At 53.6% G+C, this 142774-nt stretch overlaps 1 protein-coding gene across 1 annotated transcript; it reads right to left on the reverse strand.

The window, feature by feature from the left end:
• Positions 1-15394: 15394 nt before the first annotated feature.
• On the reverse strand, positions 15395-99720 carry SRRM3 (serine/arginine repetitive matrix 3). The gene is made up of 14 exons (XM_054008681.1): positions 99497-99720; positions 71003-71104; positions 55197-55322; positions 53015-53095; positions 48695-48724; positions 47452-47520; positions 45046-45081; positions 42474-42524; positions 42262-42366; positions 40673-40850; positions 23331-23674; positions 21571-21783; positions 20266-20403; positions 15395-15605 (listed from the first exon to the last, which is right to left on the reverse strand). Exons 1-14 carry the CDS (start codon positions 99718-99720, stop codon positions 15395-15397), a joined length of 1908 nt encoding a protein of 635 aa, XP_053864656.1.
• Positions 99721-142774: the final 43054 nt, after the last annotated feature.

Consider the following 142774-nt stretch of genomic DNA (forward strand, 5'->3'; position numbering starts at 1 on the left):
CAGCAGAGCTGAGCTGCGTCCCTTTAAAGCTGGAGACTGACTCCCCCCTCCCCCCCCCCCACGGGGACTAATCACGTGCCCAGACTGGAAAGCCAGACTAGGCCTTATTAGCTTTCTGCAGCCAAGATATTACCATGGCAGCATCTCCCCTGCTCACAATAAAACTGCCTCCAGGCCCAGCAGCTGCTGCGTAAGGGGCCTCAAAGAGCATCATTCCCTGCACCCGTTAATGTACCTGCCCTGCCTTCAAACAGCTCTGAGTAGCACTTCCAGGGCTCAGGCCCACAATCCCTGCTCCGTCTAGCAGCAGGGTGACTTCTTCAATTATCACTAAGTCCCAGCTCTTAGTACTTGATGTTTATAGTCCCATGATTTGGATGGCTTCCCTCTTGGAAGATGATGTCTGTCTTTCCTGCTGTCTTTCTAGTCTTCTTCTCATGCTGTTCTTTCATCTCCGTTGTCTGCTCTAGCTTCTCTATGCCTTTTTCTCTCCTTTAGTATCCACTTATTTTGTTCTCCCCTCCCTGTCCGTTCATCTTTGTGCCCCTGCTCCCTTTCCACCTCTTAAATGAAAAACAAGCAAATCACCCTGCCAGCTCCCAAAGGCCCTGGTTGGTTTCATGCAACCTGCAGCGCGGAGTTGATTTGCAACGTCTTTCTCCGTTCCCCTGTGGCATGGAGCTCGTCAAGGAGGGAGCGGAATGACTTAAGGTGGTGGGATGGGGTGAGGTCAGGAACCATGGACTCACTCCTGCTAGCAAAGCCCTAGATGCTTTGCAGACGGTGTTGGTATTGCTGTCACAGGTGCAACGTTTTTATAGCTTTCCGGAAGCCACTGCTCCAGCTTAACACACAATCACAACGATGAGCCCTAGCACCTACCTTCTGTCTGCAGCCTGACGGCTCCCTGGAGTTTTGCCCCTTCTCCCCCCAACCATGACTGCTGATGTCTGTAGGCTTATTGGTGTCAGGGCATCTGCGCTTGGAGGAGTGAGCGCTGCCATGGAAACGGCTGCAGGGGAAGAAAAGCTGCTGGCAGGAGTGAGGAAAGTACTACAAATATCAAGGGTGTGATCCTGCCAGGTGCTGAGAACTGCGCCCCGACCGCAGGGGTGAATGGCGTGGGAGATTAGACAGAGAGCCGGGAAACAGAAAGCGACAGAGGGAACCACTGACACATGGAGAAACCTAGAGACAGACATGCTGATAAATTAGCTACCCGGTGTGTACCGGGCCTCGAGCGAGATCTGGAGACAGAAGACCGCCTTTGCAAAACCCATCCCCATGCGCTGTCCAGACACAGACCACACGGCACCGTGCGAGTCCATTACAATATATACTGTATGTTTTATTAGAATCCATCCAGTTCACTGAGTCTACAGCTGTACTCACAACCCGAAAAAGGGGGCGGAGGGGGGTGGGGAGAGGAAAAAGAGGCAAATACTGAAATATTTCTACAGAGTATTTGTTCCAGTCAGCTCCCTCTGCCGAGCAGGGGACAGACACTGTAGAAGAACTCGAGGAAGACTGGACTTTTTCCCTGATGCGCGGTCTTTGTCTGGTGTGTCGCTGCTGTTGGGTGTGTCCGAGTAGTAGAACGCTAGGCTCGAGGGGGCTACTTGTGGGGAGGAGGGGCGGCCTTTCTTAGTACCTCATTTCACCCGTGGGTCTCCGAACGCAGTCACTCCAATGCATGCGTCTCGGCCTGACCAGTGCAGGACAGCACAAGGAGTTGTGTGTGGGAGGGGAGGGTTTGTTGTCGGGACGTTGTCCTTGCTGGGGTATGGGGCACACAAGTGCAAATAAACCATGACAGCAGGAAATCTTAATGGCAGTTGTTCAAACACGCTATAGAATATCATTTTTTCAAAAGCACTTTCCTTGCTTTGCATCTCTGCAGGAGCCAGTTAGCACAAATGTCTGGGAACAAGGTCGTTGACTGGAGCAAAGCATCGCTTTCCTCCACCGGGAACCTGTAATGACAATTCGAGCCATAACCCCACCCTCGCTGCTTAATCTTGCCAGCCAGGGTACGCCAGCCCCGGACGGCGGAGCAGGGTGGCCAAGTGCGTTGGAGAGAAGGCCAGTCGCTTCCGATGCGAGTGTGATGCAGGTTGGAAGTGCACAGTGATGAAAAGGGCTGTTTGTTCAGGTCACACAGACTACATGCCCCCAGGCTTGCAGGACAGGCTGAGTTGGTGATGGGCGCGTTCCATTGCAGTGGTTGTGAGCTGCCCCTGCGACCTGCCCTGGGATAGCCATCCCGTCTCAACAGGAGGGAATGCAGCCTGGGTTGGGCTGTGGAACAATTGCCTATGGGAAGTGGTAGAGGCCCCATCACTGGGGAGAGTCAAAACTAGGCCAAGTAAACACTAGCCAACAGCCTGGGATGAATAACCCTGCACTGGCCGGTCGACTTGTTCCACCCCTACCTTTTAAGGGTGGGTCAGCCTTTGAGAGTGGGGCTTAACTGGGGAGCTAGAGTCTCCCTCCCGGAAACAAACATGGCGGGACGAGTGGAGATGTAAGAGGAGGCTCTGCCTATATAAAGCCCTGGGGCACTGGGGCCAGCCTGTCCTGTTTGATTACAAAACACAACTGGGAAGGCATCCAGCGTTCCCGATCCAGGGCTGGGAGAGCACAGGAGTGTGGGGTCCGTGACTAGCCCTGGGGGGGCGGCATGCAGCGTGATCGGCCTCTGGGTTGGGAGCATTGTGTTTTGTGAGGTTTTGTTTGAACGGACAAAGCGGTGCCCTGGAGGAAGGGGCTGGATTATGAGTCCTCATGCGCTGGCCAGACGGGCCAGTGGCCTACGGGCTGGCCAGCCCTGGGGGCTCAGTGGAGTTGGAAGCCAGGACGTTGTCATTGGGATGTATCGGGGCTAGGAAAAGAGGTGCTTGATTTGCAGAAGTGAGAGCTGAAGCTTTCCTCACCGCTCACAGGGATGTAGGGCGAGCGCTCAAATTATTGCGGGGCTGGGTCCCCTTACTGCTTCTAGGAGCAACCTCACTCCTGGCTTATGGCCCCCTAACGTCTCACTTCTGTTTAAAGTGAGCAAGCCACTTGCTATTCATGACCTGCCTTCTTTTCCCCCCTAAAATTCAAGCACTGACATTAGCCAATTGGGTCCCACCCTCCACCTCTGGCCCACAGCAACGGGTCCACTACCCAGTCACTTAATGTGCCCTTGCTCTGTAAAGAAGCCACTTCAGCCCGTGCGCCAAAGTCAGTCCAAGTCTTAACCCTACTGGGCGATAACTTAGCAAAGGGGGGGGGGAATAGTATCTGGTATCGTACGAGAGAGTGGCTCCTTAAAACACAGTCAACCTGTGGAACTCTTTGCCAGAGGATGTTGTGAAGGCCAAGACTATAACAGGGTTCAAAAAAAGAACTAGATACATTCATGGAGGATCAGTTCATCAGTGGCTATTAGACAGGATGGGCAGGGATGGTGTCCCTAGCCTCGGTTTTCCAGAAGCTGGGAATGGGCGACAGGGGATGAATCACTTGATGATTCCCTGTTCTGTTCATTCCCTCTGGGGCACCTAGCATTGGCCACTGTCGGAAGACAGGATACTGGGCGAGATGGACCCTTGGTCTGACCCAATAGGGCCGTTCTTATTTCTCTTTAAAATCAGGAAGCGCCCCAAGTCTTTGGAAAGTTGTTCTGTTCCTAATGTCAGTGGCTGGTTTGCAACATTTGCTGAAACCAGATTGATGATCTAGGGATGCAGCCTGCTGTTATCCATCCCTCAGCACTGTTCATTGCCAATTTCTCCGAGGATGCTACATTCAGCCCAGTTGGGAGCACACTGCTGCTCTCCCCCCTTCCTCCCCTCCCCGGTGCTCCGTGGCCGATCTGGCAGCTGCTAGATATGTTTGCAACTAGTTTCAGTTCAAACAGCCACTTTGGTAACAATGAACATGTAAAGGAAGGACCAGACATACCCCATAATCCCCCTAGACTTGGGTGACTGAAACACCAGCGTGGATTCTCCCCTGAAGTAGCTCCTTTGACTGCAGTGGGGCCTTGCCAATTACACCATACCACGATCTGGCCCTCTGAACATCCCTAATCAAGCACCAAGCAGGAGTCGAAGCTATCTCCTCTTGGCCAGCCTGGTCCATGCAAAGCTATAAGACGGTAGCTCGCTCAATTGGCAGTACAGGTCGAGACGGTGCCAGAGAACAAAGGCGTTTGACAGCCCGCATTTACAGCGTGAGGGTTTGTTCTTTAGCAGTGGATACAGTACAAGAAGCCTCCTTGGCGAATTTGATTTCCTGGCCCTTATCACGTCTTTCCCGCTGCAGCTGCCAGAGGGCTCGGAGCTGAGAGCCAGGAGATAAATGCAGCTCTATGATGCGTTAGGATTTTTGAGACCATACCGCTGGGCTGTTCATTAACCATTTCTCCTCCTAAACCCATAATAGAGACGGGCTTGAATTGGAACCCTGGATCTGAGCACTGGAGCGGTTTGAAATATGAACCAGAGCCCGCTTTTACCCAGCGGTACTCAGAATCTAGCTCTGGCTCTGTTGAATGGGCTGGGCCCATCTCTATTGTGTGCATGGCGCCGCGACACCCAGACGTGCAGATCGATACCTAGTGAGATGTCTTACTCATTTGCACACGACAGAGATGCCAGGATTCAGGAAGTAAAGTTGAGGGCTGAGCGCTTCAGAGCTGACTAGGGGATTTAGGCACACAACTCCCCTTAGAATTAATTCATGTGAGATCCTGGCTCATTTGAAGTCATCCTTTGAATGGCAAAACTCCTGCAAAATTCAGTGGGGCCAGGATTTCACCCCAGGTGTTTAAATCCCCTAGTCAGCTTTGCGGATCTCAACCTGGAGGTTCCACGTGTTCAGAACGTCCCACTTTCTGTCCGCGTTCCTATAATGGGAACAGCGTCTCAATGCTGTTCCCAGCCCCCGCTTGGCCAGTTTCTGTTGCCCAGGGAAAGGCTGCCATAGCAACACGAGTCCATGCTTTGAAGCACATGATCCCTCGGGAGAGGGAAGAGGAATGTTCCTCTCGAGAGTAACGCTGCTGGACCCGCGTCAGACCCCTCATGGCGGTGAGGTTCTGCTGAGCCGCCCGGTCCCCATGCCCATTGGACTGGGCTATTGTGATCCATGTCCCTCGGCGGGCTGAGGGAATCACCCAGAAATAATTGAGAACACTTTGCATGGTTGCTGGACTCTTTCTCTGAGTGCCACATTGCTCCTTATCAAGGCAGGCATCTGCTACCCTGGGGCCCACTCAGAGGTGCTGAACGCCCTCAACTGCCACTAACTTTGAGGGCGTTAAGGGTGCTTTGGTCCTTGGAAGATCAGGCCCTAGGGGTGCAAAGTGCCATCAACATCAGACTGCTGAATAATGCCCTGGGATATCAGCTCCTAATGCAGTGCCTAGGCGTGGGAGTCACAAAGGGAATTAGGTGCTTAACTCCCATGGAAATCAACTGGTGCCTAAATACCTTTTGGGAATCCCACCCAAGCAGCAATGGCCCTTCGCTCTTTGCGCGCCATACACTTTCGCAAGGGATATGGTATTTCGCAGCCTGCACCTAGGGACCGGGTTGTGGAGAAGCACTAGAAACCTTTGCCTCTGATGCCATCGGTGCCCGCGCTGGGATGTATGATGGGTCAGGTGTGCAGATCTGACAGCATCCCAGCGCCTAGGTGACAGCGCAGGTATGCCAGCAGCCTGGTTCTCACTCTGAACACTAGACGTTTCAGGCTAATACAGTGGGATGAGCCAAGCTATTAGGAAACACTATCGTTTCTCCTCCTTACCTTTCAAAGCCCTTTGTAATTGCCTTTCTTTCTAAGCGATTGGCCCAGCCCCTCTCCAGATGAGGAAAGGACCAGCATGGAATAATAATGAACTCCTCTCGGGAAGCGGAGGGTTTTGTAAGCATTAGCACCAGGCTCCGGTCAGAGGGGGATGTTTACTCAGCCAGTTTTAGGAGAGTGGCTAACAGAAGAATAAGAGCAGGGCTTGGTTCCCCCTGGAGATGGGTCTGAGACGGCCCATCAGATGCCAGCTCTGATGAGAGGCGTTGCACCCAGGAGCTGTACCTAGCGTTGAATTGTAGGGGCTGGTGGAATCATTCTGGCCCAGATCCTCAAAGGTATTTAGGTGCCTAAATCCCATTGGGGCTGAGGTGCCTAAGTACCATGAGATTCCGGGCCTCTGCCCTTGATTGGCCCAATTCCTAGACTTGGGGAACAGTTCCCAAGATCCAAATGTCAGCCACTAGCTTCCTAATCAGAGGCATAGACACTGACTTTTGGTTTGCCCGGTGGGTGCTTTTGAAGAGGGGTGTGTGTGGGTGGGGTGCTTTGCCAGTTTTGGGGGGAAGCTATTTTCAGCATATTTATACATTTCTTTCATATTCTAGTTCTTGAATGTGTCTACCATCATTGGTATCTTTACTATTTTAATAATGATTCAGTTGTTATGAATGACATAATTACATTCTCCTGAATTACAGTATATTAAGATCATTGCAGTCACCTACAAGCTGTCTTCACTAACGTCCCCGTTTAAAGAGAGTACGTCTCACTGTAGCTTTCTGGGTGAAACGGTCAGCAATCTTCTTTACATCTAGTTCCCTGGTATGATCTTGATGCCCGTTGAGGACAGCTACATTAGTCAGTTGCATCTGTCCCATTAGATAATTTGTAAGTCTTCTGAAGCAGGAGAACGAGCGTTCCACAGTTCAGGATGATCCAGGATTCTGGTGAAATTGTAGTAATCTGCAAACCTAGTGCTTCCAGAGTGCTGCAAATGACGCCAAGATCTTTCTTGATTTTAGGCCCCAGCATTTTGTATGTATTATTGGGATTCTATCTTGCCATGTGCATTACTTTGCATTTAACACGGAATTTCATCTGCCATTTTGTTGCCCGGTCACCCAGTTTTGTGAGATCCCTTTGTAACTCTTCGCAGTCTGTTTTGGACTTAACTATCTTGAGTAATTTTGTATCATCTGCAAACTTTGCCACCTCACGGTTTACCCCTCTTTGCAGATCACTTATGAATATGTTGAACAGCCCTGATCCCAGACCAGTACAATCCCCTTGGGGGACACCTCTATTTATTTCTCTCTTCTGAAAATGGGCCATTTATTCCTCCCCTTTGTTTCCTATGTTTTAACTGGCGTGCCTCGGAATGCTTTCAGGATCCTCTAACGATCCTTAATTTAATGACAAGCAGGGCCGGCTCTGGCTTTTTTGCCACCCTAGGCAAAAAAGCCCCCCCCCCACCACCACCAGCGCAGCAGGGGAGGGCGCCGAGCAATTCCCCACCGGCCGGAGCGCCGGGGGAGGGCGGCGAGCCCGCCGCGGCTCTGCTCTCCCCAGCGGCCAGAGTGCCGGGAGCAGGGCGGAGAGCCCGCCGCGGCTCTCCACTCTCCCCGGCGGCCAGAGCGCCGGGCGGAAGGCGGAGAGCCCCCGGCGGCAGGAGTGCCGGAGGGAGGGCAGCGAGCCCAGTCGCGGCCCCGCTCTCGGGCCGGAGAGCCCTGCCGCGCCGCCCCCCTCCAGGTGCCACCCCAAGCACATGCTTGGTGGGCTGGTGCCTGGAGCTGGCCCTGATAAGACTTTTGTTACCTTAAACACCCTGCCTCTGTTTCTAAATAAACTCCCGGCCCCAAGGGCAGAAGTTGTTAGCAGCACAGAACTCATCACATTCCACACTCGAGCTCTGACTAGCGGGTGCGGAGCACCCACTGTTTCTCCCCCACCCCCTCGTGGGTGCTTGAGCCCCGGAGCACCCACGGAGTCGGCGCCTGTGGTTGAAGGCCACCACGCTAGAGAGCGGCATCACTGTTTGGGCAAGTAGTGCGCGAAAGGAGCAAGCATAGGCTAGGGAGTAGCTTATACTCGGATATCCTTAAAGCTCTACTGTCGCCTTTGTAACTGGATAGAGTCCCTGCAGGGTCCCTACCGTGTCTGCCCACTGAGCACAGGGAACACGTGTATCTGTGACACGCTGGCTTGGTATGTGTGATCACCTCTCTGGCCAGTGAGGGTAAGAGCCTATTCGAGGCTAGCAGTGACTCCTTTCAGCTCACGTGCTTTTGGGGCTGGGGGTCCAAGGTTTGATCCCTGCTGATGACTGCAGAGTTGACAGCCTGGACGTGCGCTGACCGTGTCTGTGACACTTGTATTGTATGGGGGGCCTCTAAGCCCTGTGGGGCAGGCCTGTTCTATGCACATGTGGCTGGGAGGCAGCAGGTAGTAATGGGGAGGAGATGCTTTTGGAGGGCTGTTCTGGTGTACTGATGCACACAGCCCACCAGAGCGCCCCCTTGTGGCGGGGTGTGATGCTGTAGGGTTTTGGCTCTGGTGCCCCCTGCAGGCTGGCTGGCTTTGCACGCCTCTGGCTGAGGAGCAGCTAGGGCTGCACAATGTGCAGACGTAGGCCGAAGTCCCAAAGACCTGTTCTCAGGGCCCTGGGCTCTGAGCTGGGGCAAGGGGAGGTATCGAGCACTGTCCTGCCCAAGCTCAGCCCTCCTGAGGCTTCTTGCTCCACCGGCCTTTTGGCCCTTCCCAGGTGCCAGGGAGCCTGTCACCCCAGACTGAACTCTCTGAGCCTGTTCGTAGGGCCCAGAGTCTGCCACGTCCTCTCCTGAGCCTTGCTATGTCCCACCCTGGCTGGCTCACAAATACCAATCCAATTACGGCCCAGGTGGACCTTTAACCCTTCACTGACCCCCAGCACCGCAGCATTACAAGGGATCTCCAGGGCATATGCAGGCAATGACCCTTTACTGTGCGACCCTCTCCTGTCCTCCCTGTGCTGCTGACAAAGGAGGGCTGCAGACAAACCGCCCTGGCTCTGGGGTGGATCTCACGGGCCTGGGCTGCACAATGCCCAGGCCTCTAGCCGCTGAGATAACGGGGCAACTGGAATGAAGCGAAGGAGCAACCCGCATCCATCAACTCCACGTGTGGCTGCATCTGCAGTTCCAGTGGGTTCGGTCCCAGCAGTGCCTGAATTCTGCCCCTCGTTACTCAATCGGGAGCGGCTCCGGTGAATTGGGCCAAGGTTCAGTTTCTGAGCCAGCAGATTTCAAAATGATTAAGCAGGTGGCTCGCTTTATGGATAAGCCCCCAACGCAATAGAAAGCTAAGGTGAGCTGGGTGCAGCTCCCCCTCCTTCCACTCGGGTCCCCACTCCCCTCCAGCCAAGGAACTAGAACGGTAATTTATTAACGATGGGCCACACACATACATGCGCCTGCTGTTTGGCCAAGATTTCTGCTCTCCAAAATGCACCGTGGCTGGGGGCTGAGACCTCCAACTCATCCCCCAGCCAGCATTAAACTGCGGAGACCACTGACCTGTTAACCCCAGCAGGATTCAAAGAGGCGGCTGGCTCCTCCCAACCCCCTAAGCCATTGGACCCTCCTGCAAACAAAGGCTGGAAAAGAACAATAAAGCCCAGCCATGGACTAATCTGCAGCAGCTGCTCCCTCTGCCAGGGGAGGCTCCGATACATCATCCCTCCAGCCAGGCAGAAAGCATGTGGCTCACCGAGATTAAGTGACAACAACAACAGAGCATTGTCGTGCCGGCGGAAAGAGGAGATTTTGGAAGCCGCCTCGGTGCCCCTGCCTGCCGCCTGCTGAATGACAGAATGATTATTAAAGATGATCGAGATAAAGCTTTGCATAAATGGGTCCATGGGCTGCCTCAGCCCCATTTCCACTCAACAAAATCCCATCGACAGCACGTGGAGCGCCCTCCACAGGGCATCCTGGCCCTCTTAACATTCAAGCTGTCCTCCAGGCAGTGCATCGTCCTGCTGCTACTCTGTCCTTCCCTGGTGCAATTACATTCAGGAGTAGTAGCCTCCTTACCGATAGGAGACCTCTGAGCCATTGGTGTGCAAAGGTAAAGAGGGCGTGAGGGCCAGGCGAAGGGGTAAATGGTTGGGCCAGGGTTCATATCTGGAGCAGGCGTTGGAGGGGAAGGATTGGGATTTGATGGCTCTGAAATCTCTTGTGAAATTTTGGCCCCAAGTGGTGGAAATCTCACAAGGTCAGCTGATCCCACAGGGTTTTCAGTCCTATCCAAAGCAGGCCCCTTCCCTGTTCAGTTCCAACCTGGAACCAGAACCACGTTGTATGAAGGGACAACTCCGTGCAACCAGAAGAAGACAATTTACGAGACTGCAGGACGGGAACTTGCTGCTTTGATTAACTGCATCCCAAGAAAGTGGAGAGGAAACGACCACTGAAGGGAGGGGTGGGGCATGGCTCCATCCCATAATACTCCTTACCCCAACTTCTCCAGTATGGTGAGGACACTGAGGCAGGGGAACTTCATTTAGGTGTTGTGATAAGCCAAGCCCTAGGTGTCAGCTGAGAATTGACAAACTCACAGCTGGAAGCCAGGCCAATTCTCTTGTGTACTAGTATAGATCAAAGGGATTATTAAATAGATAAGAATGTATTTGGGGTTTTAAACGTCATGAAAACTAATGGGATGCTGCATGCATTGTTTTCACTTATCTGTATCCTGTTAGAATGTAATGGCAAACATTGATGGCTCATTTAGTTACAGGGGTGTTACAATGTCAAACAAGGAAGAAGCCTTGTGTAATGCCAGTGAAGAACTTTAACAGGACAGTGTTAATTCTTGTGCATTTGAAGGCAAGTGGTCATTGTGCGTGATGGTCCGAGATCATCAACGACTCTACATGCATGCCTCTCTCTCCATCCTCAAAGAAAGAGCCCATGTGGGTAGTGACCCTGTCAGCTTGATTTCTGTGAGAAGAAGCTATAAGTAGGGACACAAGAGAAAATTTTTCATCTCTGGACTGTTTGGATTCTAACTGAGTGAAAAGACTGAGATCCTCATAGTTCTTCTGGGTAGCCCTGAGACTCTTTCGGGAAACTGGCAGATTACTACACTTCTGCTACCATTTGGAATTCTAGACCATGACTCGCCTATAGATATATTTTACCTGCTTTAACCTCTCAATAACTCTTACTTCCTTTTCTTAGCTAATAAACCTTTAAAATTGGTTACTGGCGTTGTCTCTGGTGTGAGATCTGGGATGCAAATCAACCAGGTGAGTGGGACTGGGAGGAAATGACCATTTATCAGCTAGTCCAGCTTGCCTGGGTGGAAAGCTAGCCTGGAGTCTCTAAAGGGACTGTCTGTGACTCCATTAGAAGACTTCCATAGTACTTTGGGAGTTCACATTTATTACTGGGTTGGTGAAATCTAATTCTAAAACGTGCCACCAGTTGGGGGGTTGTACTGCTTTTTGACATTCTGCCCTGAGGTTGGCACTATGGTCATGACTCACTCCAGACACGTGTGTTTATTATGCCGTCTAGTCTTGTGTATTGATCATGCTGTTAAATACAGAGCAATGGGGCTTTAGGAGCCTATGCAAAGCCTGTATGCGTATGCTCTGTGCTACACCCATCATGTGCCCCTGAAGAGTTAACGTGTGAACCCAGAGTGCCAACATGGCTAGAACTCTGGGAAGGGTGTGCATAAGCTTCTGAGGAGGCCAGCTCTGGTCCCCAGGCTGGGTCGTTGAACGATAGAGGTCTCAGCTCTCAGGAGAGAGTGCTAGACAGAGGAGCTGTATCCTGAGATTGTGCCTAGAAACCCCAAGTGAGGGGCAGTTCCTGGACTCTGCTCAGAGTCGAGAGGTTTAAAGCATGTGGCAGATCCTGGGCTGGGGTAAATTCTCATGGTGCTGCTGACGCCACTGGAGCCCAGTCACTTTTCAGCAGCTGAGGGTCTGCTCCTGATGTTTCCTGAATGGTGACATCTGGCAGGGCAGTGACTGGTGGGGGAAGGAGTATGTGGCTGTAATCCCATCGGGGCTATCAACGGGGGTTGAACCTGGAACCTCCACTGCTAAAGCTTGGGCCTGTACTGCTGGAGAAAAAAGGAATGAGTCCATCTGCGGGAACCTGTTATCAGCTGATGTGGACCTGAAGGCGGACAAAGACACCAGCGCCCCAGTTTTACAACCTGCATGGGCCCTCATCAGAGTAGGAACTCAGGACTTCCAGTGCTTAAAGCACGCATCTAGGAAACAGCTGTAGTACACGCTTCGCTTATCCTCCTGGGGGGACTGGAGCAGGACAAAGTCCTATGCTCCCTTAGCACATATGATGCCAGGCACCTCTAGGGTGACACCACCGATCTGACTAATTCCCTGTGCAAACTCAAGGAGAAGGAACGGCTTATAAGTGAGGTGTAAAGAGAACCATGGAAAGCTCTGGAGAGCAAGGAGGAGGACCAATAAGGGATATGGGAGGAAGTGATCAAAGAGAGACTAAAAGAAAAGGGGGCGGGGGAGAAATCAGGAACTGGAACTTACAGGAATAAATGCCAACACAGCAGCAAGAAGGTCATTCCAGGGACCTGTTGAATTTATCAGAGCACAAAAGCAAGAAGGATAAGAAAAGTAGAAGTGCCGTGTATGCCTAGTGGGAGAAATTCACCTCTAGAGCTGAAGGTCCTGCACCAGGCCTCAGTGAATTTCACCCAGCATGAGAGGAGTTTTTGCCCTGCAGGGTTCCACTGAGATACATCAGGAAAGCAAAGATCTATAAATCAAATGCTTAGAAGTGATCAGGGGCCACTGCATGGACAAGGCATTTGAACTTATTTCTCAAAGGAAGGTTGGAAGAAGAGACCCTGGAGGGAGTCTAGCTGGGGAAGAACGGGCAAGGTGAAGGTAACCACGGTGGTAGCACATAGGACTAACTGGGCAATGATTTTACCATTGCATGAGGAATTCTGAGATTTTTGAAAAATGTTCCCGTCCTGGAGCAGGATGAAAAGTCAGTCTTGAAAATTTTCTGAATCAAACATTTTCCTGTTTGGGTCAATCAAAATGTTTCCTTTTTGGATTTTCAACCTGCTTTTCTTTCTTCTCACCTTGCCTTAGTCTGAAGTCACTAACATTTTTGGAACCAAAAATCATTATTTAGTATTTGCCTCAAAATACTGAAACTTTCCTGTTCAAAAAAGTTGGAATTTTTTTGCAAAAAATTCCTGCAGTGAAAGATTTAAACTAACCCTGGTTCATGAACGGTTTTAACAAATCGGCATTTTTTGGCAAACAATTCTCTGACCAGCTCTAGTGGCCCTCCAGTGGGAGTCTGGGGTGGAAGCATAAAGGGGAATCGCCGAGCAAGGCTATGTCTTTGGAATTCAGGTCGGGATTTTGACATTCTTCCCCGTAACTGAGGGTGTATATACGTTTTGGTAGGACCTAGAGCCCTCAACTCTCACACTGAATGGCATTCCCTGCCTGCAGGCGTTTACAGTCTAAATAAGCAAGACTCACAAAGGGAGAAACTGACACAGAGCGAGGGGATGTGACTTACCCAAGGCTACGCAGCAGGGTAGTGGTAGCGTCAGGAACGGACCTCGCATCTCTTAACACCTAGTCCAGTTCTTGCTACGCTAAACCCCGCTGTCTCCCTTGGTCCAACATGGGTCAGGCTCCTCGCTCATATACATCAGTCTGTGCCATGGTGCTATGTGGATATAAGGGATGTCACTAGGTTGTAACTAACCCTTGCACGGCCATGTCCTGAAACAATTCTGTTCTGGACGGGTAGCTTATCCCCTGGCTCGCCGCCATGGCATTCAGGATAAAACCCTTTCCCTTAAACTGGGGAGCAGGCAGTCACCCCCTGAAGTCAATGGGACTAGGTGGCTGAATAAGTGCTCCCCAGGGCCAGTGTGGGGTTCACAGCCCGGGCCTGAGAAGAGGCCTGCGACCAGTACGTACTCGACACTCTGCAACCTCTTGCGTTGGGTAAGGAATGGCTACTCACCAGGGCAGTAGGAAGGGAGCCAGGCGCTGGGTTCTCTGATGCATGCAGCCCCCCCAAGCTGGAGGATGAAATGAATTCCCCGAAAAAGGCAGCACCAGTACTGGAAGACGAGCTCCCCGGCTCAGCCTGCCACGCTGGGGGACGCAGCGCCTGGGGCCCAGGTCCTGGCATGGGCCATTCTCATGGTGAGCAGATGCTACCACTGCCAGTAGTGTGACTTGAGGGCATGTAACTGTGACTCCTGTGAGCTCCGCTGCACCGAGCGTAGCGTTAGGACGGGCAAAGACTCCTCCGCCGTGCTGGAACGTGCTGCTATTCTACGGGGGGCGACTTGCCACGGAGCTGGCACGCTCGTCCCGCCGGGAGCAGGTCAGAATGCACAGGGTTCTGCAAAGCACCTATGTGGGATTGGCTGCACAGCTGGGGTGCTCACGGACCTTCCAACCGCACCCACAACCAGACGCGCCCTCCATAACTTTTCAGCGGGGCCTGCATGGCAGCCGGGTGCTCTCTTGTCGGCCACGGTCCCAGAGATTTGCTGATGGCATCAGCACCCTGCAGCTGGCTGCTTCGCCGGCCATCAGCAGAGGAGAACTTTGTTCAGTGGAGGCTCATGGGGCGTTGTGTAGCGCCGGGAGGTGGGGGATGCCCCAGGCCGCCTCCCACGGGCCGATCCAGGCCCAAGCAACTGGAGATGGCCCAGCTCAGCCAGGGATTCGACGTGGAAGCAGCGACTCCTCCGCCATGCCAGTGTCCAGGAAGAGCTGGTACGTTTCTCTGGATTGCATCAATCCCGCAGATCTGGTGTCCCCTGCCACCCCCTCCCCCACCTCATCGTACCTGCTTAACCCCCCCTCCAAAATGTATACAGTTGTGCTCAGAAAAATAAATTAAATTAAATAAAGCGTAAGGACCTTTTGACAGGCTTGAGCAATATAAATAGAAACAATCCACCCCCGCCCCTCCTTGTGTCCAGGAGCTTTTTGTTCAGGAAAGGCCCCTCTCCTCTTTCTTCCCCCCACCCTCCCTTCAGGAGGGTCAGGTCCAAGGTGTCTGTTAAATATTTTGTTCCCTTGCTCTATGTCCCCCTCCCCTCCCCTGGCATTTGTTTGTAGAAATGAGAAGCCGCCCCCCCCCCCCCCCCCCCCAAATTCATGACGTTTTGGAGTCTGCCCCGCCCCTGGTGCTGGGCAACTGCAGGGTTGTATTTGCCCAGTCACTGGTGCCTGCTGGGGGTAACATCAGCCTGGTCCCCTCCTCCACTCTCCTGCATGCGCCTTCAGCCAGGACAACACCGGGGGCTGGGCGCTGTCTGCGTCCCACTCGGCAGCCTCGAGGGCCGGCTGTTAGCAGTTGCCCCTGGCCGCACTCCCCTCCTGGGCTGGAGGGTCTCACCCGGCGGCTCCTTCTCCCTCCTCAAGGAGAAGGTGAGGATGTGCTGGAAGGACCCGGCCGCCTGGGGTGGGAGGGGTGGGCACGGAGGCTGGTGCCGGGTGGGGCCTGGGCGCCCTAGAGCCAACGGGGTCAGGGGGCGAGAGGGGGGCATGCCTGGTGCTGGCTCAGAACCCAGCGCTCTCCGAGCTGCTGCGGCTGTTGTAGCTGGGGCTCGGGCTCGGGCTGCGAGAGCGGCTGTGGGGGCTGCGAGTCCGGCTCCGGCTGGTACTGTAGCTGTCGTAGCTCCGGCTGTAGCTCCGGCTGTAGGAGTAGCTGCTCAGGGAGCTGGAAGAGGAAGGGCTGGGTCTGTAGTAGGGGATCGGGCGCTTGCGGGCACTGCAAAGAAAAGGGAAACTGAGTCAGGGCCAGGCAAGACAGCGAGTTGGATTTGGTTCTGGGCTTTGGCTTGAGCACAGAGGGGGAAGCTGGGGAGGGAGGGGGGCGGCTCTAGTTTAGGGCCAGCTGAGCCCCATGTTAACTTCACAAACAAGTTTAGATTCAGAGCTGGAGCCAAATGGCTGAGCTCAATAGGCGGGACCCAGGGCCAGAACTCTGCCCCACTCAGCAGTTTCATGGCATGTCTCCAAAGCGGCAGGCCTGGCGGGCAGTCGGTGCTGCTGCTAGGGGGGCCGTGGCTCACACCCGTGCATTGCAGAGGCATGAGCGGCCTGCTGTGTTAATCTCCTCTGAGGCATCGCCTCCCCAAACCCCCCGGCTGCCCCCACCGTGCCCAAGCTGTGCCCCTGGGGTGTTAGTCCTGGATTAGGCAGCTATGACAGAGCAGGAAAAAGGTTAATTGTAGCGTGTGGTTTTTTTTTCCCCGACACCAAAGAGTTAAAGCGGCTGAAAAACAGAAGTTAGGAATTAGTGGGAGGGCCGGGGCAGGGGGCTTGGGAGCCAGGGAGGGCTGAGCTGCTGCCCTGGGGGGGGAGGAAGCGCAGAACAAACCTGCCCTTGGTTCTCCCCAGCCCAAAGGGGAGGGGCAGCCGGTAAAGTCTCTCCCTGCTGTGGGGAGAGGGCCAGGGCCAGGGCCAGCACCCCCGAGGCATTGTGAGAGGGGAAGAAACGAAGGGGCAGCTAAGAACTGAGGGAAAGGAGAGCGGGCTTCCTGGAGGATTGGATCTCTTCACCCCACAGCTCCCTGGTACCTTTTATGGGCCCCCAAGCCTTCCACCATGGAATCTGTGACCTGCAAACCTTCCCCATGGAGCCTAAGCCCCTCAAATCTTCCCTCCTGGGCCCTGTGGCCTCCAAACCCTCCCCCTTGACCGCCAGACACTGCTAGGAGGCTCTCTCATGGACTTCCATGTCCTTCCCCATCGGCCTCCAGGTGCCTGCCCCAATGGCCCTCCACCCCACCCCCTTCCTCATCACCCTGCCCCATGAGCCTTAAGCCCTTCCTCAGCTGGCCTCCCGCCAGCACAGTCCCCATTCAGCCTGCCTCACGCGCGGCCCCTCTTCCTCCGCTCGGCCCCATTCACAAACGCCTCGCCCCACCCTAGACTCAGAGGGCAGCTCCAGCGGGGGGGGCGCCTCAGGGTGTTGGCCCCCAGCTGCAAGGCTCTCTGCAGCCGGCAAAGGCAGGGAGCCAGGATGCTGGCCCTGAAAGCCCACTCGGTCAGAAGTCACAGTCCATCCCCCCCATTCGCAGGCTCAGGCCAGTGGGGCTGGGGCTACCAGCAGGCAGTGAACGGGTGAGGAAGGAGTGAATGTCACCAACCCGCCCCCGCCCCCCGGCACACCGCCCGCCCCGGTGAGTGGTGTTAGTGGGAGCGAGAGCGCGAGACAGACGGCACAGACACAGCGTCGCGCTGAAGGCCTCATACTGTGAATTCAGGGAGACACGGGGAGGGGGGTCCTGGGCACCGTGGTAACCAGGCCCGCGGCGACGCTCTCCGCGAGGAACCTTGAGACGGGCTGGAAAAGGAGAGGTTGGCATCAATAATGGAGGGGGAGGAACAGGTCAGACAAACACCCGGGGCACAGATGCAAACGCGGACGCTCCAGGCGCCTGCTGAATCGTCCCGTAGGCTGCGGGGAGCTTGGTGCTCCTTTGCAAGCAAAAGTCCCTGAGGCATCATCCTGTGTGTCTATGGCTGCCCCATTCCTGCAGTATCTGGGCACCTCGCCAGCTTTGCAGCACTGCTGTGAGGCAGAGCCAGGCTTTCAGTCCCCATTTTTACAGAAGGGAAACTGAGGCACAGATAGGCGACGTGACTTGCCCTGGGTCCCACAGCAAACCTGGGGCAGAGCAGGGAACTGAGCGCAGGGCTCCCACATCCTAGGCTCATGCGCTAACCCTTGGACCTATTTGGGCCAAATGCCCCATTTCTGCCTCTATCCACCGCCAAGCCTAGCCAACCCCAAACAATCAGGACTCAGGTTCCCACCCAAAATCATGAGATTGGCTTTAAAAGAAAAAAAATCGCACGCTTGTGACTACAGTAAATGGCAGGGGCTGTTTAGTTGCTGGCTGGGTTTTATGCCTTCAGGGGGTCACGGTTTCAGGCTTTTTCCCACCAGCGCAAGGGCTAGGCACTCCCTTTTCTTAAAAAAAATGAAAGCTGAGATTCGCTGTAATCACAGGACTCCAGCAGCTGGGGCTTTAAGAGACCCACCCAGCACTGCGAGACTGGTGGTAAAATCATATGGCTGGGAAAGGCTGCACCAGGGCTGGAATCCACTAACACCATGGGGCCCCCACCCAGGTCCCTTGTGTGGCAATCCTATCCAGTCCGTATCTTACCTTGTGGGAGGCAGGGAAGGGACACAGCAGGGCATGTGTCTAGGGTGATTTGGAGGACCAGGACTGAGCACCACAATAGGACTGTGGGCCCAATTCTGCATTGCCCTGTGACAACGCCCATGGCCTCCCTGGGGGATGCAGGAAGTGCAAGCCACCAGCAAGCTTACCTTGTTACTATAAACCCTATAAACTCGCGTCTAGGTGACTCGTGGGGGTGCTGGGGTGGAACGGCACAACAAGCCCCCCAGAGCCTCCCTCTGACTCTGGAAATGCAGGGCCTGGTGAGGCTGGAAGCTGCGCTGCAGAGGTTTGAAACTAGCCTAGGTCTTACATCGGGGACTCTCTGCCCGTCCCATCCAATGGGCGTCACTACAGCCGAGAGAAGGCGCCAGATGGCTGGGTCCCCGCCTTGCCCTCTGGAGCTGGTGCCATGGTACCATTGCGCTCTCATTCATGGAAAGGGAAGCTGCCAGTGGCCTCACCCCACCCATACACCCTCCAGTGGCTGATGCCATTACAGCCCAGAGCGCCAGTGCAGACGGGATCACAGGACAGTGGAGCATCCCAAAATCCCAGGGGACTGAAAATACAGCACTTTTTTATGGGGCGCTACATCCATTCTTGTCAATAGGGTCTCACAGCCAAGCCCTGTAGGTTTCACACACTGAGAAATCAACCCATCTGGCAAACTTCCAGTACCTCCCCTTCATGGAGGAAAAAAACCCATTAGATCTGAAAGGCACCTTCAAGAGACGATGGCTTAATTACACTTGGGGATGGGGGACGGGCAGAACCCCAGGTGAGCTCTGTACAGTACCGTAGCAATAAGCCATGGCCGTAACACGGATTATACACACGCTCATCACAGGCGCAGGAAAGCAAGTTACTGCTCCGTTCCGAATGGGGTCACCTCACAACACAGCTTCCCTTTTGCACTAACTCTTTGACTTGCTTCATCAACCTGACCCTGCAAACCCACACCTGCGTAACTTCAAGCATGGGTGCGTAGCTCTTTGCCCGGCTGGGGCCTGGGTACCCGTGATGGCATGTGGTGCTCTAAAGATATGGGGTCAAACTTCCTGCTGGTGCAAACGGGTGAACATGCCTTCGACTTCAGTGGTGTTTTGCCCATTTACATCAGCAGGGAAACTGGCCCATAATAAGGCAGGACTGCACTACTCTAACATAGCAAAGCCAAGTGAGTTACAGGGGTCAAGAACACCAGCATTTCACACCATCGTGTGTTTCGTTGGCTTCATATACAGAAAAGCTATAGGAGAAATCCACCGACAGCTTTAGCTCAGGGGTTCTCAAACTTTTGTACTGGTGACCCCTTTCACACTGAGTGCGACCCCCCTAATAAATTAAAAACACTTGTTTATATATTTAACACCATTATAAATGCTGGAGGCAAAGCGGGGTTTGGGGAGGAGGCTGACAGCTCGCAACCCCCCCCAGGTAATAATCTCGTGACCCCCTGAGGGGTCCCGACCCCCAGTTTGAGAACCCCTGTTCTATCTCATTGCACTGGTACTAATTTTCCTCTCCTCTCCCCCTCTTAAGCCTTGAGTCTAATTGTCATGGGCAAGTTAGTGCTTCAATTCTCCCCACATGGCCTACGGCTGGTTTGCCATAAATCCAGCTGTCCAAGTATTAAGGCCCAGTATCTCTAGCTCTGAACAAGGGTCTAGACTTTCAAACTGGGTCGGGTCTCAGATCAAATATTGGAATTTAGGACTGGGCTCCGTTGAATTTCAAAGAGGGGGAGATTCTGCATTTACAGCTCAAGAGAGAAACAGATCTGGGGCAGGATCTTTGCTTTACAATATAAATAAAACGTTGTTAAAAGAAAATCTGTATTTATTTACTTCTTTTGAAGGAGCTTAGAAGCTTGTAATGTTGGTATCTATCTATCTATCTATGCCCATACACACTCATATATCTACCTAGCATGAGGCCCATGGTTTGCCACAGAGGCCTTGTCTAGACTAGGATTTGGACAGTGCTAGCTAACACATGTTAACAGCCTAGTGTAGACAAGGCAGTGAACCTTTAACACCTGGGAAATTGATTGAATTAACTCTCTTCTTTGCTGACCAGCTGCAGCTACCTGGGCTCTGTCTTTGCAGAGGAGCAAAAGGCGTTTTGGGGCAGACACTGGGGGGTTGAGGCTATCAGTGAATGAGTAAAACCCCTGAGCTGAGCCAGACCTGGACTCCCCGGGCTGAGCCCCTGTACCGTGAGAGCTACCTTGTAATTCTTCTGGGCTCCATGAAGCTGGGAGAGTCACGCCTCCTCTTCCTGATAGGGGAATAGCTTCTGGAGCGACGCCTGGCCCGGGCAGGATCCGTGTCACTGTGCCGTGTTCGGGGCTCGTTGTCTTTCTCTCTGGATCCAAACCACACATGTTAGCTGGGTCTGAATGCACCGTGGTGTGTGCGCGTCTGCTACAGGCCTATATGTATGCCCTGTGTGAGCTGTGGCTGTGAGAGTCCATATTTACTTGTGTATACACGCTGACCCCATAGGTGGGTCATGTGTGGGAATGGAACCCAGGACCTGTGGAGTTAAAAACCCAAACCTCTGTTGGTTGAGCTAAAGGAACAGTGCCGGTAGTTTGGAGGCAGTAGCAGACTCATAAACCCTTTGCCTTGTCTAGCTACTAGGGCGAGACGAAGAACCACCCCATGTTAGCATAGGTTACAGCTGTGACCGCACATGGCTTCCATGGGTAATACAGAAGTTGGCGCTGGAACAGGTCTATTCGGTCCCATCTCGTCCACCTCACAGGGGCCAGTGCAGGACTCTGACTGCTTTAACTGTCCCACGAGATGGGGCTTCCATGGCTTGTCCACCTGTGTGTATCTACACCCAGCCATGTGGGCAGGCTGGCTGCAATGGGGCTAGCCCTGGGGACCACGCCGAAGCCTCAGCTAGTGCAGAATGGGGCAGCGTCTCTATGGAGCTGGTCACCCCCAAGCTGCCCTGGTTGCCCTCAGATTTTCACCACCCCCTTCCTGATCCATTAAGCCCTGTGTGGTTTGGGTGCGGAGCCTCTTAGAGATGCTGGTCTCGCTCCCTGGCCTCCTTACCCCAGCCACTGAGCTCAGCCGGGAGACTGGAGCTAATTACCCCTTGACAAGCATGTATAGAGAAGGGAAAAGATGTTCCCAGTGAAGGATGTGGTTTCCTTCACCTTGGTCTGACAGAGATTGTTGCCCTTCTGGGACATTTATTTACTCGGGCCTCTCCTGATTGGATGGGTTGGTGTGTAAGGCACTCAGGCCTCTCCTGATTGGATGGGTTGGTGTGTAAGGCACTCAGGCCTCTCCTGATTGGATGGGTTGGTGTGTCAGGCCCATGTCTCCATGGCTACATCTGTCCCCATGTGTGTGCTGGTGTCCTTGTGCGTGTGTGAACACTGTCTGTGTGCATTTCTGTGCCCAAGCGTCTGCTGGTGTCCTGACTTGTGCCTTTGCCAGTTGTCTCTGTGCCCATGCACCGCCCCACCCCCCGTGATCCTGTCTGGGGGGACGTGTGCCGCTGGGGCCTCACCTGCTTGCGTTTTTTTTCTGCGATGGAGACTGGCTCCGGCTCCGTGCGGCTCTTTTCTCCCGGGATCGCGACCGGGATTTGGATGAGGAGTCGATGGAGCTCCAGGAGCTGCTTCGGGACAGGCTCTTCCTTCTCTCGGAGTTGTGCCTGGAGTGCTTGACCGGTGACTGGGAGCAGCTGTTTGGCCTGCCCCGGTGGTGTCTGTCCTTCACCCTGCAAGACCATTGGATCAGACAGCCAGTCACTATCTCAGCCCCACTCCCTGTCACCCGCTGGCCTCCACCATGTTTCCAAGGAGACAGGAACACCCCACCCCACTTCCAGTTGAATCCCTTGAGAACAATGCGGTATGGGGCATCCAGGAGCAGCAACAGTTAGGGCCCGATTTTCAGAAGTGCTGGGCACCCATAATGACGTCAATGGGCCCTTTGGGTGTTCTGAAATTCAGGCCATGAACATTCAGTGACCTCACACAACTGTGTCAATTAGGGTGCCCATCAATGACTAATGTAGGGCTAATCATAATTCTTCTGCTGCCAAAGCACTCCGTATACCGTACATAATTAACCTACGGCACTCACTGCCACAAGATAATACTTAGGCCAAGTTTAGCAGGATGCCAAAAAGTCTGAGACAGTCATATGACTAATAGGGACCTCAACGGTTCCACTAGATGCGACAAATATTTGTGAAACAGATACAAATCCTCATGCTTCAGGACATAAGCCTACCACTTACTTTCAGGGGTCAGGAAGAAACTTCCCCAAGGAGCAGATTATTCCATTATTGTCCATTAAGGGGTTTCTAGCAGCTTCTTCTGAAGCATCTGGCACCAGCCACTGTGAGGACACAGGACTGTATGGACCAATGGTCTGACCAATGTACCTGTCTTCCTAGTATTGGGAAACGGAGGCTACAGTGGTTTTGGGTTGCCGTGTATCGTGTCTGATCCTGATTCTCAGGGGATTGCCATGCGCTCCACAAGAAGACCAGAAGAGAAGCAACTGGAAGCAGCTTTTCTCCTCTGGGCACATTTCCCTGCAAACCTGGACTGTGCACACCTGAAATTTGCACCTCTAGGTCTGGCCCTGCTCTGATTCCATTTCCAATCTATAGACAGGGCAGATAAGGGAGGGCCAGTGGGGGTCCCGCTCCGTTGGCCAGTGAATCCCGTGCCATGAAAGCCCGCTATCCAGCGTACATTTCCCCTTCCTTAATGCTCCCACCCAGCTGGAACGATCCGTGGTGTGAATACCCTTTGGAGCCGGGTAGCCTGCGCTCACATCTCCCCTTTAGCAGCTCCTCCGCCTAGCGGGTGGATCCCCGCAAGCCAGTCCCTCCAGCGCCACGATCATTTTCGGCACTCTTCTCTGTGCTGCTTCCAGCCAGTCAGTCAAACTTTGCCCCCTCGATCGCACCACCGCCATCAGCAGGGGCCCTGTTAGCTCCAAGGCCTCTGCTTAATGGGTCTATCTACCCACTCCATGGCATCTCCGCCTCTCGCACGCTTTAATGTCTTTACCCGGCTCCTGCGTGGCTGGGCAGGGCTATGAGCCCCGTTGGGCAGGCAGGAAACTGTGGCCCGGAGAGGTAACGAGACACCCAGGGGAATGCAGGGAGTTTATGACGGGGCAGGGACTTGAACCCAGCTTTCCGGGGTGAAACGCCAGGCGACCTCACTGATGGAGGATCAAGCCCTGCAGGCAGCAACCGGGCTCTGAGCTCTCCAGGGCCCCTCCCTTCATGGCCCCGACTCTTACTTTTTCAAGTGCGCCCCGTGGTTCTTCTCCGCCCCCCGCGCCGCCGGGTAGGGGTGTGAGCAGGCCGACCCCTCCGAATCGCTGCTGTAGTCGGTGTGGCTGAGCGAGTGGGGAGACTCCTTCTGGGCGGAGGCCTTGCCCTTGCTCCTCCCCTTGTGTTTGTGCAGCGATGCGGACCGGGAGCGGCGGCGGTGGAGGTACTTGTCCCCTCCGGAGCATCGGCCTCCTTTCTCCGGCGACACCGACCGGGGGCTTCTGGGGCCACGTCTGCCACCCTTGGAGCGGGGGGAGGGCGGCTCGGTCTTGACGTGCCCCCTGGGAGAAGGGGACGTGGAATCCAGCCTCTGATGGGAAGAAAGAAAACAGGGGTGGGGAGGAAAGAAGAGAAGACAGAAGGGGAGAGAGGTCTTTAAAGGGGAACCCCAAGCCAGAAGTGCAATTCACAACGTCAACGCACATTGCATAAGGCAGGCTACACAGAACTCTACTCTGAACCTGCCCTCCTGCTCAGCCTTTCGACCTCAACAATGCAGCTCATGCAAATCTCCGCATGCAAAACACAAAAGAAATCCATAAATCAAAACCTGGGAGAAGGGAGGGGGACTTCAAATGAAAAACCACCTGAAACGGAGTTTAAAAACCCCCAAAATCAACTGTGTGTAAACACCAAACAAACTAAAACAATAAAATAAGAGAGAGGTTGGAGGGGGGAAATAAATTGGACACAATGAGGAAAAACCAAACCAAACCGCGATGTGGAAGGAAGTGGGCCTGAGGGGCAGGGATGGAGTGGAGGGTCTTATATATGGTGTTTGGGTTGAAACAAACCAAAGTGTGAGGAAGACAGCACAGAAAGATGGCGAGGGGTGGGGGCCAGGAGGTAATGGGGGGGAGGGAGGGGCGGGAAAAACAAAGTATAAAAAACAAAAAGAAGGAAGAGAAACATTAAAGAAAAAAAACAAAAGAAAAGAAAACTCCACAAATGTCATCATTACTGAAATAAACGAATGGTTCTGAACTCTTCCTGGGAAACTGGTTTTATCTGTGACTGCAGAGCCCTGCTGAGTTCCCATCAGCGCTCTACATGGACTCCTGCTTTCTGATTCCTTTTTTTTTTTTCCTTTTCGTTAAATTCAGATTTTTTTTTTTAAGTCCCTCTTGGTTAACATCCACTTACCAAAAAAGTGGCATTTCCTCCTTTAGTAGGTAAGGTATGAAGAGAAGGGAAAAGCGGGGCAATATAAGTGCATCATTAGATTCACAAAAATGCAAGAGAGAACGAGAGAGAGAGAGAGAGAGAAAGAGAGAAAGAAGAGAAATAAAACGAAACAACTCACTTCTCCTAGGCCTCGGAAACATCAACCATGTGAGAAACCAACTCTAGCTGGATTTGTATTTGCATCAGCCCTGCTTTGTTTGGTAAGCAAGTTCAGTGTAGGAGCACCTTTTTTGGTTGGCTGGACGGCTTTTACTTAAAAAATCGAGTTCAAAGCCTTTAGTGTCTGCATATTTCAGCCAGCGCCCTGCTACGTAGGCATTCAATAGCGTAGTGTCGGCCTGCCAGATCAGCAAAGGCCTCTAAGGAGTTCTCAAGGACTCTTTAGAGTAGTGCAATGAAATCCCATGGTGTGGATGGGAGCGGGGCAGTAGGGAAGTGGTACCAGCAAGGTTTTTTTTTTCCAATGGTAATATTCCAGAATCTAACCAATGGCCCACGTGGCACAAGAGAGGCCTATGAGAAAGCAGCACAATTGTACATTGACTCTTAACTAGGATATGGTATGAGCCTGCGTGTTGGCTTGAATCCCATCTGGCATGGAATTATTGTGGCTTGATATGAAATAGACACACACGGATTTGCACATGAAGAACTAACTTCCGGGGCCTCGCAGTACATCAACAAAGCGAAAGGGGGGAAATGGGACACTTGCTCCCCGGATTTTAAATCAGTGGACGTAGGAGAAAATGCCGCTGACGCTGCCTGGAACCGCGGGTGTAGCAGTCTTCTCATTCCGTTCCGACTGGGTGAAGACACCCCCTGGCGACAGAGCTGCGCTGCCCAGTGGGGGCTGACAGCTCAGACAGTGCGATCAGCCTAGTGCACCCCGCTAAATAAAGTGAATCAACAAACGGTGTCTGTTGTCGTGCTGCCTCCCGGCCCAAGGGGTTCGCTTGCCTATAGGGCTCAAGTGACAGTGTATAAACATTACCCCTTTGGGGGAGCTCAGCATTATTGGCCCCGTTCCACAGATGGGGAAACTGAGGCACAGAGCGGTTATGCTCACTCCCCTAGACCACACTTGAGTGGCTGGCTCTTGGGCTTCTATTTTACCCTGTGCCCATCTGTACAACCCATAGAAGCGTCTGATATGCTGACAATGGAAACCTAGCAATGGTTCCTTTTAATTATTGTCAGTGCAAACCACCCCGGGAAACAGACAGATATATACTATTTTAAGTCACACAAATGGTCGTATGTTTCACTGGCATGTATCTTGACCCCACCCAAATACAAGTTAGAGAACCGAGGGCTGATACTGCTTCAAGGGGAACAGGAGCAAACCGTGGGCCATTAAAGTCAACGGAAAGGCGCCCACTGACTTCAGCGGGTTTCGGATCAGGCTGTATGAGGCTGAGTATCTCCTGAATCCCTGCAAGCCGTTATAGCCAGGTTCCTATGAGCGGCCAGAGGCCATTGAAAAGAGTTTGAGCTAATAAACTGGGGCACAAAAAGGGGTCCTCAGTCTACCCTTAACTCTGCCCCATTCTCATGCTTTTCACCTTTACTGGATTTTCACCTCCCTGGTGCAATAGTGCGCTCTACCGAGTCACACCTGCTAACACAATTGTTTTAGTCACACATCTTACTTTCATGCTCACCAGTGCCGCTTGCCACGCGTCCTTACAGTTCAGGCTGCTGTTTATCCTTAGCTTCGCTGGGGGCGGGGGGAGAGGGCCGACGAGAGTAACGGATCCATTCCCCCCGGCTGCATTCAGACCTGCACTTACCCAAGCTGCCTGGGTGCCTTAATTCTGATCTGGAGCACCGCCTGGGACCCCACACAGCTCTGCCCAGGCACCTCACAGCGGACCTGGATTAGCCCCCCCGCTGTTCCAGCCCTGGGACTCCACATCGGTCTACCCACGGCCACAGGATCATGCACTATGGCAATCCTAGGTCTGGGCTCAGCAGAGATTGCCAGCTGCGGCGAACAGATTTGGTGCAGTTGCTGGCTAGGGATTAACCCGAGAGTGAAAAGTTCATTGCCAGGTGGGGCAGGACCCGGCCCTAGCTCCCCGATGGGGAAGACTGCAGCATCCCCCAATCAATGCTAAAGGTGCTTTTCAGCCACTTCAAAGGGGAACTGGGTTCCTGAGCGGTACCTGGTAGGCTGACGTCCTCTCTTTACCCACAGATCAGACAAAGCAAGGGAATCGGCCGCACAAGTGTCTCCCACCCCACCGTGGTGTCTCCGCACTGCTAGGAAGACATTGTGTCCTACAGGGGAGGGTCTGTCTGTGCTGGACTGGCCAGCGCAGGGGGCTCAGTGACGGGAGTTTACTGACCTGGAGTCCAGTGCAGGTGGCACTGACCTGAGACCATTGGAATTCACAGCGGGAAAATGCTCTCTGCCAGTTGGAAACCTGGGGGCCTCAATCTAACTTTAGGCTCCTAAATCCAAGTGGCCTCCTACTCAGAGCTGCTCCCAGTCCCTGGAGGCGATGCCCAGTCAAGGAGCTTGGTGTGTGCACAGCACCTTGGAAAACCGGCCACTTTCTTCTAGCTGCCCAGATTCAGGAAATGGTTCCTATGACTTGCCAAGTGGGTCAAGGTACCCAACCAAGGGGCTTGGTGCTCAACTCCCATTGGATTCCAATGAGATTTGGGCGACCGCCTAACGCCCTGGGGCTCCTCTGAAAGACCCAGCCTGGATGCTACATTCACAGTTAGGCACGTAAGTGGCCTGATTTTGAAGACTGCTGAGCAGCGGCCAGTGCGTTCAGTGGGTACGGGACTGGTCCCATACGTGATGACGCGGACTCAGTGTGAACGGAGTCCAATGGCTTGTAATGGGGAACTCAGTTTTGCCTCTGAACCCTCCCTCTCCTGGTCTCTCTTGCAGTATCAGGGGCAAAGACCCGAGCTTTGAGTTCTGCGTCCAGACAGGGCCCCGGGGCCTTTTCTCTCAGCGTCCTTTGCTGCCTTCTGGCCCACCTCAGCTGACATAAGGGATGGGTTACATTGGCTTGGCTGGCTTTCCCTGGGAATGCACTGAACACTGCCGGGGAAGGACCACAGTGCAGTCAGACGTGTCAAACCCAGAACAACTGCAAACCGGGCCCAATCACCCAGCGACACGCCCTTGACTCACCACATGAGCATTTCCACTCTCGTCTCCTGGCCCAAGGACACCAGCTCCCCTCCCGGCTCAGCTTCTCCTGCCCAGGGGCTTTGTAACATCCCCACCCCCATGATTTATCCTCCCTCGCCCGCCGCGCCTCAGTCTCACAGCCCAGGGAGGCTTGTTCCTGCATTCCCACCTCGTGTCTACATCTGAGGATCTCCCGTGTGCCCCACATCATGGGATCCCCGACCCTATCTCATGTCCTGGGGGGTCCCTGTCCGAGGAGTTTCCCTGGCATCTCAGCACCTTCAGACAAGACAACAATAACAACAGTCACAGCAAATCAAAGCTGCGAGCAACGGTCCTGAACTAAGCAACTGACAAGGGCACACAAGTGGCTAAGGGGCTAGCGTTGAGCCCTGTAACAATCCCCTCGGCTGCACTGGGGAAGCCCACGGCCATTCTCACTGCTGCATTGCTCAGTCGTGTCAGCGAACCTGCCGCACACAGATGGAAAAGGCACGCCATTCTTACAGGCCTGAGCCCCATTTCACACGTGTTCAGCCTGGAACTAAGGCCTACATTTTTGACAGTGACAGTAATTAACCGATGGAACAATTTTCCAAGAGCCCTGGTGGATTCTCCATCACGGACACTTTTAAAATCCAGATGGGATGGTTTTCTAACAGCTCAGCTCTAGGAATTATTTGGAGGCAGGTCTCTGTCCTGTGCTAGGTGTTAAATCCAGGCTAGGTGATCACAATGGTCCCTTCTGGCCCTAGCAGCTATGTATCTACACCCCTTCACAACCACCACCAGCTCCCTGCTGACGGACGAGGCGCTTAGCTACCGGTGAACACAGCGCATCCTACGTGGAAATCTCTGCTCTATCATTTAGTTCAGACCAGGAGGCCGGTTTTTACGGTTAGGCTCCTGAGTTAGGTCACCAGCTTCCACATCTGGGCGGCCAAATTGGCACGTAGGCTCGGATTTCCAAAGGTGTTTAGGAGTCGCTCTGCTCCGCAGCGCTGTGCCTAAGTGATTTGGGAGCCCGAGGCCCCGATTTTTAAAGGGATTTGGGTGCCTAATTCCCTCCTAAGCCAGCTAGGCTAGCTGGCGCACTGCCTAAACGTCTGTCAAAAGCTAGAGCCTTTGAGGAGCTGGGCCGTAGCTCTGTGCGATAGATTTAGCTCTGATCCGAGGACCCGAAGGCTCCATCCTCTCCCCATTCAAGTCAACGACAAAGCTCCTGTTGATTTCAGGATCAGACCTCAACCGCCCAGCGGGGTGACTTGATTAAGATGCCCGTGTACCATAACAGGCCTGTGCCTCGGTGGGTTGGAATCGGGGCAATTTCTGCCCGTGCGGCCTGGCTTTCAGGGACTCACGTGGGTAGGGTTTAGATGGGCCATAGGCAGCAGCAGGGGAAAGTGCTAGAACATACGGCAGCCGCATTGCTCGAGGTTTCCAGCTGAATTTTGTCTGGGACATCATTGCTCGATGCCAGGGGTATGCTGGCGGCGTCCCCAGCGCTTGGGATGAGGGATGTGACCCAGGCAGGACTAAAAAGCTGCATTGTTAAAGTTCCTCGCAAGCAAACGGGGAATTAGCGGGGATGGGAAGCGGAATCTGGGGAAAGCTCGTGAGCGTTAGTGAGGCTCTGGGGAAGATACGCAGGTTGGCACTGAAAGTCACCCCCTAGCTTTAAAATGTACCTGGATGTGGCCAGGCTCCTTTAATAAGTTGCCATGGGGACTAACTCCCCCAGGTTGGGCAGACAGGATCCGCTGATTCACGCTACGGAGTACATACATCGAAATGACATCCAGTGGCATCAGTGCCCAGGAAGTGGGTGGGAAGACACAGCCCGCTTCATTTCCCTTCCTAGCACCCTCTCCCATGGTTCTGCAGTGGTGAGACTGCGCGGCTCTGGCCAGTTACACTCTTGTAACGCTGAAAACGACCGTGCGCTAATTTCGGTTCTTTTAACCCTTTATCGACACAGGGAGCGAGAGAAACTGCAGATCTGTTTGCTGAGCTAACGCTGCCCTCCAGACTTACCCCTCTCTGTCTAGATCTGTTTCTTCACTATCTCTACTAGCACCAGGAGTGACCCATCCGAAAATACTTTGTCAGGAATAAAAGCAAAATTGACCAACATTGTCACGTTCAACCAGAGAAGCTCAAGGACAACAGTGAGCGGGCTCCATTTGTGAGGATGACAATGCCTCCTGCATCAACGCAGCACAAGGCCTGTGCATGTATTATGTCCCCTTAAGCACTAATTTTAAGGCCCGGTGCTGGTCCTGTGAATTTCACCCTTGCGTTAAGTTAGCGCAGGCAAGCTTTTCAAAAAGGAGCCCCTCACACGGGGCTCCTGAAGCCACACTTAGGTACCTGGCTCATTCCCATAGCAGTGACCGGGAGTTCTGGGAGGCTGGTCACTTCTGACAGGCAGCCAGGTGTCGCAGTACCCGTTTGGGAACCTAGGTGTGTGTCTCTTCCCCACCCCCGCATTTGCATGATCAGGCCCATAATTTACAACACTTTCTCTGCTCTCAATTCAGCAAAGCACCTACGCACCTGTATTAAAGTCAGTGGGACATAATCAGGTGCTTAAAGTTACGTATGTGTTTAAGGTTTTTCCATATAGGGACGATTTGCTGAATCAAGACCAAGTCCAACCAAAATTGCTTCTTAGCCTGAACCAGACACCACAAATAGAACAAGAGGCTGATTAGAAGACGGTAAAAAGAACATCTCTATATTGTCTCCCCCTGAATGACCTAATGGACTAAACTTCCTAAACTTCCAATAACCCAAGAAATAAGCAGGTTGGAACAATCATTAGAATCGCTGGTCCTTTTTTGTTTTGTTTTGTCTCTATTTGTCATTAAGTTTGCTTGTCTTGTTACCCAGCCCCTAAAAAAATCACAGAGGAAATCAAATTGACTAGACAGAATTATACCATTTATGGAAACAAACACAAAGTTGGAGGGCTAAAACACACAGAAATGCATTCTAACAACGGAACAAGAAAAGGGGCGGGGAGGAAAGGAAAGAAAAAAAGAAAAAACATTACATGGACAGAAGAAAAAAAAAGTGAAAGAAGAGCATGGCTTTGTAGCTAACTGGGAAAAATAATACAAGTTAAAAAATTATACAGAGCCACCAAAAAGAGACAAAATGAAAAGAGAAAAAGAGAGAGAGAGAGAGAGAGAGAAAATAACATTAAATCAAGCTACGGTGCTTTTCAACAGGCTCATCTGCAGAAGTGAACGTGCAGAGGCGGACAAAATACCTACCTTCTGCTTTGTCAGTGACAGGAATGCAATAATAAAAAAGAAAACAATAAACTCCACATTTGGAGTGCAGAATGGGAAAAAGACAATGACTCTTTAGTAATGTGATTTAGACCCCTTTGTGATCAAGTTAGCTTTGCTCTGAACTGGTTTGGCTTGTTGGCATTGGGCTGGTTTTTACTGATCTTGTTCAGCGGGCGAACGAGGCAGCCGTATTGGGGGTTCGTTTGGTGGGTTAGCCAGCCCTCTAAGTAGCAGCGCTTCTGTTCTGTTTTAAAGTCTCTAGGTACCATCACAAAGTCCCAAAGAGCATGCAAGGAAAGCAACGGATGAAGGCAGAACATGTCAAGGTTTACTGGGTTATTTGGACACTGGGGTAGGCTAGGAGTGGCCCACAGAAAAAAAAGAGAGAGATACCAGAGAGTGAGTATGGGAGAGAGAGAGAGAGAGAAAAAGAGAGGGAAGGGAAGGGAAGGGAAGGCAACAGGAGTGAAAGGATGGGATGAAAATGTGAATGGTCCATTTAAAAGGGAAGTCAACTCCACCTGAACAGTGACAATATTGTTTGTTTGCCCCCGACAGGCCAATACTCCTCCCAGGCTCATTTTAGGGGTGGGGTTTGGTGAACACCGTTCAGGAAATGCACTCAGTCAATACAACCTCCCTATTTCCAAGCTCCCTGACAGTTGTCTGGGGGTTGAAGGACGAGCAATGCTGCCTGGTGGATGATGTAGTAGCAGCCTATGTCAAGCCCCACCCCACCGAAGCACGCCGTGTGGCCAACTCTTATGATGTTCTCTCTTACGTTCTTGGGGGAGGGGGTTTAAAGTTTCCGGTCCCGGAGTCGTGAATCCATGAGACACTCAGCTGTCAGGTTTTAGCCCCCCGTGACTGTGGGGCAAAGCTTGAAACCAACTTAAAGTCATTTCCAGCATACACAGGGTTTGCAGTTTGGTTCGATGGCTCTCAGCACCCCCACTGTACAAATTGTTCCAGCATCAGGGCAAGGACTGTCTTTTTGTTCTGAGTTTGTACAGCCCCTAGCACAATCCATGACTGGGGTTCCAAGGTGCTACCACAATACAAATAAATAAATACATAACCAGACTACTAATAAATCTCGTTACTGACTTTTGTGCCTTGAGAGCAGAACGAAAAGGACATATAGGGGTTTTTTTTGGGAGCGGGTTAGATTTTGAATTTGGAAATAAGCCCAGCGACTTTTCTTATCTGCACAGTTATCTTCCCTTTTAAATTCTCGGTTAAAAATATAGAGATGGAAATACAACGTTCAACGGTTGTCAATATTAAGCTAACGCAGCTGCCGGGTTTTTTTTCCCTTCTCCACATTAACACGCAGCAAAGCAAAAAAATTCTAAGACGACACAACGACGACAGGAAAAGAAATAGAGAAATATAGAGTTTGCATTTCTGTACGTCACGAAGGGAAAATAAATCAATGATTTTTTAAAAAGGAAACTAAACAAGGAAAAAGCACGTTCAGTCGCCCTCCTGCCCCCCCCTCCGCCCCCCCAGCCCTGCTTCTGCTGAGCAAGAAATGGAATTGTATATTACCGTTTTCAAACAGGAGGCTAAAGAAAAACACAGATGGGATTAAAAAGAAAACAAACCAAAAAAATAAAGAGAGAGAGAGAGAGAGAGAGAGAAAGAGAGAGAATTGCCGGAGAAAAGCACCGCCAGCACTTGTTAACAAAAGGAACTCGTGTTTATTCAGCCGTGACTCTGATATGATGGGGCAGCAACGAAGGGACACAGAGCTGGTGGGCTCTTTTTTGGTAATCTCCGCATCGTTATCCAAATGACACGCTCAGCGGCTTGCTAAATCCACACGGGACCTTTGATCCGGGTGTGGGGGGGGGGGGGGGATTTCAGGGAAGGGTTCACAAAGACTAAGGACAATCGCTAAATCACCATGGGTTTGTGAAGGGGGGTGGGGGTGCTTGTGGGATGGGAAGTAGAATCATAATAAGAATGAACCATATTAAAAAAAAACCCACAATAGAGAGGAAATTGAAGAGCCGCTACAGGGATTGGACTGAAATCCCTGGGCTGGGCAATATAATTGGTGGGAATTAGCCTCAAAGGCAGTGGGGATTGGGGGGAGGGAAGGAAAGGAAGGGGAATATGAAAATGTAAAATTTGATTGCCGAAATATACTAGAGCCATAGGATTGCATTCCCCCCCGCCGCCCCCGTGCAAGAAGATCTCCAAAACCCCTCTCATCACATCCTGATTGTTACAGAACCAACCCCACTCTGGCCCAAAGCCTAACCAAGTCCAGGCAGAGACACCCGCTGACTTCGACAGACTTCTGATCAGGCAGCATCCTGATACAGGAGGCAAAACAGGAGGTGCACCTCTGGGGCAAAGCTTGAAAGCACAGTTCAGAGTTCAAAGGCAGAACACTTCTCCCTGGCTCAGGGCGGCTCCCTGAGCGCTCGCCTTGGGAGGAACCCTCTTGGCCAGAAATCCCTGGGGAAACCTGTCCTAAAGCAAAGTTCTCCGTTACTAGAGAGGAGTGGGAATGGGGATTTCTGTCCCGGGGGAATGCCGACACTTCAGCAGTTGTTTTTGTCCTAAATTGGGATAAAAAGCTGAAAAATATTGACATTTTTCCTAGACTGAAACGTTCTGAAAAGTGCCAATTTGGAAATGGCAAATGCTTCTGTTTCTGATGGGAATGAAACATTCCGCTGTTCCCAAATTGAGAGGTTTCCTTTCCGTTGGTCGAAATGACCCAGAACGTTTTGTTGTGAGTCGGTTCAACATTAAACGGCATTTCCCTAGTGTGCCGCCTTGCCCCAAGGGAACTGGAGTTTGGCTGTGACATGCCCGTTCTCCTCTATGGGCCGGGTTCAATGGCCAGACTACATTTCCCATGATGCAGCACACCATTCAATAAGAAGAGAAACTATGCTACATCATGGAAGACGCAGTCTAGCCAGGGTGCCTGACCCACAGGAGAGAATGGGCTCGTTAGATACCCTGAACTACAAGTCCCATGAGGCAATGCTGTGGTTTAATGCTGAACGGACTTAAAATGAAACATTTTGGATCCGTTCAACAAAGCAGAATCTTTGGGTGAACTAACCCAAAATGAAATAGTTTGTTTCCATTTTCCTGATGGAAAAATGGAAATTTTCTTTCAGAAAGTTTTGATTTTGCGCCAACTACATTTTCCGTCAAAAATCGTTCAAATGGAAAATTTCCAATCAGCTCCCTTCATTACAACCTTCTGCTGAGGGTGGAGGGGCATTTTTTGTAAGGGGGCGGGGGGTGTTCCTCTCTGATAGGCAATACTGCCAACTAAAATACTCAAAACCCAAAAGTCAGATCCACCTAAAATCATGAGATTGGCTTAAAAAGTCATGAGTTAAAAAAAAATGTGGTGCTCTTTCTGAAGGAAGGCAGTGTTTCCTAGTGCATAGGGCACGGGACTGGGAGTCCAGTTCAACTCCTGACTCTGCTGCTCGGGGACCATGGCCAAGTCACTTCCCTTACCCGTGCCTCAGTTTCCCCATCTGTAAAATGGGGATAATGACCCTGACCACCCTTGTGAAGTGCTTTGAAATCTAAAGATGAGAAGTGCTATACAAGAGCTAGGGATTTTTTTATTATTTTTAATTGTCTCTTATCTGAGTCTTTAGATTTCACATTTTCAAGCATTTTTCCACAACCAGAAGGGCTAGAAACTTATCAAGAAAAAAAACCAAAGGTGATTCTCTCACAATCACATGACTCCAGGAGGTGGGGTTTTAAGAAAAACTCCAAATAGCACAAGACCTGCAATAAAATTGTGAGAGCTGGCAATTCAGGACAGGCGCATAGAGGGCAGAGCTGGTGGAAGAGCAAAATCCCTTTTCGTGGGCAAAGACTTTTGCAAATAAAAGTGCTGGGCTCTACGTCAGCTCAGTCATTGCTCAAGTATCCAGACGGCTGCAGTGGGATTCCCAGAATCCTCACAAACAAGCATTTGTCCAAACCGTTGTATGGCGAAGTGCTTTGCTCACTAACTGGCTATTGGTCAACTTCCTATTTAAAGTCAGGAATCAAACACCACGCCCTGATTCAAATGGACAAGGACGCTAGAGCAGAGCATGTACTCGAGTCAGCTGGCTGGTGAACGTGTTGTGGGATGGACGCTGTCCAGACAGCCTATTTGCCAAGTGCTAAGGAACGATGCACCGGAGAGAAATCAGGCAGTGCGAGACATTCGCTGACCAACAAAGGGGGTAGGGGCCCAGGCTTGTGAAGGGATCTGTGTGGAGAAATTCCTGCTACCCGAATGACACACTCGCCTCTTCCTTTGCAGAGCTGCCAAGCTTTGTGCAATCTCCTCTGTGACATGACCCTCTTGGGGCACGCCAGTAGTGGGATGGGTGGGGAGAGGCAGCAGCCCGGCCCTGCATCCCCCAGCTGCAGGGTGGATGGGCACAGTCCTGGTCAGCCTGGAGAAGCCAATAGTGAGCAGGGGGGGTGGAAGGAGTCAGGGGTGACTATGGGGGAGGGACACTTCTTTGGGAAGCAGAGAGGCGCAGGTGGGGAGAACCGGGAGTACTGGGGGGCTGTAGGGGCAGGGGGGGAGGCTGGAGCAAGCTCCCCATTCTGTGCCTGTTTCTTACCCCCCCACCCCATTATCTCAGCCTGAGCCCTTTTACTCCTACGCCCCCAGCCTGTTCCCTATGTCTCTCTTCTGCCCCGGTCCCCGCCCCCTGCTCCCCACCCCTCTGTATGCAGGTCAGGTTGCTTCCCCCTTCTCCTCTATGCAGGCTGGGCACAGATGAAACACGGCTAATACCACAGCAGCCCCTGCTGGCCAGGTGTAGCAATTGCTGGGAAAGTCTGGCTCCATCCCTGTTGGGTCCCAGTCCCCGTTGAGTCCAGTCTTATTCAGCTTCTGATGCCAGCGTCTGGCCTTGATCCTAATTTTCAAAGCAACAAATGGATCAAGCCCCAGCTACGTCACAGACCAAATTCTGATCTTCGATCCCCGGCAACAGCGGTGCTCCTCTGGCACAGCGCAGGTCCCGACGCCCAGAAGGAAGCGTGTGAGAGCTGGGTCTAAACAAGGAGGAGGCCCGGTATCTGTCCTGAATCCACAGCAGCGAACCACCATGTTGCTAGTACAGATCTGTGCACCAGTGCAAGGTATGGACCAAACCACTCACACGTGCACTGCGACCGAGGCCCTGATGTAAATAGCTCACCATCGGCCTGCAAAGGGAACATGGCCTACTGCTCTGAGAATGAAATCCCTTCTGAACTGGTAACAACACCCAGCCTAGGATGACTAGACAGCAAGTGTAAAAAATCTGGACAGCGGGTGTGGGGTAATAGGCACCTATGTAAGAAAAAGCTGGGGCCCCCTGCGTACCTGTCAGCAATCATGGCTGGTCACTCCAGCCGGAGGATGGAGCAGGCTCCATCCCCTCAGCTTCAACGGGACCCCTGTGCCTGGTGTGCTGACAGGATGGGGGCCCTCCTGGGGGACGTGGGCAGATGAGCCCTGAGCTCAGAAGCACGGTGGGTTTGTTTCACATAACCCTGGCCGGGGTTTAATGGGCTGAAGCAATTTGGATTTCAGGATTAGTTGAGGGAAAAAAAACCACAACAGCCCGTTTTAAAATTCGGCCCTCGGGCTGTAAGCACGGAACAGCCCTGCCCAGCGGGCGCACAATGAACCAGGCTCCCCACCAGCATCTGTGGAAACGCAGCCCTGCCGCGCAGGGAGCGTCCTCGGCCCAGCTGTTGTCCCGGTGGGGAGTTCCCCACATTAAGAGTCTGGGTTTGTGGAAAGGAGATTCTTCCCCCCCCACAAAATCCCTCTGTTGGTTCTCTCATCTGTCCGCTGCCAAGAGGGACCCCGAGCTCTGAGCTGGGTTCTGGGCACCCCCACCTAGTGCCCAGCCCGGGGAGCCACGCTTTGATGGCCGATGCCCCCAGCACACAGGAGGGAGCTGCCTGGGCTCAGTGAGTGGGGGTGGGGGATGTAGCCAGGCAGGCCCAGTGCCTCCCGCAGCATTGGTCAGGCTGTGCGTGCCAGCAAGCGCTAGGGACACACTGCTGGGTGCCCGGGACAGCGCAGGCATCTCCTGGCCCCGTGCAAGCCACACACTGGCCAGGCCGTGCTAAGGGGGCTCTGGCATCAGAGGTAAGTTCGGTGTTGGCCTGACTGAGTCAAGAAGACTCGTTTCAGTGTGAACTGGTCCCTGCGGCTCCTGACCCAGAGACGAGGCGGATAATGAAGGATCAGTGACAACTAGCCTCAACTCCTACCCCGCTTTTCATGCCAAGATCTCAAAGCACTTCGCAAACATTAAGGGCTGGAATCTGACCTCAGAGAGACTGATGGAAATCTAGAGCGACGCCATTCACGTCAGGGGACTTCCTCTGGCTTTAAAGCAGGAGGAGTGAAATCTGAATCTGGCCCTAGATAACGAAGCCTCCAGGCAAGTGTCAGTCATCACCCCCATTTTACAGCTGGGGAAACTGAGGCACAGAAAGGTTAAGCGTCTTGCCCAAGGCCACTCAGCAAATCAGTAGCAGAGATGAGTCAGAACCCAGCAGTCCTCACTTCACTAAGCCCACTTTCTAAAAACCCCACCATTTACCCTTCTTTCCAGCAACTCTGGGAGTCTCCATCAAGCATTCTACCCTGTCCCTGGCTCTGGCATGGATACGTTTGGCTCAGTCAAGTCCAGCTGCTGTGTACTGCAAGCCGGTCACTGCCAAAATGCCAGAGGGACTCTGCTGAGCTGCCCCTGGGGTCTAACACTGATCCCGATTTCAACTGGGGAGCAGATGTACTGGATGGTGGCAAAGGAAGGATGGTCTAATGGTTAGAGCAGTAGCTTGAACAGGGGTCGGCAACCTTTCAGAAGTGGTGTGCCGAGTCTTCATTTATTCACTCTAATTTAAGGTTTCACGTGCCGCTAATACATGTTAACGTTTTTAGAAGGTCTCTTTCTATAAGTCTATATTATATAACTAAACTATTGTATGTAAAGTAAACAAGGTTTTCAAAATGTTTAAGAAGCTTCATTTAAAATTAAATTAAAATGCTGATCTCACGCCACCAGCCTGCTCAGCTCACTGCCAGCCTGGGGTTCTGCTCACCTAGGCCGGCAGCGGGCTGATCAGGGCCTATGGCTGGGATATGCCCTGTTCCACCCCCTTCCTCCAGGCTCCGTCCCTACCTCTCTATCTCCTCTACAGAGCTGTGTGCACACTGCCGCTCTTCCCCCTCCCCCTCGCTAGGGCCATCCGCTGATTGCCGCAGGGACGGAGAGGAGGAGGGGCAGGAAAGCACCACGCTGGGGGAAGAAGCAGGGGAGGTGGGAAGCTTGGCTGCTGCAGAACCAAGCTTCTGCTTCCTGCCCCTGCAGGGGAGAGCGGTGGGCGGAGGGGCTGAGGGCCAGGACCGTGGCAGGGAGCTGCGCGCCGCTCAGAATCGGCTCATGTGCCGTGTTTGGCACGCGTGCCGTAGGTTGCCGACCCCTGAGCTAGGTTCAATTCCCTGCACTGCCACAGGTTCTCTCTGTGACCTTGGTCAAGTCACTTAGTCCCAGTTCCCCATGTGTGAAATGAGGATCACGGCAATGCTTTATCATAACTGGCACTATTTATCCCGGCCTCACGGGGGACAAACGCCAGAGCTGGTTGGAAATTGTCAACAGAACAGGTCTGTCAGAATCTGGAGTTTCGCTGAAATCAAAGTGTTTTGCAGGAACATCTGGATTTCTGTCGAAAATGTCATTAAAATGTCCAAGCGAATAGTTTGGACTTTTTCATTTCCTTTTGAGAAGGTACAAAATGTTTCATTTTGACTCTCATTTCATTTTGTTTAGACTTGTATATATGAATTTATTATTGTATATACTTAACATTAATCATAATATATAACGTTTTATATACACACAAGCTTTATGCCATTATATCTCATTAACTATCTAATGTTTCCGCATTACCAGAACAGAACATTTAAAGGTTTCCAACTCGAAATTTTTCAGAATTTCCTTCCTGGGAGAAATTGACTTTTCGCTCCAATTTGGATCAGAAAAAATGTGAAAATCTGGAATCTCCTCCGGGAAGGAAATTCTGTTTTCCAACCCGCTCTCGGGGATGCGTTCAAAGTTTGTGAGGTGCCCAGACAGGGGCCAAAGAAGGGCCTGAGATAAAGAGGCAAACCCTAGTAGGTCTGGTTCGCTGGAAGCACGTTAGGAATGGGCCAGTGGCCCATACGAAGTCACAGTCCAGTATTCTGCACTGATAGCACCAAGTACTGTAGTCACTTGGGCCATTACCATCATACATTGGCATGAGGCCTCAATAAGAAGTCTGTTCAGGAGGAGTTTTGGGCTCCATCCTGCATGGATCCATCGGAACAGGAGCACAGTCCCGTGGGAGTCATGGCAGGTTTGAGCTCTGTGGGCAACTTTCGTCATGAAACCCCCAAACCACATGAAACTCGCCCGGTTTGGGGACAGCCCTGAACCCCAGCCAAGGTTCTCCGCCTGAAGCCAGGTCCAGTTCTGAGCGAGAAAGGCCTGGCTTAGGCTCCTGGGGGGGACTCACCATCTCGCATGATACCAGGAGAAGCTCTGCAGCTTCTACCAGGTTTTTCCCCCCTTGACTTTTTCAGGCTCCCAGGGGTTGAGCTCTACATGGAGAGAAACCAAGTCTTCCTACCAACCACCAGGGCCCCATGGCTCTCGGGAAAGGCCCCAAGCTTTGTGCGAGGAAGGAGGCTGTAGCCAAAGTGGGCATGAAGTCCCCAGACACAAGAGGAATAGCCAACATCTCTCCAGCCCCTGCTCACGCAGAAGGGCTGAGGTTAGCTAGCCAGACCTACAGGTTGTGGGGACACTAGGCTGCAGGCCTTGCTCGCTCCATTGACTTCCATGGAGTAAGGGCGGCAGGGCGTGGCCATGGGGAAGGATCGGAGAGTGGAGTTAGAGGGGAAGGCGGTGGGGGAGGATCCCGGTGGATGTGAGTTGAGGGCTCCCGGCCACAGTGAGCTCCCCGACTCTACTGCCGCTGGGCTCCTTCCTAAGCGGGCTTCTGCCATTCCAGCTAAGCCAGATGCATCGTGGGGAGGGTGGTGACCAACGTTCGCCACCTGTATCAGAGATGCTGCTCCCCCCGGTTACTGAATTGGGCCCACCGGGAAACGCCACTCAGGGCGGAAGATGGCACTGAATGCTCCCCGCCCCTCCTCGGCGCCCTTGGGAGGAGTCAGTGAGGAGGGGGCAGCTGGAAAAGCCCCGCTCTTTGCTCCGCTCAGGGGTGTTTATTGGGAAATCTTGACGAGAGCCGTGAAATAAACCTCAGAAAAGCGCTTCCTGCTCCCACCCACGCCACACGCCCCTCCGGCCACACATGTCCAGTCCCCCAGCAGTGCAACGGGCTGCCCAGGCCTAGGCCCAGGGCACATGTCAATGGTGATGGAGGGGGCGAGGGACGGGGGGGGTCAGTGCATGGCACGGCCTGTCTGGCAGACAGGCCAGGCCTCTGGCCCTGCCCCACGCCGAGAGCTGGGCTTGCATGGCTGAGTTTGCCAGCTCTGGCTTTGCAAGCGCTGAGCGTAGTGAGTGAAGGAGGAGGGTAGATGATGGGGGGGGAGGAAGGCAGGGCAGGGAGGGGGCGAATGGTGGTAACAGAAGAGCATACGTACATCCTGCTGTTTTTCGCCCGGGGTGCCGTGGCTGTGCCGGCCGTTCTGGGCGCTGCCCTTGTGCCCGTTCTGGTGCGGCGTGGCCGAGCGGCTGTGCCAGGTGCGAGAGGAGGACGGGCTGCGGCTGGAGCGGAGGCTGCTGGGCTTGTGTCCGTCCTCTCTGTGCTTGGGGGTTAGTCTGCAGGAGAAAGCGGAGGGCAGATGACTGCGGGCGGGCTCCTAGGAGAGGCGAGGGGGGTGAGGGCAGCTGTGGTTGGGGGCAGGGAAGAGGCAGGCTGGCATAGCTCCAGTACTTCCTGAAGGCGAGCATCTCCCTGAGCGGCATTATATATACACATACACACAGTCACCGGCGGGGCTGTCCCCCACAGTGCCCCCGGCTGGCCATGCATGGTGCTGCAAGTGTCCCCTGACTCAGTTTCCCCCTCCAACATGGGCCCCCACCCCTGCTGCCTTCCCACACAGGCTGGAGGTGGTGCCACAGCTGAGCCCTCTGGCCAAGTGACTCACTAAACCTTAACCCCTCCCAGGGTAACAAACGGCCAAACAAACAAAAGGTTCTTCCACCCGCTGGGCCTCTCTTCAACCCATCCTGCGGGCTCAGCTCCAGCCCTCTGGGCTCCCGTCCAGTCCCTCTGCTCTGGGACAGAGCCCTGACTCCCGGCTGCTTCTCTGGAGCCCTTCCAGACCCCGCTTCAGGACCTGCCACAGCAGCCCACACACTCCCTGTGGTTCCTCCCCACACTGAGCCCTCTGCCCTTTTAAAGCCCAGGTGTTTACCAGGCTGTCACATGACCCCATTAGTCCCGCCCCCTCCAGCTGAGAGGCAGCTAAAGCCACCTGTCCCTTAAAGGGGCAGGCCATCCTGTTACGCACACACAGATACCTCTCCACAGCTGTGTACGCACACATACCCACGTACACGCATGACGGGCCTGATTCTGACCTCACTTGTGGCATTGTACGTCACTGGGACTCCACTGAGGTCACTCCTTCAGCCCCGACTGCTCCAAAAGCATGAGTCAGGTAGGGTGACCAGACAGCAAATGTGAAAAATCAGGACAGGGGGTGGGGGGTAATAGGTGCCTATATAAGAAAAAGACCCCAAAATCGGGACTGTCCCTATCAGATCGGGACATCTGGTCACCCTAGAGTCACCTCCCCAGATCATGAGATTGGCGTAAAATTCAGATTTGTTTAAAAAAAAAATCCCAACCGTTTGGGGCTCTATTTGCTGTCTGGTTTTGGAGCCTTCAGGGGTCACATTTCTAAGCTTTTCTCCAGACCTGCCAGGGCTGGAAATGCCCCGACTCCAGGCGCTGGGGCTTTCGGAAAGAGTGCCAGGCTGGTGGTGCTGCGCGCTGCTGGGAGATCAGAACCAGCCCCCCTCTTCTCGCCCCATAACACAAGGGGAGGGGAGAGCCAGGTCTAAAGTGGGGAGCCTGCACCTCTGACAGCCTCACCCATCCCTTCCCACCCCACCACCCCAGAGCTGCCTTAAGTCTTCTTGCAAGAGGTGGAGTTTCCCCCCACCTCCCACCTGCCCGAGGTCCAGGACAGGCCAAGGTTCCTTGGGGGACCAGGCTTACCTGCTGGGCGATTTGGAGTGGCTGTAATCGGATGAGAGCGAAGCGCTGGGAGAGCTGCAACTGCTGTGTCTGTGGCCTCTGCGCGCTGGGGAGTTGCTGGGGGATCTGTAAGAGAGAGAGAAAAGGGAGAGGAGGCGGGTGAAAGACCTGGCTAGAAATCAAGGCCCTGCTCCCACCTGGAACCTCACCTGGGCTTGCATCTGAAACCTCACCTCTTTCGCTCTTTGTTTTTCTCTTTCCTTTTGTTCTTGGGGCTCCGGGACCTACGGAACAGCAGAGAACTGAAAACACAGAGGCAGCGCACGGCCCGGCCCCGAGAGGGACGTGTGGATGGGGAGGGGTTGTCTTCCAAGCTGCCATCCAACCGGCCAGCCCCGAGCGCGGCGCTCAGCGTGGGTGTACACGGTGCACCAGGAGAGGGAGCAACACAACGGAAAAGGCCTCTCAGGACCTCTGCCACGCCCATCCCCATCTTAGCGCGTGGGCTGAGACCGACAAGGCTGCACACGCCCCACGCTGGGGCAAATTCTCTGCTGGTGTCAATGGGGGCGGCACCAATGGCGTTTCGCCCATTTAAATCAGCAGGGAATTGGTCCCATCATCACTTCAATGATCCCGGCCAGACTCACTCATTCGGCGCGCTGAGACCCCACTGAACTGTTGGGTGCATGTTTACCTTGGCCCATCCCTGGTGATTTGGATTGGTTTCCAATCCCCCCACTTTGAATTTTGAGTTCAGACGCCCCCCCCCCCGCCCTCGCTCCAAATTCAAAGCAAACCTCCTTCAGCACAGGGGGAGCTTGGCACCGGTTTCGATGCTAAACCAGTGATCAGCCTAGGTTTGCCGAACACTGGGTCCCACGTCCTGAGAGCTTCCCGTGACCCTTGGCTCCGTTTCACGGGGATTCTCCATCACCTGTGGTCTTTACATCAAGACGGGGTGTCTTTCTCAAAGAGATGCTCCCGCTCGAGCAAGAGGCATTGGGCTGGATGCAGAATCACTGGGGGGCTCCCCGGGGCTGTGCATCGCAGATCAGAGCACGAGGATCCCGGCTGGCTTTAGTATCCAGGGCTCTAAGTCTGCCACATACCCCAAAGCCGGAGGCCGTTCTCATGGGCAGGCCAGGAGTTGCCCAAGGCTCCACCCTCACCCACTGTATCCCCCTCTCCAGTTTTCTCTGGGGCTGTTTCCACCAGCAGAGGGCAGCAGCGTACCAACGCAAAGCCAGCCCATGGGTTCGACAAGGCAACGTGCCTAACCTCCCGCCCCCAGCCAGGGGGACATCGCCATTGGAGCTGGAGGTGTCGTTTCCAGCTCAGAAGGAACCCGCGCCAGCGCGGATTGAAACAGCAGGTTAAAAACAGCAGTACTGCTGTGCAGGAACTATCCGCCCTGAGCACGTCCCCAGCACCTTGGAGCGGATCGTGCTCCGGGGGTAGCCCCTGGCTCCACCGCGCCCACACGACTGTGACCGGGTGGGTCTCCCTGGGCTGGAAATCACACCTCCGGCTCCGGCCTAGCCCTGCCCCAGGCCTGGACCCACTGAATCCCAGTGGAAGGGCCAGTAGAGGGCCTGGCTTTTCCGTCCCCACTTGAGCCTCGTTTCAAAACACAAGGCAGAGGGCAAAGCCGGAGCGGAGCGATGTGCTTGGAGTTAGACCGGCAACCTGAAATAAGGCACGGATCTTCATGCTGCTGGGGGGCAGGGGGAGGGATCCTGGATCTGGGGGTGCTGCTGGGGGGCAGGGAGAGGGATCCTGGATACGGGGATGCTGCTGGGGGGCGGGAATCCTGGATCTGGGGGTACTGCTGGGGGCAGGGGGAGGGATCCTGGATCTGGGGGTGCTGCTGGGGGAGGAATCCTGGATCTGGGGGTGCTGCTGGGGGGCAGGGGGGGCAGGGGGAGGGATCCTGGATCTGGGGGTGCTGTTGGGGGGCAGGGAGAGGAATCCTGGATCAGGGGAGTTGCAGGGGGAGGGATCCTGGATCTGGCGCTGCTGCTGGGGGGCAGGGGGAGGGATCCTGGATCTGGATCCCCCCGCTGCGTAAGCTGGAAGGTTTGTCTCTCTCCCCAACAGAAGCTGGACCAATCAAAAATCCCCCTCCCCGACCTTGTCTCTCTAATTAGCGTAGGGGTCAGGGAGGCACATCAGAGGCATGACAGTGGATTTCTTTGCCTTCCTCTGAAGCATGGGGCCGGCTATCTGAAGGGCACCGGGCTGCCTAGACAAGCGGCCTGGTGGCTCCCAGGGCCTGTTCCAGTGGAGAGAGTCCGTTACGTCTGCACGCTGAGGAGCAGATGTAGCCCATTCGCAGCAGCCCGGCCTTGCCGAATGCACAGGAGGCTGGGATCTGTTGGGAGCTGCCAGGCCGGAATGGAGCCCCCCTGGGCCCAGCCAGTACGCACGGGACCAACCTGGAAGTGACCCTTTGCAAGCGTCTTACCGGTGGCCTCTGGTGGAGCAGGGGAGGTCGGTGCTGGCGGCGAAGTGAAGATGGGGCGTTACCGTCTGGCAGCTCCACCCCGAGCCCCCTTTGCTCCTGGCTCGCAGGGGGAATCCTGCTGCCTGGATGGGTGCAAATGGGCCTGGCCCTGCTCCCGCACCCACTTGGTGTGGACACAGTCAGACAGCCCATGGGCACACGATGCTGCCCGACCCAGGCCACCCCTGAACGGTCACTGGGATGGCAGAGGCCAGGAGGGAGGAGAAAGTGCCGCGTTTGCACCAGCGGGTGGGGTGGGCCAAGCTAGGGGGTGAGGCTCTTGCACCGTTCGCTCTCACCTGTGTCTTCTCTTCTTCCGGGATCCAGACTCAGACCTGAGGGACGACAGGGACGAGAGAAACAAAGCAGACGGGTTGAGATGCGCCCTGAGGGGGTCAGACACCCCAAGGGAAGGGAAACTGGTAGTCAGGGAGCTCTGGGCGGAGGGACAATGCCCTTATATTTCAGTGGTGCATCTACGTACCCCCCTACAAACCCTCTATCCACCGTCCCCATACATGCCTGCCTACCCAGCCCTCCAGCCCCAGATATTGCCCATCTAGTTATCTACCGCAGACAAATGTATTTCCATGTTTTTCAGCCAGCTCTCCGGTGAAATCATTTCACCTGCAAACCACTTGCAGCTGAATCTGGGTGGGAGGCAGCAGCGGTTTAAACAGCCCATGGCATGGCAGTTTGGAACAGGGGAGGCAGAAGAATCCTGTGTCCATCTGAAATGGGGCTTGTAGCGGGGGGAGGGGGAGGATTTAGTTCAGAATAGAATGACCTGCCCCGGGACTGAGGCAGGACCCCGGGGCGAACGCCCCGACTCATGCAAAACATGGAATCTCCACGCACCACAACGGGCCAGGACCTGGATTTTACATCTGGGCCCAAAGAAGCCACCTTCACCAGCGCAGCGCCCCCGACACCATGCCAGGCCATCGGCTCCGTGCTGATTCAGAGACATTGTGCCACCAATACCGGCTGGGACTTGCCTGGAGGGTTGAGCCAGCCCTGTCCCGGTTACTTTCTGAGAGCTGATGGGCTGGCAGCTCAAGGCTCCTTATAACAGGAATGCTCAAGTCTGTCTACTTGCGACGGTAACACCCGAGTGTAACGTCCCCCAGTAACACCAGCGTACGGCTGCCGATGGCCGAACACTCAACGTACGGTAGTAATACCCAAGTACGGCTGCATATTACAGAAACGCCTGTATGCTAGAAGCCCTAAGCCAGCCTGGCCATCTTCTCTGGTTCTGGTCCAGCTGGGACGAGTGAGGTGTTGTTGGGATCACACCTCCCTGGGGCGTTAGCCCGAAAAGAGCGGGGTGGGGGGATCAAAGATTTATTAATGATCATTTATTCAAACTTTGGAATCCTTTGAGCCAATAAGATGGCAGCGTGCAAAGGAATCAGTCAGCTGCCTGGCAGGCCGGAGAAGGATTGGCTGAGCCACCTCTGAGGTCACCCAGGTTGTGCTGTACCTCTTGGGATGCTAGTGGCAGAGAGACACCGGAACCAGAAGGGCGGGTGTGTAATCTAAAGGAAAGCGACCCTGCCCTGTGTGGTCTCTGGGTTGGGGGTGACCCTACATGATTGATCTAAGGAGGGCAGGGGGCTCTCTAGCTGGACCCTACCGATGCCGCTCCTTGGTTGGCCCTTGGGATTAGCACCCGGTGCTCTCTGTCCACCAGGGCCGAGCCCAGGGAGGTGAAACGAGGTCCAGGCTGAAGCCCAGGTTCAAGGGGAGAGACAGGCTCAGCGAGGTTGGGATTTCACTGGCAGAATAGGAGGGACTCGGTGTCACCCATTCCCTGGCCGTGCAGCCAGCCGCTCCTTCCGCCACGGCGGCGTCTGGGCCTTAGCCCCCGCGGGGAGACGCCAGGCAGCGCCAGCGGAGAGCCGGGGGACAGGATCCAGCGTGACACAGTGTGGCGCTCTGCCCGCCCGTAGGGGTGGCCGGGCCATGGAGAGAGGTTGACGGGCCCGCTATGGCCGTGGCTGACGGAGGGGCTCTTTTAGCTCAGGCAGGAGAGGCTCCGGCTTCAGGATCCAGAGGTCCCAGGGTGGATCCCCACTGCCGACGACCGGCCGGGGGGGCTGCAGCCTCAGCTAAGCAGCCCCGCCATATTGGTTAGAGCCCAGCCCTACCTCTCCTTCAGGGCGCAGGACGCCACCCGCTTCCTGCCAAGAGGCAATTTGCACCTGGGCGGCCCCTAGCCCTTCCAAACTCCCCCCGCCCAGGGCCTGCTGCAGGCGCGGGGGCTGCCTGGAGCCTCTGCCCGCTGCATCGGATTCCCCAGCGATGTCCTAATTGCTTTGTGAAATACCGGCTGCTCTGCGCCAGTCATTGATAACATCCCGCTGCCCTCCTATCCCGGGGGGGATGGCTTCATTACTGGGCAGGGGGAGGAGGGAGCGCTGAGTTCAGGTTTAAGGGCCTTAGCCCAGGCGGCTGCTTGCCCTGCATTATTCACGGCCCCAGAGATCCGCAGTGCAATACCAGCAGCTGTAGGGCCAGAGCCTGGTGTGAGTCTATCGAATTACACCCAGGGGAGCTTTGGCCCTTCCCCCCAAGCCACGGACAGATTAACCCTTTTTGCTGCGTGGCCCAGCCCAGTCCAGGAGGGAGCGAGCCGGGGAAGGAGGGTGGAGAAGGATGGAGCAGTGAGGGGAAGGATCGCGGCTTCCCTGGCCCAGTACCTGTCTCGTCTGTGTTTCTTCCCATTCTTCTTTTTCTTCTCCTTCCGGAGGGGCGAGGAGCTGTCGCAGCTGGAAAGCAAACACGGGTGCCTTTGAGTGGTGGGTGGGGTGGGACCTTCCTGCCCCGGGACGGGGCCTCCTTAGGGCCGCAGAGTTTGCTAGGACCAGTGTCTGAGAACACGGCCCCCTCCTCCCGGATACCCGGCATGGGCCCGAACCCTCCCGAACAGCCAGCGCCGTGTCCCCATGAGCCGGCGCACACCCAGCCCGACGCAGGGAGGTTTCAGAGAGAAAGGCTGAGATCCCTCCAAGCGGCCAAAGGGGTTTGGACACCGAATTATAACAGGGTGTTCAAATCCACTGGGTGGCTCAGAAAGTCTCAGCCAGCAAAAATAGTCAAGAGCATTAAAGAGGGTCTGAAAAATGGGGGAAAGGATTTTCCTGGGGGGTCTTTTGATTGAAATTTTGTTTAAAAATGTGATTGAAATGTTTTTTTAAACGTTCCGGCCACCTCTAAAAACACTTCTGTTGCATCTCAGCGCCACCTTGTGGTCCATGCAGGATCTAACAGGAAACGGGTCACAAAGCCCATGGGCCAAAGATTCCTAATTAGTATTATGATTTATGCTAATAGTAGGCGCTGTGCAAACACAGACTGAACTGAGAGCCCCTGCCCCAAAGAGCGTCCAGGCTACGGAACCTTAATCCACCAGCTGGAATCGGATTCACCAAAGCCCTCAGCGCTGGCGCGTCCACTGAAATCGCCCTTCTGCAAATCCTGGCTCGAGTCAGCTTGCGGGCGCCAGCTGGTGCCAATCAGTGCCGCCCTGCAGGCTTCCCTGGTGGCAGACTCACTGCTATTGTTCCTCAGGCAGCTAGATCACAGCTAGCTCCGGTCTATCTCTGTGTGAGACGCCCGTAGATACCCACCCAGCTGGTTCAGGGAGGCACAAACTGATGCGCAGGGCATTGGCTCGGCGTGACGTATCGCCTGTTCCTGAGCCGAAGAGCCCACAGCTTGACTTCGGCGGGGGTTCGACATGGACCCGGCCCAAGCAGAAGCTGGGGAGGGAGCCGAGGGTTTGGCCCATGGCTTGCAGCTCTGGGAATATGGACTTACCTTGAGTGAGGGAAGAGCCCTGTGCTGGGAAGAATGGCCAGCCTGCTGCCACCTCCCATCCCTTACATTTCAGGGGGCCCGCGAGGAGGAGAAGGAGGAGGAGCAGGCTCCCGCGTCACTCACCTGCGCTCTGATCCGGGTTTCCTCTTTTTGCTGACATTGGGGGAGGAAACAGATAAACCACATGTTAGTGGCAGCAGTGTCTTGCCAGTGGGCAGAGGGCCAGAGCCTGGGACCCATTCAGGAGCTGGGCCCCCAATGGGGACCTTCCACTTAGCCCTTTCTGTAGGGCTCGGGGCCCGAATCCTGCTCAGTTACCACCACCCTCATGTTGAGCATCAGTCTCCCCACCCCAGGCCGGGCCTGCTCCCAGCACGTGCCCTGAAATTTGTTCGGCTGGCTGATGGCACGTCTGCTAATGACATAATTCCATGCGATGATTATCTCATGCACGCACAGTAATTGCCTCGTTAGGACGTGGCATTGCAGAGAGGGGAAACATTACGGGGCTGGGTGCGTTCCAGGACAAAAACCACACAAACGCCCGTCAGAGGAGCCAGAGATCCCAGCGGCAGAGAGAGCTGGGCAGCTCCAGACAAGGAGGGGATGGAAGTGGCCACAGCGACAAAAGGTCCTTGAACGTGCTTGATTGTGCTTGGCAACTGGGGGCGAAGGGAATTACCCCTCCGCTGTTATCGCCTGTTCTCAGTTTGCATTGGAGCCAGGGTGGCCATATTTACCAAAGTAAAATCGGGACCCCGCACGGGGCTGGTCCGATCTGCCTGTCTGACATCACCGTTTGCCTGAGGGGACACACAACCCCCCGTCTCCCACGGGGCTGTCCCAAGCCAACTGGCATTGCTGCTCGCCTGAGCCCCATGGCACCCAGGACTGGGGCTGACCCCCCGCGCCCCGCATCCCCCTGGGCCGACTGCCCGAGCACCACACTGCCCAGGCCTGGGTTTGTCCACCTGAGCCCCATGACTCCCTGACTCCCCAAGACCCACGTCACCCTGGGCTGACTGCCTGAGCCCCGCCATCGAGCGCCTCGTGTCGCCACTGGCCTCCCCAAACATTCCTCCGCTCCCCATCAGCTGGCACTCTTGCCAACTGATCAGAGCAACTTGCAACTGGCAAGGGCAAATGGGACAAATGCCCAGTTTTGCCAAAAAAAAGTCAGGACGTCCGGGACAGGGCTTATAAAGGGGACTGCCCCGGCCAAAATGGGTTGTATGTTGGTCACCCTAATTTGAGCCTTACTGTAAGGTGCGTGTGTGCATGTCTGGATGTGTGTGTGTCCTTCCCTCTGGCAGTTGTGTGTGTGTTTGTGCATGCCTGGAGCTGTGCATAGTTCTAGCTCTGTTATCTTCATCTCTTTGTGTGTGTGTGTGTGTGTGTCCATAACAGTGTCTTTCCTTCTCTGCATGTCTCTGGATCTGTGCGTATGTCGGTGTTGTACCTCACGGTGTGTGTCTGCGCATAGCAATCTCAGTGGTGTGTGTGTGTGTGTGTCCGTCACAGCATCTCGCTATCAACAATCCTGCCTCTCTCTCTGCCTCGGTGAGTGTCTCTGGGTCCACAGCAGCTTGTTCCCACCTGGGATTACAGGCAGCCTCCCCTCGCCCTGTCTGACCCCAGCAATCCAGCACCGGGCACTTGGCCACGCCTGGCAGGACAGGGAAACACTGCCGCCCCGTGGCAGCTGGGACCCATGGCATGCCCCTGAGTTGAACCACGCTCACACCTAACAGGGTCACACGCTGACTCCGGTGGGATGGGTGGAATTTAAGACTCAAGGGCAATGTAGTTAGCTGTGGGGGTCCTGTTAACATGCCTGGGAGCTGGGTGACTAATTCCCATTGACCCCAAAGCTCGGTGCTGGCTTCTGACAGGCTCGGATTATCCTAACTCTGCATATTCAGAGAGTCACCTTGCCTCTTAAAGTGGTGACGCCATATCCATTTCTGGGCCCTTCCCTCTCAAGTGAAAGCTTGCCAAGTGGTGAAAAGGAATGTGTCAGACTCCCTCCGAATCCACCTGTTGCTGGAGCGGGAGGCACGCCCCAGGGGGTGGTGTCTGGGACAGAGTCCCAGGGAACGGGGAGGGGAGAGCCAAACAAACAGAGGGAGAGGGTGGATGGAGAGGAACAAGGATAAGGCAGGAGTTGGGGTTGGCAGGGGAGTACCGGGCTGGGGCACAGGAAGGCAGTCGGTCCCTGATTAATCACCAGCCAGGCCGGGCTCATTAAAGTTGCTGGCTAGGCTCTGCAGACAGTCATTAGCGGTGCCAAGGCAGGGGGAGGTGGCTGTGCTGGGCGAGGCATGCGAGGAACAGCGGGGACAGGGCATGGGGCGGCACATCCCCTGCTCAGAGACTGCCCCCCACGTGCCGAGGCCCACCGGGGAGCCCCCAGGTAATGGGGCAAGGGGCGTGGCATGGCCTGATCAGGACCTTCTAGACGCAGGCCTGGGCTCTCTGTTTGGGATTCTGGCAATGGTGGAGCGGTCTCCTAATTGGGCTCAGCATGTGTCACAGCAGGGCTGGGCCCAAGCAGGGGCCGGGGCTGAGCGGGACAGGTCTGCACACACCAGCTGGGGGTGGGGGCGCCCATGGAATGGGCCACAGTGCCTGTTTGCACAAGCTATGGGAACAGATGCTTTCTCCTCCCTGGCTGCCCCATGCAGGCAGTGCGCCAGGTGGGCTTGGCCAGCAGATCCCCCAGGCAGGGGTCTGAGCCCCATTCTAACGCCTGCCTGAGCCGCCCGGCCAGCTGCATGGGGCAAAACGAGAGGGGATGGCACCCCTGGCTAGAGTTCGGATCGCGCGTCATGGGAGACACCCCCTCTGCCACACTCCCCCGTCTCTCTAATACGCTCACCCTTTGGGGGCCAGATCCTTGGCTACCGCTGTGCAAAAGGGGACCCACAGCTGCTGAGGAGCCCCCCAGCACCTCGGCTCTCCAAACCGGGGCAGCTCAGGGGCGTGACATGGTGGCCAGAGGGAGGCAGGACCGTAGCAGATAGATTCAGCAAGCATAAGCTAGAGCAGCCCGGTGGTCCCTCTACTTTACGCGAGGAGTCAATTTAGCCCTAGGATCGAGGGTGGGGGGAATCAATCCCAGAGACTCTAGGGGGACAGACAATATTGCCTCCATCTGCCCTGGGAATGCTGGGATTTCTGTGAGGGGCTGGGAGCCTGCCAGACAGCAGTGTCGCCACCAATTCATATGGGCCTTGGGGTCAGCACACCAGCTTGGGACAGACAGCAAGCGAGCGAGCTTTTTGCACCAACATCTTCCTGTCTGGGTGGAAAACACTCCAAAGAAACTCGTAATGAAGCCATAAAACCACCCCCAGTCCATGGAACCAGCCCTGGTCGTTTGTCATTTCCAGGGGAGGCGGCGTGGCTAACGGCTGGGCTGGGACTCCGGACTCCCGGGTTTCATAGGCACTGACTCGCTGTGGGTAGGGCTACACTGCAGTGGGAGGTCTGAGCGCTGCTCGGGTAGGTTTCCCTGAGCTCGCTTTGTTCTAGCCACAGCAGTAACCCTGGGTACTTATTCGAGTGGCGGCATTGGCTTCGCTGCTATTGTTACTGGAGCTGGCTGGATCAACGCTAGCTGGGGTAGGTCACCAGGTGCGGCAGACGCCTCCCACTGCAGAGTAGACGTACCCTACGTGACCTTAGACAAGGCATTTCCCCCCACGTTGTGCCTCAGTTTCCCCCATCTGTAAAGCAGGGATAAGGGAGCCCATTAAATGCCAGCATCAGGGGGCGCATCTCTCCGAGTCTCCCCTCCCCACAGTCTGACCGGTCAGCGTCCTGCTGAGGCTGCAGCGTGAGCCGCATAGTCATTGTGGGCCCACGGCGGGCCAGGCCTGAGCCTGCTGCTTGGGCAGGAGATGGGGGGATGGCGGGAGGCCGGAGGAGGGGCAGGCTGCCGCATCGATGGGGGAAGAGAAGGTGTTCTGGCAGGTGCTGGGGAATATCCAAGCCAAGGGTCACACTGCAGGGCGAACGCCAGCACCCCCGGGCTGCCCTGCCCCCTGGGAGTCCCAGGGACTCTGAGAGCCAGCCCAGGGCACGAGGGATGAGGTCAAAGAAGGGAACCTCAGGCTGGGGCGAGGGGGAGCATTGTGGTAGGTGCTGCAGCCGTATAGGGAAGGCACAGGAGTTCCTGGCTCTGGCATTGCAGGGGCAGCTGTCGGCCCAGACCGGGCGCTTCCACTGGGGCAGAGCCCTGTGCTCCTTTGGCCCAGCCCCACAGGGGAAGGGGAGGGGAGGGAGAGGGTTGCTGGGGAAGGGAGTGAGGGGTCCCCAGGGAACCGGCTGGCGAAGGGCTGAGGGTCCTGCTTGGCTTGGGGTCAGGCTGGTATCCCCCTCCCAGTGGCGGGGCACATGGACCGGGCCAGAGCAGCGGGGCGGGGCAGGCAGGTGACTCACCGGCTCCGGCGATGACCCGATTTCTTTTTCTTTTTCTTCTTGGGTGGCGGCGAGGGGGAGCTGCTCATCCTCCTCTTCAGCCTGCGGGGGAGGGGAGAGGCTCAGGGCGGGAAGCAGTAACCGTGAGCCCCCCCACGACCCAGCCCCTGCGCAGAGCGGTGGGGGGTGCCTCACCCCCAGCGTGTGTCGGGGGGAAGAAGTGTGTATATCTGGCCAGGTCTTTGTTAGGGATAAAGGGGTTTTCAAGGTGACATAGTAACTAGCACATGTTAAAATGCTAGTGTAGACACAGCTGTTTATATCTCAGCATGTGCGGGAGGATGTCAGCCCTACGGGGGAGCCTAGAATTTATCGTAACCAGCTAACACGTGTTAAAACTACGGCCTACCGCTGCTCCCCGCTAGGATAACAACCTACCGCTGCTCTCTGGTAGGATAACAACCTACTGCTGCTACCGCTAGGATAACAACCTACCGCTGCTACCTGCTAGGATAACAACCTACTGCTGCTCCTCGCTAGCAGAGCTGTGCCTGTAGCTCAAACAACAGAGGTTAGCACTGTGACGCTGAAGATCTCAGGCTCAAGCCAATGTGGCAGGGGGAGGTGATTACAGAATCTCATCAGCGAGCCTCCAGGTGATCATTGCTTAGGAGAGGAGTAACGGGCGCGCGTACAATACACCGCACCGTGTTCCCACCCGGGCAGGTGCTGGACGCTCACGGTAGCAGACATGGCCGCCGACGGAGACACGCCAGGCTTGGGTTCTGAACTCATCTGCTGCCGTGACCCAGCCATGCTGCCTGGGAGCACCCGGGCTCGACCGCTCCCACTGGTCGATGGGGCAGCTTGTCCGTGTGATGCACTGGTGCAGGGCCTGAGCCCAAGCTCTTTGAAACCGACGGGCCCGCCCTGGGCTTTGGCTCGGGTCCGGAGTGCTCGGGCCAGGTCCCTCTCTCGTGGCTCTCCCAGCCTGCCGCGTGCCCCTTTAGCTTAGGGCTTGTGCTTCTGCTGCTGAAGGAGGCTAACCGGGTTCCTTGGGGGCTGGCAGTTTGTTCCTTTGGAACCAGGTTTCTAGGCCCACTGATATGTGTCTATATGTGTCCTTACACAGAAGCTGTGCGGCGACCCCTTGTGGTGGATGTGTGCATTGGCATGGCAGCACCTGCCTTGGCAGAAAGATTCTGCAGGAAGCCAGAGGTCTGGCTTTGGCACTGGGCTGGCAGCATTGAAATGATCATTTATTTTTCATCTCAAAGGGCTTTCCTGCCCCCCCTTGCACCTAACCACCAGAAGGAGGGAGCCCACCGAGAGCAGCAATAAGGGGAACCATCAAAGGGCTGGAAGGACTGCCTGCCGAGGGAAGATTAAAAGCGCTAAAGCTGCGTGGCTTGATTAAGTGGGTACACGACTGTCAGCAAACGTGTGGCGGCTGGAAACAGCTGGGAGGGAGAGAAATCTGCTCAGGGCGTAAGCGGGGGTGTGTGCATTGCTAGAAGTGATGGGATCACAGGAAGGAAAGAAAGATTTAGGCTAAACATTAGAGAAAGCATCCCAGCCCTGGGAGGTGTTAAATTGCATTGGAGGGTCCCAAGGGAAGGAGTGGGAGCTCTGTTGCTTGGCCACTGGAAACTAGATGGTCCCCCATGGGGGTCGGATTAAGCGAGCCCACGTGCCTCCTTTGGAAAGCTCTTACTGCACACTCAAAATGTACGTGCAAATGATTGCACGCCTGATTGGCACGTGCAATTCCCGTGCTTCGTGGCACAGGCTGGGCACTATTCTGCACGCATTCAGCTGCCCGCTGGGCGTGGGTCGTTGTTGCAACTGGGCACACATATTAGGCCCCCGTTTGCCTGCACATGTGGCCACAGTCCCAGTCTGACCCTTTTTCCAAACCGGGCCTCCTGTGTCTTTCCCAGGTTGAAGATTTGTCGAATCCACGGCTGAGAGCGGCTCACTGGCCCCGAATCCCAGTTCAGGTGGTACTGGGAGGAGCGCTTGGTTCTCAGGTGTACCCTTGGCCGCCTGCAAACACTCGAAGGCTGTGTGTGTTGGAATGTGACCTGTTTCCTAAGAGCCCTGGAGCGGAGCTGGTGCCAATAATGTAAGCATGTTCTCCGGGGGACCCGGGCATGGATCTGGCACTCTCAAATGCCCCCCTGCCAGCCCCCCAGCCACTCACCTGTGCTCTCTGTGGCTGCAGTGGTCTCGGTAGCAGTCGGTTGGGCAGTCACATGGCAGCAGGCAGCCCTCTCCGTACGCTGGGTACTCCATGGAGTACTCCTCCATGTGGTGGTTTTCGATCACTCTGCCCAAGGGAGAAGAACCAGTTTGAGCAGGTTTGTCACTGACGATAGACCAGGCCGTGCCAACGCCACCATCGCCCCAGGCCTGTGCCTAGCCTGTCCTTGGGGGGGCATCTCGCCAAAGGCCTAGTTCGAGGTGCCTTCTCCTCCAGCCATACTAGTGCCCTAACCACTGGGCCATCTGTCCTGTGGCCCCGTGGGGCTCTAGCCCAAAGCAGATCACTGGCGACCAAGGCCACTGGAGAAATGCATCAGCGATACAAATGCCCCGTGGGTGAGTTTCCTTGAGCCCAGGTGCAGGCTCTGTTTCATTAAAATGTGACTGCTAATTACCCTGGAATTAGTCAGTGGCCCAGACGTTCCTCTGGCAGCAGCAGCAAACCAAGCCCCAAAGACGGCAGGATTTCATGCGAGTGATAGAGAGACAGAGAGCTGCGTGGGCAGCAGCCCCGTGCCACACAAGTTGGGAGACCTATCCTGCCGGAGGGCCGGGCCCCTTTTTGGAAAGCAATGACCGCTCGTTCCAGCCTGAGATGGGATCTGAGCCCGACCTGTCTCAGGGAAGAGCAGATACATCCCTTTCTATTGCAGGGGCTTCCACTCGGTCTGATGGGGGCAACACAGCACCCAGAACAAGGGGGTCCTGGTCCTAAATGCTACCATAATACACCGAATAAACTACATGCAGCCCCCAGTTCAATGGGACCCTGGTCCGGGACGGGGCTCCTAGGTGCTACCGTAATACACCTAATAAACAACATGCAGCCCCCAGTTCAATGGGACCCTGGTCCGGGACGGGGCTCCTAGGTGCTACCGTAATACACCTAATAAACAACACGCAGCCCCCAGTTCAATGGGACCCTGGTCCGGGACGGGGCTCCTAGGTGCTACCGTAATACACCTAATAAACAACACGCAGCCCCCAGTTCAATGGGACCCTGGTCCGGAACGGGGCTCCTAGGTGCTACCGTAATACACCTAATAAACAATACGCAGCCCCCAGTTCAATGGGACCCTGGTCCGTGACGGGGCTCCTAGGTGCTACCGTAATACACCTAATAAACAACATGCAGCCCCCAGTTCAATGGGACCCTGGTCCGTGACGTGGGTGCCTAGGTGCTACCGTAATACACCTAATAAATAAAATGCAGCCCCCACCACAATGGGGTCCTGGTCCATGACGGGGGCCCCTAGGCACTCCCACCACACATCTAACTAACAATACGATGCCCCAAGAGGCCGTAGACCAGCCAGCCTCACCTGGAGGAGTGCCACAATCTGGCCCTGGTGGCCTTTGTTACAATGGAAGGACTGTTGGGGATGTAAATCACAGAGGGTGAACTTGATCGAGCACGAGGCCTAAGGACCAGGGAGACTCATGTCAGCCCCGAGAGGACTCAGTGGGAGGCCTGGCCTCTGTTTCTGATTTTCCGGGTGATGCTCCGGGGCCCATGGGACTTTCCCACCCGGATGTTCGCCCACGGAGAACCCCACTCCAGTCTCTAAAGAAGCTGAATTCTGCCTCTGGCTCCTTCCGTCCAAAGAGCCCAGCGGACGGCACGAGCCCTGAGTGAGAACTGGGCCTACTGAAGTCAATGGGCGTCTGGTAGCGCCGGGATTCCACCCATCATGAGGAAACTGAGGCACAGGGCGCTGAAGGGAGTCACACAGAGAGGCAGCGGCAGAGGAACCCAGGAGTCCTGATGCCCTGCCCCTGGACCGCACTCAGCAGCAGGGAACCGATTCAAGGGGCTGGACTCTGGAGCACGCTATGCCCAGGAGGTGGGGGGCTCATGGGGGTGGCACAGACGGCACCAGGATGAAGAACTCTGCCACCCCATCCAAGACCAGAGGTTACTCCCCAGGGGCTGAATGTGCGGCCTATCTCTGCGCTGGGCTCTACATAGAGCTGCAACGCACCCAAATGCACCACCTCCAGTGCCTTAAAGTGGGAATCCCCTCGCAGGAGGCAGTGCCTTGCCTACAGCCCCCACCCCCTGCAGTGCCCCTGGCTTTGCCCGCTGGGATCAGGCAGCATCTCCACCAGACGCCTTCATGGCTGCCCTCCCCTCACGCACTGGGGCTCCTTCTTCCCTCGGCACTGCTTGGTTGGAGCCCCATGCTCTGATGTGGCTCCCGTCAGTGGGGGGCGTCTCTACTCCCAGGGAGAAGCAGCAGCAGGCGGTGTAATGGGGAGCAAAAGGCCCTCTAGCAAAATGCTACAGAACATTCCCCCCCACCACCAGCGCGTCCCCCCACGCTCTGCAGGGGGCGCTGCCTATGTCCCAACCTCAGCGGGCCTGAGGAGCTGCACGCATGGAGGCGCTCGCAGGGGGTTCAAACCTGGCTTCTTCCCTCTGATCTCGGCAGGGCCGCCCAGAGGATTCAGGGGGCCTGGGGCAAAGCAATTTCGGGGGCCCCTTCCATAAAAAAAAAGTTGCAATACCATAGAATACTATATTCTCATGGGGGCCCCTGTGGGACCCGGGGCAAACTGCCCCCCCTCTGGGCGGCCCTGGATCTCGGCTCTTCCCCCTCCCCGGGCATCGCGGTATTCGCTGTTTCCCCGTTTGTTAGCTGGGTCCCCCTGCACACGAACGGCTCCATGGGGGCAGCTCCGGCAGAGACACACGGGGGCCAACGAGGGGGCCTGTCAATATGCCTGTCAATATGCAGCTTAGTGAGTGGCTGGGGAAAGCGAAGGGGGCGCCCCAGGCCAGTGAGAGAGGCTCGGGGCAAGCCCTGGGGGCAAGTCTCGCTTCTGAGCCGCACGGCAGGCTCGGGGGCGGGCGTATGTGCCCTAGGCGCTGCAGCCGAAATGGGCCTCCCGTCTTTGCCCTGCGGAGAGCTGGAGCGGTGCAGCTGGGCTGGGGATTTCAGGCCACGGCGGGGGAGGCGGCTTGGCCCAGTCAGTCTCCCGTCTCTGCCCTGTCCCCTCCATGCCAATGACCAATGCTCATTTATACTCCTGGCTTCAGTGCTTTTCTAGCTGCGCCTGCATCCTAGTGTCTTGGGAGTTTGGCTCGTGCTACAGCATGAAATTTGCTGCTGCCTGCGTCACCCAACGGCCAGGACGGGCATTGCAGAAGTTGCTTGGCATGGCTGGCGACGTCCGGAGCAAGCACTCTTGCCCTTGGCCCCAGTGCCCACGGAGAAGGCGCAGAGCACAGGCTGATCTTTCCCCACGGCTGAAGCTGCAAGGAGGCAGGGGGCAGAGCTGTGCGGAGCCGGGAAGCGGAGGTGACGGAGGTAAGGAGGCAAATCCCTGACTCTCTGGGTGGATTTGTCCGGGCGCGTCTGGCCAAAATGTGCCCCTGCTTGCTATTTTGTAGCACGCGCTCTGTGGCTGCATTTCATGCTGGGCATGGGCACCGGTGCCTGGTTTGTAAGTGCTCTGGGGCCCTCCTGGAGGAAAAGCGCTCGATAACTGCAAGTTATCGTCCCCTTAAAATTCCTCCCACTCTGAAATCCTGCGAAGGAAAATTATTGGTTGCACGGTTTTCTCTCTTGCCCATCAGGACCGGGGGTGTATCAAAGTGAGTGAGCAAGAGGAAAAGCTGCCTTCTGGTTAAGGCAGGGGCTTGGGAGTCAGGAGATTGGGAAATCAACACTTCGCTCTACCATAGATTCCCTCTATGACCTTGGGCAAGTCACTTCATCGCTCAGTTTCCCATCTGTAAAATGGGAATAACAATTCTGTCTTGTCTATGTCAATGGTAATCTCTCACTGAATGTGTGCACAGCACCTTGCACAATGAGGCTTCGATCTTGGTTGGGGCTTCCAAGTAACAGTCAGGCGATAAGAGGGAAGGTCCTCTCATTAAAAGATAGGAGGCAAAGGTAGGAATAAATGGTCAGTTTTCACAATGGAGAGAGGTAAATAGTGGGGTCCCCCAAGGATCTGTACCGGGCCCAGTCCTATTCAACATGTTCGCAAATGATCTGGAAAAGGAGGTAAACACTGAAGTGGCAAAGTTTGCAACCGACACAAAATCACTCATGATATTTAAGTTCAAAGCTGACTGCAAAGAGCTACAAAAGGATCTCACAAAGCTCGGTGACTGGGCGACAAAGTGGCAGATGAAATTCAGTGTTAATAAATGCAAAGTAATGCACATTGGAAAACATAATCCCAACTGTACATACAAAATGATGGGGTCTAAATAAGCTGTAACCACTCAAGAAAGAGATCTCGGAGTCACTGTGGATAGTTCTCTGAAAACATCCACTCAATGTGCAGCGGCAGTCGAAAAAGCAAACAGAATGTTAGAAACCATTGGGAAAGGGCTAGATAATAAGACAGAAAATATAATGCCACTATGTAAATCCATGGTACATCCGCACCTTGTATAGTGTGTGTAGTTCTGGTTGTCCCATCTCAAAAAAAAAAAAAAGCTAGAATTGGAAAAAGTACAGAGAAGGGCAACAAAAAGGATTAAGGGCATGGAACAGCTTCCATACGAGGAGAGATTAAAACACTGGGACTGTTCAGTTCAGAAAAGAGTCAGCTAAGGGGGGGATATGACAGAGGTCTATAAAATCATGACTGGTGTGGAGAACGTGAATAGGGAAGAGTTGTTTACCCCCTTCCCATAACACAAGAACTAGGGGTCATGTGATGAAATGAATAGGTAGCAGGTTTAAAACAAACATCAGGAAGTACCTCTTCACACCCTGCACAGTCAACCTGTGGAACTCACTGCCAGGGGATGTTGTGAAGGCCAAAAGTATAACTGGGTTCAAAGAAGAATTAGATTCTTCCTAGAGGGTAAGTCCATCAAAGGCTATTAGCCAAGATGGTCAGAGATGCAACCCCAACTATCAGTTAGAACACGTAAAGACAGCCGGAGGATGTTGAGGGTTCTGTCTGAGATCACTACAGTGGTTGCAATATAAAGTCAATATAAATGTTCGATGGGGTCACACCCCATGGGATGGGATCAATGGGATTGAGCAGAGGTTGTGCGGGGAGTTGATATCTGGAGTTGCTGGAGATGTTAGCCTGGATTTTCGCAGTTCCGTGGGGCTTGTGCGGTCCCTCCGTAGATCAGAGAAGGATTATCCGGGATTAGCAGGGGGTGAAGAAGTCAATGAAGATCACTGGGAGCGGGTTATGCCAGGTTATCTCTGAAGGAGCTTAGCCCGTGTTCTGTTGAAAGCCGGGATGGATTACCGAGGGGAAAGAAGGCTGAACAGCAATCTAGGCACTCAGCAGGATTATCTGGTCATTGGCAGGAGCTGCCCAAGATGACCTAGGATTTTGAGCTGCTCACCGGAGTCACCAGAGGGACATTTGGAGCTACTGAGGGTCACCTTCAGTCCACCTGGGGTCGGAGGCCATGTGGAAGTTAATTGCCAGGTTATCAGATCTCACCACTGGTGAGTGCAGAGGGTTCACAGCGGCCATGTAGGTTACCTGGAATGGAAAGGGTCACCTGGAGTGGTAGGACAAGGTTATCTGAAGGTCACCTACGGCCACTTGAAGGTGAGATGGTTTCAGTGTCAACTGAGGCTAGTCCATGTGGGATACCCAGGCAAGCTGCTGGCTGAGGCCAGTCAAGATGGGGCAGGGTCTGGCTTGTCTGTTGCAGAGAAGCTGGGAGAAGATGGTTAATGAGAGGAACGGCATGAGGGAAACCCTTGGTGTCTCTCCTCCCACCAAGGGGTTTATCTGCTTAATACCAATGGGTGAAACCATATTCCCATGGAAATCAAGGGGATTTGCCATGGGCTACAATGAATGGCAATAGGATGGGGCCTGGTGACTTGTATGTCGGCAGTAACCTTTTGTTTAAGGATCTCAAAGCTCTTTGCAGACACCCATGAAGAAGTGTGCAGCACCCATGGAGGGTTGGTCAGTATCGCTGTCCCACTGATGGGGAGACACCAACACAGAGGGACAATACAGCTCCACTTTCAATCTCGGGAGCCTGACATCAGGGAGCCGGCTGGATATTGGGCCTGGTTCCTCCAGGGGCACTGTGGTTGCTCTGAACATCGGACCGTAGCTTTACATGCCTAAATATGGCTTCAGGGGCCTAACCCCAGAATCTGAACACTTTGGTCTGAGTGCTTGGCTGCTGATCACACAGTAATTGAGATGGAGAATCAGGGTTAGGACCCAGGAGTCCTGGCCCCCTATCCTCTGCACTAACCACGACTACTGCATAGACTGTAAGGTCAGAAGGGACCATCATGATCATCTAGTCTGACCTGCATATCACAGGCCACAAAACCTCACCCACCCACTCCTGTGATAGGCCCTGAACCTCTGGCTGAGTTACTGACGTCCTCAAATCATGACAGAGAATCCACTTGACCTCCCTGCTTCGGGCATCAAGGAGTCTGGGCAGGACGGCTGGTGAAATGCACCCTGGGAATGCGCATACAGACTTGGAGCCTCAAAATCACACGTGTCCTGGTGGCGATTCAGTGCAATTCCCCGCGCTGCCAGGCAGACCCTCCCCGGCAGGATGGTAAGGGACTAGCGCCGCCCAGGGGAGTGGGACTCAGGGAGAGCCCTGCACTCCCCCTGCACCAGGAGCTTGGTGTGCAGTGCACCCCCAGCAGCGAAGGGGCACTGCGGGAGGGTTTGTGAGAGCCAGTTTTCCAAAGCACTCTGGCTGCAGCAAGCGCATGAGAAATCCCTGCTGACCCTGTGAGCCCTGAACAGGCCGCCTGGCTCTCAGCAGAGGCCTGTCGGCTGGAAAGTGCCTGCTCTCTATGGAGTTGGGAGAGCTTTAGCCCTGTCTAGGAAGGCTGGCTGGAGGGAGAAGAAGCCCCTTGGCCCAGCTGGCCTCCCAGTTTATCACCCCACCCTCCGGATGGCAGCTGGAAAACTCCCCCTTAGAGTGTTGGCTTCAATGGAAGTCACCGGTTGGCCTCAGTCCCTGGCTTGGGCCTGCTACAGTGGGGCCTCGGTGCCTTCTCCGGTTGCTCTAACCCTGCCTGCCTGCCAGCCTCCTGGCACCCGCAGTCCCTCCTCTCAGCTCCCCCTCTGAACCTGGCTCTCTGCTCTCCCAACTTCGCTCACCCCCTCTCTGCTCTCTCCAGCCCCTCTGGTTTTGCTGCTCCGGATCCCGTCCCTGCCGCCTCCAGTTCCTCTCTCTGGGTACGTCTATACTGCAATCCGAGGCTGTGCAGACATACCCGAGCTAGCTTTGACCTAGCTAGTTCCAGTAACAGAAGCAGCAAAGCCGGGTCCCCCGCTTTCCACACTCCTCTCTCCGCTAACTCTCTCTCCTCTCTCTGTTCTCCAGTCCTCTCTCTACCCCCGGAGCAGCGTGAAAACTAGAACCGAGCCTTCCTCCGCCTCGACATGTGAATGGTAAAAGCAGCGACCTTTTGCTTTCGTCTGGCGCTGGAGGAGGTTTGAACAAGTACGTACAAGGGCACAAAGGCTCGGGTGTGTCTTGCTGAGGCACCAGTGAAACATCAAAGAGTACAGACAAAATGTTTGCCAGCAACCCAGAGAGAGGAAGACGAAGAGCGTCAGAGGGCAGGAACGGGCAGCTTTGTGACGTGTTTGAAACTCATTATCTTTAGGCTCGCTGGACGTGGGCTCAGATGCTCCCTGGAGGATCGCTGGGAAAGATTCCAGGCTGGGTTTATCGACACTGGCTTCTGCTCTGAATTTGATCACTAAGTCCCTGACTGCACCAGCAAACCGGGTGACATCCGAATCAGATCTGAATACTCTTGCTCAAACTCACCCCTTCTGCAAACTCCCCGAGTTCAATGGGGCTACTCCAGGAGCAGGGGCGTACTCACTGGGAGAAAGGGTGTCGCAAGCTAGCCCCTAGGGAGGGAGGATGTGGGGGGCGGGGTGTGGCCAAGGCACTAGCCAAGGATAGAGGAGCTCGGACTCTGATCCCCAGCTCGTCTGCTGACTCCAGCTCTTCAAAAAGAATTCAGCCCCGAGCAGCTCTGATTGACACAACTAAGCAAGTGGCTGGTTTTTCAAAAGTGGCCAGCTGCCATTGAGAACAATGGGAGGTGCAGAGTGCTTTTGAAAATCTGGCCCTCAGTGCCTCGTCTGTAAAATGGGGTTAATAGCACTGCCTTTCCCCCACCATGTGTGTTTAGACTGTCGCTCTCCAGGGCAGGGACCCTCTCGCCTAACACATCTGTGCAGTGCCTAGCGCCAGGGTCCAGAGATGAGCTAATGGAATGCGGCTGCTTAACACTAACAAAATGATCTGCAGGGGCGCAGGCCAGTGCCCTGGGGGCTCTGCCTGGCTAGATCAGACTGCAGGATCGGGGCCCAAAGTGCCTGCAAATCATGGTGGCCTAAAAACGGAGAGCTCGGAAACAAAGGCTCGGTTAAGGCCTGGCTCAAAATCAGGCCCTGGATCGAAACTCTCCAGTTCTCCAGCATTTCCATTTGCACACAGATCCCATATTCCCCACTGGAAGGGGGCGGCAAACAAGGACTGTCCGGAACCAGCTCTTAGCGAAATGAAGGTGGGGATGAGAGGGGTTAGGGTGAGACCCACTAGCTGGGGAGTTTGAAACTGGAACAGGTGAGGAGTGACTCCACATTGTTCCCCTCGGATGGCTCATTGGGGGTCTGCAGGACACAAATTGGGCAGGGCAGTTCCTAGTGGCCGAGCATCCGTCCCATTTGTCCCTTGTCCAAGAGGCCTAGGGATGAATGGGCCTCAGAGATAGAATTCTCCATCTAATCCCTAAGGTTGGTCTTGCCGGGTCATCAGGGTTGGCAGGGCAGCGTGGGGAAGCTGCCTGGGTTGTACCATGCCCGTCAAGCTGAACCAGCTCATAAATCATGTTCAATAAGACAGCAGGCCGGGGCAGACAGCTCTGCTCAGAGCCTGCGCCTGGTGCTGCGGCGGGATTTGCAGGGCACGTGCTGCACGCAGATCCTCCCCTCCCTTCACTAGTTGTACCCTGCAGCAATTTCATTGACTCCTGACCAGCACTGAGGGACGGACCAGGCCCGAAGCCTTGACACTACTCCAGTGCTTGGAAGATGGCTCCTTAGCTGCATAATAAGCATCAGATAAGTAGTGTCACACTCCTTCCAACTGGAAACGGCATTTAACAGAGCTGGCAGGACCCAGCTCAGGCTTCCCCTGGGACTCTGACAGCGCTGTATTTTGATGATGTGATTTACATTAAGGCTGGTAAACGCTCTTCTAAACCGGCCTCACTTTGCGCCTCCTTCCCCTCTGCAGCCATTGAGCAGGGGATGGCAAGCGGCAGCATCTCTCCATGCACATGAACCTCTGCCACTCGGGGAGTTTCACCCAATTAAGAGCCGAGTGAACAATCGCCTGTTTTAAGGGAGTGAAAACCAGGGTGTTGTGGACTCCAAGTACAAGCCAGAGCTCTTCCTTTCTACTGCAAATTACCCTTCCTCCCAGGAGGCCGCCCAGCTGCCAGCCAGAGAGACAGGGACGGTGGCTGGTATTAGAAAGGCTTTTCTCAGGGTAGCTGCCTTCATTTTTCCAATGGCGTGTTTCTCGGTCATTGGGTTGTAACACATTTCAAGATGCTGGATTTTGATGGTGATAACATTCAGCACCATGAACAGCTCCCAGGCTAGACTGTCCCGGCCCTAAAATCATCCCATCCAAAGATTTTCTCTCCTTAGCGTTGCTTAACCATTCAGAACCAGCTTTTGCTGCCTGGATGATTTTTAGTAGGAACTCAGAGGCAGTAGGAACAGTGAGCAGAAGACCTGGGTTCTATTCCTGGCTCTGCCCTGGCCTGCTGAGTGACTTTGGATAACCCACTTTAATCTCCGTGTGCCTCAATTTCTCCATCTGTAAAATGGGGAGAATGCGGCTGATGCTGATATGGTTCTTGGCGCTGAATGGCTGCAAAGAGCTCCGTGCTATTGGTATATAGCACATACACCACAATGACATTAAAAGAACATGAATTTTGCAAAGCCAAGCACCCAGAAATTAGGAAAGGCCAACATTCAAGTTGTCTGGGCAACCTGAATCTGACCCCCTTGTGCATACGCAGCATGAGCCAGTCTTTAATTACATGACCACATGCTGTTTTTGCCCCAGGACCCCGGCCTCATTCAGTGACTGGGCTGAACTGCGGCCACTCAATAGTTTGTCTTCTTCTCATTGCCCACTGTGTGGCCCCAGGCCTTAGCTGCTGCCTACTATCCAAACCCCACATCTGGAGACAAAATTGTTTTCTTCATGGGATTTCTATTGTGTCCGAGTGCTTCACAGCCATTAATATATCCTCACGACACCTCTGCGGGATGAGGGGGTGGTATGATTTCCATTTCACCCCTGGGAAACTGAGGCACACAGAGGTTCAGGTCCAAAGTATCCATTCATTTTAGGTGCCCACTTTGAGACAGCATTACACAGGGAATGACCTGCTCTGGTCATGTCAGCTCTGGGCTGGGGCATGCTCAGCGTGGATGGAACATTTGAGAATTAGCCTGGGCTCTAGCAAGGCTCCTCTGACTTTGCGCAAGCTGCAATTTTTCAGAGACTTATAGCTTGGCCTAATTTGGGGAGATTTTCACAGGGACAACAAAAGGCGCAGCCCCGGGACAAAAGCTGCCCCCTGCCACATTTCAAGTCTCTGCTCCAAAGCCTGGTGGGTGCTAGAGCGTCTAACAAAGGTCACAAGGATCTTTTACCACGGGCAAAACAATGTATGTTTCCCTAACCTTGTACTCGGAAATGGCTGAACCAAGATTGGGCTCAATGCTTGGAAAGTACTTCGGAGAGGAAATGTGCCCCTGAAATACTAAGGATTGTTAGCAAGGCAGTGTAGAAGAACCCTCATCCCAGCTCAGCAATTCCCCTCTATCACCAGGGGTAATGCATGGAAATTCATCAGCACGTAGACACCTCCACAGGGGAAAACTTCTATATTGAACTACTACTACTAGATGAACACGATTTGTTGGGGAAGAGTCAACATGATTTTTGTAAAGGGAAATCACGCCTCACCAATCTACTAGAATTCTTTGAGGGGGGTCAACAAGGGGGATTAAGTGGACACAGTGTGCTTAGAGTTTCAGAAAGCCTTTGTCAAAGTGCCTCACCAAAGGTTCGTAAGCAAAGTAAGCTGTCATGGGATAAAATGGAAGGTCATCTCATGGATCAGTAACTGGTTAAAAGATGGGAAACAAAGGGTAGGAATAAATGGTCAGTTTTCAGAATGGAGAATGGTAAATAGTGGTATCCCCCAGGGTCTGTATTGGGACCAGTCCTATTCAACATATTCATAAATGATCTGGAAAAAGGGGTAAACAGTGAGGTGGCAAAATTTTCAGATGATAGAAAACTACTTAAGATAGTTAAATCCAAAGCAGACTGCGAAAAGTTACAAAGGGATCTCACAAAATTACGTGACTGGGCAACAAAACGGCAGATGAAATTCAATGTTGATAAATGCAAAGTCATGCACATTGGAAAACATAATCCCAACTACACATATAAAATGATGGGGTCTAAATTAGCCGTTACCCCTCAAGAGAAAGATCTGGGAGTCATTGTGGATAGTTCTCTGAAAACATCCACTCAATGTGCAGCGTCAGTCAAAAAAGCGAACAGAATGTTGGGAATCATTAAGGGATAGATAAGACAGAAAATATCATATTGCCTATATATAAATCCACGGTATGCCCACATCTTGAATACTGCGTGCAGGTCTATTCACTCCATATCAAAAAAAGATATATTGGAATTGAAAAAAGGGCAACAAAAATTATTAGGGGTCTGGATCAGCTTTCATATGAGGAGAGATTAATAAGACTGGGACTTTTCAGCTTGGAAAAGAGATGGCTAAGGGGGGGATATGATAGAGGTCTACAAAATAATGACTAATGTGGAGAAAGTAGATAAGGAAGTGTTATTTACTCCTTCTCATTGCATAAGAACTAGGGGTCATCAAATGAAATTAACAGGCAGCAGGTTTAAAACAAACAAAAGGAAGTATTTCTTCACACAACCCACAGTGAACCTGTGGAACTCCTTGCCAGAGGATGTTGTGAAGGCCAAGACCATAACAGCATTCAAAAAAAGAACTAGATAAGTTCATGGAGGATAGGTCCATCAATGGCTATTAGCCAGGATGGGCAGGGATGGTTTCCCTAGCCTCTGTTTGCCAGAAGCTGGGAATGGACCACAGGGGATGGATCACCTGTTCTGTTCGTTTCCACTGATGCACCTGGCACTGGCCACTGTTGGAAGACAGATTACTGGGCTAGATGGACCTTTGGTCTGACCCAATGTGGCCGTTCTTATGTTCTTATTCTTAGCTTGTAAGTATCTTGGAGCAGAGATTGTCATTTTGTGATGTGTCTGTACCGCACCCAGCACAATGGGATCTAGGACCAGGGCCCCTAGGCACTGCTGACGTACAAATCAACAAGAACATTAATAATATCAACCTCACTTACGCCCAGGACCATCTCTGTTCTGTGTTTGTACAGCACCTAGCACAACGGGGTCCTGGGCAAGAGTGGGACTCTTCGGCGCTACTACAGTCATCAGCTGGGGTTTCTTCTATGTGAGTCTACCGCCCCCTCCACCCAGCATAACCTGAGAGCGACATCGACACTTGAATTCCTTCCCAAGCCCATTTTCTAATCCTGGACTAAGTTTCCAGACTCTTGCTACCTTGACCGCAGCTGAAGCGTGCTACACAAGATTGCTTTTTTGTTACTTAGATGCTAGCCTGCACTTACCCCCGCTCCTGCTTTACGGCCTAAAACCAAGATCCATGTCTGTGCGGGTGAGCTCGGAGAGAGCAGTGCAGTAACTGGCAGAATTTATAGAATGCCGACCAGGTGTCAGACATCTCCATTTCCTCTCCAACGTGCCGCACAAGTCTCGCAGCCCTTCTCTCCCCTTGGGACTCCCCGTGACATTGCAAAGTCTGCAAATAGTTCGACTGGTCACCCCACCGCCTACGCCCACTGCAGAGATGTCAGGAGGAGGAGGAGGAGCCCAAAACCTCAGCAGGTGTAACCCGGCATCAACCACAGAGCAATGCCCATGTAAGCCGGGTGGCCCCCTCCAGACTCCAGTTCTGCAAAATTGCAGGTGCGCCTGCAAAGCATGAATGCCGCCAAGGTCCCAGTGAGCAAGGGGTTAATCTTAGCTCACATTGCCTGCTTAGAGGGTGGAGATGGAGGCCCAGGGACCAGAGGGCTGGGATGATCTCCGAGCTGGGAAGTGTTTTTCTATTCACTTGCCGCTCCCGGGGGTCTTATTTTGCTTCCTCGTTCGGGAAGCCCTCCCTTGGGGAAGACTTCTTGCTGACTGCAGCTGGATTTGCTTCCCGAGTCCTTCCACCAGCCACTTGAGTGAGCGACCAAGCCAGGTAGCAGATCTCAGCAGGGCTTTGCGATGCTCTCTGACGCTGAAACCCGGGTACCCTTTGAGCTGTACCCAGCTGTGCTTTTCGGCCGGCATGTGGTTGCAGAAGTTTCTGCCCCACCCCCCAGTGCTGCAGTTCTTTCTCACTGCCCTGATTTCCTGAGCCTAATGAAGCATTAATATTCAGTGAACCTACAGGATCTATTCCTGTCCCGGAGTGACCTGCTTTCCAGGCTGATAGATGATGTGTGGCTTGCCAACTGCGCTCGCTGTGCCATTAAGCATTTCACAGATAAATCACGATCACGCTGGGGCAGAACCAAGCGCTGACAGGGATATTCCTGGAGCTGTGCCGGGGGAGGACGGAGAGGAGAGGGGGAAAGAAATCAGAACCTAAGAATCGGGGTCTTTGCAGCACAAGCTGTGCCACTCACCTGAATGATTTGAGAGTGGAAACCCCTTTGTTCCATTCCAGAGAGACCCACACATACACAGGATGGGAGTTGTCCTAGGCCAGATTCGGACTTCGGAGGAGTCACTCCCAATGTGGAGCAGTGTAACTCAAGTCAGTGCGTTCACATGCCTCAGTGCAGCCAGTGAAGTTACTTTGGATTTACACAAGATGCGAAGTGAAAAATGAGTGGGGGGCAACTCTGGATTTAAACTGACCTACCCCTAATTACAGCAAATTCAGTGCAGTGCCTAGCAAAATGGGGCCAAGGCAGGTAGTGTCATCGATTGACACAGCAGTGACTGATATCAGGCTCTGCTGAAGTCAATGGAGTTACTCCAGATTTACCCAGATCTGGCCCACTACACCAGCAATTAATTTCAAGGGCTGACAGACAGCTGCACCCCGCCGGTCCATGGCCTCCCCGATGCAGAAAAGAGAGTGACTGACAGGAGAAGAGCAGAGGAGAGATTTTCTGGAATGGCAGGAAGTGGCCAGAAGCTTGGAACTGCCTAAGCTGGGAAACCCCGGGACTCTTCACAGAGCTGAGACTCAAGGGACTTGGGTTCTCTTCCTGGCTGTGCCACTGGCTGACCTGGGACAAGTCACTTCCCTCCCTGTGCCTCAGTTTCCCCATCTGTAAAATAGGAGTGATGACACCGATGCCTTCTGCTGATGAACAGTGCGATAAAAAAGCTAGTGTTCTCCACAGGCATAAGGACACAGAAGGCCCCGCTTTATACATTTCTCACCTGTGCTGCAGTGAAGGGAGATCACCACTGCTCATCCTCCCTGTGCACCATTATTTAGCTGAGTAACCCGCAGAGGTATCGCATGCAGTGAGATTTCCCAGGAGAGTTGGGAACTCTTTGGGGGTTGCTTGGCCAGACCCCAGAATCTAAGGCGAGTTTAGAAAGCCGGACTCCATGCAGCCTGGAGGCCAGCCAGGCCTCTGGGATCTTGCTGCCCTGGATTTGAGGGGTGTATATACCCCAGAATGCAATCAAGCCAATTGCAACTATATTACTTGCATTTAACTACCATCAGTGAATGAAATAGAACACCACATCGTTAAGGGTTAATTTGGAGACAGGCTTTCAGAAGCAAGGTCATATCTAGCTAGCAGGTTTTGCTAATTAGAATAGGAGGAGGGACAGACAAGTAAACAGCTGAGACTGAAACCCTTGGTGGTTGGAAAACCTTGAATCTAGACGCCACTAATATTAAAAAGTGTATTAAAAGTTAGGAAAAGCGATGATCCAAGAGGGGCCATTGTGACCTATGTGCTTTGTAAAAGTTAGTTATAAAAAGTAAGCAAATAGAGCGTACTTTGAAGCAGTTCTCTGAAGCCATCTTGAGAGACGTTTTTCCTGACACCCTTTCTCCCCGGCAAGTGAGCAACTGGCCACTGCAAACCTGCTGTTAATTACTCAATACCATTCCAGATGTTGGGTAAATATCTGGGATGTTCTAAACCTATCACTCATATCTGTGTGTGCTTAAATCTAATAAACTGCAATGTTGGACAAGAGCACACTGACTTGCATGAATCTTATCAGACGGAATTGCTGTGTTCCCATTGACATCGCCTGGAGTGAAATCGTTAAGTTGCCCCTGCTGGGGGTTCTGAAAACACCAGGTAACAATCTCAGACCCATTCATTTCCTCCACCGTCAGCCTATGCGACATGATGGGGAAACAAACGCAGCTCGCCGTCGTATTTACTGGGCGGGGAGAGAAGGGAAGGAGAACTGCCCTGCGTCAGTGGATCCTGATCCGCTCTCAAGAGGGGGGGAATTGGCGTGACAAGAGATCAGGAAGCGAGGACAGGGTGAGGTGAGAATTCAACCCTTCCCCATGCACCCCGCACCCGGGCCCGGTTGAGTGACTCTTCCATACTCACATCTGGCGCCCGTGCTGGTCCTCCCTGGTGAGCACTCCCTCCTTCTCCATCAGCATTTGCCGGAAGGTCCCCACTTTCTGCCGGATCTCCTCTTCAGAATACCTGGGGTGGAGAGAGAGCTGGAGAATCAGTGCCTGAGGTGGCACTCCGCTGACGATGCCTCCACGCCGTGCTTCCTCCCCTCCCCCACTCTCCTCTCCGGGCCTTCAGCTCACCGCGCCTTGTGTCCGGAGCCCCCTCCCTGTGCCAGGGCATCGCCCTGCCCCCCTGGCTGGCGGGCTCAGCCGAGCGGCCAAGGACGGATCGGCCCATGGGGACCCCACGCCCTCCCTATCCCCAGAGGTTAAGGAGGGAGAGCAGGGTGGGGAAAGCACGCACATTGTTACAGCGCCTGTGGGGCAGTACATATCCACTGCCAGAATGGGCCAGGACAGAGCCACCATTGGGTATTAACTCTGCCAGCTCTCCCTACCCCTTGGGGGCAGGGCCTGGCTCTCCTGGGGTGGGAGTGCCCGGCTCTTCTGGGGGGGCGGGCAGTGCCCAGCTTCCACCCAGACTGGGCTAGGGGACCAGCTCCATCCCCATCCCCACCCCCCTGCACACTGCAGGCTCCGGATAAGGGCCAGGCTGCACACGCCCTCCCTCCGCTGTCCCCCACTCCCAGTGACTTCATGGAGGATGTGTGGCCTAAATAAGGACTTCCAGGGCTGGGCCCGTGTTAAAGTAAAAGGGCCAGACCCTGAGCACAGACTCCCCACTCGGGAGGCGTTCCGGGGGTGGGCAGAGAGTGGGACGGGGCACAGCCGGAGCAGGCTTCTCTGGGACCCTGGGCTGGGGGGTCCCAGAGCACCACATTGTGGCAGCACAAGGAGAGTGCAGGCCCTAGGAAAGGAAGCTCAACCCAGTAGTTAAGGTGTTTGCCTGGGACTTGTGAGACTCTGCCACAGACTGCCCATGTGACCTTGGGTAAGTCACTTGGTCTCTCTGTGCCTCAGTTCCCCCTCTGTACAACTCCCCTGCCTCTGGGGGGGTGTTATGAAGATAAATATGTTAGCGCCTGGGGTGCTCAGACACCAGTGTGAGGGGACCATGCGAGCACCATGGATAGAAGGGCCCCAGGCCCCCAATTTGCAACTCACATGGGGGGGGGCTATCCCAGGAATATCTGGGTACGGAGCTAGCCCCGGTGAGGGGCGTGCGGCTGCCAGGAGCAATGCTCACCCTTCCTCGTGGACAATGGGGCTGTGAACCACGTTAGGTCTAGTAACGGACGCGTCGGATCTCAGCTGTTGGTGCTGTACGGGGGTGGGGGGGGTGTTTACAAACACCACTTACATGCGTGTCCAAAACATCCTGTGTGACAGGGCACCTAGGAGCCATGGGTACAGAGAGCTCATCCTGCCGTGCTGGGCACTGAAATCTCCAGGCCCCCTTGGGGGTGACTGCTGGACACCCCACATGGGAGGGGCAGGCGGTGACAGCCCTAGCTTGATGCAAATTGCTAGGGACGCAGACAGCCAAGTGCCTCTGCACCAGGGCGATGTCCTTATTTCGCTGACGGTGGGGAGGGCGCGTCTCCAGGGAAGAGCCCCTCCCCTGGGCAGAGGCAGCACAAACAGAGCTCGTTCTGTCTGGCCCAAAGCCAACGGTGCAGAGAGCCAACTGCTGCCTGGGCCATGTGCCATTGACCTCCTGGTAAGCTGGCTCAGCTCCATCCACCTCCCAGCTTCACCCTCCCCCCCTCTCCCGTCTGCTTTACTGTCCAAAACAGACCAGGATTTGGTTTATTATTCACAGTGACCAGCAGCTATTTGGCACCCATCACCATGGCATCCGGGCACTCACAGTGCTTCAGTGGAGATGATCCACATCCCAGCTGGAGACACTAAGTGCCCAGACATGGTACCTGCACCGAAGAGCTTTGCATCCGGAGCTAAGTAGCCAAGGATGATGGTGTTCATTATCCCCAGAGTATAGATGGGGGATGGAGGCAAGGGGAAATTGTGCGACTTGGCCAAGGTCACTGGCACAGCTGAGATTGGAACCCACAAGCTCCAAGGCTGGCCTGTGGATGGATTCACCCCGGAGCAGGGCCCTGGGCAAGGACATTTGCTCTGTGAGGTGATCCCCTACTGCTTCCAGAAAGTGCCAGGGGACCTCTTGCTTGGAGAGCTGCCCAAAACGGGCTGAGAGGTCCTCAGTGACAAATCCCATCCCGAGGATGGTTTATGATTGAGTGGGAGGCAGGCAAACCCTTCAGCAAAGCCTCCGCCATCCCATGGCTCATCACCTCCTCCCCTCATATCTCCGAGCCTCTGTGGCTGCACACGGGGAACCTTGAAGCCATCTCAGACACGCCGCCCAGTTTGTTGATTTTACAGCCACCTCCTCAATTATTCTCCGTGCAAGTGACAAATGGAAACGCGATTTCTCCGGCCCAGCCAGGGACGAGCTCAGTGCAAGTCTGCGACTCAGCCGCAACCAGTCAGTCCTGGAGCCGGCACCATCGGGCCACATCTCAGGTAGGGAAGCCACAGCATCAGGGCCGGAGAGCTGGGCGAGAACCAGATTGACTGTCTTGCAGGAAATTCCGTGATTTGGAAAGTGCTTCTGTTCCACAATGGAATGAACACGATTCTTTCCCCGCCCCCCACAAATTTCCCCATGAAACAAAACTGTGAACAAAATTTTCAGTTGAATTGTTTCATTTTGATCAAACGGAAACATTTTGCGCTGATTTTGACTTTTCAAAAGCAAACGAACACCGGATTAGAGACATTTGAAAACAAAGTTATTCCAAAAACAAAAAACAAAGAAAAAAATCAAAACACTCGGGTCCAAAAATGTCAACACAATGTTTCAACCTATTGAAAACTCCCCCACTACCCCCCTATTTCCCCCTCCACCTGCCAGAAACAAAATTTCCTCCCAGCTGTACTTAACATTCCATGGTCTGTGTGAGAGCCCCGGTCCCCCACGGGGAAACGCCGCCGACTGGCACTGAGGTCACATGACTTTACGGCCAGACAGGTGGCATTAGACGAGTCGAGGACTCTGAGCTGTTTGTGGGCCACCAGCTGGCACGAGCCACAGGTCACGCGCTCCATTCTAGAGCAAGGATGGCACGTTCTACCCCCTTTTACAGAACTTTCTCTGCCAGAGGGACTGAAAGGCACCAAACCAACAGCTCTGGGAGCTGGAGATTTTGGTACCCAGGGAACAAGGCCAGCAGCAGTGAAAGTCTCCCAACAAGAGAGACTGATTAAGGAACATCGGTTTCCTTGGACTTTCTAATGACGCCACCGAAGGAGCAAATCGGTGGCAGACGTGGGGGTGGTTTCAGGGACGTGGCTGTTAAGTGGGAGTTAAACAGTTTAAGGGGCTTAATTCACTCCTCCACACTGGGGTGGATTTCAGCCGTTGCATATGCACTCGGCTGATCTAGGCTGAAGGAGCATGCCTGAACCAGCCCTGAGCACAGCCGTGAAGCAAGGAATCTGGAGCTCTTAAGTAGGGGTGCATGAGGAAGCTATCGCCCAAAGCAAGCAGGGTCTGGAGCGAGATTAGGCGGTGGCCCACTTGTCTGGAATAAGCCGGGAGAGGAAATCCCCCATTGTCTCATTCAGCTACCGAGTTTTGTAATCAATGTTCTTTTTGCCTGTCAGGCTGTCTGTAGTATCATTCGATTTCACCAACGTCGTCTTCATTTTCCTGGGACGCTTTTCTCAGGGTCAGATCCTGAGCCCTGCAGAGCGCTTGCCACGAGTCCCGGCAGCTCAGCGCCCCTCCCAGGATTCGGCCCTAAATGTGGAAGTTCTGGTAATTAGGAAATCAATTATTCTGATTCATCTAACTTCAAAAGCAGCCCGGCTGTGAAAAGCCAGAGCGCTGAACCTGGATGTCAGTCAGCAGTGCTTTGAAGAGGAGGGCGGAGGTTCAGAGACATGGAAGATGTGCCTGCTACAGGGAGAGAGCCACGGACATCTTAGCACAGAGCAGATGAGTGGCAGTGTCTGAATCCAACTGGATCCAATGGCTCATTTGAGGCCTAGTGGGCTAAGCTCAGGACTGGAAAATTGGGTGACTGGGCATAGGTGCTGACTCCGCGGGTGCGCCGGGGCTGGAGAACCCATGGGGAAAAATTAGTGGATGCTCTGCACCCACCGGCAGCCAAGCTCCCCGCCCGCCCCACCTCACCTCCTCCCCTGAGCGCGCTGCGGCCCTGCTCCTCCCATCTCCCTCCCAGTGCTTGCCACCGCCAAACAGCTGTAGCAAGCTCCGGGAGGGAGGGGGGGAAGAGGCGTGGCCGGGGCGGGGATTTGGGGAAGGAATTGAATAGGGGCCTGGAGAGGGCGGATTTGAGGTGGGGACTTTGGGGAAGGGGTTGGAATGGGGGTGGGAGGGGCAGAGGGGGTTTGAGCATCCACTGGCGCCATTAGAAATCGGCGCCTACATGACTAGGGATCTGGTCCCAATCCTGATAATGCCTCATGGATTGTGTTTACATGGGGTTAGTTGCGTGGATGCTCTTACTTCAATTTAACAGTGGCTTACTGCATTTTACCTTAAAGCTGTTCCCAATCGATGCGAGCAAAAAGGAAAAGAGCCCCTCTGAAACTGAAATCCGATTATCCGCAGAGAGGTCTGCACCAGTTTAACTACATCAGTTTAAATTCACACCTTAGGTTAAACTGGTGCAACTTTCCCATGTGGACAAGGCCTAACTGATTTAAACGAAACTTGATTAAGGCTGGTTTAAACCAAAATAAGTCAGTCTACGTGGCCTTTTGTGCCAATTTAACAAAGCCAGTTTAAAAGTCGCCCCTCTATAAACCAGTGCAACTCTGCATGTAGGCAGAGCTATAGTGTGGGGCGGGGCGAGCCACTGATCCGCCCTGCCTCCATCTTGTGATCTGTAACTCAGAGATAGAAATACTCATCCCAGGGCTTGTCTACCCAGGGGAACTGACCACAATTCAATTCACCCCCTCTTTTATTCCGGAATAATTTCCCCATGCAGACAAGCTCTACTTCACAAGCCCTACTTCACAAGCCCGTGGAGCGGATCAGTGAATGTTTGAAAGGTGCTTTGAGGATGAAATAGACAAGTGCTAAAGACTACCACGTTCCAGCTAATCTCTATTTCTCCGTAATCAAGTCTTCAGGTAACAGCAATAGACCTGTTCAGCCAGGAGTTCTTTGCTGGAAAAATCTCACCTCCTTTTCTGCTTGCAAAGTGCCCACAGAGTGAGGAATTCCCCCCGCCCCTTGAATTTGATTTGATATTGGAAATAATTTGCCGAATCATTTCCAGGAATAACGCTCAGTTGGGAGACCTCTATTCCAAATGTAAGCTATTTTGATTGGACACTGATGAAGTGGGACTCTTCTGTAATATTTTTGTGAGGCCCGTGCGTGCCTCAGTTTCCCCTATGTGCGGCAGGGTTACCTAGTGGGTAGAAAGGGTTGTTTCTCTCTGCTGAGGCTATGACACAGATTTGAATGGTACCTAGCTGACTGGGCTTGGGCCAGCTTTTGAGAAGACCATGGCAAACCCAGTCTCTGGGACTTTGATACCTAACCATCAGCCACTACAGATGGCCCATCTTTTTGCAGGAAGCCAAGCAGCGTTTGCCCAGCGGGGGAACGGAGGACTGGGGAGGTGCCGGGGGATGGTTAAGGGTTGGCTGCTGAGGGCTTCCGGGGGGCCATTCACCCGGGGACTCTGACAAAGAGAGGTCAGAGAGACAGAGCTGGACCCCAGGGGTGCACCAGTGGTTCTCAGACTTGCTTGATCACACACCCCTTCTTTGTGTCTGTAGTAGTCTATGTCTCACCCTCCCCCCCACCACACAAGTACATACACCAACAAGAAACCCACAACATGCATCTCTCACTAACTATTAAGAACAGCCAGGCATTGATTCAAACACAGCCAACCATCCACTGTAATAAGAACAAAAGCAAAACTGGGATCGTGGTCGATGCTCACAATTAAAGACGCGCACCACGCCGTAGCCAACGGATTGATGTACCGAGGGCAACAACTTTGTCTAATGCTTTGCAAGCGTAACAGAAATCCAACAACACGCACAGCGCCATCTAGAGTCAAATGTGCAGCACCACCGGAGGACCTGATCTGTCTGGAGGAATCAGCGTTGCTAGTTATTCATTGCTGGGGGTAAAATGTGAGCAGTACTTTTTTCCCCTAGAGCTTCTCATGCCCCCCCAATATATCCCCCCTGCCCACCCGCCAGTTTGAGAACCTCTGCTCTAGGGTAACCACAATGGACCGGACCCCAACTTCCATTTCTCTGTGCTCACCTAAGGACTGTCTGCACTGCCTTCCAGTCGCCGAACAAACCCGGCAGTGGCTGAGCGGCCTGCGGAGGTGCATGGCTCCCTGACCGCGTACCAGTCTCAGCTGGACTCCCTGAGCAGAGCTCACAGTGTGAAGCAGGAGTGCAGACAGCCCAGATCCAGTCCAAGGAGGCGGTGAGGCCATAGGGCTTACCCTGGGGGAGAAGTGAGACCCCGAGGGGGTCGGGCACACTAAAGGGGTTACGGACAGAGACTGCTCTGAAGCTACACCCATAGCACCAATCCTGTGGCTCTATGACTGGCACTGAGCAGGACACCATCACCATGGCAGGGACTGGTGGTGCAGAGGCCGTCTGCCTCGGTTTCCCCAATCAGTACTCCCCCACTTTCTCTGGTGGTTTACATAGCTCAGCCCTGCAGCCAAGTCACTACAAAGGTCAATTCCTTCCAAGCTAGCAGAGTCCAAAGTCGCCATCCAAACCACCACAAACTAATCAAATCTATGCTACAGCCGGGTTTGTTCTCCGTCCTTTCAGGGTTATCCAGCTCTCAGCCGCCCCACTGCCAGGACCTAGTCTAAAAACCATCAGCAGGTCCAAAGAGGTCCCAGTCACGGCCTACCTGCCCTCGGGGAGGCTCAATCAGGCATGAATCCTATCCTAGCTTCTCTCGCCACACCAGGGCTGTTGGTCTTTTCTCCTCCTCGCTGGGGCAGGCTCTTCCCTTCTGGCCTGACACCTGCTACAGGTGCGGCAGGCGGGGCTGATTGGGGTCACAGCAGCACATTAACCCTTCCAGCTCCGTGTGGGCTTGGCGACCCCCCTCACAGACACAGACACACATATCACAGGGTGGGTGTTGAGCCGCTCGGAGCCACGGCCGTAAGAATAATCCGGGTCAGAGCTCGGAGCCCCGGGAAGTGGAAAGCCAACTCCATGGGGGATGGGCAAAAGACAGTTCCTGCCCTGAGGGGCTTCTGGGCTAAGCGGTGGAAGAACCTTCTCCTCTGCATCTCCTGCCTCCTTGCATCAGGATCTTATCAGCTTTCCATCTCCGTTCATATCTCATCTGGAAACAGCTCTCCCGGATCTCTGCCTCTTCACTTCCTTCTCCCCTGCCTGTCCTGTACCTCTGTCGTCTATTCTTATGGGATGTCTGTGATCTAAGGCCCTGGTCTCTCTTAAACAGAGGCAGCAGGACCGCACTGCCCCCCAGCCCCCCAGCCACAGCTGAGACCGGCATTCAGACGCTAATGAATCTTTCATGGGATCAGGACCTGCTTCTGTCCAATAAGGGAGCAGCTCACCAAATGGTTGCAAAGCTCATGCCAGCCAGGTCTCTCTCAGCAACCCCATCTGGTGTTTGCCCTGCCCTGCATTCTGCAGAGCGGGGGGCACAGGTTCGAAGGGGGGGGGCTCTCCCTGACTGTGCTTGGTACGTGGCAAAAGAGAGGGCCTGAGTCTCTGTGCCCGGCAAGGCTCTGCCTTTCACTCAGCACTCAGCCCTGCTGTTAATGATCCTTCCCATAGGTCCCCTGGTCTCCGAAGGGCCAATCCCTTCCCAGGATTGATTCTCATGGTGCAGCTCCCAGGAGAAGCCATTGCCGGGACCCAGGATTAAGTTAACTAAGGCTCTGATGCAGAAAGGCGAGATTTCTGGGCTTGCTCATGGATCCACCACAACAGAAATGCAGGACACTGGGGATTTGTACAGCACTGTGCAGCATTGTCACTAATTAATCCTCTCAACCCCCGGCAGGAACCCTACTGACAGATGGGGAAACTGAGGCACTGAGCAAGCCAGTCCAAGGGAGCCTATGGCCGAGCCCAGACTGGGATGCAGAAGGCTCCCGGCCTTGTGCTCTGATCAGTAGCATGGGCCTCTCTCTTAGACCAAGAGATTGGGGATGAGATACAGAGCCTGCAGCGGGGACCTCGCCTGGGGAAGCACAGACTGGCCCACCAGCTCCTCTTTGCTACAGGGAGGGGCCACCCCCCTCCTAGGCCGTTTCCGCAGTAGCTGTATCAGAGCAATGTCTCTACCCAGCCAGCGCTTGGTGTGGCTTGGTGCCCAGGACTGTAGGACAAGAGATGGTAACAGAGACGACACTGACTCATTGCCTGGCCCAGCCAGGTAACAGGATCCCTCCTGCTGGATGGGGTGGGCAGAGCTCTCTTCTCTGGAGTCTCCCTGCTCGGTGAGGGAGGGGAGCTGCGGGCGGTGACATTAGCTAGCGCGGTGAGACAGCAAGGAAGGCCATGTGGGACAGGGGGATTGAAGGCAACAGCTGTCCTGGTTTTCAGGAGCCGACCACTGGAGGTAACCAATGCAGGGCCTGATCCTCAGCGGGTCTAAATGGGTGTAGCTGCATTGACTTCAGTGGAACGACGCTGCTCACTTCAGTGGGGCAACACCGAATTGCACCAGCTGAGGGCCAGACCTGCAATTTTGGAGATGGGAGACATCAGCACAGCATCACGGCTGAGAATCTAGCCCAGAAACCAACTGAAAAATTCAGTTCAGACTCTGAATCTTCCTTAAGTTCAAAGGTCTTTGGATCGGATCCAGGCCGGTCTCTCCCCAGGTGTACCCCGTGCCCGTTTGAGTGCCAGGGAGATGAGGCTAAGGCAGCTAACATTCTCCCTCCCTGTGATCCTGTCTTGGGTGACAGCTGGTGCTACCAGATGTGAGCAGCACAGGGGAGGCCTGTGCTGATGCCCTTGTCTGGCTGAATTTATCACATTTCAAAAGCCAGCCGGTCCCAGAATTGCCCATCTATGGGGCCCTGTGGCACGGCCCCGAAGGGACACTCTGTGTTTTCTGCTCGGGAACCTGCTCCGCCATTCGCCTGGTCTGAAAGTCTGGCGTATTTTTCATGTCATGCCTGGAAGAGGCAGACCGGCCCCCTCCGTGCGGCTGCGATTGGCTTCTGCAGGCCGGGGCTCGGTAACAGTTTGTATAATCGACATGACAGGAGCGGGGGGGGGAGTTACTTAGTCACTGACTGGACTTCAATAAATCAGGCGCTGCGCTCCAATCAGCCTCCCTCGCTCTTTGAGGCGCTCTGTCTGGAAAGACACAAGCCCCATGAAAACACTCTTCGGCTTGGCGACGTTTCGGGCCGGCTGTCGCCTGCGAGGCCGGGAAGGAGGGGAGCAGGAGAGGAAAAAGGCAGAGGCATGTAACAAGCTCACGGGTCGCTCTTTAAAAATATACATCAAAATGTGCAGCAGGAAGAGAGATGCTGGCTGCAAAGCGAATGGCCGCCAGAAGGCGAGTGCCAAGCCGGGATCCACCCCGAGAATAGAGGGATTCCTGGACACGGGACTTTAAATGCCTGGCACTGCTTTGAAGTGTCCGGCAGGGCGGCTGGGAGGGGGGAAAGATTAAGGCACTGAGATAGCCGTTTCCTTCATCCCTTCCAAACCATTTCTTTGCCGTAATACCTTTAGGCACCATTGGCCTGCGGAATTCATGGCTGGAGCTGGGCGGGAAATGGATTTCTTGTCCTGGAAAACGTTTCGAGATTTAGAAAAATTTCCCGTCCCAAATCCTGGGAAAATCCAGGTCCCGCCCTGGAGCTAGCCCATGTACACTAGCTGCAGCTCCGGCCCGTTCGCTCCATGGGAACTACACCCCTTGACACCAGGGGAGGACGCAGCCCCATTGACTCCAGAGCAGTGATGGGTCCGACCCCGAGTTAGTTGGCAGGAAGAAGAGGGGCAGAGAAAGCAGAACGCCGAGGTCAAGGAGAACGTTTCGACGCCCTCACTCACAGACGTTCCGCGCTTGGATTCACACTGGCCTCGGCTGCGCTAAGACTCCGCGCCGCAGTCACAGCCAACCCGCTCTCCCTCTGCTGAGCCCCGAGAGTTGGTCTGTGGGATGAAAGGCGGGAGATCCCCTGAAATGTCTCTGCGCAGGGCAGGGAAACGGCCAGCGACAGTCTCCGGGAAGAGCTTGTTGGCAGAGATCTGCCCCCACGTGGGCTCTGTGTCTAGGATGAGATAGGAGCCCAGGGTGCTGTTCCCATCACTGACACGGACGTGCTCTGTGACCTTCGACACGTTACTTTCCCTATCCGTGCCTCAGTTTCCCCTCCCACCCTTACTCTGCCCTGTCTGTTTAGATTGTAAACTCATTGGCACACTTAGTCTCTCTCCCCATGTGTACGTACAGCACCTGGCACAATGGGGCCCTGATTGTTGCTGGGAGCTACTGTCAAACAAACCATAATCCATCGGGGAAGCTTGTAACGCTGCAGGAATGATTTCCCCTCCGCTAAGCCCTTCTCTCCCATTCCTGGGGGTCTGCGGCTGGATTAAAGGAGGATCCATCACAGAGAGACAGAAAAGCCGGCGAGTGGCTCCAAACGCTGCAGAGATGCTAACAAATCAATCGCCCTGCGAGGCAGGCATCATTAGCTCCAATGTACAGATGGGGAAACTGAGGGCCAGAGAAGGAAAATGATTTAGCCAAGTGACTGAACCCAGGAGTCCGGACTTCCGGTCCCCAGTACTAACTCTATCCTTGCACTTAACAATACCATTTCCCAGCTCATGACATCAGTAGATCTCAAAGCACTTTACAAAGCTCATTATCCCCATTTTACAGATGGAAAAACTGAGGCATAGGAAGGTGAAGCACCTTGCCCCAGGTCACCCTGCAGGCCAGAGCTGGGAACAGAACCCACGTTTCCCATACCTGAGTCCAGGGCACCGGCATCTGGACCATGCTAACTCCTGACTGCATTAGTCACATGGATAGCTAGCCCTACTTTGTGGGATTCTTCCACGCGAGGCAGAGAACAGTCACCCCAAGGAGAGCCAGATGTAGCCGGGCACGGAGGCTGCAAGCAAGCCCTGGGATGGTGGGCATCTCAGTGGCTCGCTGTGCAATTCCTCCTCCCCCTTCCGTCTCATCCTTTTGCTGCCATTCATACAACTTCTGTTCCTTGAACGTTTCCAGAACATGGAGCGTAATGAAGCCACCTCAGAGCCCCAACCGCACCCTGGGCGGGGACTATATTCATCCCAGGGATCTGATTCTCTGCTCTCCTTTCCCTTAGGAAGTCCTCTCTTCCAGGGCAGGGTGGGTGCCCTGTGCTACCCATCAGGCATCTCCATTCACTCCCCCCTGGGGTAGCATTTTGCACCTAGATGGCCCAGGTGGGAACGACAAGGCAGAGGGGCAGCTGGCCGAAGCTGGTGGAGAAGGGAGTGCAAGGTCCTGTGGCAGCAGATGGTCTATGGAGGAGCGAGGAGGCTACGGTGGCAAGGCATCACAATGCACGTGTCCCTGGTAGGTCTGAGTTGTGTGCGTACACACAGTGGTCAGATTGGATACACCGCTGGCATAGCCCCATTGACTACGCTTGCTTCCATGGAGCTGCCCCGGTTGGCACCAGCACCGCCGAGCTGCACACAAGAACGCACCGGAGGCAGGCAGCCAATCCCAGCAGGCAGGCCTCATCGGCACGAAGGAATATCTCCCTAATCTCAATGGCAAAGCAGGGCTGAGGCTGGGGAACACAGCAGACAACCTTGGCAAAGAAGGGTTAGAATGGAACCGTGGCTAGGACGTCCCGCATAGAGGCAGTAGGGACCAGAGCCCACCTGCCTCGACGTTGAATCCCGCACACTCAATGGGAGTCGCTGGTGTGTAAATCAAGGCAGGGATTCCCACAGGAGCAGGAATCACTGGGACCACGGGTGGGTGTAAATCGGCGAGGTGACCGATCAAGAGCAACAGGCTGGTCCGTGGATGTCAATCAGTGGATCGGCACAGGGCTGTGACTAAAAGGGGTGGCTCAGGGGCGTAAGCCAACCAGGGGGGCCGAGGGCAGGTCAGCCAGGGCTGCGAGTGGGCCGTGTACCAATTATCAAGGCGGTGACTCGACGAGGGTGCAGTGAGTGGTCGGGTGTGATTGGTACAGGCCACGTCCACTCCCCATCCAGCCATTGCTTGCACTGTCTCTCTCAGCTCTGAAACTCCAAAGGGCTCCGGAAACTGCCTCTCTTCCTGTTCCCAGAGCCTGCACAACCAGCCCGACTGCCCAAGCACGAGCGAGCTGGGTACAGAGCATTCAGTGGTGGAAATCGATAAGGGTTGATTTACACTGGCTGTTGATGAATCGGGAGTGTCAGCTGATCAACAATACAATGCGGGTGTACGTTAGCCAGGCATGAAGTGAAGCGGGTGGGAACTGATGGTGTGAGCCACACAGGGGTGTAACCAGGAGTGCAAGCTGCTCCGTGGTGTAACTGGGGCAGAAAGGGGGCCAGGTGTCATTTGCACAGGGGTGTGATGCAGTGCAAAATCCCCACCACCACCACCACCATTAGACCTGGTGGAAGTATCAGCCCTACCCCAAATCTTGAGCCACGCCAGGCTCCCTGGGCTGAGCATCAGGCCACACGTCCCTCTCTAGTTGCCAGCGCGTCTGGGCTGGGCTGCAGCTGGCCACCTATCCAAACCCCTATCCCTTATCACCGGCCCCGGGCACGTCGGGTTGGCACGATCCCACCTGCCGTTTCCACTCGCTGTCCTTCCATTGATGGCGCTGTATCTCTCTGCTCTGAAACGTCATGGGCTCCAGAAGCTGCCTCTCTACCTATTCCCAGAGCCTGCATAAATGTTCTCAATCAGCCAACTGCATGTGCTGCGAACGCCGTCCTGCATCTCAGAACCCACCGTCTGACTTGAAAGGGCCGCTATCATCCCGGGGCGCCTGTGCCCAAGGGGGACCCGGAGGGGGGGATGAGGCAGGAAAACAAACAGCACCAAGTGAAGGCATGTGCTGAAATTGGAGAGACAGCAAGGATAACACAGACTGCAAGCATACTGCTCGACAAACGTTCCCCCGGCGATCGGGGGGCTGCATGTGCCCGGCTTCATGGGGCCCGGAGAGGGGTCCATGGGCGGCGTATGGGGATCAGAGAGGTGTATGGGAGGCGGGTGATGGGGAGTCTGGGTGCGGGATGCTGGGTTTGTGCGCATGGTGGGGGCGGGGAGGGTGGGGTGGTAGGCGTGTGTGGGTGCTGGGGATACAGCCTTGTCACCAGCCCAAGGTCAGCATTTTCCACGCCCAGCCATTTCCTCCCCCAAATCTAGGGGAACTCCGCACTGTGTTGGGTAGCAGCGGGGGCAGGTTCTCCCCTGACCCGTGTGCCAGGCCTCAGCCCATGCAAGCTGCAATGCCGCGGGCTGGGGCCTGGCAGAACCACCGGCAACCCTTCCCCTGCCCAGATTGTCTGTGGCTATTGAATCTCCTGAAACTCTCTTGGGAAGTGTGACAGTCACAGAGCTCCCCGGGAAAGAGGGGAGGGGTGCGGAAGGAATTCATATGAACGAGTTCATTTGCACTGAAATGGCCACATTAGCATGCAAGCTGGTGACAGTTCCTGAAACCTGCTCATCGTGTGGACCCCCCACCCCCAGTCCTAAAGACAGCACCCCCCTATCTCTGCTGGGGGTAACCCCAGCCCCACAGTGGACAAGTCTTAACAACCACCGGGGCCAGCTCTAGGCTTTGCCGAGGTATGTACAAAGTCCCCCGGGTCCCCGGCAGAGGTCCCAACCCCCCTAGTCGGCAGCGTGGTGACATGAAGTGTGGGGATTTCGCTGCCGGAAGCAGGGGGTGGTTCGTGGGTTTGCCACTGCTGGGGGCAGGGAGCAGAGCAGGTAATGTGCGAGCAAGTGCCAGCGTGTCAGGGCCTGGCACAAAGGGGGGTGTCCAGTGGGTGGGGGTGGTCGTGGGCATTTGCCAGGATAGGGAGGGAGGTCGGAGACAGGCATCCCCAAAGGGCCTGTCAGGAAGCTGCATCCCTGGACCAGTCTATTGTCCAACCAGTCTGTCCATTTAATGCGCTATCCCAGATCTCTCTCTCATCCCCACACACACCCAGCATCCATTCATCCATCCCCATACACACCCACCATCTATCTATCTATCTCTCCATCCCAACACACATCCAGCATCCATCCATCTATCCTTCCATCCATCCATCCCCATACACACCCACCATCTATCTCTCCATCCCCACACACACCCAGCATCCATCCCCATACACACCCACCATCTATCTATCTATCTCTCCATCCCCACGCACATCCAGCATCCATCCCTCTATCCATCCATCCATCCCCATACACACCCACCATCTCTCCATCCCCACACACACCCAGCATCCATCCCTCTATCCTTCCATCCATCCCCATACACATCCAGCGTCTATCTATCTCTCCATCCCCACACACACCCAGCATCCATCCATCCATCCCCATACACACCCACCATCTATCTCTCCATCCCCACGCACATCCAGCATCCATCCCTCTATCCTTCCATCCATCCATCCCCATACACACCCACCATCTATCTCTCTCTCCATCCCCACACACACCCAGCATCCATCCCTCTATCCTTTCATCCATCCATCCCCATACACACCCAGCATCTATCTCTCCATCCCCACACACACACAGCCTCCATCCATCCATTCCCATACACACCAACCATCTATCTATCTCTCCATCCCCACACACACTCAGCATCCATCCATCCATTCCCATACACACCAACCATCTATCTATCTCTCCATCCCCATACACATCCAGCATCCATCCATCCATCCATCCCCATACACACCTAGCATCCATCCATCTTTCCTTCCATCCATCCTCATACACACAACCATCTATCTCTCCATCCCCACACACACCCAGCATCCATCCATCCCCATACACACCCAGCATCCATCCATCCATCTATCCTTCCATTCATCCATCCCCAGATACACCCACCATCTATCTCTCCATCCCCATACACACCAACCCCACACACACCCAGCATCCATCCATCCCCATACACACCAACCATCCATCCATCCCCATACACACCCCGCATCTATCTATCCATCCTCATACACACCCAGCATCCATCCATCCCAACACACACCCATTAACTATCCATCCATTCATGCCGATACACACCCTCGATCTCGCTTTCCATGACCATGGCATCTGGGCCCTTGATTTAAGGTTACCAATAGAAGCTCCATGAAACTCAGTGGCTCGGCCTAGTTCTGACCCCAAGCTGGCCGATTTTGGATGCCTTTTTCTTGGGGTTACTGTGTTCAACCCCAGCCATCCAGGGAAGCCTCAGGGGCCACAAGCAGAAAGTGACCCCAAGGTTTGCACTGCCTGAGCTCCCCACGACCCCCAGCCAATGCCCCCCAGCTCTGCGTGTGACACAGCCGCCTCCTGGAGAACCACTTCCTGTTTGCAGGGGTGCTGCGCGCCACATGATGCCGGCAGGCGTCAGGGGGAACTGTGGGTGCTCAGCCTGCCCCGGAGTCAGTCCCAGCTGCAGCCTTGCGCCAGCTGCATGGGTGAGACCCACGGAGAAAGCAAAGGGGGGAGGGGGCTTGATTCAGAGCCGGAGCAAAGCTCTGGAGTCCAATGCAGGCACCACGGTCCCCAGCGCCCCCCTTCCCCGCGCACCCAGCAGCCTCCGCTCGGCGGTTCCACGTAAGAGGATTCCTCACATAAAAACCGGCCCCGGCCCCCCAGGAGGCCACGCAACGGTTCAGCTGCTCTCTGGCGGCTTCATTAGGCCGAGCGCCTGACGCTTCTTCGGCGTCGCCCTGAGATTTAAGAGCCCTCTTGTAGCCAGCGTTTTCTCCCCCCGAAGGTCAAGTCACCTCTGGAGCTCCCTTTTCACAAACCCAACAGATCGAGCTCTTTAAGTCACTAGCTATGAGGCCTTTCCTCCAGCCCCCCGAGTTACAAATGGGGCTCTCCTCTGCACCCTCCCCAGTTTTTCAGTGTCCTTAGAAAAATGTGTCACCCACCAGGGCTGGATCAGTTGCCCCGTCACGCCCGTGCTGCATACAGAGGTGATGTCCCCTCCCAGCTCGCTACTCCCCTCTGTGCACTGCTGGGGGCAGGCTGGCAGCCCGAGGCTGGGGGCCAAGAAAGCTGCAGTGCGGTTATCGACCCCTTGGGAGATTCAGTGGAAAAGAGGCTCAGAGAGGCCTGGGCATGACGAGAAATTGCCAGATGTCCAGTTTTTTACCAGAACACCCGGGCAAACAGGGACCCTGGTGGCTCCAGTCAGCACCATTGACTAGGCCGTTAAAAGTCTGGTTGGTGGGGCAGGCAGGCTCCCTACCTGGCTGTGTGTGGCTCCCCGGAAGCAGCAAAATGTCCCTTGGGCTCCTAGGTGGAGGCGCGGCCAGGTGGGCTCCACGCGCTGCCCCCGCCCCAAGCACCAGCTCCGCAGTTCCCATTGGCCAGGAACTGCAGCCAATGGAAACTGCGGGGGCGGTGCCTGTGGGTGGAGGCAGCGTGCACTGTGCAGAGCCACCTGGTCATGCCTCTGCCTAGGAGCCAAGGGACATGTCACCGCTTGCGGGGAGCCCCCTGAGGTAAGCGCCGCCCCACTCCCCCTCCCCCTCCTATGCCCCTTCCCCAGCCCTGAGCCCCCTCCCACACCCTGTACCCCAACCCCCACCCCTGAGTGCTCTTCTGCACCCAAACTCCCTCCTGGAGCCTGCACCCCCTCCCATGCCCCAACCCCCTGCCCCAGCCTGGAGCCCCCTCCCACACCCCGTCATGCAGCCCAAACCCCTCATCCCCGGCCCCACCCCAGAACCTGCACCCGCAGCCGGAGCCCTCACCCCCTCCCACACCCCAACTATGCCCCAGCCTGGTGAAAATGAGTGAATGAGTGAGGGTAGGGGAGAGCGAGTCACAGAGGGAGGGGGAATGGAGTGAGTGGGGGTGGGGGCTCGGAGAAGGGGTGGGGCATGGGGCAGGGCCTCAGAGAAGGGGCGGGGCAGGGGGCGGGGCAAGGGTGTTCGGCTTTGTGCAATTAGAAAGTTGGCAACCCTAGCCAGGACTAGGGGGATTTGGCTCGTTAAGGAGAAGAACTAGAAAGGTCTTGACACAGGCAGGGAAAATGATTGCGGGCCTCATGCAAGCTGATCAGTCCCTCCTCTTTGCATTGCTCTGGAACAGCGGTTCTCAAACTTTTGTACCGGTGCCCCCTTTCACATAGCTAGTCTATGAGTGCGACCCCCCCCTTATAAATTAAAACCACTTTTTTATATATTAAACACCATTATAAATGCTGGATGCAAAGCTTGGTTTGAGGTGGAGGCTGACAGCTCGTAACCCCGCCCCATGTAATAACCTCACGACCCCCTGAAGGGTCCCGACCCCCAGTTTGAGAACCCCTGCTCTGGAATATGGGCACAAGGGGATACTCAGGGAAGCAGGAGGGCAGTGAATCTAGAGCCAGTCAGAGACAATACTTCCCCATGCAGCAACCTGCTGGTTAGCGGCTGCAGAGAGCCAGCCGGACCAGTGCCAGGGTTAGCAGAGTGGCACAGGGCAGGCTGGTCCCTTTAAGAGGCCGTCGGGGTTCAGCTCCGACACTGGTGTTGCCTACAATTCCCAGGGTCCCTCTGAGAAGTCCCCAGCGTGCCTTCTTCCTGGGCTGCTCCCAGGAACAGGGGCTGGTTGAAGCCTTCTTAAAGGGGCAGCTTGCTTTGTGAGAAGTCCAAAAGGGCCAGTTAATCTAACGGCTGTTGATAACATTTGGGGCTAGGCAAGCGAAGAGAAGGGCGATCGTCGGCCAGGCAACGATCGCAAATATTCCCCTCTCCCGCCAACATGCACAGCCCTGACCAATCGAGCAGGGGCATTGGCAGCACCTTCGTTTTCCTCTGCAGCATCGGGCACAAGCAGGGCCTGGCTTGCAAATCAGCTAGACCCACAAGCTGATCCGGCGTGTAAACCCCACCCCTGCCATCACACCCTAATTCCTTCCCCAACACAAGTGGGGCAAACTTCATCCCGGGTCTAACCCCCACTGAGGTCAATGAAACTCTGGCCCATGCCAGCTCGAGGGTGGGACAGGAGTGCTGGCCTTCTGTGGACATAGTCTGGAGTCATCTCTGTAGGTTGTGCATGGTGCTAGGAAAGGCTGTAGCACAACAAGGAGGAAGGACGACTCAGTGGTTAGGTCACAGACCTGGGTTCAAATCCCTGCAGACTCCCCATGTGACCTTGGCCAAGTCACTTAACCTCAGTTCCTCATCTCTAAAGTGGGGCTAAAGCCCTGCTCTGCCTCACAGGGGTATTATAAGGCTAGGGATTTTACAGACTCTGAGGCACTCCGATATTGCTGTACAGGGACCATGTCAGTACCTAGATAGATCCCTGTTCAGTGCATGGTTGTTTGCTGACTGGTGTCAGAAATAATACAGCGACAGCCTACAAAGGGAGCAAATGTGGCATCTCCCGCGTTGCTTGGGGTTTTGAAGCAGGGGATGGAGAAGCAGGAACAAACACGTTGCTGGGTGTGGGCTATCCCCAGGGACACAGTTAATTCAGGTCTTCAAGGCTTTGGCTTTTATTGACGGGACGCTGCAGAGTGGGATTGTAGGAGCTGGGTCTCCAGCCCTTTCGATGGAGCTCTCTGGAGAAGGCAGGGCCCTGGGACTCAGCAGACCCGGGTTCAGGTCCTTGTTCTCTCTCCGACTCCTTGCTCACTCTTTGCCTCAATTGCCCATCTCGAAAGCAGAGGTAATGATCCTTCTTTCCTCTAACCTTCTTGTGTATTTCAATTCTAAGCCCTGTGGGTCAGGGCCTGGCTCTCACTCACAATGGGGCCACGCTCCAAGTCTGGGGCGTCTAGGGTCCTCATGCGGGACAAATAATGAATGATATTACCTCAATCTGTGGCTACGTCTGGAGTGAACAGGTCACAACTGCATCCTACGCAGCTAAGGATGCCGGCTTCTAAGAGCAAATTGCATCTGCTTGGCGACAGATCTTCTGTGCCTAAATTGCTTGGTAACATAAAAAGCGGAGCGGGGACTCAGCCGCTCACTTGCCCCCTTGAATGCGGTCTGTACCTCCTGTTAGTTCCATCTCTGGCATGCCACTCTGCTATATACTTACAGTCTGGCTTGTTGACTAGTTAATGGACAGTGACTCAGCTCTTCATGGAGTATTTTGTGCCTCTCTCAAGCGGATCCTTTCCATTGGGGCTGAAAGTTTCTCGTTTCCCTTCCCAAATTAGGCGTGTTAAATGCGAAACATCTACCCGACGGGAAGGCAGCAGGGTTAAAAACAAAGCCAGGAAATGCGGAAAAGAGAGACAGAGGGGAATGGGCAGTGTTTACACACACTTCAGCTACTATAAGCCAGATTTTCCAAAGGACTCTGGCCCAGATCAAAGGTATTTAGGCACCTAACTTCCACTGATTGGAGGGGTCCGGGCCTCTAGGCCTTGGGTGCATCTGGGTGCTGAGTCCTTTGGAAAATCTGGCCTTATGTGTCCCATGGGGACTTGTGGGGTGTTGAGCAGTGTTTAAAATCAGGCCCTTATGTTGGCACCTAAATGGGAGTTAAGCTCTGCCGGGTGGGTGCTGAGATATGTACATCTAGTCCTGCACTGATGGGTATGAGTGAAACACCAGAGAGAGGTTATATTTCGTATTCTTTTTTGTGGGTGTGCACGCTAACGTTTTCTGTTTATTTGTTATTATTCTAGTAGAGCCCAATAATAACGATGCCTAGCTCTCACATAGCAGTTTTCACCAGTAGCTCTCAAACCACCGGGGAAACTGAGGCACGAGGGGTCGGAAGCGACTTGTCTAAGGTGACCCAGCAGAGCTGAGACTAGAATCCAGGTTGCCTGAGTCCCACTCCAGGGCTCTATCTCACTAGACCACACAGCCCCTAGGAGCCCAACACACGGATCAGGGCCTCAGTAGGTGCTGCACACAAAGAAACCAAAAAAAAAAAAAAAAAATACACTCCCTGCCTTGGAGATCTTTTGCAGTTCTGAATCTGCTTCATAAAATATACTTCACTCTCACAGAGAAATCTCCATCCACGGATTTCAAAGCACTGAACAGAACAAAGACAGCCTCGTTATCCTCATTTTGCAGCTGGGGAAACCAAGACACAACTTGGTTAAGTGTCTGGCCTGACAAAATCCAAAAGCCCAGAAAACACCCCTGATTGGGCGCAGATCTAAACAAGAAAATGTATACAGCCAAGCCTTTCTCTAGGGGACAGTCTTGCGCTGGCAGGGAGATGGACTGACTGAACAAGTCCCATCTCTAAGGTCTGTGATGCTATGCTATATACCGGTAGGACACACCTTGTTAGATTTGAGAGGATCTAAAGAGCTGAAAGCTCTTTGCATCTCATCAGAGGAGACAATCCCCCGCTTGTTTGTAGCCCCCAAAATCTGGAGTCCAGGATGGAATGTCTTCAATCCACCTCCCAGGATGCTGAGGTTACAGCCAGAGACCTGTGCTGGCAGCTGTATCGCTGTGGTCCAAAAGCAGCCCCCAGTGGGCAGTGAAGATAATCCCGTCTCTATCTCCGCTTCCCTCCTCCCTTCTTTAAAGGTGACCTCTGCAAATCTTCTGACCGGTTTCTCCCAGCTCTAGCGACATGCACTGAACAGCAACATGGCCGAGCATTTCAGCACATTGTCGGCTAAACAGGACCTGCCAAATAACGCACAAATGAGCGCCCTTGCAAATCCCGGACAGCGAATTGGGTGCCGAATAGTCTATTTGCATGGGCCCTGTTCAGTGATTTGGGCACGAAGAGGCACAAAGGCAGGACAACCACAGACTTCCCAGCTGTAACGTCCACTGTAACCTGAAGCTTCTCAAAATGCACTTGCTGGCAAAGGCAGAAATCTAGAGCGTGAAACACCTTTAGAAGTCAGAAGACGCTTGTCAGTTTCGATTCAGGAAGCCCCTTGCCCAAAGAGAAAAGGCAATCAGCCAGGCACACTGGAGAGCCTGCCCTCCCTTCGCCATTCAAAGCGAAAATTCGATAATCAATACAGCAATTTAGAAAAACTCCAAAGCAAGTTTCTCAGCCGGTCTCTGTCACTCACAAAACCACGACCGCTGGAAGCTCGGGCTGGTTCTGCTTTTCGCAGTACGGCTTGCTTGATGCTGTGACAGTCCGTTGATTCAAAGAACAGGCCCCAGGGTCAAGGACGGTTCTATCGCAGGGTTTTATATTGCTGTTCATCCTCATGCCATCTGGGTGCCAGTGTTCCAATAAGGATAAACTTACATAGGTCAACTTTTCATTCAAGATCTAACAGGGTCCCTGTTGTGAGTGCCAATTATGGGAGAGCCACAGGGTACGTCTCAGTGCAATCCGAGGTGTGACTGGGGTGTGTGTAGACATACCAAGCTAGATTTGATCTGCCTAGCTCCAACAACAGCAGCGGCAAAGCTGTGTGGCCTGAGTGCCGCTGTGACGTCACTGCTACTGTTAGTGGTGTTAATTAGACCAAAACTAGTTTGGGTTTGTCTACACATGCTCCATTCACACCTCTGACTGCACTGGAGACAAACCCCAGACTGATTTAGGGGTAGTTGGTCAGGGATTTAGGTTGACCGCCTGGTATCCGCCCCTAGGCCATCAAAGGTTTTGGACCCATGTTATTTACTGGGGAACAAGTGATCCAGGAATAGTTTCGTTTTTTATAAACGTTGTTAAAAACTCTCAAACCTAAAAATATCTAGAAAAACCTCTCTCCAGAGCTGAGCTTTTACTAACACTGCTAAATTCAAACGATCAAAGCAAAATCAAACAAATTAGTCGCAGTATTGGATTGGAGCTGAATCATCCAATTAGTACTAAAAATAATCAATCTTATATAAATTCTAAGGCGTCTAAGGAGGCGGCTCTCCATTCAGTTCTAGATCCCAAAGCTCAATATCAACCTCCAAATACAACTCCCCTAAAAATAAGGACCGAGAAAACTCCCAGCACAACTTGTTACTCATAGGCCACTTTCCATCAGTAGATTTCAAAGCGCTTTACATAGGAGATCAGTGTCATTATCCGTGTTTTACAGGTGGGGAAACTGAGGCACAGAGCGGTGACGTGACTTGCCAAAGGTCACCCAATGGGCTAGTGGCAGAGCCAAAAATAGAAGCCAGGTCTTCTGAACGGCAGGCCACACCCCCTCCTGCAACAAAGCCAGCTGTTAAACGCTCGCTGATCAGCGACATGAAAATAAAATCAAAACTTATACCATCAGCGTGACCATCTCCACTTTCTTCTCCACTAATCGAACCAGAGACATATGTTCTCAGGCATCCTGGAAGCAAGGCGATTACAGTGCCCTTTCTATGCTGGACTCGGACTACAGGTCCGACAGCTTATCTTCCGAAAGCTACATCTCGACAGAGAAACAAAGACATTTGCTGGGAGGTCTGTGTGCCCACTCAGCGGACGTGGGCTGGGGAATTTTCCTCCACAGGTGCAGAGGAAACCCCGTGGCACTGCCCATCCCAGCCCTAGGTCAGTGCACTGACATCGTGGCAAACCCACTGTTCCCATGGCCACTTCTCCGCTGGCCCAGCCCTAACCCCCGCCAGCCCCGGGGGTGGGGGGAACAGTGCTCCGCAGTGAGCAGGGACTGGGACACACGCGCCAGACTAGGTCCAGGCGGGCTGTCCCCAAGCCATGCCTCAGTGGAAGTGCATTGGAACTGCTGGGCCAGGCTCTGAGCCACGGGGAGAGGCAAGTAACAAGAATCTCTCTAGAGGGCTGTAATTCTGACCATGGTGGGTGGATCACTGGGTCCGGGCAGAAGCTGTCACAGTAGAGAAGAGAGGGGGCCTGGCTCCAAGGAAGTTTCTATTGGGCGGCTGGACACAGACAGACCCTGTGGTTCTCTCTGGCTCTGCTGGCCACAGCCAGTGCTGCCTAGTGACACCACGGGCTGCTGATTACATTTCAGCTCGTGTCGCCCCACGCAAGAAAGGAGCGAAGAGGGGAAGGGAACAAAACATCGAGGGGAAAAGAGCAGGGAGGTGGTTTGGATGTGGATTCGGGTCTGAGACGGAGCTTGGGTTCCAACGTGACCGCAGCAAGAATCGCGCCTTGCTGCTGCTGGGAGGTTTTGGCTGAAGAGGGCAGAAATTTCACATTATCTACTGACCTGGCAAGATGCTTGCCATCTCCCCTCCTTCAGATCTGACCCAGACCCACAAGTGTGGGAACCCGGATCCCAGACACCAACCCTGCCCTGCATTCCAACTCTCAGGGGAGTGGGGAGAGTTGGTTTGAGGTTCCTTTTTGGCCCCATCACTACAATAGCCGCGATGTACATACCACACATAGACAGCCTCCTACTTCCAGCCAAGCAGCTGCGTCTGGCACAAGGACCAGAGTTGGTCCTTTAGCCAGAGATACGGGCTTTTAACTGAATCACTTGAAAAAACTACCAATCCATGAAGTTACATTTCAGAGGGGAAAACACCTTTTAAAACGAGGTAGCAGCAACGTTTGAACCATGCCCCGGCCACACTAAAAAAGCAAGAGTTTCTACCCCTTGAGCTAAAGCTCCATTAGCTTGTAGCAGTAGTAGGCTCTTATATTCTTATGCTGACCAACCACTAGAGCGCAGCAAAGCCCCGCCTTGTACTAGTGGTGGTCACGCGAATTCAGACTCCTTTTGTTAACCTAAACGGAATCAGTTCCGAGGCCCCAAAGGCTGCTGGGTTCTCCTCAACCCCAGAGCCAGACTGGGCTCAAGGGATTTCGATGATGAACAAACATATGGTTTGATGCATGACAGGAAAGAGCTCAGATGACGAGCATGGTAGAAGCATCTGCATAGAACAGACTAGCCCGGTCACTACCTTTTCCCCATGTCGTCCCCCCGCCGTTCCACGGACGGGCTATCAAAGCCAGCTGCCCTAGGCTCCGACACAGACCTGCCACCCACAGGGTTCCCCTCTCCCCTTGGCTGCTATTTCTTGTTACAGCCCTAATGCAGCAGAGGCAAGACAACGCAAGCCAGGCCTGGGCTGGGGGTGAGGAGGGCAGGCGAGCCCAGAGGGGCGAATCGCACCCAACGTTTGCCTTGGCTGCTGAGTGTGAAATTCAATCTCGCCCGGCGCTCAGAGCATGTCAAGTGCCTGCCACTTCCGCCCCCCTGGAGGCCAGGGAATAATTGAAAAACTCAATAATTTATCAGCAACTTTCACCAAGAGCAGCGGTAAACAAAGCAAGCAAAGAAACACCCTCTCCCACCTCCACTGTAAACCAAGCCATGGAGCATTCAGCTGCCTCCCAGCTGCAGAATTTTCTCCACAGCCTCTTTCCCAAGCCCTGAGAACTACGGGAGAAGGTCAGGGCTTCAAAGCATCGTTTGGCTGTGGAGCAGTGCAGGGGCCCCTGGTTATATATCGAAGGCCGGGCACATGTCAGACCCGGCCCGGCATCAGCCATTGGGGTGATGTACTGAGCAGGAGCAGAGCTGACACGGGCTTTGGGGGACGTCCTCATGGAGAGATTCAGGGCTTGCGAGTTTGGCACGGATAGATCACTTCGATTCGAATCTATGCTTAGCTCCCTTCTACATCGGCCACTGAGTTGGAGATCTCGCTTTAAACGCAGTTGCAGGGTCTAACCAAGGATGTGGCCAGATCAGGTTTCAAACAGGGTTTCTAGTGCAAATCCCCACTTAGGTGGTGAAACCGAGCTAGAAACGAGTTTAACCGGCAGATCAGAATCCCTGCTGCGGTCAGCGGAGAGCAGAACGTTGCCCCCGCTGAAGGCTCGAGGACTTCTCTTGGCAGAGAAACACTTTGCAACATAAACCCACGCAACGCACCACCCCGTTGTGTACCCAACTCTGGTACTGATGTGCTTGTCCCTTAATATCCGCATGCCACAATCTTTGCTGCATTTAGCCCCACAGCACCCAGGAGAAGCAAGGCTAGGCTATTACCCCCATGGTACAGAGAGGGAAACTGAGACACAGAGAGATGATGTGACTTACCCAGTCTGTGTCTGAGAAGAGAATTGCACTTAGGGCTAGCTTCTTGCAAGCAGGCAAGGAAACCACTGAACCATCCTTCCACACATGGAGGATAGGCCCATCAATGGCTATTAGCCAGGATGGGCAGGGATGGTGTCCCCAGCCTCTGTTTGCCAGAAGCTGTGAATGGGCGACAGGGGATGGATCACTTGATTACCTGTTCTGTTCATTCCCTCTGGGGCACCTGGCATTGGCCACTGTCAGTAGACAGGATACTGGGCTACATGGACCTTTGGTCTGACCCAGTGTGGCCGTTCTGATGTTCTAGTCAATGACTCACAGCACAGGTAACCTTCAATCCTTCTTCACTTCAAACCCGTCTTATTCCTGCAGCACTGAATCTAACCTGAATCTTGCCAAAGGCACCGTGAGCACTGGGTGTCAGCAAGGATCAAAGCCCAGTTTTCAGAAGAGATTAGGGCCAGATAGTCACGTGCTCAGTGCCCACTCGTTCCCACGTGCACCATCTGGATCCTACGTGCATGAGGCGTTTGGCCTTTGTTCTCGGTAAGACAACAGAGAAAACATGCATTTCTACAGCCCCGTCTCTCAAAAATACCTTCAGGCATTCCAGCGGGCCTGTGCACTCCCACCCACATGGGGAATTTAACCCAGACAGGGAACAACTGGGGCTGAAATATGCATAATTAGACAGTGGAACTCATTGTCACTGGATGTGACGCAGGGCAAGAACTTAAGAAGAATCAAAGAGGGATGGGATATGGATAACAAGACTACCCAGAGTGATAACGGTTAATGTTAATACATTTTTGGAAGGGATATTAACCTTCCTGCATCAGGCCTTAAACCAATCCCTAATTAGGATGAGACCTTCATGGGGGGCAGATATCTGCTAGGGTGGGGTTTCCTGCACCTTCCTCTGAAACATCGGGTGCTGGGCGCTGTCCGAGACAAGATCCTGGACAAGGTGCATCATGGGTGTGATCCAGTCTGGAGTTTCCTGTGTCCCTAATTGAAATATGATCACCAAGCTCCTCTCCCAATGCAAACCACACCCTCTAGCTTGCCCAGAGCTCGAATGATTAGATACGCCCACATGTGCCCCGCAGTCTGCTGGGCATTGCCTCTGGATTCATTCCTGTGGCTGAACATTGCCCGGATTCTCCAGTCCCATCTACACCCTGATAAAAGATATACCCTCTGCCACCGTGCTGCCAGCCAGTGAACCTGGCATGGGGCCGGGCTTGCTGCAAAGCTCTCCAGACCAGCCTTTGGTGATGGAAAGATGGAGACAGCCTCTCTCCATGTGTGAATGCCCCAGACTGGCAGCTCCAGACAGCTCTGGGTGTTGTCAGTGCAGATGACATCTTGCCTGCCTACCCAGCTGGAGAAATGCCTAGGGTGGGAAGCTGTCAGAAAAGGCTGGGAGAAAACGACAGAGATGGAAAAGAAGGGTCATGTGTGGAAGAGGCAGACGGTTCCCCTGTGATCAGACAGAGAGAGGGATTCAGAACCAGGAGCCAGCCACTCAGCCACCTTGTAGCTTCTGAGCAGGACAGAAAAACACGGACACGTTACATTTTGGGCTAACAATGCATCTCACTGTCCGTCCGTTTATCTGCCTGTCTCTGATCGTACCCTGCAGTGCACCCACCGGCCTGGGCTCAGTAAGATCTGGCCCCAAAATACTTTGGGGCAGATCTCCTGAGGGCATAGAGCAGGAGGGCAGTCTGGACGGAGGAAGAGGGAATGGAGAAGAGACCCACATGCTAGTCATCTGGGTGGCGGCATTCTGGATGAGATGGGCCATAGGTCTGATCCCTGTGTTCCTGGGAGAACATGATGTGCTCTGAGAGGTGCACGAGCAGGATCTGGGAGCGTCGAGGTGGACCGTGGATCTGCCAGGACCTCTGGTTTGGTAACAGCAGCTTAGCCTTGGTGCTTTCCCAGTCTTACACCCCATAAGGGAGAGAACCCACCGCAGGAACCACTCTGCACCCCAACCTCTTGGCCACTCCAGCCTCTCCCTTGCTTCCTCTGACTGACCACTGGAGTGGCAGCATGGTCTGCACGAACGGGCACGGGGCTGGGAGATCCTGAGTGCTAATCCTGGCTCTCTGTGCTCTTGGGCTAAGTCACTTTGGCCCAGGTCTTGGGGCTCCTAACTTCCATTGAAATCAACAGGCATTAGGTACCTAAGCCCCTTGAGGAGCTGTCAGGTAACACGGAGCTGGAATGAGGCAATGGCCAATGTTTCTAACCAGAGGAGCCATAGCTTAGTCTCCGAAATCCATATTTAGCCACAGATTTCAGAAATGCCTCTGGGAGTAGGCGCACAAGCCCCACTCAATCAATAGGACCTTGGCTCCTAACTCACCTCGGCACTTTTGTAAAACCCACCGACATTCAGCCACAGGGGCCTTACTTGAAGCCCCTATTTTTGATCCTTTGGGCCAGCATCTGTCGAGCACTGGGGATGTATAAAGCACTAGACTGCTGCTACGTCTTTAGTACCAAGGCCTCCTGCCCTCAGGCTGTAACATAGATTCATAGATTCTAGGACTGGAAGGGATCTCGAGAGGTCATCGAGTCCAGTCCCCTGCCCGCATGGCAGGACCAAATACTGTCTAGACCCTCCCGGATAGACATCTATCTTACCTACTCTTCTATCTCCAGAGATGGAGATTCCACAACCTCCCTAGGCAATTTATCCCAGTGTTTAACCACCCTGACAGTTAGGAACTTTTTCCTAATGTCCAACCTAAACCTCCCTTGCTGCAGTTTAAACCCACTGCTTCTTGTTCTATCCTTAGAGGCTAAGATGAACAAGTTTTCTCCCTCCTCCTTATGACACCCTTTTAGATACCTGAAAACTGCTATCATGTCCCCTCTCAGTCTTCTCTTTTCCAAACTAAACAAACCCAATTCTTTCAGCCTTCCTTCATAGGTCATGTTCTCAAGACCTTTAATCATTCTTGTTGCTCTTCTCTGGACCCTCTCCAATTTCTCCACATCTTTCTTGGAATGCGGTGCCCATGAGCCGCCCTGGCCTAGACTGTGGTGAGCGGTGGAGAAATCCAGCATGGTCTAGTGGATTGAATATGGGGCTGGGGACAAGGGATGCCCTGCTGTGGGTGAAGATGGCCAATGACCTGTTCTGGGATGTGATGTACTGGGTTGCAGGTGGCCTGGCTCTGATGGCCTCTTAGGAGAGCAGTGTGCCTAGTCTGGAATGTATGGTGTGGACTTTGCTAGGGGAGAAACGGTCCCCCTGCCACACTCAGGAAAGCAACCTCCTCAAGAAGGACATCACTCACCCTTGTTCCTCCATCATCTCCTGCAGCTCCATGCACTTCAGCTCCACCCGCCGCTTCCGCTCGTGATCCAGGATCTCCCGGTGAGCCTTTTTCACCAGGCTGGGCTCCACCAGACGCACCTCCTCCTCTGGCTTGTGCCAGGTGCCAGAGGCGCCGGGTTGGGGAAAGCCATTAGCCGCCTCCTGGGGGGAAGGCATCTTGGCCCCGTTATTATATAGGGCCATCCCAGCGTGCGCCCTCCGACTCCACAGCCCCTGCGAGGGATAGAAACAAATTCATGGTAAGTCATTTCCAGCTTCCCTATCCCCAACCAGGAGGGAGGGGAAAAATACAGCTGAGCACTAAGCCACTCTGCTAAATTAATACTGACAGCTTAATGGGGGACGAGCTGTTCTAATCTGCTTCTCAGCACATCGGGGACGCACACCGGCAGCCAGGCAGGGCGGCTGCTGTTAAGTCAGAGAGAGAAGGAGATTCTAATCCAGGAGGGGTCCTGGAGCCATAGGGATGCAAATGAAAGGGCAGTGCGCAGTGGGCACAGATCCCATGTCATCCAGCAATAAAAGCATCACGTGAAAGACCCTCCTTCAACAGGGGATCCCATCCCTGGACCAACTGCAGCGAGGTCCAGCTTGGTTGGCTTTAGAAAGTGAGGCCCCACTCAGCAAAGAGACTGTAGAAGTAGCATCTGGGTTCATCGTGTCAACAGGATTTTCAGCTCAAACCTGATCAGTTTACTAGCAAATGCCTGGGATCTGAGAGTCAAGCTGGGTTCTTTTCTTTCTTGCACATCATCACCAGTAATCAAGGTTCTGCTGGCCAAACCATACCGTTGGTGACATCTGTGCAACCCCATTGTCTTCCTATTTGCCCTGGATCACAACTCTGCAGCCGCCACCCCCACATCTAAACCAGCATTGCATGTGTTTAACTGATTGGAACTTAGCAAACAATTCTGCTGCTGATACACCGGGAGGGCCAACAGGAATGAAATGTAGCCACAATCCATTTTGGCTCCTAAAGCCAGCAGATCCGACTGACACACACAAGGAAGCAGGTCTGTGTCACTTAATAGAGCGCCTCGTTAGAGGAGAGCTGCATTTCAAATAGCACCACAAGACTGTAGTCACCTATCCCTGGAAAATCTAAGGAGAGCTGACCCGCTGGGATTCAAATCTGTATTCACAGTAAGGCAACCCACGTGCTTATCGCTGTAGCCAGACTTACAATGCGGCTCTTCTGTCTCCCTGTAGAGGCCGGACCATGCCTAGAGCTGTATGAATCTGTTACTGCCTAAGAGCTACAGAGCTGGTTATTAAGATCACATAGTAGCGGCTCACGCTTTTAGAGCCAGAAGTCCCGGGTTCAGCGCTCACAGACAGCCAGAGCAGGGGGTTGCTTACACACCAGTCAGTCATCCCCTCTGGTAGTGGTAGCATTCGACCTGCTTCAGAACCGCTTCCCCGCATCTTAATTTGATCCTGGAGTTTGGTCACTGGCTTCAAGGGAAGGCAGATTCCGCCGTCTCCGAGAGCTTTTATACAATTCTACCCCCCTCGCCCGAGACATGCCACTTGAGAAGAGATCTCTCTGCCCTGCTGCACTGAGCCACCTCGTTTGATTCCCCGGCTGTAGCAAAGCACCATCAGTCCGTGGGTCATCTTGTTGAAGTGGATTATTTCATTAAACACAAGCTGAAACCGGGCATTTTGCACAAGTCTAGGAGGTTCTATGATGGCCACACTGCAGAAAACCCCCAGCTGAGCTCCTCAGCTAATGATAAAGGGTTGAGCGAGCTGGGCGTGCTGGGAGGAAAGCCACAGCTACCTGCAAACTGAGACAATGATGAGGTACCGATTGCGAATTACCAGGCGCAGTGCAGCCTCCCATATCCCCAGAGCCTGTAGATGAAATCTGGCTGCTGCGTGTCTCTTGGAAAGTAGGTTATGAAATTAAGTACAAAACTCAATTATTCGTATCAGGTGCCCATTGCAAAAAGCTTTGGGGGTGCAGTTTGCCTGGCTTAGAATAAAGGCAGGAACATCTCCCCAGTACAGGGAGCAAGGACCCCATAACACCCTGCAGCCTCCCCATATTAGAGGACAGAGACAAGGAAACCTGCCTAGCAATCTCAACGCGTGAGTTCCAGAGCTGGGACAAAGAGCTCCCCTACGGCCCTCGAGTGCGTCAGTCTGGTTTGCCCGTCTGCCTCGTTGCAGCAATGCATTGTGGGAACATCGAGGGCGCTAGCCCGGAACACCTCAGTGTCCCTGAGACGAGCATCTGGCCCACTTGGGCAGACACATCAATGGCTCTTGTCGCTGCGCCCTGAGCACCCGGGAGCAGAGAGGAGCCCAGCACGAGCCCAGACTTGTGGCCCACTTTGCCAATGAGCAGAGACACGCCCACTGCTGAGGGGGCGGCTACAGATGGTGCCAGTCTGCCAGGGAGGCTCCGCCAGGCCGCCGCCCCTTCGCCTCATCTGCAGGGGTGGGGGGAGTTTCGGCAGACCTTAGGAGCCCACGGCTCTAGCCAGGAGCCCATGCTCCAGTCATTTCCTTCCACCCACGAGACTGGAGGGAGTGACTTCTCCAGGCTGCCTTGGCCATCTGCTGCATCCCCTGCTTCCGATGGGACAGCACTGCAGGAAACCTGCCTCCAGCTGCCCACCCTGGCAGGCTACTTGGGAACGAATGGGACTCTTGGTTCGAGTGCCCTGGGCCAGACTGGCACTGCCCCGCTACGCGAGCGTGATCAATGATCAACAGATCCAGGCAGGAAACGGCCCAAACCATCCAGCTACCATGCCCTGAGTGCGCTGGGAGCCTGCCTAGAGAGGTCAGGAGGGCTCTGCATCTTGGAGGGGGCCACAGCTGGGCAGGCCAGGCCCCACTCCCCGAGCCCCTGTGCAGAGGGACTGGCCCAGTGCCCCTTCCACAGGTGCAGGAGATGCCAGTGCAAACCCCGTTTCCAGCTCCCTTCCCCACCCAAAGGACACTCCGCTTGGCATAGAAATCGTACCCAAAGGCAGAATTTAGCCCCATACATGTGCCAGTTAAGAACAGCTTATGCTAATGGGGGCTGCTCCCTCTCTCTGTCTCTTCCCCCCCACACAGCTCTGAACTCGTACAGTCATTTCTTTACATCTGGGAAACAAACTGAGCAGCTCGTCTTTACAGGGTAGTTAAAGCACCGGCCTGGGGCGCCGGAGAACTGGGCGCTATTCCCAGCAATGCCACAGAAGCCATTTGTGACCCTGAGCAAGTCACTGCCCTGCTCTGTGCCTCAGTTTCCCCCTTTGTAACAGTGGGGGTCAGCGCCTGGGCACAGGACTGGTATAGGGGGCTGGTGTGTTTCACGGTGGGGGGAGGTATCCCCTGAGGTTGGTTCCCCCCTTTCAAGGCCCTTGTGCCCTGCCCAGGTGTTGTAAACACCTGGCAGAATAGAGACTGGGGGTGTAATTCACCCAAGGAGTGGGTTCTGGGTCAGGACCACAGAGTTTGCCCTGAGGAAGGACCGAGTCAGGCCCCCAGGCCCTGGCACGCTGCTCCCTGGCAGTGTGGCTCCAGGCCATGCACGGGGCACAGGGACAAATGGCAGCTACGGGGCTCGTTAACTGCGCCAACTTTTATTTGCAAAGGGTCAACATCCAGAGCTATTTTAATTCACTGATCCAATGTACTGCCGGTTGCCAGGCAACACAGCCCGCTGTTGCTGTCTGTGCAGAAGCTTGTAAGGACTTTGTCGGCAGTGGAAGGGGGGGGGGGGGAGATTTGGGGGTCGGGGGAGAAAAATGGCTCCGAAAATGCCATCCCCAATGCCCACTGCCTCCCCTGCCCATCCCAAAGAGCTGGGGGGGGGGAGGGAGCTCCAGGGCCTTGTGCCCAGAGATGCTGGCTGCCACAGGCACTATACCATGAGGCAGGGAAGGGCAAGGTGTGGTGGGGGGGCCACCTCCAAAGGCTCTTATTGCCCATGGACAGTGCATGGCTATGGGAAAGCACAAAGGTCCGGAGGGGAAGTGGAGGCACACAGTTGGAAAGTGACTTGACCAAGGTCATGCAACACGTAAGTGGCAGACTCGGGACTAGAGCACAGCTCTCCTGGCTGCTAGCCCTGTGCCCTACTCACTAGCCCATGCTGCCCAGGGGCACTGAAGAAGCCTAGAGCTCCGCCTCCTAAGGGGAATCAGTGGGGTGCATCCCACCTTTGGGGGGAATTTCCTTAATGGCTCCCAGCATGCATAGGGGCCACTGCCCCCCACCCCGGTGGGCAAAGCGGCTCTGATCTCAGCTTTGCTAAGGTGCCCCTGTACCATGGCTGTAACCCTACACATGAAGGCATGAACAGGAGTGGGCCAGATCCACAGGTGATGTAAATCAGCTGAACCACGCCGCTTAGCACTGGGGGCATACGGAAGGCCACCCTTCCTCTTGTGGTCGGAGCCAAGACAATCTTACCGTCGTCCGTATCCGCTTTGTTGTGCGGATGGAGGAAGACGGAATCCAGCCAAGCTTGTTCTAACTCAACGAGCCAGAAGGAAAAGTTTCCTGCTCCCGCATCTCTCTTATGAGTGATTCTTGTCTCAAGAAAAGCTTTTATCTATTTATTTGATCATCAAATATTAACTCGTGTCTGGGACGCTCCTAGAGCCTGGAAAATTAAACTGGAGAAGGGAAGCCCCAGGGGGCAGCTGAAAATTCAGAGGTTCCGATACAACGCTAGGCGAGAATGAACGGCTGGATTTTCTCAGCAGCTCAGCATGTTGGCTGCGCGGCTCTGAAAAAAATCTGGCCCTACGTGATCTGCCAATTGAGTCTACAGCAGAGATGGGAATTGAGTCTACGAAGTGGGAATGTTCTCAATATTTTCTCTGAATACTGTGTGGATGCCTCAGTTTCCCCTATGCATTTCTCAAGTATCTAGGTGGTGGGATAAGGGGGTGTGATTGTTGCAGAGCAGAGGGCCAGTGTGGTGGTGTTGGCACAGAGAATGGCCAATACCCTGTCTCCGGGCAACTGATGGCCTGAGCCCCACCCCTGCAAAGGTGCCAGCTGAAGGTGTTGGAGAACAAAGAGATCAGGTGGCCCCCTGGCCCGGGAAAGAGACAAAGGCGAGAGGAAGGGCTGGAGAGTTTAAGTTTGGAGCTGGCTGGGGAAACGACGGAGCCCCATGGCTGGGGTCTAAACTCCCTGCCCCCCCAAGATGGACCTGACTGAGGTGGTCCTGTGTCTGTACCTACAAGCTCTGTTTTGGACTGTGTTCCTGTCGTCTAATAAACCTTCTGTTTTACTGGCTGGCTGAGAGTCATGGTGAATCGCAGGAAGTGTGGGGTGCAGGGCCCTGACTCCCCCACATTCTGTGACAAGCTGCGTGATGGATTCATTAGATGACCTCCTGAGGTCCCTTCCAGTCCTATGATTCTATAAGCCACAAGCCTCCTGCGAACCAGCCATGTGTTCAGCTCCAAACACCAGGTCTAGCTCATCCCCTCCCTCTCTCTTCACACACACTAGTACTCTCCAAAGACCCACATTCACAGGCGCACCGGTAGGCAACCGCACTTGGAGGGAGGATACAGGCACCTCTGAAACAGCCGGTTGCCTGTGCATTGACTCCACTGACGCTTTGATTCCAGGACTGCTGAAAATGATTGTAAATGAACAGACCGGCTGAAAAACCAGGGCCCAGTTCGCATCCTGCTCTCGCCTCTCGCACACAACCACGGTGCATCTGGTCCCTTCCAGGCCCAGTCCTGAAGCCATCGCCCCTGGGCCGGGCTGGGAAGATGGGCAAGAGACGCTCGTGTCCGGGGAAGCAGTGGCAGTCCGGGCCGGGCTGCTCTGATGAAGATTAATTGACGGTGAAATGGCCCAGCTGTAACGCGGCACCCAATCTGCTTCCAAAATTTCGCCTACCGCCGGGGAAAGCTGTTATGCTAATGAGCTAATCACTCATGGGGGAGCAGCACATCCAACCATGTCAGTTTCAGGAAGACCTAGAGGAAGCTTATCTGGGCGATACCAGCCTCTTGCTGGGGCTTGGAGCCAGTCACCTTCTCAGAGCAATTCACTGCAGCTACAAAACGTTTTCACAGGGCTACGATCGAGGGAGGGGAAGCATACCCTGCCCCCACCGCTAAATCTCAGGGGATCAGGTGCAAACTGATGGTCCCCAGTCATTTGCTGTCCAAGCAGGAAAGCGTATTGGTGTGACCTGCCGGATAAATGCCCTCAAACAACAGAAATAGGACCCGGCTTCATGATCATTCATTCATTAAGCCTCACAATCCACTTATGAGACATTATCCTCATTTTACAGGTGGGGAAACTGAGGCACAGGAAGGTTAAGTGACTCACCCAAGGTCACAGAGCGAGGCAGTGGCCAAGAGCCACTAGAATGAAGGAGGTTTAACTCTAACCACTAGACATGCTCCCTGAAACCTTTGATCTTGAACAGCGCCTGCTCGGAGTTCATTTACCAGGCAACCCCTGGGCTGGCAATGCTCTGATTTACAGACATTTCTGAGGCAGTATTGAGCCCAAGCAAAGCCAGGAGTTCTGTGGGGCACCCCCAAACTCCATGCTGCTACAGTGAATGGGCTTAGTACATATGAGCAGGTCTATAGCTGCCTGCTATTGAGTGAAAGCGCCAGGAGCTGCCTGGTTTGATCCCCAGGGCCCTCCAGGGTGTTCTCATGCACACAGCCACAGCTTCTCGCACGCCACCTGCAGGGCCCGGGGAAGAAACAGCTCCCACTGCCAGGCCTTCTACAGCAGGCAGGACCACCAGTAGAGGGCAGGCTGCTCAGGCCCTGATCCTCCACCCTAGCAAACTCTGCAGGTCATTGGCTGGCCCCGACTCCCATCCCAGTGCCGGCACCAAAAGAGGAGTTGTCTTACTTTCTGGCACCGGGGCCCTGATCTTCTTGGCCCTAAATTCCTTAAAGTTTAACAGCTCAGGGATTAAAGGGCCAAGAGATCCCGCTGCATCTGATCTTCCAGGCCCTCTGGGAATCGCAGAGTGCAGCTGGAAGCTGGACCATTTGCCCCTCCGGCCGCAATGCCAAGCACCTCACAGCCCATCCCTTCTCTGGCAGCTGATCTTAAACCCAAAGACGCACGCACCTTCCTTGTATGCTCTGACGTGAACACACCGGCCATGGACGCGCCATGGCGCCACCCTTTAGTGCTCGGGGCCCGCGGGGCCAGGCCTGCCGGCTGCTTTGAGTCAGACCCTCCCCCAGGGGGAGCTAAAGACTCAGCCGGGGGCGTCCCTCCCTCGGATCCAGTGCTCACTTGGTGCCCCGGCAGGGCACTAGGTGTCTGTGCGGAGGGAGGGGCTGTCTCTTTGGGGAGTGATCTTGACCTCTTGAGGTCACTGAAGTTCCCATGGCAAGTCTACTGCCAGTGTGTGTGGCTGGGGGAGGGGTTGCTAAAGGCCCGGTGGGGTCGGCTTTAGGTGCCCCAAGCAAGGCCCCCATCCCGGATATTCCTCCTTTCCCCAGTGAATCCTGAGTCGACCCTCCCGCATCAAGGTAGCGCTGCTCAGGGTGGGATGGACGGGAGTGGAACCCCTTCTCCCGCACTCCTTTCGGGGCTGTCCCATCAGTCCCAGGACCCCCATCGCACGTTTCCCTGCCTCCCAGACAGCAGCTCGGTCAAATCCCAGCCCTGCCGGTTTCTTTCCACCTCTCCACATTCCCCTGTGGTTTCCATTAACTACGCTGCCCTTCATTCCCTGTCCTACACCATCAGCTGGGGTCGCCGTGTGCTGTTCAACAGCGGCTATGCCCCACCCCAGAAGTGGCTACAGCTCTGCAGTACAGTCGGCTGTTGCTCTTGTACGTATTGTAGCAGCCCCTAGCTGGGATCAGGGGTGCATTGTGCTGCACGGTGTATACACACAGGCCTCACGCTGCACAGCTTACACTCCGTATGTGCAAGGGAGAGAAACAGGAGCCTTGAGCAGTAACTTGGCCACATCACACAATGGGGGCAGGAAACCAGCGCTCCTGAATCCCAGCCCACTGCCTTCCCCACAGCCGGGTCAGTCCCCCTGCTAGTTTGTCAAGCCCTTCGAGAGGCGAGGCGCTATTCACCGAGCCCAGTATGGACTATTAACGGCTGGACCACGCCAGCGGGTGGAAGAGCCTTTGAGTAGCCGACACTGTGGCAGAGGTGAAAAAGGCAGCGATTCTATGCTGGTCACACTGCCGGCTATGAGCTAATCCATGAACAGTCTTTGAATTGCCGATCGCCACTCAGCACTTCTAACCCACAGGGCAATGGTTCCCCAGCCAAAATGGGCGCCCAGGGTCTCCCTGCAGCCCCACTCTCCTCCCCGGCATCTGTTTCCCATGGGAGAGGAAGAGCCCGTGTACAACACTTCTTGTTTATCATCCTCTCTCTCCTCCCTTCTTTTCTCTCCTGCTCTTTCACCTTCACGTGTCCCTGTCTCCTTCCTCCACGATCAAATTCCAATCTCTTTTTCTTTGCTCCAAAAATAACCAGCAGTGCCCTCACCCGGAATGAGAAACCTGGGTCTCGGCTAACATTCCCCCAGGCCGGGGAGGAGAGCCGTAAATACTTTTGGATCCAGGCTGCCCCAATTCAATCAGGAAGACGAGAGGCATCTATGCAGGTTGTGACATTCTGCATCCACCACCGCATTAGGCTCAGATCGGACTTTTCCTGGTGTGAAAGTCAGGCCCTTGTCTTCTGGGGAGCAACAGCACACTTGTCTTTCCTACTCACAACCCCAGCAAGGACCCAGGAAACAGAGCCAAGGGCCTTGCCTTGTCTGTACAATGGGGAGACAGCTGATCTGTACATGCAGATCTAGGCAGCGCTCTCCAGTGATTAGATCCAGGAGTCCTGTGGCCTGATTTTCAAAAGAGCAGCACGCCCAGCATCTCCTACTGGTGGGTGCTTATTCGGGTGCCTAAATAGGGATTTAGGGCTGTGAACTTTGGGCATCTAGTTTTCCAGATCCCAGCCCTGAATTCTAGTCTTGGCTCTGCCGGGAGTGATCTTGAGCAAGTCACTGCCCTGCTCTGTGCCTCCGTTTCCCCATCAAAAATTGGGCTAATAATACTTAGCCACCTTTTGTAAAATGCTTTGGGATTCTTGGCTGAAAAGCCCTATCTGAGTGCTTAGTGCTCATAGGATAAATTGTTCTTCTTAATAATCAAATCAAATCTGTGAATGGGGAGTCTTTGCTTTGCCTTTGATGTTCAGTGATTCTTTCTGTTGCCAAAGAAGTCTCCAAAAATGGAGAGGTCTGACATCGCAGATAATCAACGTGAGTCTCAGAGGTCAGGTGCTCTGAGCTCTCTGCTAATCAAAGCCCCTTTAAGGCATCACAAACTGTGCAGTGAAAAATGGAGGCACCTCGCCTCTTTTACAAATCTCGGCTGAAACACTTTGCGATTCCTTGGGACAGATGCGAGCCCTGTTTGGATAATTCCCCATGGGTCAGCCGTGCAATCCTTAGAGTAGGCCCAGCTCCCTCACAGGGTAGGTCTACACTGGGTCTGAGCTCAGGTGGCTAGTCTGAGCCTCTGGCCACGCAGAAACGTCCACGTTACTAGTGCGCTAGTTTGATCCCTTATAGCTCAGGTCTGTCTACCCAAGATGCTCCCAGCTGCAGTGTAGACATCCCCACGGATGTCCCCTTATAACCATTTAGCATAGGCACCTCTCTCTCTCGCTCTTTCCCCCGCCCATCTATCTATCCATCCATCCCCACATCATCTAATCTACCTAACCCAGTGGTTCTCAACAAGGGGTACATGTACCCCTGGGGGTACGCAGAGGTCTTCCAGGGAGAACATCAACTCATTTAGATTTTTGCCTAGTTTTACAACAGGCTACATAAAAAGCACTAGTGAAATCGATACACACTAAAATTTCATACAGACAATGACTTGTTTATACTGCTCGATAGACTATACACTGAAATGTAAGTACGATATTTATATTCCAATCGATTTTATAATTACATGGTAAAAAGGAGAGAGTCAGCTATTTGTCAGTAACAGTGCGCTAGGACACTTTTATGTCTGATTTTGTAAGCAAGTCGTTTTTAAGTGAGTTGGAAATTGGGGGTATGAAAGACAAATCAGACTCCGGAAAGGGGTACAGTACACTGGAACGGTTGAGAACCACTGATGTAACTTCTGATGCCACCCCCATCACTGTCAGGTCTAGAGACATGATGCTGTAATGTTCTGGGGAATTTTAAAGGCGAACACCAAATATTGGTGTCTTTTCACAAGTGCAAAAGTAGCTTCATTGTGGGCTTGAGTGTTGACAGCATCAGCTGAAATGCCACATTCTCTGCTAGGACTTTCCTGCCCTCGCAGCTGGGCTGGGAAGGGCAGAGCTGGCAGAATAGCTGTGTGGTGGGAGCTGTCCGCAGAGTTGCGGTGCTGAAAGTATCAGTGGAGAACTGAACGGAGGAACATGCATTTTAAAGCCAGATGTTATTAGATGTGCCTGATCATGAGAGACCTTGGGATAGCTACTTCCATGGAGGAGACAGGCTCCCCAATCCGGCTGTGTAAGGCCGCAGCCTTCTGCGGCCTACCTTCCTGGGAATTACTTATGGGTTCTCCTGGGACTGAAAGTCACTGCAGCTCGAATCGTTCTGGGACACACGGTAAAGCTGTGTCAAACAGCCTTGCACAGTGGTTAGAGAAGAGGATCGGGAGTCGGGACACGTGGTGTGAACAGCACCTGCATTGAAGCTCAGATATACTTGAAATCAACTCTGGCTGGAGTCTGATCTGTTTGCAAGATCATCGATAGGCCACTCAGGGTCTGTGCCCATAATGTTCAGGGAAGCTGGATAGGAATTTTGGGGTCTCTCTCTGGGTAGCTGAGATCTTGCTGAGTCTTCCCATCACCGAGGCCCCCAACTGTGGTCCCATGGGACGCATCACAGGGCTCAGTCCAGCATTGCCAGTACTCCCCCTCCTGGTCTCACCACCCCAGAGCTGCCTTGTGGAGCACAGCGAGATCTAGCAATGGGAAGATCAAACCCTGACCTTTTTATGTTGTTACACTGCAGAGCCTGGGAACCCACACAAAGCTGTTCTGACAAAAACCATTCGTAAGCACACTCTGAACAGCACTTGGAAGGGTTCGCACAGCTGTGCTCTCAGGACGCCTGGGTTCTATCTCCTGTACTTACAGGGTCCCCTTTGCCATGGAATCTGAGCACCTCACAATCTGTGATGTATCTGTCCTCACAACACCCCTGGGAGGCAGGGCAGGGTTGTTATCCCTATTGGACAGATGGGCACCACGGCACAGAGACTAAGTGCCTTCCCCAAGGCCACACAGTGACCAAGGAAGTGAACCCAAGTCTTAGGCCGATGCCTTAACCACTGGACCCATTCTTCCTCTGAAGGGCCCGCCTCTGCTACCGACTCATTGTGTGACTTAGAGCAAGCCACTTAGCCCCTGATTCTGCCAACACTTAATCAAATGCTGCACTTACTCAACTGAGCACTGCCATTGAAATCAATGGGACTTACATGAGAAAAGTTAAGCACATGCCTAGGGGTTTACAGGCCTCTTTGTGCGACAGTTTCTCCACCTGTAAAACAGGGGGAATAATACGGAGCCCTTTCAGTTTGTTGAACTGACCCAAAGTGTTTCGTTTTAAGTCAATTCAACATGAAACTGTATTTCCCTATGGTGCTGCATTGCCTCCTGGGAATTGTAGTTCAGGTGCCCTGAAGCCCCCATTCTCCACTACGGGACAGGCTGCCTGGCTGGACTACATCTCCCAGGAAGCAATGCAGTCTCCCCTCTGACTGAGCTGTGTGGTACATCATGGGAGATGAAACTCTTCAGTGGAGAGACCATCTTTTTATTATAGTTTTTTTATAGTGTCCAGCACAATGGGGCCCTGATCCCTGCTGTGCAATACAGAAATAAATAATAAAGACATGCTTCGAGAAAGACAAGTGAAAATATGATAATACAGCTGGCTAATTACACAGTACTAAACCTTGGGGTCAAAATGTATTCTAAAGCCTCCGTCGAATACTAGTTTTTATTTCCTTATTCCATCATGGTGCACCTAAGCAGTCATCTTAACTCTATTGCTTATGCACTGGGGTACACAATCATGCTAGTGCCAGTCAAGCACTGTCTCTCTCTCCGTATATATATATATATTTAAAGAGCTAGAGAAAAGAGAGGAGGAAAAAGAGGGCACTTGAAAAAATAATTCATTCCCTAATGGGAGCTCCTCAGCTCTGCTTCCCAGTGCAGTCTCTGGGGAAAGCCCCCTCAGTCCATCTACACTTCATGCATCCAGTCTATGATTTGGACACACTAAAGGTAGGTGCAGTTGGATATGAGTTCCTCCTAGAAAATTAGGGGCTCACAGTCAGAGCATGGGCTAGTGGCAAGGTAATTTCCCCTAGATTGGCAGTGATCACATTTGACCTCTGATTTCAGGATACGGTTGTCTCCATATAGGAAATAACCATCATCAGAATACCCAGCTCTTTCTGTTCTATGTCAGCTCCCATGACCAGCTCATCACTATTTCGTCAGTACATCGCAAAGACAGTCAGGATCATTATCCCCCCATAGAGTCTGATCCACGAACTATTATTGTTACAACAGGACTCAGAGGCCGCAGTCAGGATTAGATAAATATACTGACACATGAAGAGAAGGGAGTGCTCTTCGTGTGTCAGTATATTTATGCCTGCATCTGTAATTTTCACTCCATGCATCTGATGAATCGGTTTTTTACCCATGAAAGCTTACACCCAAATAAATCTGTTAGTCCAGTGGCACCTTAAAAACTCCTCATTGTTTTTGTGGATACAGACTAACACGGCGACCCCCTCGGATACTTGACAAAAATCCATGAAAGTTTGCCTCCGCAGAACTTTGTGATAGCGAAATTCTTCTTACAGTGTGTTATTGAGCAAGCAGCCTGACCAGAAGCACATTAAACCCCAGTGAAGAACACAGGACGGATAGATAGATAGATAGATAGATAGATAGATAGATAGATAGATAGATAGATAGATGGATGGATGCTGGGTGTGTATGGAGATAGATAGATAGATAGATAGATAGATAGATAGATAGATAGATAGATAGATAGATGGATGCTGGGTGTGTATGGAGATAGATAGATAGATAGATAGATAGATAGATAGATAGATAGATGCTGGGTGTGTATGGAGATAGATAGATAGATAGATAGATAGATAGATAGATAGATAGATAGATAGATAGATAGATAGATGCTGGGAGTGTATGGAGGTAGATAATGTGAACCGTCTGATTGAAGTAAATGGGTTTTGTCACTGATGATGCAAAGCTTTGTAGAGATGCCAGATGCTTCTAGGCATTTTTCTAGATGGATTCCCCACCCCCCACTCCAGGTCAGATGCCTCTCTGGGAGTCTCGTTCCGATCTCATTGATACTAGTGTACATCAGAAGTAAACCCACTGAAGCCAATGCAGTTACACTGGTGGTGTAAAACCAGGGTCAGCGAGATCAGCACCCGGCCCCTTTGTATATTAGTGGGAGCATCTTGTCCCCTGTTTGCTTCCTTGAATTCAAGGGAACAGTCAAGTCTGGGGGTGGTGCATGGCGGAATGGGGGGAAGTGCTGAGGCAGGGGCGTTTCCTGGGGCGAGCTGCTGGGGAGCGAGGGGGAACCGGTGTGGTTGTGAGGGAGAACAGGATTCGGGAGAGAGAGGAGGAGCATTAATAGAGATGGAAAGTGAGAAAAAAAGAGAAAATGAAAGAGGGAAAAAGAGGCTAGAGGGAGCATGAATGAGCGAAAATAGAAAAGTGAAGGTGAAAGAAAGAGTGACCAAGAGACAAAGAACCCACCCCCACCCCAAACACACATGCCTCAATAGAGTCCACTTTCCGAGGCAATATTTCGATGTACTTAGATTCAGAGACGAGAGGGACGCCCTATCGCAAAGTGAATACAAATCAGCCGCTCGCAGCCATGTCCTGCTGCGTGTGTTGCTAATTCCCTCCAGCCACCTGCTTTCCCCGCTATACCAAAGGGACCAGAGTTGTACGGAACACAGGAAGAATCTCCACCGGCTCAGATTTACCTCCCAGCGACTCTGAAACTTACCAACCTGCCCAAATCACTCTAATTGCAGAAACATCGCTTGGATCCCCACCACCAGGTGTCCTACCTGTCCCCATGCATTTGAATCTGTCGAGGTGACATGAGAATACATCTCCCATGCACAGCCGCAGTGCAGCCATCTGTATTTTGTCATGTTTTACCCAGCGGCCATTGGTACGGTCAGCCCTCCTGAAAGGCTGGACAATGTTATTTGTACGAGTATCATCGAATCGTTTCACAGACGGATGAAATCACCCTCCCAGCTACATGGCTTTCCCAGGTAATCTGTCCTCCAACAGCAAAAGTGGGGGGAGCTTTGACTTGAATCCTGATGAGACTCCTAGAGTCAGATCCACTAAGGCCCTGATTCAGAGAAGCACGTGCTTAAGTGTTTTGCTGAATAGGGAGGAGATTCCTAAAGCGTCGTGCCCACTGGCATAGATCCTGACTCCTTGGACGCCCGAGGTCCTGCAGAAAGGGCAGATGTTTCTATTGCCACCTCAGCTCAGATTTCCCCCCTTTCACAGGGAGAGGAGGTGTTAAACCAGGGACAAGCGCTCTGGCCGGGCCCTGAGCAAGCAGTGCCTGCTCCTTTTGGGGCTGCCCTGGTTTAGTGCTGGCTGCTTTGCACCTGGGGCCCGGGGCCCAAGCCAGCTGGGCCATCGGGCAGAGGTTCCAGCTTGTACAAAACCTGCACAGACCAGCCCTTGGTGTTACCTTCCAGGACTGATAAACCAACAGGAGAACGTGGGGGTTGTAAGGCCAGAAGGGATCATTAGCTCACCCCGTCTGACCTCCCGCACGCCACAGGCCACCAGCTAGTTAGTCCCGTATGGAGCCCAAAATCTGCATCAATGCGGCTCCACCAGGCTTACTGCGGTTCAGGGGCAGGGCTCAGGTTCAGACCAGTTCTCCCTTTTCATACCCCTCTGGGGCCCAGGCTGGCTCCGAGCTGGACCAGTTTCACTTCTGGAACAGGGCACGAGGCTGAGATCGGGGCTAGCTCAGTTGGGGAGAGGTTCTGGCGACTGGGTGCATCTCACCCGGCTCGGCATTGGGCCTAACAATGCTGCCGCCCACCTAGAGCCCAGATCCCTTTGGTTTTCCGCCATCATTTCACCCCGCTGCTCAGAGACGCGTGGTATTTTTCTGAAACAAACGCTTCCCCCGTTGCCTCCCACAATGGAAACCAGGTGCGGTCAGCAATTATTCCACCAGCCTGCGAGACACTAGGCTCTTTAGCAGGGTCTCCTAGCCTGTCCGTGGAGATTAGGCTCATCAGACAAGGAATCATGACAAATATATTTGCTCTGTCTCCCCTCACTCCCTTCAGCACTGGGGTATCAGCTCTGGGACTGGCGAACAGAACCGTACATACGGCTGGAGTCCGACAGACAGCATCTGTATATAAATGCACGAGCCCCTCACTAGCCAGGAGCCACCACTTCTACAGAAATCCCACTGTAACCTCATTGATTTCCACCTGTTTCAATTCTGAGACTCAATGGGCTTTCATAACGCCGCGAAACTCCACAGCCAACTCCCGCTCGTCATCTCTGTCGTCTGCAGCTCCAAGCACTTGAAAAACACCCCCTTGGATGCCGCCCGGCTCCACACGGCCTGTGTGTGTCAAATAAGGGGAGTTTGACAGGGCGCCTGGAGAGAGAGGCTGGTGCGTGAGCACAAGGTGGCAGTGTAGACCACCGGGACACCAGATGTCAGAGCTGGGCTGACAAAAGGGAGTTCCACTGCTCAGGGGGCTACAGTGGATGGGACGGAGTCGGGAGATGTGGGTTCTATTCCCAGCTCCGTCACTGGCCTGCTGGGTGTCCTTGGTCCTGTCACCTCCAATCTCCGGGCCTCAGTTTCCACTTTGTCTGTCTCTTCAGTTTAGAGCATAAGCTCTTCAGGGTGGAGACTGTGTCCGTCCAGCACCCAACACTCAGCTGAGGCCTCCAAGTTCTACTGAAAGGAAGGATAATTTGCTTCCCAAGGCAGCAGTGTCCTTGTGCTGAAGGAGAGAATGGCGTAACCCAGGGAAGAGTGTTAGGCCCTGTCTAATGTGGGCATATTTGCAGCAGTGCATACCCCATGGGTGAGATGGGGTGGTTTGCCCCATTGTAGCTTCATCAGTCCAAATACCTCCAAGACAGACAGGCCCTGACAGAGAATGAGGGGCCAAATCCTAAAGATTTGCTGAGCACCCACAGCTCCCCTTCGCATCAGTGGGGGATGCAGATGCTCAGGATTTGACCCATTATTCTCAGAACATCATGAGCGAGTGACACCCCCAAACTGCGACTGGTCTAGAGAGCCCCCCAACCAGGTTCAGTGCAGCGAGCTAAAGGAGCCCTTGAGAACCACACTCTTAGGCATCATCCAGGACTTTTCTTTTGCGGGGGAGGGGAGAGACCAACCTGTTCCTAGAGCACCCCAAAATTCACACGGCTGGTGAAACTGGCAAGGGAGACTGATTTGTCCTTGCCACACACACACACACGAGCGTGCACGCATGCACAATTTTTGCCCCCACGTTTTTGGGTCTGTTCAGTGCATGGAAAGGCGAGAAAATCAGCAAGGAGGGAATCCACCCGACCTGGAACTGAAAGAAAACATCACCTGGATCCCTACGGAACCCAGTTTCTGGCTTTGCTCAGCTCAGTAACCGGCCTGTAAACAATGCTGGGAAAAGGGGGCTGCTTGGGAAATCTAAGTAACCGAAGGCTTGAACTTTAAACTCCCATCCAGGAGCCCTCATTGAATCAGCGGGAGCAGGATCTGGCCTGAAACAGGGGTGGGGGAGCAGTTAGTTAGGGATAGCTCAGAGGCAGGGGTAAATCAGATGAAGCGTAAATGGGTAATCGCAATCCCTCTGCTCTCCTCAGCGCGGGGCCTGCCTCCTAGCGGTGCCAGCTACCCCAAAGGGAGCAGGGAGCAGGCAGGGTGATTGCACGGCCCATCGGACGGCCTAGGGGCACAACGCCTCCCAGTGCTCTCCTTGGGGTGGCGCAGCTTGGCGCCCTTCCCAGCACAATGGTGTCCCTAATCCACCAAGCGGCGCAATAGCTGCAACCTTCCAACAATCCCGATCCCCCAGTAGCCGTGGGCGAGCGGAAAGACACTTAGCTCTGGAGCTGCCAGCCAACCCTACTAAAGAGCCTACCTCCTGCACCACAGAAAGCAGGGCCGTCTCTACCACAGCCCAGCAAGGCCCTGGCGCAGAGACACTGGGAGAGGCCCCATCTCAATAAGAGTCCCTCAGAGCCTGTGGGACATCCCCGGATTTCCCTCTGCAATGGGCTGCCCCGCGCAGTCACTTGTCTCCTGACAACTCTGCCTTCCCAGCCTCGTCTGATTACTTAATTACAAGGCTTTGTTTTTATTGCACTGCTATCAGCTGGCAGCCTCTGCAGCCGCAGAGACCAAGGAGGGCAGGCAGCTGTATTTATTGCCTGTCCGTTATCTGAACGCGCTGCGCTCTCAAAATGAAATGGGAAATGCCCTGAAGATCTGTTACACCACAAGCCCGCCCACAGGATTTCATGCTAACTCATTACAACTCCTCCTTCATTACACACGCTGCATACCACACACACTGCATACCACACACACACACACACACACACACACACACACACCCTGCCCCGCTGCATTTGCTGGGTTTCTTTACGCTGGATGCAGAGGGGCTGGATCTAGGCAGCAGCACGGGCCAAAATTCAGAATTTCCATGTGGGAGAAGGCCAGAAAAGTCCATCAGATCATCCGGTCTGACCTCCTGTATGTTACAGGCCACTCAGCCCAGCCCGGATAGGCCTGCATTTCAACCCATAGCCTATATTTAGGCATGGAAGGATTCGATGGTTATCAGTAACTGTCGGTAAATGTCAATTTCACCCTACACACACAAACCCAGGACAAAACAGTTCCATCGAGAATCATCGCAATTTACAAAGTAAAGAAAAATGCGGCTTGAGAACGTATCCCGCTTTGATTTAAGGATATTTACTTTGTCTATTTTGACAGGTGATGTTAACAAATTTACATTTTAATGGTCATAAAGCATCAGCTTTCGGAATCTTAACATATACTGTCATTAACACGTCTCTCCGCCCCCCAGCGTCTGATCCCCCATAAGTTCCTGCAACTGGGAAAATTGAAAGTGATAAAAAGAAAAATAAATGCTTAAAATAAACATTGATATTATCCGTTTAAATAAAAAGGTAAATAAAAATCAAATCATGTCAAGTCTCCCTACAGTGAACTAACGTATTAGAGCCGCCCAGAGACTAAACTGTTGTGTGCCACAGGCGGAGAATAGAGGGATGTTTTGACTTTTATGTATATTATAAAGAGCCAGACAGATGCCCAGTGGGGTTTCAAAAGCCCCGTGGCACCTAACTCCCATTAAAATCTTTTGAAAATAGGGCATAGGCTCCTAAGTCACTTAGGAGTTTTTGAAAATCTTACTCTAAGTGACTTGCGTAAAGGAATCGCTGGCCAAGCCCCCAACTGAATCCATATTCCTCACCTTATTGTTCAAAACGCTTCAACGGTTTCCTGTGAAATTTGAGCTCGAGGTGTACTCATGAAATTGCCAAATTGGCATTTTCTGTTGCAAAGTTTCTGACCATGAAGGGGGCGGGGTGTTTGTGCGTTCTGTGCACTGGATGGGGATTCAGGAGATATGGATTTAGTTTGGGACTTGGCCAAAGATTCCTCTGTGACCCTGGGCGAATCACTTGGGTGCGCTTGAAAATTTGACCCCCAGGTTGAGGAGCCTAAGTCCCATTTTCAAAAGATTTCAAGGGGAGTTAGGTGCCTCCAGAGGAGGGGTTTGAATATCTCACTAAGAGCCTATCTGCATCTTTAGGCACCTAAATATCTTTAAAAATCTGGCCCCCAGGAGGCTAAGTCCCATTGACTTTCAATGAGTCTTCGGCTCATTTTTGAAAATGGCACTTAGGCTCCTCGGCCATTTCAAGGCTTTTGAAAATGTTCTTAGTTAACTTTTCCATTGGTAAAATGGGGTTAGTAGCACTTCCTTTCTCCCACCCGGCACCCGCCTTGTCTTTTTAGACTGCAAGCTCTGCAGGGCAGAGATTGTTTCTCACGAGGTTTACGTACAGCACCTAACGCCGTGGGGCCCCAGTCTGAGCTGAGGCCTCTGCTTACTGCTGGAATACAAATAACAACAAGCCAGGGACTAGGATTCAAGAGATGTGGAATGTGGTCCTGGCCCTGACTCACTGTGGCAACTTGGCCTGGTCGCTTCCCCTCTCTTAGCCTCCATTATCTCATCAGTAAAATGGGAACAACTCAGATTCTGAAGCCGGACAGGACCACTGTGATCCGTGATCATCTAGTCTGGCCTCCTGCAAAACACAGGCCTTCGGACTTCCCTGAATTAATTCCCATGTCAAGCATAAGGCTACTTTGGTAACGTGCTTTGAAATCTGATTATGAAATATTGATGAAACTCCATAGTACCGTGTTCTACTTTGCATAGATTTCTTAAAAAATAATAGAGCCCCCTGCCCGAAGATATTTAGAATATTATGTTATTATTTACCACAAACAGTGAGAGAACAGGACATGGAGATTTAGAGCAGTACAATAATTCTGATTATATTTCCATCATATTTTTCATACTAGCTAGCTAGATGGGGACATACGGGGATCACCAGATAGATAGATGGAAGGGGAAACATAGGGATAGCGTGCTAGCTCGGGACACATGGGGATAGAGAGAGAGAGACTGAAAAACAGATGCAAATCACTTTAGGAACTGCTCCCTGATATGAGTAATCTGAACGGTATAAAACTACCCTTCGCCTTCCCTTCCAGTAATGGTTGAGTATGGCGGCTGCATTATCAGAAGGCAGTTTGGGGGAGACGTGAGCGCTTTGGTGGAGTACTCTGGTAGGCGCGATGAGTAACACTCCAAGAGCTGAAGGAATTTCTAATGTGGCTTGGGGGAGGGGATTGGGGCTTAACTGTCAAAGCCAGGTTGGGGATTTTTCCAGAGAGGGTTTGAGGAAATGTAGGAGAAAACTGCAAGGTTCTGGCCAAAGGACATTGTGCAGGCACCACAGATCTGATGGGGCATTTCGGTGTATTTCATCCAGATGTTGGCGTTTGTGATTCAGGAGAAGTTCTGCCAAACGGGTGTCCCAGAGCAGTTGTGGGGCTAGCACTGTCGGTTGCAAGAGCATACGTACTCAAGCACTGGACTGGCGGTGTCAGACTAGATTATGCATATATCTGGTTACGGGGCAGCATTTATCCACTCAGCAGTCAGCCAGAGACAGCTAGGAAGACCCTTCCTGCAGGATCAATGTGATAACCATTAGGTGGCAAATCTGCGCCGTTGTTTATTTTAATGCTGGCAGGGCAGCTCTGCGCAGGGGCTCATGTGCATGAACGCAGCATTGCTTTGATTGCTCAGACGCCACGGTGGCCAACTCTGGATACCGGAGGTGTTGGGTAATTGAGTGAAGGTTCAATGCAATTCACAGGCGTGGGCAGGCGTTTCAGATCAGAGGGAATCTGGGTTAAATTAGGCTCAGACCACTGAGGCGGTGCGGGGCTGGTTTAGGTTTATATATAAAGTATCAGGGAGACGTCTGTTTTTCTGCAAAACTCTGTTCATTTGGTTACCACATCTTCCCATTCACCCCGTCCCCATTTGTCTGATCATATACTTCATCCTGCATGCAGGGGGCAGGATTAGATGACCCCTTGAGGTCCCTTCCAGCCCAACATTTCTGACCCCTTGCCAGCAAGCTTCCCTGGGCAAGGACTGTCTTCTGTGCGATTTGCCTGTGCAGCACCCAGCAAGTGGGACCCCATCCTTGACTGGGGATCACAGATGGAACCGTTGTCACCACTGCCTGAAATTCTCCAGCTGCTGTTCTGCAGTGGGTCAGAACAGATGATCAGAATGGTCCCTTCCGGCCTTGAAATCTCTGGCTCTAGGGAGTTCGATGAGATGAGGGGCAGCATCAGTTAGAATAGCCAAGGGTCGCTCTAAGTTGCAGTCGTCCCCCAAGAGCTGCCAATGGGACTCTGGCGATACCCCTCTCACACTAGCTTGCCCCATGTGCCAAGGTTTACAATGGCAGCTGGCAACGTAGGGGCGCTTCTGGTTGGCATATGCAGTGCCTCCACTTGGGGGAATTCTACCCTGGGCTTTAGCAGTGGAGGGGAGAATTTCTCCCTAGAGCGGGTCAGGAATTTTCAGACTAAACATTTTTTCGTTGGGGGATGCCGGTTGGTTGAAACTGTTCGTGGACAAGGATCATTTTTGACAAATAGACTCCTAGACTTTAAGATCAGGAGGGACCATCATGATGATCGAGTCTGACCCTCCTGCATGTTGCAGGCCACAGATCCTCACCCACCCACTCCTATGATAGACCCCGAACCTCCGGCTGGGTTACTGAATCCTCAAATCAAGTTCCAGAGAACTCACCATTTATACTAGTTTAAATCAGCAAGTGACCCAAACCCCACGCTGCAGGGGAAGGTGAAAACCCCCCAGGGTCTCTGCCAATCTGACCTGGGGGAAAATTCCTTCCCGACCCCAAATATGGTGATCAGTTAGACCCTGAGCATGTGGGCAAGAGCCACCAGCCAGACACCTGGGAAAGAATTCTCTGTCGTGACTCAAAGCCTCCCCATCTAGTGTCCCATCACTAGCCATTGGAGATATTTGCTGCCAGCGGTCACAGGTTGCCTACAATGGGCTGTAGCCAGTCTCATACCATCCCCTCCATAAACGCATCAATTCAAAAATGTTTTTTTTAAAAAGGGAAACATTCTGAAATGGTTGAAACAGTTTGACCTTTTTTTAAACAAAAAGTTTCATTTTTCGGTTGGACACGACTTTTGGGTTCGAAATTTTAGGGAATGAATACTTTTTGAAAAGTTTAAAAACCATTTTGAAGGTTCGAAATCAGAACAAAACATTTTGACATTACCGAGACCAGATGATTTGACTGACCCGATGCAGAGTTTATTTCAGGGTACCAGTGCCTGAAAAATGTTGAGATTTTGATGTTTCATTGTGATTCAGGATGGGGAAATATTTCAAAATCGCAAAAACTCTCGTGGGATGGAACCACCATTTCCCCAGCCAGTTCTGTCCCTCCATTGCTTTTAGAAATGCACCTCCAATCCAAGCCCCCGGCCCCCAGCCCCATTCCCTTCCGCCCAGGCACTGCACCTTTTCTGACTCCCAGGGGCATTTCTGATTCAATTTGTTTCACCAGAACTCAAATCCAGTGTCACTGAAAACCCTCGCTGCAGCCCTGGAAAGCGGCGGTCAGGGATGCCCTAGGCTGAAGCCATATTTCTCTCCAGCCTTGGGAGAGGACAGCAGAGCCATTCCTTATTCAAAACTTCAGATAATCTACTCGAATGAAAAAACAAATCGATAGGAGAATAAATCTGCTCAAAGGGGCTATTTACTGCTGAGGCACCGCCTGGATTTGAGATGCAGCAAGGCCGTGATGGGGGCAAAAGAGTGTTAAGTGAGATGTATAGAAGAGCGCAACTCTATGGCGCAACGCAGCACAGGGTCATGAGACATTGTGGGGGATGGGTGACCCGGTGAGGAATGAAGTGTTGACAGGTTATCATCATTCGTCACCTTATAGTACCAACTCGATACCCCTAAACAAGCGCAGCTCCCTGCAGCGCTAGGTGCTGTACGTATACATTGAAACACTCCCTGCCCCAAAGAATTTACACTCTCTATTAACACCGGGAAGATTATTACCCCCTCTTTACAGACGGGAACTGCGAGACCAAGCGACATGCCTGAGGTCACACAAGGAGTTCGTGAGCTGGCGTGACCCTACATCTCCAGAGGCCCAGGCTCGCACTTCGACCACAAGCCCACCTTTCTCCATTCCTGCTACGGGCTGGGTTCTGATCAGTGTTTTACAAGGGACAGGGCAGACAGGCATCTCCAGAAACCTGGGGTGAAATCCAGGCCCCACTGATGTCAGGGGCTAAACTTCACTTGACTTCAGTGCAGCCAGGATTTCACTCCTAGTGCGGCAGCTGCAATGAATCAACTGTCAGCAGACGGCTGGTTGGAGAGGAGGACACAGGACAGCGGGAGGCAGGGACACAACAGGGGGCAGAGAGGAGACCCGTGCAGGTAGACATGAGCCCAATCAGCTGTTCTCATGGTGAGTGGCTTATCCCTGTGTCCCCAACTCTGAGCACACCGCGAGGAACCACCCTAGTAAGACGCACACCCACCCTACGACCGCCCAGGCCCAGGCTCACCTCTCAGAGGCCACGGTCCATTGGCCGCTGCACGGCTCCAGTCCTAGCAGCTCAGTTCGGGACCTTCTTGCCCGCAGCAAACTTTTCCTATGAAAGCCCGACTGGTCCAGGACTGCTGGCCTCACTGCCTGGGAGAAAGACAGAGAGGAGAACCCTGTTAATCCCAAAGCGGCTGGAATTCTCCTTTTCCCCACCCATTGCCCTCCAACTGCCCGTTCTCCATGTCAGCGGCCAGCCCTTCCCCCAGTGCAGCCGCCTGCCGATGATTAGAAGGTAGAAGCGAGGCCCGTGTGATGCTCAGGGATCACTCCGTGCTGAAGGCACTTGCCAGAGATCTGCTTTATTCTGCGTCCACTTACATCCAGCTGTGCCTAACAACCAGAGCCTCAAGGCATCTCTGGCTGGGAAGCTCAGCCCTTAAAGCTCCAGTTCCCCCATAGCACAGCCTGGAAGCCAACATCCCATTGCAGCTTCTGGAAGGAAAGGCCATGAGATAGCAATATAGAGCATCACCCCATTGCTGCCCAGTTACAAGTAATCCTCATCTTCCAGACTGGGGGTCAGACCCTCCCATCCCTTTCACCCTGCCCCAGCGGAGGAGAACTTTCTTAGTTGTCAGTTTCACAGTGGGTTAAAAGTGTTTTGAATCCCAAGCAGCAGCATTAATCATAGCAGGTGATTTCCACCCCAGCTATAACAATGTCGGATGTCTTCTTCATTAGCCCAGCCTTGTCTTCTTACCAGGTGTCTGTGTTGCAAACGGGCCTTCCTGAACCAAGATCGGCTGTTTTTCTCCAAAGCCACCAACTTTTTTTTTTTAATTTATCATCTGAAAATTGCACGGATTAATTTTTAGTGTGGGAGGCCAAAGTTCTACCACATGCAGGGCTGTGGGTGTGTCCCGGGAAATGGATCCATTGAGAAGTCCGAACGAGCCGCAGAGTCTGTTTATCATAGCCCATGGGCAGCCATTAAACCACAGGTTCTGTTTGCACCTCTGGTCTGTTTATTTTGGGCTAGCTTGGGAACCATTTGATCACGTTGCTGACTACTCACGTGAGCAGTCCCCCTGGAAACAATGGGACTGCTATGAAACCCAGCACTGCCAACCCCAAGTATCCAATAACTCATGAGTCAAGCCCCCCAAAATCATGAAATTGCCTTAAAAATCATGAGATTTAAAAAAAACCTGACAAATAACGGGTTTCTTTTATGTTTCTTTAGACCAGTGATTCTCAAACTTTTGTATTGGTGACCCCCTGAGTGCAACCCCCCCTTATAAATTAAAAACACTTTTTAATGTATTTAACACCATTATAAATGCTGGAGGCGAAGCGGGGTTTGGGGTGGAGGTTGACAGCTTGCGACCCCCCATGTAATAACCTCGCGACCCCCTGAGGGGTCCTGACCCTCAGTTTGAGAACCCCTGCTTTAGACCCATAAAAACCGTGACCTGAAAGTGGTCATGGTTTCAAGCTTTTTCCTTCAACCATGAGGGCTAAAAAACTTTTTTTTACTGACGCCTGAGATTCTCATGTAATCCCCTGACTCCAGGGGCTGGGGCTTTAAGAAAAGCCCCAAAGATTGCGAGTCTCTTGATAAAAACCCTCCATACCAGTGGGAGTAACGGATTCACCAGCTAACCCTTGAGCAGCTCCCCAGTGAACTGGGTTTTTATTACTGGCTTTTCCCTGATGGGAATGTCAGTATGAAAAGAAGCAGGCACCTTCCTTTATGCCGACGCTAGCCTGGCTTACTAACACCTGCCATAGCAAGATCTCTAGGCACTTTGCAGGCCACCAAACTGCCCACTAACCCCTGTGAATCAGGCCAGGACACGTTATCTCCATTTTACATAGGAGGAAACTGAGGCACGGGCAGGTTTAGCCACATATCCAAGGTCACCCTGTGAATCAGGGACAAAGCCAGGACTCTCCATTTTAGGTGGTCGCTGACACCAGTGCCATGTGAGAACAACGTGGATGTAAAACTCTACCGGATCAGAATGGTAGAATTTGGCCCCCACTTTGCATGGTTGTGAATGAGGGTGTAATGGGATGTGGGGTGCTGAGGTCATAGTACATCTAACTCTTTTACACGCCCCTTTTCCTGCACCTCTGCTGAACCGTTTGCTGCAGAGGCCAGAGCTCTGTCTTATCTGGACTTTGCAAAAAAAAAAACATTGCACAAAGTTAAAATTTCAGGGGTATTGTATGTAAAACCCTGAATGGAGTGTTAATAGTTTCCAGTCAGCTTCCAAGAGATCGTGAGGAATAACTTCTTAACCAAAAGCTATTGGGTAACTGTCTACTGGTGTTTGCTATACACAGATTCCCCTCTTTGCTGCAGTTGCATATATTTAAATGCAGCATTTCAACACGACATCTACACTTCCCTCCTTTGGCACACACGCACTGCCCTCTGATCTTCTCTCGGAGCTGATTTCTCCGTTATAATATGTAGCGTGTGTCACCGGGATTCTTCCGAGCTTGAGAAGAACAGCAGCGTCCCAGTTCTTTTCCAAACCCTCCAGTGCCTTGGCACCAAACGGGAGTCTGGAATCCTTGACAGCAGCATTCCCACCCTTGGGTTAACAGCTGCCTGGTTTGCTCGACAGCTGGTAAGCTGAATCTGTAGCCTGTATGCAAAGGGACTCAGGAATTGGGACCCCGCCCTCAGAGCCGATAGTTTCTCAGTCCCACATGGATCAGCCAATGGGTCCGCAGATTCCTGCATTTATACCCTGTCCCCTCGGACTGGCTCAGCTCTGGGAGGGTGACTCTGAATGAAAGCTTCAGAACCAGCTACTGAGCATGTCCATGAACTGCCAAACTTCCCTCGGGCGGTTCCTGGACCCTTCTAGCTGGATTGCCCTGCTCTGCCTTCTGCCCGGATGCAGTCCCAGAGGATTCAATCAAAATCCACATCCGCTCCCCACTGCTCCTCTCCCTTCCTTCGGATCCAAAAAAGATCACCCGCCGCAGGATAAAGCCTGTGGGTTGCGACCACGCCGGGCAGAGGACCATGGAGACGCTGGCCCCAGGAATCCTGACTTGCCATACTCTGCTCTGTAGGCTAGAGCAGGGTGCAAACCCATTTATATACGGTTCCTACTGCAGCCCATGCTCTCCTGCCTCTGCGTACTGCGTACCAGCTGCACCTGCAGATGGAGTGTACAACCACGCGATCCGCAAGAAGGTATCAGTGCCGAGTCACTGCAGAAAAGGGGGAGTTTTGAACACCAGGATTTCCAGGTTCTATTGTCTCTCTGTCGCCTGCTCTTTCACCGGAGGGATTGCCTGTGGATCCGAAAGGACGGGGCCGTTCAAAGGGGTCTCCGGTCTCCTGCGTGCCCCAGGACCCCACTGCCCATCAAACGCCATCCCACGGCTGCTAATGAAGACAGGGCTCCGTTTCCTCGTGTGCGACCGCCGGGCAGAGCAGTGTTGTGCATTCATCTCTTCTGCCACCAATCAGTGGCGCCCAAGGCAGCTAACCTGTGTGCTGTATCTCTCGGACACCAGGGTGATGGGCACAGTATACCCAGCTAGATACAGAAAGCCCCTCCCATGCCACTGACATGCAGCTGCCGGTTTTAGGAATGGTGCAGCACTTCTGACCCGCCCGTCCAAATCTGAATGTTACGGGTCCCCCGCAGGCACTTTCCCACTTCAGAAAGGTTGGGACCCAAGTGCAAAATTCCCCGTCACGTGAGCTCCACAGGTTGCTATCAGTTTTGGAGGGACAACCCCAAACCCAGTAAAGGAGGCAGAAACATACATCCCCTTTCCACCTACCCATGGCACTTGCGTGGCCCCCCTTTGCCCCCAGCAGGCCAGTGTGGTAAAGAAGAATGATAAGCCCCTTCTCACAGATGGCAGACTGAGGCCCAGAGACACTAAGGCCACACAGGAAATGTGTGGCAGAGCAAGGAACGAAGCGCAGGTTTCTCAAGTCCACCGCTAGACTCCTAACCACTGGCCCATCTCCGGAGGAGCTCTGCAAGCATCCCCCTCTCTCCCCCCACTTTGCAAGTCCTTGCACAGACAGTCCAAGGGCAACGGAGCCAGCGAAGCTGCACAGACGCAGACTGCAGACCTGGCCTAGACCCAAGAGCTGGGGCACTTGCCTGTGCTCTGGACAGTGTCTCTAATTTCGGCCGTCTTGGCGAATCTAGCCCGAGGGGAAAGCAGAGCCAAACAACCGTGCTCCTTGCTTGGCAGGAGCAGACCTTCCGGCTCAGCAATGGTTTAGCGCCAGTCAGCTTATGTAACGCATTGACAGGGCGACTTGCCTGTGCTGTCCCCTCCTATGGGACCAGGATGGCTTTCAACCTTCCGGTGACACCAGACATCCAGATACAGCGGCTGTCGTTGGAGCAACTGGCAGGTGTAAGCAAGAGAGATGGTCTAAACGCCTTGGGAACCTGACAGGAGAAGAGATGGACGGGGCCGGGGAGGGCACGCCATTGCTTGGCTCCTGGAGCTGTCCCCGACAGTGCCACACACTGCAGCACGAGCCGGGGGGGCTGGTGGATCCCTGCCTCATAGCAGGGAGGATGGAGATCGCTCAGGGCTGCGCTGATGGGTCATTCCTGCAATTGAACGGGGTTTTAAACAGGGCCTCGCTTTCTCTGATCAACATGTTTGGGTGGCTCCGTGGGCCAAGACACCAGGCTTCTAGCTGGGCAGGCCGGGATCCAAATACTGCCCTAGATCGTCGGAGGGGACAGGAGATTGGTGGCTTGTGCTTCGTTCCCTCTTTGTGCAGAGCATGAGAGCTGGCAGCCTCTGGTCAAGTGGAGCTGTGGTAGTGGGGGGATGCAGGGGCGTTGGCAGAACTAGGTGTATGGGCAGAGGCCAGGAATGGGCTAGCAGGGGCTGTGGGTTGGGTTGGGACTGAGGTGTCATGGCAGAGCCCAAGACTGAAAGAGCAGGGGGGATGGGGGCGCCGGCGGCCAGGAATGGGTTGATGGCGGACACTGCACTGTACCAGTTTCTAGCCTGCACTATTTATTACCTCCTCACTCTCATTAGCATGTATAGTTTTAACCCCCGGATCCGTCCTATAACTGCCGGGTTTTTAAAATAAAGACACCAGGTCTCTGTACGTAAGAGGCCAGTTGTGCATTAAATCACCGGGACATCGCACCTCATTCCCCAGTCTCCTTAAAAACCCACGCCAGAGGGAACGTCGGAAACCTGTTCCAGGACGTCACCCGCCCGAATCCCGTTAGCAAATCAGTGCGGCAGCTAATTCCAAACACAGACCCGCCCCCCCCCTTTTTACAGGAAGCCCCCCACGGCTTAGGAGAGCAGCCAAGTGAACCAAATCGTGCTGATTAACATTTAGGGCAGCCAGTCCTAAAGCCAGGTCAGATGTTCATCAACATCTGGATCGCGCGGCGCCTGCAGAACGCAACTGTCACTCGGCTGGAAGCCAAGGGAGACGTTGGGAGATGATGTGACATTGCCACACACACACTTATACATGAATCGGCTTTAATACAGGGTTTGATGTGATGCTTGCCAGGGTTTGCCTAGGTCTCTGAGGGTACGTCTACACTGCAATTAAAACCCCGCGGTTGGCCCATATCCGCTGACTTGGGCTCACGGGGTTATGGGGCTCTAATATTGCTGTGTAGACACTCAGGTTGGAGCCTGAGCCCTGGGATCCCATGGCGGGTGCCAGAGCCCAGACTCCAGCCTGTCCCTGAATGTCTACACTGCAATGAAACAGGCCCATAGCCTGAGTCAGTTGACATGGGCCAGCCTCAGGTGTACTGGCAGCGTAAGCCCAGGGTTGGTAGAAGGCGAGTTAGCAGACCCTGGGTTTGGTAACATAAGGCTTAAGTGTCTACACTCAGTTAGGAATGGTTGAACCCTGGGTCCCAGCGTCTACATTGCATTATGCGGGCCCGAGTCCAGCCACCCATCTCCCGGACTTCTCAGCGCTCTCCCAAAAGGTGGCCGCTTGAGCCGTTTGTTCATGGAGCAGTTTGGGAAAACTTGACTGTCCACCAAACTTGACTGTCCAGGGGACGAAGAAAGTTGGCCTGTGGGATACTTTGGAAGGACTCCAATAGCCGAGTCCAGTGCAGCTGTGTCTACACTGCACAGCAATAGAGCTTGAACCCTGGGTCCCAGCTTGATTCAGGCTCAGACCCTCCACCCCCCGAGGGGTCCTGGGACCGAGTCCTGGGTTAGTGCAATTTGTGTGTAGACATAAGGGAGGTTAGGCTTGAACCTGAGTTTGAACCCTGGGCTGACACTGCAGTGTGGACATACCATAAGGGCTATAACCCTCAGACAGGCCAGACCCTCAGTAGCGTAAGTCCACATAGCTCCTATGACTTCAATGGAGATGTTCATTTCAATGGAGCTATGTCGATTCGCAGTGCCTGAGGCTCCGGCCCTTGGCACTCTCCCTTGCTGTCCAGGCGCTGGAGGTGACGGGCGGGAGAGCAGGTATTCTTAACCGATGGGAGGTTTTTCCTACCGGCAATGAAACTGGGTGTATTACATTGGTTGGACCCAGGCAGACACAGCTCATGTTCCCTCCCGCCACCCAGCAGCAAACCAGGCCACTGCATCTCAGCCCTGATGTGCAGCCACCTCGCCCGCTCCCCTCCCACTGCTGGAGTCACTGGGCAGAGATCCATGGCCTGTATTATGCAGGAAGACAGCCTAAGTTATCATAATGGTCCCTCCTGGCCTTCACATCTATCAATCTACAAACTGCCCAGCGGGAACGGGACTGAAATAACCAGCTCACACCCCCTGGGCCATCCAATAACCAGGCTGGTGGGTGGGGGCCAAATCCCCCCGGGCATAAGTTTGGTGACATCCAGGGATCACCCCAGGGATGGACTTGCCTCTTGATGTCAAGTAGCAGCATAGAGAGCCAGTGGGGTTCAGTGGCTAAACCACTGAACGTGGAGAGCTGGGGTCTGGTCTGCCTCTGCCACTGAACTGCTGGGCGACCTTGGGGTGAGTCACGTCTACAGCTGGTTGAAAATTTTCCAGTGAAGCAGATTACCCTGAAATATTTCATGGGAACCTAGCGACATTGTCAACATTTTTATGGGAAATTAAATGTTGTGGTTTGACTTGTGGAAACGATAACATCATAAGAAAATATTTTTGGACTGTTTCATTCCACAAAATAGTCCAAGATTTTGACTTTTCCTCCCAATTTGGGATGAAAACAAATTTTGAAATCTCGCCATTTCTCGCGGGACAGAAATTCCAGTTTCTACCACTTCTAGTCACTGTCCCTCGGTTTTCTCTCCCACCATTCATTTGCATAGACTGTACGCTCTTCGAGACAGGGGCTGTCTCTGTGTGTTTATACAGCACCTCACACAATGGGGGCTCTAATTTCACTTGGGTCTTCTCTGCAGTACTGCAATATCATTTAACAATGGTTTCTTCTGCCGCCAGACCCCTGCTCTGGGCTCTGGGAGGGGCAGCGTCACCGACGCTCATTCTGTGTTTCTTTCTTCTCTTGTTTGAAAGGCTCTGTTGGATTTTTATAGGCAGTTTAGGACAATAGGGGAAAACATACCCAGACATGAGTAATAATAATAATTGGTAATAACAGCAACCATTGCTCTGAAGGTATAGGTGCAAACATGAAAACAATGGAACATAAAACCACCATGAATGCAATGCTGCTATAAATCACCAGGGAGCAGCTCCACAGAAAACTGAATGGTCGCACTACCCGCAGCGACAATCACGGCAGAATGCAGCCATAAACGGCGCTGGCTCAGAATGAGGCCCCTATCCCTAGGGGAATGGCTTACAGAGCGGGCATTGAATCACCAGGCAGCACGCAATACATTTGGCCATGGATTCAGCTCCCCCAAAATACAGGGCTATGGCTCGTCTCTAAAGCTCGGAGGGGGCGCGCGGGATGTTGGGATCAAGCATTTTTTAGTCAGTTCATCAGAACTGAAACTTTTCACAGCCATGTATCAATTCACTCTAGGAATTATTTTGGGGGCAGTTCTCTGGCCCGTGGTCTACAGGGGGTCAGACGAGATGATCCCAATGGCCCCTTTTGGCCTTGCAATCTACGAATCTCGGACAGCTGTGGCCAGGAAGGTCTGTCAGGACCAGGAATTTATGATCAAACCCAGAGGGCGAGCCCCCTCCCAGAGCCCATCAGTTGGGGCACTCAGCTTGGAGGGGGCAGGCCTAGATTCAAGCCCCTGCCACCCCTGAGCTGGAGCCGCGTAACTTGAACCTGGGCCCGCAGGTCATGTGGGAGAGCCCCAGCCAAGCAGCAATTGGCTACCGCTGGGTTGGGCTGCCCCCTGCTGGAGCTGTTCCAATAAAATATTCACAGAGCCAGAGCCTGGTGGTTGGGGCACTCACCGGGGACATGGGAGAACCAGCTCTGAATCAGGCCTGCCAAGGGAGTTCTGGGCACACACACACTCTCTCTCTCTCTCTCTCTCTTGGTTTTTTGGTGAAAAATGTTGCAGAGTCTTGGTTTGTTGCCCTGATGTGGAACAAAACCAAATGCCAAAACTGCCCCATTTTTCACAAAGCACCATTTCTTGTTTCCTAGAGAGCTGGGAGATACCCAGGCCCAGGGTGGGAGAGGTATCGTCTCTTCAGGATCATTCAGGCTTTTTCCATCCCAGAGGAGAGCAGAGAAGCATTACTCAGGTGATCCCCACCACTTCACTAGGGTGACCAGATGTCCCGATTGCATAGGGACAGTCCCGATTTTTGGTTCTTTTTCTTATATAGGCTCCTATTATCCCCCACCCCCAGTCCCCATTTTTCACACTTGCTGTCTGGTCACCCTACACTTCAGTCACTCAAGCAATGCCAGCCATGGTCTTGTGGAAAAAGCACATGACTGGGGCTCAGGAGATCTAAGGGACCATAGGATCTGACCACCTCACAATCTTTAATGTATTTATCTTCACAGCCCTGCTGGGAGGCAGAGCAGGGCTGTTGTCTCCATTGTACAGTGGAGGAAACTGAGGCAGGCAGCGGCTAAGTGACTTGCCCAAGGTCACACGGGAAGTCTTTGGCAGAGCCAGGAATTGGAATGCAGCTCTCCAAAGAGCATCTTGACCATCACGCCATCGTTCAGGGCTCTGCGGCGGGTCATTTTAATGACCGTGAGCAAACCACTCGCTCTCTCCGGGCCGTAGGTCCCCCGCTGTTAAATGGAGGTAATAAACCTTCCCTTGTCTGTCGTGTGTGTTTAGACAATGTCTCTTACGACATGCACGTACAGCACCTAATACAACTGCTACTGGAAAATAAATCACAAGAGCTGGCTAGCAAGACCATCACCGCATGGCACTTATGGTACCAGTTACTGCAAAGATGCCCTTGCCCCATTACGGAGCCTGCAACATGATCAAGGCCTTCAGCAGTTATTACTCATCACCGAAACACAATAAAATTACCAGATGCTTTGAGTGCATCAAGCCTCAACCTCAGACAGCGCTAGTTGGGTTGGCAGAGGAATGTTTTCCAGGCCCCGAGATGTTGATTAGTTTAGCTCCTGGAAGAGCAGCCATCAATGCATTGGAATTGGTACGGAGCTGAAACTTCAGACGTGCGAACGCTCCACGCAGCCACAGGCAGCACTGGGAAAGAGTGATCGTTAGAGAGACGCGTGCGGGAGGGGCCCAGATCCAGATGGGGGCATAAAGGAAACGAACGACCCACGATAATACTGCCACGTCTCCACCGACACACATCCTGTCTAGTCCATTAGGCTTAAATACCCAGTGAATTCCACATTTAATGGATTGACATTTTGCAGAGTCATTTTAGTTTAATGCAGCATTGAGCGTACAACAGACCATCACTCAGCTCTTGGAAAACACTTTGTACACTCCCCGAGGCTTCCTTCCCCACCTGTCCTACAAGGAGGAAGTGTCCTTCTCTTTCAGAAACAGAAGCTTAATGTTATGCAATGGAAATCCTTTGCAAGACAGATGCCAGGCTCTGCCACAGACACCTTGTGTGACCTTGGCCAAGTCATTTAATTGCTCTGTGCCTCAGTTTGCCCATCTGTACTACAGAGACAATACTGCTTTTTTCCCACCTGGTCTCTTTTGTATGTTTAGACCCCAATTCAGTAAAGGAGGTGCTTAAATACTTTACTGAATCAGGGCTGTAGCTGCAAAACTCTTTGGGGGCAGAGACTGTATTTTACTATGGGTCTGGACAGTGCCTAGCGTAATGGGGCCCTGCTAGGCACTATTGCAATACAAAGGAATAAATAATTACTCATTATCGTTATATCTCCAGGACTGTTTAAAGATAACGGCACGAAGATACAGGAGGAGAGTGGTATAAACTAGCTATATAGGACGGCTACTGCCTCGCTATAGTCTAGACAGGGTATCTAATGCAGAGAGGGAGAAGAGCGATTCTATACAGTGCAGCCACACAGAGGGAGGGGCTAGCTATCATCTCCTCACAAGCTGGCCTATCTGTGGGTACCCAGCACTTGGCCAACAGGATATGCTCAGAGCTTGCACTTTCTGTCCATTCACCCTGCTATGCAGATCCCAGGTGGACTGCATGCATTGGAGGTCTCTCACTCAGTGAGCTGGGCTTCCTCCATCTCTTGGACCTTTTCCTCCCCAGGGACCAGCCCGTTTTCCCTGCGAATTACCATAGAGGATGCACCTGCTTGGCAGCGGGGGTTCCAGACTCACCCTTTCCCTTCCCCATCCATGGATCACCAAGAGGAACGTGATGCTTTTTGTTTGGTGATCAGACAGATAAACAGCATCCCCTTCACCTTCATTCTCCTCAGATCCGGCTGCAACCCAGCATTGCCAGCATCCACCCTTCTCTAGACGCTGCCTCTGCTGAAATCTCTATTCGGGTTCAATTCATCTCCTGCAAGTGGTGTGTCCCAAGTCCCTTCCCCTAGAGGAACCTGTATCCTGCAGCCAGCAGGCTCCACAGTGTAGCTCCAAAGGAGGAGGACAAATCTGTCTCCATCTGCTATCGGCTTTCCTGGTTTCCTCTCTTTCTCTGAAGCCAGTGTTCACATATCTCCGTGGCGTAGCTCCATCCAGCCCTTCGGATACCACACCCACCTTCTCTCCCTGTTTGCTCACACATTCCAGGTTCCCAGCGACATCGACTCTCCACCCCATTGGCCAAGGTTTCCAAAAACAACTAGTGATTTTGGGCACCCAATTTGAGATGCTTTAAAAGGGCCTTAATTTCAGAAGATGCTTGAGCATTCACCCTCTGAAACTCGGGCCCCTTTAGGGCACCCCGGATGGAGCACCCTTGAAATCACTAGGCACTGAGGCCCGTGAGTGTTAGATGCCTAAATATCTCTGAGCATCCAGGCCCAAAAATCTTGGCCAATCAGCCTTGGGGTGTGTGGGCTCATGTGTTAATTAATTAATTAATGTACTTATTTAAGGTCTTTATCTACAGATTCAGTGGGGCCCCGTGCCTCCGTTAAAATCACTTGTCCTTTTAAATGGCACCTAGACGCTTTCCTACCCTCCCTCTCCTCGGATGACCATAGGGTTAATTCTCTCGGAAGCATCTGGGGACACTCGGTATGACGGATGTCACATTAATGTACATGGCGTCGTGTTTTATGAAGCTGTCGGAATATTGCTATCCAGTCCCTAGTTACGTTGCACAATCATCTCATAATGTGCAGGGTTTCGAAGGAAAAACAAGTGTGTCCTTTAATCGAGCCCTTCAGCTCCTCAGCTGTTCAGACAAGATCGTCTCTGGTAAGCCGCAGGACACAAGCTTCTCCTTCACTGCCATGACAGGGCAGGCTACCGCCAGGGGGACCTGATCAAAATGTGCCTGCCAGCCCCTGCAGCTGCCTCCGGCCCACGGTCCTTGTTACAACGGGGCACCCAAAAGCAGCTTCCAGTCTGCCCAGTGCTGAGAGCACCAGGCTTGTACTTTGCTTATAAATGGATACATCCTCCTGGATTTCTATTGGATGGGAAGGGAAGAACCTCTCAAATGTAGCAGTTTGGGTGATGATTATCCTTAACTGGCCTGATTCAATTCATGCCGGTGGCAGGCAAAATTCCACGGAGCTGGGTTAATTCCCCCTTTCGAAAGGTCACGGTAAAAGGCTGCCTCAAGCAGATCAGATACAAATCCTTCCCATCCAGCCCTCTCCCCGCCAGTATCAAGCCTCCTTGCCTTGCTGGTCTTCCCGGTCTCTGAGATGGAAACCTGGCCAGTGAGTTCCCTTGACTGGTCTTGGGGCACTCGAGCGGTCACTGCCCAGGGTAGCGCTTCAACTGCCCCTCTCGAACGCCATGGGCGTGCACGGCTGGTGGGTGCCCGCAAGGCGGGGGTGGCTAGCAGGCTGCTCTGTCAGTTGGCCTTGGCTTATTCTCTCTAGTCCCAAAGCTCTCCAAGGGCCCGATCCTGCGCCCTCAGCTCTCACTGAAATTGTCCTCGCAGGCTCAGCCCATGGGAGTCAATGCAAGCGCCTCTTCGTTTCAGTGGGCTCCGGATTGAGCCCTAACAGCATGACTCTATTTAGGGGCTGTCTACACTAGCCCATGGAGGCCAGGGACAGTGAGGGGCATCCGGGTTCTAGCAGGGTTTTGTTTGCCGCCTGGACAGGATAAATCCGTGAAACACACATGCATCGGGTCACATATCAGGGGGTAGCCGTGTTAGTCTGTATCCACAAAAACAACGAGGAGTCCGGTGGCACCTTAAAGACTAACCGATTTATTTGGGCACAAGCTTTCGTGGGTAAAAACCTCACTTCTTCAGCTGCATGGAGTGAAAGTTACAGATATAGGCATAAATATACTGACACCTGGAGAGCAGGGAGTTACCTCACAAGTGGAGAACCAGCGTTGACAGGGCCAATTTGATCAAGGTGGATGTGGTCCATTCCCAATAATAGAGGAGGCGGTGCCAATTCCAGGAGAGGCAAAGCTGTTTCTGTAATGAGCCAGCCAGGGAATCCCGCTGGGCCTAGGTCATGGCGGTTCTCTGACCATGTGGCCACACTCCCAGCCAAACCAGGGTTCAAACGTGGACAACCCACTCGCGCCATCCTACAGACAGCACTGCTTTGCGCCCGGTGCCTGCTCCTGCACCATTTACATCAATGGGGCCCCGGCCGAAGCAGGTGCGAGTCAGTGCAGTTGCTTTGCCTACACTGGAGCTAATTCACACCAGCTGAGGGCCTGGCCCGGTGGTTTCCTGAGCACTTATAAGGATGGGAGATATCACTTCTGCTGGGCTAACCCTTTGCTGGCAGGCAGACGGACTGGGTTATCTAACGAGATGCTGCATCTCTATCTCCTGTGATCCAGCCTGTTGGACTCTTTCTCCCGCTCTCAGTGAAAGGCTGCTGGGAAAAACCACACCACTGCTGTCCGATGGCCCCTTCTCTGCCCGTTGGGGCTCGCTTTGCTGTGGTTTAGTGGCTTTGATCCCATGCTCTGACACGTGCTGGAATACAGCCGGGATGACTGATAATCATCCTGGCATTTTGCACTTCTGCGGGTCTTTCATCTCACAGGTTCAAGCCTCTTTAAAAGCATTCGCTGAGGAAGTTCCGCCGCACCCCAAGTACGACCGTCCCCATTTTACAGAGAGGGGAAACTGAGGCACAGAGCAGGGAAGTGATTGGCCCATGGGCACACACCAAGTGTGTGGCAGAGCTGGGAATAGAGCGTGGGAATCCTGATTGCTAGACTCAGCCTCTAACCACTAGACTATACTCCCCTCCTGCCACAGGCATCTTCCTTTTCCACTAACACATGTGGTTGCAGAACTGTAGAGTGAATGGATGCATTTTTCCCCTTAACATAGCAGATTAGACCTTTAGACTGAGATTTGCAAGGGATTTGGGCCCTAATTCTCATTAAAATGAGTGGGAGCCAAGTACCCCAATTCCCTTGGCACTGTTAAAAGAAAATTCCAATGGATGCAACACAGGCAAAGTAACAACCTGCCTCCATCCTTCTCTGTAGCCAGGCGGGATGTGGCAGAATTCCAGGGATCGCTGGGTACTTTGACCGGTTTAACTCCCCCGGTTGATGGGTTCTATATTTCCATTGTATCTGCGCGGCTGGATTACTCACAGGTCTTATCAAGAGATTTCAATTCCAACCCACTTCTAAGTAAGTGATAGAGTCAACCGCCATGCGTCATTCTACCTGCGTTCTACCTGCTTCGAATCGGCTCTCCCGGACAGAGTCAGTGTTCGTGCGGTGATCAAGCCCAAGTGGTGGAGCGAAGAGGTAAAGGTGGGTCCATTTCACCTGTGCCACAGTAGGCCCTTATGATGCACTTGCAGAGTGGGGAACTAGGTAGGGTGGTCTGTGATTAAAGGCACAGGAATGGGGTTGGGAGATCTGGGATCAGTTCCCAGTTATACAGACGTGTGCCTCAGTTTCCCCTCTTTAATACTTGCTGATGCTAATGTCGTGGCTCTGTATGTGTTGCTGCTCCCTAGTGGCAGACTCACTGAGTGGATCAGAGAGTGACTAGGGGTGTTGTCTTTGGGCCCAAGTGGCAGAGGCCTGTGCTTTAGAGCGAAAGGAGCATGGGGCCAGGACTGACTCTGCAATGTACTGTCTCCAGTGCGAAGCACAGAGATTCACCACACTGCTGCCCAGCCGCGGCGGTTGGGAGGCTAAAGTCATGAGCTGTTTTAAAGCCCTTTGAGAGCCTGGCATGAAAACAGCTGGTGCTGGATGAAGTCTCACTGCAAACCCTCTTCCCTTGTACTTCATACTTTCCCTTGCCTGGGCGGCTGGTCACCAGAGATCCTGGTGCTTAAAAGGAGGGGATCCGTCTCAGTTATTAAAGCAGCTGAGATTAGCACCCCAGCATGCTGGACAGCTCCAGAGCTCGCAACCTGGGGCTGTAACAGACTTGCATCCGCGGTGGATCAGGGCCCGGTGAGTTACACGTACAGCCGAGGCAAGACGGACAAAGCACGGCAAGGAGAAACACAGGGGAGACGACCTGCCCAAGGTCAGTGGCAGAGCCGTGATTACAACACAGGTCTTCCAGCCCCCAGACCGGCGCCCCAACCCCTAGGCTGCAGCCCCAACTCATGCGCAATCTGCTGCCTGCAGGGAAGCCCCAGGGCCAAATCCAGGCCTGGTGCGAGCAGGCCCCACTGTGCCGACATCGACGGAGCTACACCGGCTTACAGCAGGGCTGTGTCCTGCCATCACTAGTCCCTGGAATTATGGCTAAGCGCAGGGCGACTCCGACTTCCCCCCGGCTTGTGCGGGAGGGGCCCTGACTGCCGCAAAAGGGACACAGAAGGCTAGTGAAATGTCCTCTCTTCCCAGCACCGCTCAGCTGTGAAAGCCCCACTCGAAACTCCCCAAGCTGATCAGCTGAGCACTGACATTTGGAAGGACATGCGTTTGCCCAAGAGACCAGAAGAGCCGCAGCTTGGGCAAATGCATAATCAGGTGGGTTTTCCTCCCGCGCGAGCAGGTATAGCCGAGCGGAATGGCTCCTAGCCCCTTGCGCCGTTACATAACGACGAGTCAGACACGTGCCATCTGCAGCCAAAATTGTTATGAAATTACACGAGCTAAAGCCACCCAGACGTCAACGTCCCTGTCTCCAGACACTGACGGGGACCGGGGCGCCTCGGGCTGGGAGCTCGCTGCTTCTTATGAACACACCCCGGTCGGAAAGGCAAGGAGTCTGCGGGGAGACAGCCGGAAAAGTGTGAAGCCTCAAGCCCCGAAGAACTGCAGCTGGAATTTCTGAGAGCGAGCAGTGGGCAAGCGGGGAGAGATACAGTAACAGAGACGGGGGGAATGAAGCCAAGGCCCAGGGAAGGGAAGGAAACGCAGAAGTCAGTGTCAGTAGGATGCACCCAGAAGTACAGAGAGGGGAAAAGGAAGACAAAGACTCAGATGGAAGAGCGAGCATGGGGGAGACAGAGAGAAGGCTGAGGGGGAGGAGGAAGAGGACTGAGCCCTGGAGCGCAGAGAGGCCCAAGGCAACACCCTCCACAATAAACTCTGAGCGGTGAGTGCAGTGTGAAGGGGCCACCAGGGCTGGAACTGCCCTTGGCCGCAGGACAGGGCGGCTCAGAGAGGCGGGGAGCCACTTGGGAATTTAGAGCCGGCGGAATTATCTCTTGGGGAGAAATATCCAGTAGCCCTATTTTCTGTTCACAGCCTGGGCCTGGCATCTCCCGCTGCCCTGGCCCTTTGAACGTCAGGGGAACCAGGCCAACCGACGCCCGTGGAGGTGCTGGCCCAGCGTAAGCAGACGCAACTCCACTGCTTCGAGGGCCGTGCGTCTCTCTCGGAACCGAGCCCAGCAACGCTCGGCGTGGCCCGTCGGTCCTTTCTCCTCTGCACGGCTGGTCGCATCCCACCGACAGGTGCCCCATGAGCTGCCCTTGGCACGTCACCACGGCTGAGGGAAGCTCTCAGTTGGGTGGGGCAGGATTATTTGGATGGAGGGTTCCCTGGGTCTCCCTACGGATGCCGCATTTGAAGCTGGCTTTAATTCTTCGTCTGCTTTGGGAACAGCTGCCAGGATCAGGGCTGGCAGAGGTCAAGTGCTTCACAATCTGATTGGCCTTTGGGCACTAAGGGCTGGCAAGGGAGAGGCTTAGCAATTAGAGAATTAGGCAAGAGTTGGCGTCGGTGGCTAACGAGGCTGGGGAAGGGATATGACCCACGCACCCGACTAGCTGCCCAAGAGAAATCAAAAGCCCCAGCAGGTGTCACAAATGACTGCACGGCCCGGCCCATCCTAAGCAATGGAGACCAGCTGCTCCAATGGGGTGGGCCAAGGTCTTCATGGCGAAAGGAACAGAGGGCCCATTCCTGAGGTCCTCACTCAGGCAAGACTCCCGTTGTCTCCAAAGGAGGCTTGGAGAACTCAGAGTGTGTCCCTTTATGGAGAGCTCCCCAAGCCATACTGGGAAAGGCAGGGAGTTTCCACCCCACCAGGAACCTCTGCCCCCACCCCACGTCTAGGGCCCTCTGCCCCACTCCAGCTCCTGGCCAACGTGGTTCTGCTGAAGCCGACGTGCCAAGGCTGCCTACGCGGGCAGCTGCCCTGCAAACCCCAATGCTGGGAGCAGGGTTTAGTAGGGACAGACACGGATAAGCAAATGCAGGACTGTGGATTTCCCAGGGGGCTTGGAGCTTGTGACATGCAGACTTAGACGGTCGACTCCTCGGGGCAGTGACTGTCTTTCTGTCCTGTGTTTGTACAGCCCCAGGGGGCCTGGGCTGGGCCTGGGGCTCACAGGTGCTACTGTCATATAAATAACCCAGAATAATTCCTCCTACCCCACCAAGCCGAGAGTAGAAATCCCTTACAGACCAAAACCACCCCTCCACCCCCACTACATGCAGCAGAATAGACCAACGCCCTGTCTGGGCCCAGTCCAGGAGCCGACACTCCCACCTCCTGCGCAGCCGGGTAGGGCCAGTGCCTCTGAAGGACACTGAATTAGACCCTCCCTGGCTGGGGGCAAAGGGCCTTTTAAGACTCCAGGTTTGTCTACCAAACACCCCTCCGTGGCTCGGCACAGCACCTGCAGCGCCTCCTTCAGGGCGGGAACACGTGGGGATGCGGCACCGACGTCTCTGCGTGGCCCCTGGAGCTGTAAAAGCCACACCTGGGAGGGGGGAAGCAGAGGGTGGGGGCAGCAGCCAGCACATTCCTTGCAGTCCCCTAAGCTCCCATCCCCCCATGGCCCACCCCCTGCATTAGCTCTAACTGAAATGCCCGGCTAGACCCAGCTAAATGGAAAAGCAGGGTCCCCGAGGAACGGCCGATGGTTGATACCGGGCCATTTACCTCAATTAGCGTCAGAACGCAAGTTGAGCACATTCACTAGAGCCCCCCGCCCATCTCTTACTTGAGCTACCAGCTGGTTTGGGAGCCATTTGGGGCCCAGCGGGCAAGGTGCCACCTCCTGTTTAATGTGAGTCGTAGTTAAGGGTGATTCATGCGATATCAGGGACTGGCAGCCAAACTTCCTCAGTCTTTAAGCCCCGGCCTGGGCATAGCAGTCCCAGAGGGAGGGTCGCTGGAGGGTTTGCGTCCAGAGATAGAGAGAGAAGCTGCATGAGGAATTCTGCCCCTGGAGGTGCGATGGGGAGGAAATGGGTATCTCCCCCAAGGGCGGGTGAGGGGCCGGGTAGTGGGGAGTGTGTCTCCGATCGTCACAGTGATGCAGCTGTGAGCAGCATCCTTCCCCCGCGGATGCAGCGCCAAACAGAATTTGAACGTGAGCATCTATTACAATAATGAATAACCCACCTGCCCTCGATTTGTACCTCCACAGCCGCCTTCGCTCCATGGTCTCAAAGCACTTTACACAAAAAGTGGATATCGCCCCCCACTTATTTCTCATATGGGGAAACTGAGGCACGGAGAGGCTCAGCGTCTTACCCAAGATCCCACACTCGGCGGCAGAGATCAGAACAGATCCCTCCTTTGGTATCTAGTCAGCACTGCTTTCCTTATGTGTGTCCCACCTACGTTAACTGTCCCTCCGAATTCTGCCACCTCTGTCTTTACCTCCGTCCATGACGGAGCACATGGCCTCCTGTGAGCTGGGCGTTAATATAACCCTATGGACTGGCTGGCATGGGGCTGAAAAATGCCCTTCACAATGTTATTATCCCTTCGGCCCCAAACACAGCTGGGACTGTCACAGCTGAGACTGCCCAACTCATCTCACACTCTGCTCTTCTCCGGCCACTTCAAGCCATTAGCTGATCGTGCCACGGCTGGAACCTTGGGGTCCGACCGAGACGCCCAGCTGCTCTCTGGCTTTTCTCCGCTGCACCACTCGAGCCTGGGGACTCCTTCTCCACTGCGGCTGGCGGCACTGACCTATCCCCCCGCGCCGTGCGTGTGTGATTAACCTCGGCCTGGCCCGATCTTCAAGCTCCCTCCCCTTCCCGAGCCCAGTTGGAACAGGCGACAACAGGCCAGGCTGGAAGGGGCAGGCCAAGCAAATCCCATTACCTCGCCACGGGAGTGCTGGCCTCCTGATTATCCTCTAATTCTTTCATTCCCACTTGAACCTTCACAGCCCCCTTTTATACAATCAAGGGAATTAGAGCCAGCCCACTCCCGCTGCCGGGGAGCCGGTAATTAGCTCTCGTGGCCTACCTCACCCCGAGGCAGCAGACAGCCGACAAAGGCCCCCAATTACCCTACTGAGTTCCGTTCGCAATCCCACGGCCAGGAAGTGACTACACAGCCTCGCTCAGCCGGGACCTTACATGCACATAGCACCAAGGACCCTTCCCAAACTATACTCCAAGGGATCTCTGCAGCTACCTCTGGGGCGGAACGCTGATGCGGTGCACTATTAATCACCTGCCATGCTCCACCCCAGAGGTAGATGCAGGGCTCCTCTGTGAATATGGCTTGTAAATCACCTTTGTGCTATGCCCATGGGACTGTGTAGCATTGCTGGCCTCCATTTAATAGTTTATGCGCAGCAAAAAGGTCCCCAAAGTGCTTTATGAACGATCCACAATTATTAATACACAGTGATATTGGCAACCAGTTTGGGCCCCACTGTGCTAGGCGCTGTACAGATATATAATAAATGGCCCTCCCTCCCCCCAGGAGCTTATTGGTTAGAAGATAAGACAGAAGCAGTGGCAGAGACAAAAACAAGCAGGCGAGGCTGGGGTGGGGGAGACAGGAACATAAATCCTATTTATGAACTATATCCATAGAGGAACGCCTGCAGCCAACTCTGGGGTGGAGCATGACACCTCACCAAGGGCACACAGCAATGCTAGGCAAACAGCTTGAGGCAGAAAGGGGAAAACAATATATTCAATTGAAACTGCTGGGAGCA

This window comes from Malaclemys terrapin, chromosome 18 (genome assembly GCF_027887155.1).
Source record: "Malaclemys terrapin pileata isolate rMalTer1 chromosome 18, rMalTer1.hap1, whole genome shotgun sequence".
In the NCBI taxonomy this organism is placed as follows: Eukaryota; Metazoa; Chordata; order Testudines; family Emydidae; genus Malaclemys; species Malaclemys terrapin.

What these genes read in the sequence shown, in the direction of transcription:
- SRRM3 (XM_054008681.1), bottom strand. Translation starts at nt 99,720, where the DNA reads ATGGCCCTATATAATAACGGGGCCAAGATGCCTTCCCCCCAGGAGGCG. An exon ending in GACCAGCACGGGCGCCAGAT is followed by an intron (nt 55,323 to 71,002) that starts GTGAGTATGGAA and finishes TCCCTTGGGCAG; the next exon opens with AGTGATCGAAAACCACCACA. An exon ending in CGGGCGAAAAACAGCAGGAT is followed by an intron (nt 23,675 to 40,672) that starts GTACGTATGCTC and finishes TCTTCCCATCAG; the next exon opens with AGGCTGGATTCCACGTCCCC.